At 42.2% G+C, this 144179-nt stretch overlaps 5 protein-coding genes and 1 long non-coding RNA gene across 6 annotated transcripts; 3 read left to right on the top strand and 3 right to left on the bottom strand.

The window, feature by feature from the left end:
- Positions 1-7625: 7625 nt before the first annotated feature.
- Positions 7626-8195, top strand: LOC146556053 (uncharacterized). Its single transcript, XM_085249593.1, has one exon. The coding sequence runs from the start codon at positions 7626-7628 to the stop codon at positions 8193-8195; it is 570 nt and encodes a 189-aa protein (XP_085105719.1).
- A 5017-nt stretch (positions 8196-13212) lies between these two features.
- On the bottom strand, positions 13213-14919 carry LOC146556052 (uncharacterized). Its single transcript, XM_085249283.1, has 3 exons — positions 14499-14919; positions 14143-14262; positions 13213-13703 (listed from the first exon to the last, which is right to left on the bottom strand). Exons 1-3 carry the CDS (start codon positions 14917-14919, stop codon positions 13213-13215), a joined length of 1032 nt encoding a protein of 343 aa, XP_085105409.1.
- A 3404-nt stretch (positions 14920-18323) lies between these two features.
- On the top strand, positions 18324-22586 carry LOC146556051 (uncharacterized). The gene is made up of 5 exons (XM_085249590.1): positions 18324-18632; positions 20112-20571; positions 21279-21347; positions 21515-21661; positions 22368-22586. Exons 1-5 carry the CDS (start codon positions 18553-18555, stop codon positions 22584-22586), a joined length of 975 nt encoding a protein of 324 aa, XP_085105716.1. The 5' UTR covers positions 18324-18552.
- Positions 22587-35362: 12776 nt separating this feature from the next.
- Positions 35363-44676, bottom strand: LOC146556050 (uncharacterized). The gene is made up of 3 exons (XR_014888969.1): positions 44579-44676; positions 37479-37505; positions 35363-35974 (listed from the first exon to the last, which is right to left on the bottom strand). It is a non-coding gene; the product is annotated as an uncharacterized LOC146556050 (long non-coding RNA).
- Positions 44677-87022: 42346 nt separating this feature from the next.
- On the bottom strand, positions 87023-89262 carry LOC146556049 (heat shock 70 kDa protein 12A-like). Its single transcript, XM_085249588.1, has 4 exons — positions 89251-89262; positions 88406-88630; positions 88168-88333; positions 87023-88050 (listed from the first exon to the last, which is right to left on the bottom strand). The coding sequence occupies exons 1-4, from the start codon at positions 89260-89262 to the stop codon at positions 87023-87025; spliced, it is 1431 nt and encodes a 476-aa protein (XP_085105714.1).
- An 8417-nt stretch (positions 89263-97679) lies between these two features.
- Positions 97680-125360, top strand: LOC146556048 (heat shock 70 kDa protein 12A-like). The gene is made up of 8 exons (XM_085250280.1): positions 97680-97741; positions 98917-99267; positions 99342-99443; positions 100807-101151; positions 116983-117281; positions 122650-122874; positions 122947-123112; positions 123233-125360. The coding sequence occupies exons 1-8, from the start codon at positions 97705-97707 to the stop codon at positions 124258-124260; spliced, it is 2553 nt and encodes an 850-aa protein (XP_085106406.1). The 5' UTR covers positions 97680-97704; the 3' UTR covers positions 124261-125360.
- The last annotated feature ends 18819 nt before the right edge of the window (positions 125361-144179 follow it).

Here is a 144179-nt window from a genome sequence, read left to right as displayed (position 1 = left end):
TAGCAGAAATACTATATTAAGCACAAATCCTATAAAAAGCAGAAATAGGATGATTAAGCATAAACACTACATTTAGTAGAAATATTATGTTTGAGCAAAAATCCTATAAAAAGCAGAAATACTATATTAGGCACAAATCCCATAAAAAGCAGAAATAGTATGATTAAGCATAAATACTACATTTAGTAGAAATACTATGTTTTAGCACAAATAGTATAAAAAGCAGAAATACTGTAATTTAGCAGAAATACTATATTAGGCACAAATCTTATAAAATAGCAGAAACAGTATGATTTAGCACAATAGTAATCAGTTAAACAGAAAAATTGGAAAAGCAAAATGGACAGCTGAAAAAATGCTGAACATGCTGAGGGTCCCTCAAATATACTTGTTAAATGAAAAAATCAGCAAAAAAATGCACAGGGAGAGAGAAGTAAGTTTCTAGGTCAGCCTGGGAGCTGCTGAATTTGAATCCACCAATCAGAGAGCCTGTGTACTTTTTCCCGCCAAAACATGTGCCTCTTTTTACACACGCAGCACAGAGAGGCACAGGATTATTGCAGCCTATTTCTCATAGTAAGGACTCCCCTCAAACAAATGACCATAATTCCCAAACCGTAGGGGCTAGAGCGGTCATTCTTACACCGTTTTGTTCAGAAGAGATGGGGGAATCTTCCAGTGTTTACAATTTATCATTAAAATATGAATTATTAAAGATATTTGACTTCTAATGCACCATAACTGAGTAGAGCGAAGCAAAAACTGCCTTGTCTTGCCCTCAAACAACGCTTTGTAACTCGAAATCTATTTGGAGTATTGATATCATTCTTTCACCGTAAGAGACAGCAGGCTTTGGTGAACAGTCATGGAAATTTTCAGGTCTCTGTGGAAATCCAAAAAAAAATTATGACGAGAGAAAAAAGTGGTTCATTTCCAGAGTTTTAAATCTGAAGAAATCTGAGCGAAGGACGAATTTCCTACCCTCAAACAAGTCCAACTCATTTCAGAACGGTAATAGGTGAGAAAGAAATTCTTGAATTGTGAGCGTCAGGGGTGTCTGAAGATATTCGGGGACAAGCCTCATGTCTTAAAGTCGCTTCGTTAAGGAGATATGACGATTCGAATATGCCTCTCATTACAGAAATCCAGCGATGATTTTGAACAAGCTCTCCATTCACTTTATATGGAGAGTTTTGAGACCTTGTGTTGGTCTGAGGAGATTTGCAAAAATTCTATAAATCCCACAACAATGATAGTGACATTTTCTGAAAGCCAGCAAAAATACCTACGTTTTGATGTATAATTTGTGGAAGTTGAGTGAAAATTGAGCAAGTAGCAAGAAGTTGTTCGGACATGAAGTGAAAATTGTAAAACCTTCAGTGGCACACTGGAAGCCAAGAGCATAGCAACCATAACAACGCATGTATTTTGTGAAAAATCACAATTTTGCAACTCAAAACTTTAAGAGGCATAAAAGTAAAACAGTAAAAGATTTCAAAAAGCTGAATCATACCTGAATAGACCAATAATTTAGGAACATTTTAAAGTTTGAATGGTTGTTCTAGGTGAAAATATGAGGAAGTAGTTAAGTTTCAAAAACAAGCAAATTTTAGCAGAATTGCAGAAGTTTCCCATTCATTTCAATGGGACAAATTAAAGGAAAAAAGTGGAATATTTTAAAAAGTATAATAGTTAAAAATAGCAAAAATCGTAGCAAGAAAGAGCAAAAATAGCAGAATAGTTTAAAATTTGAACGGTGAAAATCGGCTGAAAATTGTGGAAGTAGTTAAGTGCCAAAAAGTGTACGGAAGCAACTAGAATAATAATAATAATAATAATAATAATAATAAAGAATAAAGAGAAACAGGAACTCAATAGTGTGGATGCTTAAAGCATCCACACAATAATAAAGAATAAAGAGAAACAGGAACTCAATAGTGTGGATGCTTAAAGCATCCACACAATAATAAAGAATAAAGAGAAACAGGAACTCAATAGTGTGGATGCTTAAAGCATCCACACAACTAGAAAAATTTGCATTTCCTGCGAAAATGCAGTGTGGATGCTTTAAAGCTAAGCTGTATGCAAAAACTAGCTGAAAAAGCTGAAAAGTTGCAGAAATTGTAAAAACTTTGCAGAAGCAAAAGAAGTTTGCTAAAATGGAATAACTTAGCAGAACTGCAATATCTTAGAGGAAACATAATACTTGGCAGAAATACAATAGCATAGCAGAACTTAGCAGAAATATTGTAACTTACCAGAAACATGATAACTTCTCAAAAATACAAGAATTTAGGAGAAATAGTATAAGATAACAGAAAGAATATATTTAGCCAGAAATACTTAAACATTATGGAAACACTATGATTTAGAAAAATAGTACAACATAGCAGAAATACTGTGATTTACCAGAGACACTGTGATGAACTATGAATATTGTAATTTTAAATTAATACTATGTTTTAGCACAAATACTATAAAATGGCAGAAATACTATAATTTAGCAGAAATACTATATTAAGCAATATAAATATCCTATAAAAATCCTATAAAAAGCAAAAATACTGTGCTATTTGGTAGAAAAACTCTAATTAATCAGAAATACTATATTTGGCAGAAATACTATATTTAGCACAAATCTTATAAAATAGCAGAAATAGTATGATTTAGCACAATAGTAATAACTTAAACAGAAAAATTGGAAAAGCAAAATGGACAGCTGAAAAAATGCTGAACATGCTGAGGTTCCCTCAAATATACTTGTTAAATGAAAAAATCAGCAAAAAAAAATATAACAGCCACACAATCACAAATATGTACACATAAGGAAACACACATGCACAGAGAGACACACACACAAGATCCAATTCAGTCAACCATTCTAAATATATTGAATTTAAATCTTACAATGAGATCATCCCATTAAAAGGCTTTCTCTCTCTGTCTCTCTCTCTCTCTCTGTCTCACACACACACACACACACACACACACACACACACACACACACACACACACACACACACACACAGGGAGAGAGAAGTAAGTTTCTAGCTCAGTAGAGCAGACTGGGAGCTGCTGAATTTGAATCCACCAATCAGAGAGGCTGTGTATTTTTTCCCGCCAAAACAGGTGCACGCAGCACAGAGAGAGACAGGATTATTGCAGTCTATTTCTCATAGTGACAACTTCCCTCAAACAAATGACCATAATTTCCTAACCGTAGGGGCTAGAGCGGTCATTTTTACACCGTTTTGTTCAGAAGAGATGGGGGAATCTTCAAGTGTTGACAATTTATCATTAAAATATGAATTATTAAAGATATTTGACTTGTAATGCACCATAACTGAGTAGAGCGAAGCAAAAACTGCCTTGACTTGCCCTCAAACAACGCTTTCTAACTCTAAATCTATTTGGAGTATCGATATCATTCTTTCACCGTAAGAGACAGCAGGCTTTGGTGAACAGTCATGGAAATTTTCAGGTCTCTGTGGAAATCCAACAAAAAGTTATGACGAGAGAAAAAAGTGGTTCATTTCCAGAGTTTGAAATCTGAAGAAATCTGAGCGAAGGACAAATTTCCTACCCTCAAACAAGTCTAACTCATTTCAGAATGGTAATAGGTGAGAAAATAATTCTTGAATTGTGAGCGTCAGGAGTGTCTGAAGATATACTGGGACAAGCCTTATGTCTTAACTTTGCTTCGTTAAGGAGATATAACGATTTGAATATGCCTCTCGTTACAGAAATCAAGCGGTGATTTTGAACAAGCTCTCCATTGACTTTCTATGGAGAGTTTTGCGACTTTGTGTTGGTCTGAGGAGATTTGCCAAAATTCTATAAATCTCACAACAATGATAGTGACATTTTCGGAAAGCCAGCAAAAATACCTACGTTTTGATGTATAATTTGTGGAAGTTGAGTGAAAATTGAGCAAGTAGCAAGAAGTTGTTCGGACATGAAGAGAAGACTGCAAAACCTTCAGTGGCACACTGGAAGCCAAGTGCATAGCAACCATAACAACGCATGTATTTTGTGAAAAATCACAATTGTGCAACTGAAAACTTTAAGAGGCATAAAAGTAAAACGGTAAAAGATTTGAAAAAGCTGATTTATACCTGAATAGCCCAATAATTTGAGAACATTTTAAAGTTTGAATGGTTGTTCTACGTGAAAATATGAGGAAGTAGTTAAGTTTCAGAAACAAGCAAATTTTAGCAGAATTGCAGAAGTTTCCCATTCATTTCAATGGGACAAATTAAGCTTAATATTTTAAAAAGTATAATAGTGAAAAATACCAAAAGACATAGCACACATTAGCAGAAATAGCAGAATAGTTTAAAATTTGAACGGTGAAAATCGGCTGAAAATTGCGGAAGTAGTTAAGTGCCAAAAAGTGTACGGAAGTCCCAAGAGGAACTCAATAGTGTGGATGCTTAAAGCATCCACACAATAAAGAATAAAGAGAAACAGGAACTCAATAGTGTGGATGCTTAAAGCATCCACACAATAAAGAGAAACAGGAACTCAATAGTGTGGATGCTTAAAGCATCCACACAACTAGAAAAATTTGCATTTCCTGCGAAAATGCAGTGTGGATGCTTAAAGCTGAAGCTGTATGCAAAAAGTAGCTGAAAAAGCTGAAAAGTTGCAGAAATTGTAAAAACTTTGCAGAAGCAAAGGAACATTGCTAAAATGTAATAATTTAGCAGAACTGCAATATCTTAGAGGAAACATAATACTTGGCAGAAATACAATAGCATAGCAGAACTTAGCAGAAATATTGTAACTTACCAGAAACATAACTTCTCAAAAATACAAGAATTTAGGGGAAATAGTATAAGATAACAGAAAGAATAAAGGCACAAATCCTATAAAAAGCAGAAATACTATATTAGGCACAAATAGTATAAAAAGCAGAAATACTATAATTTAGCAGAAATACTATGTTAGGCACAAATCCTATAAAAAGAATAAATACTATAATTTAGCAGGAATACTATATTAGGCACAAATCTTATGAAAAGCAGAAATAGTATGATTTAGCAGAAATACTGTATTTAGCACAAGTACCGAAAAGTACCAGAAATACTATGATTTAGCAGAATAGTAATAACTTACAAAATTACAAATATGGAGGCATATTGAAACACAAATGCACAGAGGGACACACAAACACAGGCTCTAATCCAGTCAACCAGTCTAACTATATTCAATTTAAATCCTACAATGACATGCTGCCAAATAAGGGCAGGGTCCTCTCTCTCCCACTAAACACACACACACACACTCTGTGGGGTCCAGCCTGTACTCACAGTGTAGAGTAGCAGTGGCAGGTAAAGAAGAGGATCTTGGTAAATGTTTACAGATGTTGTGGCTAATTTGGGCTGCTGGTAACAAAGAACACTCACCAATGCTGTCTCAACACAGGTTTTCTCATCACTGATGCCCATGGTTGCTGTTAGAGGTCAATCTATTACATCAAAGTCTTTGCATGATTCTCCAGTGTTTAGCAAGGAGATGTGAAGTGGGTCACCAGCCAAGTCGTTGTACAGTTTATTTCTGTTAAATGCCTCACATAATAATATGAGGGTAAAATGAGGCACTGTGAAAGTCATCTGTGTAATAATGACAATAATAATAATAATATCAATAATAATAATAACAACAATAACAACAATATATACACTTAAAAACTACCCCGCACACAATAGTTTTGCACCTGAGCACTTTATTCATCACTTAAATCACTTTTAACTGGATTATCAATGTCTGACAGTTTTTGGTCTGTTTACAAGTTTTACTGTTTATGTTTATTTGTCTTTACTTTTGTGAATAGCTGCTGTAGGATGTATATATAATCATATTAATTATATTTAAACATTGCACTTTCTATTGTGCTTGGAGCATGTTACCTGACTGTTGTACACTAATATTGTATATAACAGCAGCTTACTATCTCACCTGATTCCTCCTTCCATGACTTGATTGAGCCTTGGTCTGCTGATGACCATTTAATAGCTGGCCCTGGTTCCAACCCCTGAAAAAAAGCAATAACAAATATTTTTTAAAAAAAATACTTATCAAACAAGCATATAACATATTATTTATTGCAGGTTAGAAAAGAACATTAAAGGGTGAGGCCTTAATATGAATCTCAGTGCTGTTTGGGTTTGTCTCACGGTTGCTCTGTCTTGGTGTAGGTGTGAAGAGACAACCTTCAGCTTCATTTCTGATTGAAAGAGCAAGGCTCACACTGTGCGATTTTGTCAGTCGCGTGATTCAGCTCCTGCTCAAACTGTACGATTGACTCGCAGGGGTTAGAGCAGGGGTGTCAAACTCAAATACACAGAGGGCCAAAATTCAAAACTGGAACAAAGTCGCGGGCTAACATTAATATTTATTGAAAAAAAAATCTTCCTCCAGATTTAAGAATGAATCTGTTCTTATGGACTCAAACAAGTTTTGCTGAAAAACTGAATATGGAACAAGCAAAGTTTAATACTAAACAATATATATATATAAGCTGGATAATACCAGTAGGCCAGCTCTAATAATAATTTGGTATGGCTTCGCGGGCCAAATGTAATTAGGCTGCGGGACAAATTTGGCCCGCGGGCCAGAGTTTGACACCTATGGGTTAGAAGTTCATAGGTCACGATGCAGGGTCTCACACTATACCGCCCGATGCTCTGATGCGACCTGAGTGCTCACACTGTGTGTCCATAAAATGAAGGTTATAACAGAAATTCTGTCGCTCTCCCTCTCTCCGTCTTACACTCACACAGACACACCACCGCCATCAACTTTGCTAAATTGCTAATGAAAAACGTCAGGCAGCTGTGATTGAGCAGCAATGTCTATCCAACTATTTTCACGGTTGTTGTGGTCGTGATAATTTTGTGAGGCCACATCGAAAAGGCTCGGATGAGCTTTCCAAAGTTCTACAAGTTGTGCCTCCATCGCTTGTGTCCAGATCACACGCTGCACTGCCGTGCTGTGCCGTCTTTTTCGCTGACATTTGTGTTTGCGCGTGTGCAGTGTGACAAACTGCGGTGACACCCTCAGGACAGTCCCGAGGCAGGACCAAGCGATTGATGATCGGGAGCTGGTCGTGAGGTGTTAATCGCTTCTCGTTACCCCACGTATACTACACGATGCACGAGGCAGGCCAAAATCGGGCCGAAAAAAGTCGCAGTGTCTGCCCAGCAGAGAGGCAGTCTTATGCTGGGCTTACACTGTGCGATTTACTCGCAGGGGTTAGAAGTTCATAGGTCACGGTGCAGGGTCTCACACTATGGCTACGTTCACACTGCAGGTCTTAATGCTCAATTCCGATTTTTTGATCAAATCCGATTTTTATGTGGGCTTGTTCACACTACAAATAAAATGCGACTTCAAACGTGCTGTAGTGTGAACGGTTCACGGCCCTCAAAGCGACCCGCATGCGCAAAAGAAGACATCACGCACAACACGCTCTGTTTACGGAAGTAAAAATGGCGGCTACAGAGCGAGTAGGTGTTGTTGCAGCAGTTTATCAATTTATGCACAGTCATAACCGACAAAATCTTGACAAATTAATCAGAGAAAGGAGGACACTGAGAAAAAAGAGAGTCCGTGCTTTAACAATGGCCTTGTTTGGAGCAGTGGCTGCTACCTCCGTGCAGAGGTATATATGGACACGGAGTCGGAACCAGGAGTGGTGGGATTGGGATGTGAGAGGCTTCACTGACACGGAGTTCATCCACAATTTCAGGATGTCAAGACAAACACTTGAATACCTCTGTCAGCGCCTTTCAGCTAGAATGCTTAGACAGGATACTCATCTCCGCCAATCCATACCTGTGAGCAAGCGCGTTGGAATCGGGCTGTATTGGCTGGCAACAGGCGCATGTTATCGGACCATGTCAAACCTGTTCGGAGTTGCCAAATCTACAGTTTGTTCCATCGTCCATGAATTCTGCTTTGCGGTCCGCTATGTCCTCATGCCTGAGTACATTAAATGGCCTCGAGGAGATGACCTGATACAAGTTATTGAAGGCTTCAGACAGCGATGGGGGTTCCCACAGTGTGCCGGAGCAATAGATGGGAGTCACATTCCCATCACTGCTCCTGAGGACAATCACTGTGATTATTTTAACCGCAAAGGCTGGCACTCTGTCCTCCTTCAGGGCGTCGTCGACCATCAATTCTGGTAAGCATACTATGATCTACTAATTATGAAAAAATTGAAAGGGAAAAAAAACATGCATTTGAATGGCGCAAACATATATACAGAGCTGGACAAAAAGTAGTCGCCTAAAGAATTATGCAAGTAACTGTTTGATCAGAAGTGTGATGAATATTTTGTGTTTTCCTTCAGTCTCTCTGTTTTCTCCTAATTACCCACATCTTTCCTGCTTCCAGTAATTGGTATCCCTATGCATTTTAACTCACTTTACTTGTATTGTTTTTTATGTAACATATTTTTAAATGATTACTATTAAATAAATGAGTGATCCTTTATAAATTGTCATAAGTAATCAACTGTGGCTCAATATAGTAGTGAACTGTTACTTTTACAAGTAAAACTACTCTTAAAAGGTAAAACTTATACTACCCACCTCACAGATTTCATATATTTTATTAAAATATATTGCATTTTCTGTCACCCATACCCAGACCAAAAAGTATTGTTTGACTGATGGCCCGTAATATAAAGACTTGTTTTGGACTTTACGTTTCGCAATTTTGCCTTAAGTTATGAATTTATTTTGCTGTTTACATATCTCCTGATAATTATCCTTATTGCTGTTTTAGAGAAGATCAGTGCTTCAATATGGAACGCCAGGACTGCCATAATGAATTAATTAAATACACCATTAAATAATTAATTAAATGTGGCAATAATTAATTAAAATTGGAATTAATTAATTAAATAAATAGTTATGACACATGTAATTAATTAATTATTGACACATTTAATTAATTATTTATGTATTTCACATTTTAATTAATTATTGACACATGTAATTAATTAATTATTGACACATTTAATTAATTATTTATGTATTTCACATTTTAATTAATTATTGACACATTTCATTAATTATTGACACATTTAATTAATTATTTAATGATATATTTATTTATTTCATTTTGGCAGTCCTGACGCCTGGCTCTCGTCATGAAATAATTTTATCTGTCAGCCTCACCCATCAAACTCAGGGGGCGGGGTTAACGCTGCCCATGCAGCTTCTCTAACATTTGATTGGTTGCCGTGCAAAGTAAGTCAAAACAGGTCGATCCTAGAAAATCGATTGCTTGTGTAGACTTGGGGCAGCCAGTTATCCCAGAATGCAGATCAAATCACAAGCAGCAATGGTGGTGGTGTAGTTTTAAAATACCCCGTTTTTCTGTCACCAGCTACACTTTTAACAGTGTTTTAGCCGCGAATGTCGCGACGTATGTCTGGTCAGGTTGTCAACATAGAACATGTTTGCAAAAGTGCTCAGATGTTTTCAGAGATTTCACTAGCTCTGCTAACAGTTAGCATGCAGAGCGCACCGAGGGGGTTACGTTAACCAGTTTGTTTACATATTCCACTCTCCGTGTTCCACATGTTGCATTCGCAGATTCTCATTTTCACCGAATGATCGTCTCTTTCCGCCTGGTCTTGTGTCTCTGTGCTTCTGTAACATAAAGAACGAGCTGACATTTTTCTCACGAAACCAGCGATCAGCTCAACAGACCCTCAGTTTACCTGCATGCATCCTCCTCCTCATCTGTCAGCTGTTTAACACCTGCTGCTAATTCAAGAAACACGCCTAGTTACCTGGTGATAGTCACAGTTTAACTGGGCAGCCGGTGCTCCATATAAAGCAATGTCAGCGCATTTTTCTGCACAAGATAAGTAAATATAGTGTTTTCCCCGAGCGCAGAGCTGCTGGAGCTTGTTTCCTTACAGAGCACTTTATAGGCAAACCAGCTTCATCAGCGGCTGATGTCCAATCACCGGCACACAGCTTTCAAACCTCAGCTGAGTTTTAGCTCTCAGTGGTTAAACGCTGGACTTCATTCACTCAGGTTCTGTCTGTCGGGTCACGTTTACTTCGCTGTTTTATTTACAACTGAGCAAATCGGTTTGGCTGAGGTTAAAGTTACGTTTCATAACTGCATAGTTTCACAGACGTTTAATGGTTCACTGGCACATGTGTTAGACTGAACTATCATCTAAATATCATCTGTTTTTTAATAGTTATTCAACTGTATTCTAAGCACCAGCTGTCTGTTAGAATGTGATTTTTTTCTCTCTCTGTTGGCAGAGGTATAAAAATGCGCAGGAAAATCTGACATGCATGGCGAACTTCACCGACGATATTTAGGGAGGAATAAACACACATCAAACATAAATGAACCATTTGTCTGTCTCCATAATTGAGAGAATTTTCTCTTCTTATGTCAACACTCTCTCTCTTTTTTTTTTCTTTTTTTTTTCTTTTTCGGTCATGTTATGTTTACCTGTCAAAGGCTTGTTACAAACTATGAAACACATTGTGCAGACTTCTGGATGTTAGAAGAAAACTAATACTGCTCATGAATGAGACTAAAGGCAGGAAGGTGTCCTTTAAAACTAAACATGTTAATAGGACCTCCCTATTTATATCATAGTTTATGATATAGCACGTGTATTTCAGTAATAGCCTGCTGAGGCCACTATACGTGCTGGCCTCATATCAAATGTGAAGGCAGACGGAGTCTATGTTTGACGTTTTTTATATCTAATCTTCCTTTTCAAACATTTAAACAGCAGCGAGTCTGCAGCTGAGGGAATACAAATTCAAATTGTCGGAACAGGTTTGCTCGTTTCTTGGATTCATTTGGTGATTTATTAAATGTATAACTGTTATTCTAATCTGCTGCTGAGTCTCTTACACTTTTCTTTATGCTGTATATTTTCACGTCTCTGGAATAGTTGGCAGTTAGATAGTCAGCTGGGAAACTTTGTGTTAACTCATGGAGCTGAGGATATCGTGGATATGCTGACCTCGCTGCGTGGTGTACAGAGCGAGGTCAGCATGATTAATATTCACAATAAAAATATTAGCCGAACATCATGAAGTCTGTATGTGTTTCATAGTGTCGAACAACCTTTGTACAGTTAAAGCCAGCAGTTACTACATGACGGAAACACCAACGTTATCTCTTTTATGTGTTTATACACAGGTCACGCTGATTACTGAACAAAAACCCAAAGATCAGATGTTAAACAGATTTATTTGCTCTCTCTCCTCCTTAAACATGTTTTTAATGTTAGTTATAATTCAGAATTGGCGACTGAAACACGTAGGACACATAAGAACATCAGGAAATAAAACACCGATAAATATAACCTCAGTAAAAGAAGTCAGCGGGGGTTACTACAGCTGTGTACCGGGGCCTGCGCTTTGTCGGTGGGATTGCTTGCGAGGCGAGCGGGTCTATCCCACGCTTTGCCGTGAGACTGGGACGACATCTCTGAAATCATCGAAACACTTTTGCAAAGAGGCTGTATCTTGACAAACCGACCAGACACATGAAGATTAAACCACTACATTCTCGGCTAAAAAAATATTAAAACGGTATTTGGTAACACACAAACAGGGTTTTTCAAAGCTCAGTTCTGTTAGCTTCCACATGCCGGTTGTTGTGTGCTAGAAACAATGGCCACCAGGCCAAAGCAATGGTTTTGACTCGATCAGCGTTAACCCCGCCCCCTGAGTTTGATGGGTGAGGCTGACAGATAAAATTATTTCATGACGAGAGCCAGGCGTCAGGACTGCCAAAATGAAATAAATAAATATATCATTAAATAATTAATTAAATGTGTCAATAATTAATGAAATGTGTCAATAATTAATTAAAATGTGAAATACATAAATAATTAATTAAATGTGTCAATAATTAATTAATTACATGTGTCATAACTATTTATTTAATTAATTAATTCCAATTTTAATTAATTATTGACACATTTAATTAATTATTTAATGGTGTATTTAATTAATTCATTATGGCAGTCCTGGCGTTCCATACTTCAAAGGATAGTTGCAGACATCTGTCAGAATCTGCAGATTTACAGTAGAAATAAAATGTTCACGTTTCCCAAACGTTGTCTTCCCAACAGTTTCACTAACATCTACACTGGATGGCCAGGAAGCGTCCACGATGCCAGGGTTCTCAAGAATTCTGAGATATACACAATGGCAGAGAGAGGGGAGCTATTTCCACCAGTCAGTATCTTTGAACACAGTGAATTGTAATTAAAATTGTTTTACCATTCTTCCTTGTTGATATATGTCACCTTGTATTCACATAATCTTTAGGTTACAGAAGAAATCATGGGTGTTGAAGTTCCAGTCATGCTGCTCGGTGACCCTGCATATCCCCTGCGAAGCTGGCTGCTGAAGGGATATGCAGATACAGGAACCCTAACTGAAGAACAACAATACTTCAACCAGAGACACAGCAGAGCCAGGATGACAGTGGAGTGTGCATTTGGCCGACTTAAGGGTCGGTGGAGGTGCCTTGGGAAACGTCTTGATGTGGACATCCACACTGTTCCCACAATAATAGCTGCATGCTGCACACTCCACAATGTGTGTGAAAAACATGGTGAAGCTTACAATGAAACTGATAAAACTGATCTGTGTGATTCTAGAGGTACCGAAGGAGGCATCTTACCAGATGTTCAGCCAATAAGAATCAGAGAGGTGCTGACCCAATTTTTTCATAGTCAACGTTAAGGCACAAAAGCCATGGGTTCATCTCATTGTCAATAAATTTGAGCTTGATGTTTAAGTGATGCATTCACAAAATTTAAAGTAAAGCATTCAAAGTTTTTTTTTTTATGGAAAATATTTATTTTGACGTGTGTAACATGTACACTTCTTCCTCTGAGTACTGAAATTGCAATGTTGTTTGTCTCAAAACATATAAGTTTGCATATGAAAAGCACAAATTAAATCTGAAAGAACCACTGTCCTTCAGCAGTACTGAAAATCTCTAACAACAAACAAAGCATTTTTGGATGCAACGATAAATAACCAACACTTTGCATTGAAAGTAAAGCCCCTCCAAAACAATATTAACATAACATTAACTGAAATATTTTTGGAGTATCCATTTAAAATACATTAAGTGAACCATGTGCAAAACTTGCTTTTCATAACATTTAAACTAATGCCTTAAAGTAGTTTAATCCTGTTCATCTGGAGGAGGGTAGGATGACATAAAGGCCTGGTTAAAGGATGCATGCTGAGCCTGGTCTCGAGGGTTTGGTTGTTCTGGTCTAAAGGGCTGACCCGGATTGTGAGATGGTGAAAGGGCATTACCAAAAGGAAGAGGTTGAGCTAAATCTTGTTGGAAAGACAGAGACTGATTGGACATCTCAAATAGTGGAGACTGAGATGAAGCCATGGGGTATGGAGGGGAATGGATGACTGAAGACTGTGTTGGGCAGTAAAGATGTGGAGCCTGTACTGCCTGCTGGTAGAAAGGTGGTTGTTGGCGTGTGATGAGCTGGGTCAACATGGACAGCACTTTAAGATCATGCTCATGCTGAGCTGCTTGCATCTTCAACAGAAGCTCCGACTCATCATTCTTCAAGGCGCTTGTAATCTTGTCCGCAAATATTTCCAAAGTTGACTCCATCTTTGACTTTCTCTTCCTGCTCTTGGCAGATGTATCTGTAAAGGGAATAGTTGTTTGTGTTATTTCAACAAAAGGATAATTTTTATGTTTGAAGGACAGAGGGAATTTCCATATGCAGTTCTGGTACACACCTTGGAGAAATTAGAACATCACCATATCAGTACAGGTCAGAAATTAAGACTGGGGTATTTGATCATTTGAGTCAACTCGTGGTTTTTATTTAAAAAACATTGTACAAGCTACAGCATGTCTTACATTACAATCTCACCCTTCCCTCTCATTGACAAAATGAGTAGTATTAATTAAAAGATATGTGTGCTTTATCCATGCTTAGACATCTAGAGTAAAATTTAACTCATTATTTTGCCTTGTGAGGTCTCGACATGACACCTTACTTAGAAAAAACGTTTTTATTCAATGTGATGATGAAAAGTTTGCAACAACAATGTTCTATTTGATATATGGGTTACTTACTTCTGGTTTGTGCATTCTTCTTTATGGAATTATCTGCACTCACTGCAGATGAAGAACTTTCCTCTGATGCAGAATCAAATGTCAGTGACACAGGAGTATCCTCACCCAGTGTACAGGCGCCTTTCGAAAATACAACCATACAACCTATTAAAAAGTTATATACATGGTTACAGCTGATGTAGTTCAGCCTTCATTTAGAATTACGCTATTGCTGTCATATAGAATGTTTTCAATTTTTGTTCAGTAATTTATTCAGTTCTGTTATGTGTTTAGACATGTGTTATACAGTACGTTTAATGTAACGTTACTTGTACTTAGTTTTATTCTCCACACATGACTACAACAAGTTAGCCTACCTTTTTCACTGTTGAGGCTGGGAGCTGGACTGGCGCTAGCCCCTGGACTTTCAGGCTCCTCTTCAGCTGTTTCAATGGAGCTATCGATCAGCTCTATTGGCTGACAGCTGGGTTTGTCCCCCAAAATACGGTCAAGCTCATCATAAAACGGGCAGGTGACTCGACCACGTCCGCTTCGTTTGTTTATATCTTTAGCTTCTTTAAACTTGGCTCTGAGGCTCTTGACTTTCCTCTGACACTGTAGCCACGTTCGCCTGTGCCCTCGTCCAATCATTTCTTTGGCAATGCACTCGAACACAGCCCGGTTGCGATACGACCCTTCAAGTTTAGCTTGGATAGAATTGTCTCCCCATATGCTAATCAATTCCGCAACCTCAGTTTCGGTCCACTGACCCGCTCCGTCTCCAGTTTCCGCCGCCATGCTTTTTTGGTTTGTCTTCTCCGGCGCTGATAATTGGCGTCTGTCTCGTGTCAGTGACGTAAAAGAGGGATTTAATGCGACCTGACCGTTCACACAGCAGTCGCTTTCTAAAACATCGGATATGTATCGGATTCAGTACCACATACGAAAGTGACCCAGATCGGATTTGAAAATATCCGATTTGTGCCGTTCACACTGTCAGACCATGATCGGATATGGGTCGCATAGGGTCAAAAAAATTGGATTTGATGCGCTTTCGCCTGCAGTGTGAACGTAGCCTTAATGACCCGATGCTCTGATGCGACCTGAGTGCTCACACTGTGCGTGCATAAAATGAAGGTTATAACAGAAATTCTGTCGCTCGCTCTCTCTGTCTTTCACTCACACAGACACACCACCACCATCAACTTTGCTAAATTGCTAATGAAAAACATTGATCAGGCAGCTGTGATTGAGCAGCAGTGTCGATCCAACTATTTTCACGGTTGTTGTGGTCGTGATAATTTTGTGAGGCCACACCGAAAAGGCTCGGATGAGCTTGCCAAAGTTCTACAAGTTGTGCCTCCACCGCTTGTGTCCAGATCACAGGCTGCACTGCCGTGCTGCGCCGTCTTTTTCGCTGACATTTGTGTTTGCGCGTGCGCAGTGTGACAAACTGCGGTGACACCCTCACGACGGTCGCGAGGATTTCAAACAGGTTTGAAATCCTCACGACCAAGCGATTGATGATCGGGAGCTCGTCGTGAGGTGTCAATCGCTTGTCGTTACCCCACGTATACTACACGATGCACGACGCACGATGAAGGCCAAAATCGGGCCGATCGCCAAAACGGTCGCACGACTCAAAAATCGGCTCAAAATGGGCCAAAAATCGCACAGTGTGAGCCCAGCATTACACACAATGGCTATAAAATAATTGAGAGGCAGAGGCCTGTGACATCCACCAGGTACAAAGAGGGCTAGATGATGGTACTCAAAATGAAGCTTGAGTTAGTCAGAGTCATTTATAATTCTGTGAATTTATCTTTTTACAAGTAGACAAACAGCAACACTGAACTGAATTGAACAACCATGCATGCATTGTTTACCAAGTCTCTCAGAGTATAATTTCTCTGACCTTTCTCAGTGTCCGACAGAGTACCCAAATAGCATACCTTTATTTAAAATGTAATTTTAATAAATAGCACTAGAATACAGGTAACTGATATTCAATTTTAAAAGTTATTTCTGGAAATAAATTTAATTCAAGTGTCAAAATGATAATAAAACCTTTTTTCAATGTGGCATTTTGTGTATGATTTATAAGACAACACATAAAGTTCAACTTAAGTGATGATCAAATCTGCAGGTCATTAATCAATATATAAAACTAAAATAAATGTATTTTAGTTACACAGCACACAAACACGGAAGCAAGACATGTAATTAGAATTACATATAATAAATATGGATTCATTAGTGCAATTTCTTTAACCATAGAGAATGACTAAGTCCTTCAGGACAATGGTCATATCAGTGCACTGAACTCACTATGTTATCCATCTAACAGCCTCAACATGTTCTCACTGTAATTTCCCCTCATGAATGAATTTATGCTGCACTAATCTGAATGTTCGGAGGGAAATCAAACGCATTTTACTCGCAGTACTCAAGCTGACTTACCTTTGTTTGAATGATGAGGTATTCACAACGTGGAGTCTAAAAATAGCCAAATCTTGTAACCAACCATTGGTTAATCGGATGTGCGCCTCCAGACATTTATAATTGCGAAATGGTTCGCTGTGTATGCGCTGACTCCACAGGTACGGAAATATATCAGGCTTCGGGGCTTCTGCTCCACTGCCGTTTTTTCATACAGGTCCACATTTCCAATGCACGCTATTTTTTGCAAGTACCGTCTCTTCGGATCCGACATAATCTGAATCTATAAAGTTTTTTTTTGTTTTGAGCTGCTTTTAAGTACGGTTTGTATCTTCCGTCCAAACGAGTGTGTTTGTTTTGATTCGTGGCCTGATAAAATGGTGACATGCTCCCACAATGCATTGCGGCGTGACGTCAACTCCAAAGCCCTATAACAGATTTTATAAATCTCAAATTTTACGTTTGAGACTTATAAAATAGTAATGATAATTCCATAATTAAAATTAGACGAGTTAACAAACAAAAATAACCCAAAACAGTGATAACATAAAATCATTACAAGGCAGTCCAATCACGAAACACAATCGTAGTTAGCCAATCAGAGCGGGTGACAACAGATTACGTCACAAGTTGTAACTTAAAGACCGGCGGGAACCTTGTTGGATCTTTCCGAATCTTTCTAAGATACTTCGAGGGACACAGACGGCTTTTACTGTTCTCAAAAACTTCATAAAACGTAAGTATCCGACTTCTAACTCCGTTAAATGTCATGAATTCCGTTTTCATGGATGCCTGGATGTTAAACTCAATTGTTACACCTGGTAGAGCAGAACGCTGATCGTTTTATTAAAGATGAAAGACTTTAGACAGTTTTTCAGCTCTCAGTAATGCCATAGTGATCGTTTGATATATGGAGTTTAGTTCCAGACACGGCTAGTAACGTCAGACTGAACAACCGGATTGAATTTTGAGGGTGTTTTTTTACTACCCTTATAATATGTATAATACAATATAGGGCAAGACACAAGATCTAGCCATTTAACTTGCTGTCAATATAAAGACTGTCAAAGTACCAAAACTTAATCTGACTTTTCTTTCTTTTTCCTATGTTACGTTTCTATTGCAGAGAAATTCATTATCAATAAATTCACATTTACTATTGACAGTAATATATTAGTGGGTGTCATAGTTGATGAACTTATTGTCTCATGGGTATTTAATTGAAAAAAAGATCTAAATGTATTAATGAAAAATAATTTCAGTCCTAATTTTTTATATGAAATATTAAGATCTTAACGAATTTGACAAATCTTCAAGATCTATAACAGTTTTATAAACTTTAAGATGTTAAGTTTGAGCTGTGAGTCTCTAACTTTGCTTAAGGCTGGCACTCTGCCCTGGCAACAACACTTTCTAGCACTTTCTCAATTAAGCTATACAAAAACTGAATAACCAATAGGAATTAAGCTAAAAGAGTTAAACAAAAACCTAATGGAAACCATATTCTGAATAACTTCATCTCCCACAATGCCTCTCGTCAAAAAAGCCATTTTCTTACAGAGGGTGAGACTGAAGTGAAAACAGGGTACATTACTGTCTTTCTATTGGCTCAAATGATTAACACAGGGGACCAATAGAGAGAGGCACAAATGATTAACACAGGGGACCAATAGAAAGAGCCACGTTTATGTGTGTGTGTGTGTGTGGGGGGGGGGAGAGAGAATGTATACTGAAACAACGAACAATAGCTAGGTTTCATTTGACGTAGACGTGACGTCGACGTAAAGCGCGAAATTTGACTGGCGGTCGGAAGTGAAAAAGATAAGCGCAAAATCACAGACAGACAGTACGCAAAATGCCTATGTCCTGTTGTGTTTACGGATGCTCCAGTAGGTCGACCAGAGAAACTGATAAACGGTATTTTAGGGTACCAAAAATAGCCCAACGAAGAGGAGAAAAATGGAAAATTCTAACCGAAAAACGTAGGAAAAAATGGATTTTAAATTTACGTTTACAGTCGGGAGGAGCAGAGTCTGCCAATGCCCGTGTCTGCAGCGACCACTTCGTCAGAGGTAATGTTATGTTTGCAAACGAACTTATTAGCATTAGGTTGTCGTTAAATTCTCGTTTACTTAGTGCTTTTAAGTTAGTAGTCTAATATTGACTTGATTGGGACTATAGGCTGCCCAAGTGCTTTGGATGACGAAGAGTCGGAGGACTGGGCTCCGACGGTCAATCTCGGCTACGAACGAAAACCCAGATCGGAATCAGTTCTCAAACGAGAGAAAAGAATGAAGCTTAAGGCAGAACAGCATCGATGTGCAGAGGCGATTTTGGATATGCAACAGACGGCTGAGAGCCCGGATTTGAGCCTAGTGACAGTGGAGAACAGGCTACTAACCCTGCCATACAATTGCAATGAGCTGCAATCACTTCTCCATCCTCCTTTGCAATTACCCAAGTCTTCAGAGGTGTCTCGTTAGACCGCTGAGAATGGTTTACCTTGAAACAAACAACTGTCACTCTAACGAAGTCCTAAGGATGTGGCATGTTTGTTGACGTTAAAGCCGCTACCGCTAACTGTTAGCGTGTTTAAAAAGCAATATAAGAACAAACACTCACCCTTGCAAACACCAAACTGTATCCATCACGGAGACGTTTTGTTCCAAGGTTGTGGACCCACCCGCTGACAAAAAAATTGTACGCCTCCAGACTCTTGAAAGCTTTCATTTGCTGCCTAGTGTAGTAAGAAGTCTGGAGGACCAAGTAGTTGGTGATATCCACAGCCTCGATAGTAGGCAAATCCTTTACTTCTGTGGTGTATTCGGACATTTTCAAAGAATACGGATCACGTCCGATATATTTTTTAACTATCTGTTTATATCTCTCCCGAGAAACGGGGTCTAAAGTTGCACAATAGCTGCTCTCCTGACTCTCCACAGTGTCCTCCATGTTTACTTCCGCCCTCCACTCAAAAATCGCGCTGCCTCCGCACGTCATCAGAACCACGTGACCGCAACCCAACTATTTAGGCATTTCAATAAAGTTAAATCATCTCTGCTCTTTAGAAATTCAAAGCCACAGACCAAATTGTGAATAGAACTGTAATTTCACTGTTTCACTTCAGCAGCATCAATCTTTGCACAGACAATCTTCATATGATGATTTCTTGTTTATTGTCAGTATTTTCAAAGGAGATTATATGCTAGAAAATACAAAAAATAAATGAATAACAATTTGGTGAGAAAAAACATTACTTTCACCAACTTGTCTTTGCTGTAATATTTAGATTAATTCATAGAAGTCTTAGAACTGTCAGCTTTATTTTAAAACCAACGTTGTATATCAAAAAAAAAAAACTTTTAGACAGGCCTGTGTTTTTGGCCTGTCATTTTTAAGCAGGAACCTCAGAAAGGTATTTATGAGTTTTGTTTGACATCAGAAAGTAAAAAGACTGCACAAAAGCTACACGTGTTACCATATTATATGACCCTTGCTATAATAGAAATGTATTAACCCCTTAATATTTTTTTGTGTTGCTTTTTTTTCAGAATGGCTTTGACAAAACTTCTCAACAACCGCCCTGACACGCCATACTTCCGGCCACCCCCACTGCACATAAAAATTTTAAAGTCCTGTGACCAGCTAAAAGTCATTAGCTGGGACTTCAAAGATGCAACACCAAAACCCCTGATGACAAAGACGAACACCATTGCGGCGATCACCGATGGCCAGACTGTGACAAAGGTCACAATATTTGAAGCACATGCCTCTAAAGTCCAGCAGGGGGGGTCATTTATTATGAGAGGCCATGAACTCAGTGGCACAGGCCCCCCTTACAACATTAGTGTCACACCCAGAACACAATTTTTTAGGGCACCGACCCTAAGTGTGAGGGAAGGTCTAGTAAAACAAGCAGAGGATCTTCTGCATCCTCTTGCTCCTCTCACCTCACTCAACATGAGCTCCACAAATGACGGACTCATGACAGCTCAAGGGGAGGTGGTGGAGGTAAGTATTTGTGGTTCCATCAGAATTTACATGGATTTAGGTTTCCAAATAAGCCATTATTGCCAGTATTTTTTACAGTGAAAATAATTTGGGTTTTTGCTGTCAAGCAGAGACTAAATTCTGTTAAGATTGTTAAGCACAATTTTTAAAAAATATTTTCCTCAGAGCATTTCTGGCATTTTTGCAGCCAATTTGCATTGTGCCTACGTACATTTGTGTTGTAAGGGCTAGATTTTAATGAACAGTCTCTACTTGATAAATAATTATTTATTTAAAACAGAATAATTATTTTATACACTTCTGTATATAAATTCGCACAAAAGTCTTAATCTAAATATATCCTTTATAATAAAAATAAAAGCAGATACAACAGAAATGGTCAGAAAGTACCCTGAATTGGACATAATGGAAAACAAGTAGATTTTATATACCTGAAACTGGCAAACTTTTCATTTATGTTGCTGTCACTTAAACTAAGTTGCAAAATGTATTGTTTATAGAAGGATTTCCTACAACCTGTTTCATAATCACAGTATATGAAAATCATCCTAATGACCGATACAGATAAAACTGCTTCTGATAAGATAAATGGCAGAATACTTAACAACAACCATAACATAATCTAAACAGATTACTGAAGAAATAAAAACCTATCACAGATAACTACACTGACTATTACTGACATTAAATTTCAATTTACTTTTCAGGTTTCTGCTGTAAAGAAGGTGCTGTCGGGAAAAGAATACGTTCCCCTTAAAAATCTGCAGCTGAAGGAGGTAATGATGGAATTTAAGTTTTATATTGAAAATGGTTAAACTAATGTGACAAATTTGACATTGCTGGTACAGAATGTATGAGGCTGTGAGCTTTTTTTCTAGTTACTGGACTTGTTATCATTTAATTAATTAATGAATCTTTAATTCTGTCATGTTTGTGATTTCAGGATGGTTTTGCCATGACAATCTGCCTCTGGAGGGAGGCAGCTGCCAATAACTTCAACGTGGGAGACCACATCAGCGTCTCTCACGTTAAGCATAGACAGTCGTCTTATGGCATACATCTTCAGAGTACAACATTTACAAAGATTGAGGTATGAAGAAGCTAAACCTTTGTTTGTCTTATCAACAAATGTTTAAAACTATGTTTTCAAATTTGACATAACATTATATATATTTTATTATCTTACACACACACGCACGCACGTACGCACACACACACACAAACACTAGATAGATAGATAGATAGATAGATAGATAGATAGATAGATAGATAGATAGATAGATAGATAGATAGATAGATAGATAGATAGAAAAATTCACCACTCGCCCCTGCGGGTGGTCAATCCTTCAAGCTCGGGTCCTCTACCAGAGGCCTGGGAGCTTGTGGGTCCTGCGCAGTATCTTAGCTGTTCCTAGAACTGCACTTTTCTGGACAGAGATCCCGCACCACTATGTCCGGTTGGCTAACCAACCGGACATAGTGGTGCGCAGTCCTGGGAAGAGCTAAGATATTGCGCAGAATCCTCAAGCTCCCAGGCCTCTAGTAGAGGACCCGAGCTTGAAGGATTGACCGCCCGCAGGGGCGTGCTGGGTATTTTTTCTCCAGGTGAACATAATTAAGCATTTTGGAATTTACTTACCTGGATGATTGAGCATGCATCAAGACATAATGTGTGTATGTATGTGTCTTGGTGACTTAGTGAAACCACGTGATGACCATAGGTTTTCTTTTTTTCTTGTTGGATAAAGAAACCCAACGTTTTCTGGGCTAAATGTGTGCCTATGCTGTGTCAACAGACAAAAGTCGAGGAGCGAGCTGAAATTCTCATCATTGGTGTGGCCACGGCAGAAATGCCAAACCACCTGGAGGTGTTACTGGAGGAGGGAAAGACCCTTTACATTCAAAATGAGCTGTGGAGTCCCTTTGACAAGGAACTGGAGGAGGCAGCAATCAAAGTCACAGTTAAAATAAAGGGAAACCATATTGTACATATTCAAAAATATCAATACGAATAGTTTAAACAAAACGTACTGTTCCTTTGTTCAGAAATGTGATTGTATTTTATAACTTAAAAAGTATGAATTTTTTTTCCTATCAGTATTTATAATTTTTAATGACATTTTGTTAAGTTCTCTACTATAGTTAACAGTTTTAGTATTTTCCAGTGTTAAGTATTTATATATTAAAAATTCTACATAATAATCTTATATTTGTGTTTGTTTGTAATTTTTGGAACACTGGAAGTCTATAAAATGTTTTTAAAAAAAGAAGAATAACAGAACTGATCAAGGCTTAATGTTGAATTTTGTAGATAATAAAGGGGGCAGGTCTATAAACAATATTTGATTTGTACCTTTTGAAAAAGCCAACAAATTCCTTCCATTATTGATTTTAACATTTCTGTTCTTTTAATTTTTAATTCAAATAATTGTGGTAGGGCAAAATGATGAACTCGAGATTTCTGGGTGAATATGATATCAATTAGAATAGAATAGATTAGAATAATCATTTAATTGTCCCACAAGGGGAAATGTGCTTGTATCAGCAGCACAAAAAAAACCCCACATATACAAACAGAACAGAAACACAATTGTTACATATTTACATCATGGACAATAGTTACCAAAGCAGAGTACAGTACAGTTGTTAAAATTTGAGTACAGATCGAGTGCAAACAGAGCAGGATACTGAAAAATGTTTAAATAGTTAGGAATATTTAGAATTAGAAAACTGCAGATTGTGTATCGTACTTGTGCATTAAAAAGTAGACATATAACTCCCAATAAGTGGGTGTATATATATATAAACTGAGAAAAGTAATGTACATAGGTGTAGATCAGCAGGTGGTTCTCCTGAAACCAGTGGACTCAGTACAGACCTGTGGTGATGACAACTATGGCAGAGTTGTCAGAGAACTTCTGTTGGTGGCAGCGTGGGGAGGTGATGGAGAAGTCTGCAGTCTAGGAGGTGAAGAGGAACAGATCCATCACAGTTCCCTGTGAGGCCACCGTACTGTAGACAGTGTATCAGAGACACAGCCCTGTGTCATCACATACTGTGGGCGTTCTGTGAGGTAGTCCAGTATCCACTGTCCAACAATTGAAGCATCCGTTGGAATTGTGAATATATCCTTGTTTGCCATGTTTATGTTCACAGGCTATTTTAAAAATTTATACATATACATATATATATATTTATACATGGGAAGTGAGAAACAAAATATGTTTTCTGATTTGTTGGAGTTTTTTGCACATACCGTGTGGCAAGGATAAACAACATATTCAAATGCCACATTAAAATTTTCAAAAGCTTCTTTTTTCAATTAGTTTACAGTTTCCTAATTTGATGATGAATATGGTACCAAACTAAGGAATACTGTTGAAATGAAGTTCACATTGTGATATATTTTAGGTATGGAGAGTCACACAGCTGAACAATTGATGTGCATATTTAAAGAAACAGGGATAAAATAAAGAACATTGTTGGGGAATAAATTATATTGAAAAATAATCAATGTTAGAGAGTGACTTATGATCAGATAATATTTGGGTTAACTTTACCTCTTACAGCTTTTCACATAGTACTGTGACCAGGATGAAAGTCATCATGAAGAAGCTGTAAACAGTAGAATCATTAACATGAATGTTATGGTTCTACTTTGACTCATGTCAGCTGTGTGACCTCATAAAATGATAAACAGAAACACATAGCACTGGATGAGACCTTCATGAACTTTTCAAACAGACTTAATGGGTCAAACTATATGTCTGACCCATTATCTATATATATTAGAGCAGCGGTCCCCAACCTTTTTTGCGCCACGGACCGGTTCATGCCCGACAATATTTTCACAGACCGGCCTATAAGGTGTCGCGAATAAATACAACAAAATAAAACTAGTACCGGTACCGAAAAAAAGAAGATTTATTCATAACACACGTGAAAAGACCCAGGAAAACCGAGTTAACGATAAAACGATGACAAAATAACGCTGAAAACCAATAAAAATCCTGAAAACTATACATTTCACACCTGAGCCTCAACTCTCGCAGCCCGGTACCAAACGACTCACGGACCGGTACCGGTCCGAGGCCCTGGGGTTGGGGACCGCTGTTTTAGAGCAGTCTAAGCACAGATGTGGAAAACCACTGTTACACCTATTCTATACTCATGTACTTACTGACACCCCATACTAAGACAATATTCATACAAACACACTTTAAGCTTTCTTTACTTATCCTCTTAAACACTTTCTTTTTTTGAGATTGTGTAATCTCTATAAAGAATATGTGTAATGGTTCAATAGATTCTGATTTAAATGTCCATAGTAATCAAATGATCATTATTGTGCAGCCTACAATTCAAGAGTTAGAGCTGTGTGTTTGTATGAATTCAGGTTGCTATACTTATAGACTAAAATTACAGTAATTCACTATTTACCCAAACAAGTTATGTTGTTTGGGTAAATAGATTGTGGTTTTTCTACAACATAATTATTCAACAATCAAAAATACAAAACAATATATGTGCACATTAATCCAAAGTTCAGTTTTATATATCCGATATTGTTTGTAAAATCTGGTGACACAAACAGAGGCAAAAATTCATTGTTGGTGTGACATGTGGCTCTATTTACCTTTGAACAATGATGTGCTGCTAAAAAAAATAATATGTTAATTAAAAATGTTTTTGTTTAGTAAAAGGACTGAAATCACAAGGAAACTGTCACCTTAAAGCCTCACTTTAAATACCATCACAAACAGATGTTTTCCACGCAGTTAACAAAGCTCCAGCACATCCGATCACTGCATCTAAATCTAAAAGAAGACAAAAACATATCAAATATAATTTACACAATGGAAGCCTTTTGATTTAATAAATAAGCTCAAAATAAGTGTTACCGTTGAATATTTGTGGGAAAAATCTGATGCTACCCCAAGAATGCAAAGTCACACTGGAAACGATGACAGGCTTGCAGCCCTCTGTCTTCCTGGAGTGAGGTGCCTGATCAGTAGCAGTGAGTTGACAGAAGTTGGTGTCTGTAAGAGTGGCCAAACATTGATACTCTGTCCACTTGAGTAGAGTCTAAGAAGCTGGAATGCAGGCACACTGGACGAGCTTGTTCTAAAAAATACAGAAAAAGGAACATTTTATTTGTGTTAAGGCCTAAAAACTACAAATAAGTTATACAATGAACAATGTTGAAATACCTTATAGGTGCTGCAGGCCACATAACCAGAATCCAGAGCAATCTCACACTCACATGATGGTGAGGAAAGACATGAGCTCTGCAATGAGGTTTGAATGTCCCAGTTGGGACACTGAAGAACTCAGAAGACAGCAATACCTGCACAGAGAGACAGAGTAGAAAAAGCATAGATTTGTAATCCATAATGTGAATTAAAACTCAAAAAGTGTCAACAAGTATAATCATTTGAGTGTGGAATTATTTATGCACTAAACAGGATTTTAATATATTAATTGAATTAAAAACACTGACATTTTTTTTTATCAAAGATAAAGAATCATACCTCTCTCTGCTCTGAGGATCACTGAGCATCTCTGACAGGAAATACAGTTTCCTCAGTAGGAGTCATCATTCATGGTCTCAGATGAGATGATGATGGTCTCCAGATCAGGCAGGAGGTCAGGTGATGGGTGTGTCATCTTCTCCATTGAAGACATACTGGTATGGCAGTTCATAACACAGCAGTCTCTGTGTGGCATGTAGTTATCTGTGCAGTCCAGCACTGATGGATCAGGTTTGGCTCAGCAGTTCATGAAGATGGTGTTAAGATGTTGTTGTTTCAGCTGAGGATGGTGAAGTTTGAAGGTTTTCCCACAAAGGAAACAGGACTGTGTGTGCCCTGTCTGAAAAAAATACATCTACAAAACATAAAGTGCTTTTAACACCACCCACCCCCCCATACCCACCCATCTCAGCCCCGCAAGTGTCTATGTAATGCTGGTATGGGGTGTCAGTTACTAAATCTAATTAGTGCGTTATCCACCGTTATCCATCCGTTATCCACCCAAACCCAAACCCACCCGGATAAAGGCCAAGTCAGAAAATGGATGCAGAAACTTTCCATGTACTTCTAAATCAGTTTTTATACAAATTCTGTAACCTGTAAAAATGTTTTTCTCTACATAATGTATAATTATAGACATCTCTGGTAGCCTAAAGATAGTTTAAAACTTTTAACATTTTTTACCTGTAAAACATGATAAGCAAAACCTCATTCATCCCAAAAACATTTGATTTTACAAAATTTACTATAATCAAGAAAATATAATTGTCTGTATTTATTCACGTGACCCATAATAAATACCTGCATTTATCTGGGATTTATTTATTTACTATTTCATATTTGAAAGCATCTTGGAGGGGAAGATCTCGTTTGTTGAGATACATACGTCAGAGTAAAAAAAGTATCAAAAAAGGAGATGACAATTAACATCCATGAAAAAATGTATAAGTAGATTTAGTCATTTAAAACATGAGAATAAAAAATAAATTATGTCCGTTTAATGCAGTATATTTCAGATCTGAGGTGCATGATAACAGAAAGCAGATCTCCCGGCTCTACATGAAGTACAGCCATGATTTGGTGAAATGATTAATAACATTGCAATAAGAAAGGGTCTTCTTACAGACAGAGTAGGGAAGACAATTTTTTCCAATGAAAAATATTTTTCATACTCTACAATCAGTAAAATCTGTAACAAACATGATCTGTAATTGTTTCAAAACTCACCAGACGACTTCATGATTGGCTCGAGGACAGGACACAAAAGACAGGATTGTGGTAACTGTAATATGTCCTCAGAACACCTGACTGCAGACATTTCTGTGGCTGAGAAATAAAAATGAGGTCAAGCAGGGTGTTCTTGTCTGTAGTGGCAGAAGAGATCAGCTGTGAATACCCTCTAGACTGAAACTGCTCCAGAATCTGTTTTCTTCCACTCTGCAACTGGTTCTCATTAAAATCTCCACACACAATGATTGGGTGACAGTCCATGATTTCAAGGGAATCTAAAAGACTTACCAGGTTTTGCATGAACGGTGTCAAACTGTAGTCAGGGGGTCTGTACACAACAGCAATGAGTGCAGGGAATGGAGCCTGAACCTTCAACACTAAAAACTCAAGATCAGTGACATTATGCAGATACTGTTTTACCTGAACCTGAAAATGATTCCTCAAATACACAACAACTCCACCACCACTTCTGCTGGCCATGTGAGGAAAGTTTGTGTAGGACACATGTCTGTTGCGTTTGAACATGGTGTAGCCGTCCAAATGAAGACTGTCTGCAACAAAGGAGCCTTGGAGGTGAGACTCTGTGAGACACAAAACATCTGCTAAACACATTTCATGATGACTCTTGATGTCACTGATGTGAGATGGCAAACCCTCCGTATTGTGATGGATCAGTGTAAGAGTGTCAAGTCTGCTGGCTGTTTCTCTGACCTGAAGAAGAGGCATCATTTCCTCAACACTGGCTTGTCTCATGGTTTGGAGCGCTGCAGTTACCTCGGGATTGGAGTAAATCTTTTTCTCATCCAAGTCCTGCAAATAGAGTCCACTGAGAGACGTCACCCTGCTGAGAGCAACATAAGCCATACCTGGTTCAAAAATGTTCTTCATTGAAACTACAGCTGTCTGTGTTGTAAGACCCTGAGTTTTGTGAATTGTGCAGGCGAATGCTAGCTTTACAGGAAACTGTCTGCGTACCGCTCCTTTAAACTTCAGACTCTCCTCTGCTCTCTCAATGTAAACCAGATCATCAGATGCTGCATTAGCACTGCGGTTGTGTCTCATAGGCTGCCGGTTGTCCATTCTGAGCCCCAGTTTGATTATGTGTCCATCATTTTCAGATCTCACCACCTTTACCAGTATGCCAAAAGCACCGTTGACCAAACCATTTAGTGTGTCCAAGTTTCTGGTCAGCATGACTCGAGCTCCTTCAGCGACGTTCAGGGTGTCGGGTAAATCATTTCTCCCACCTGTAAATGGTTTGTCTCTTCGTGCCATTCTGCCTGTACGTTTATCCTTCTGGAAATCGTCTGCAGTGATGATTATGATGTTTGAATGAAGCTTCTTCAGGGTATCTGTGTTATGGGATTCCACATTCTTGTTGGTGGCATAAATGTGTAAGACCTCAGTTGGACATTCTTCTGGTGCAGTCACAGCCTGTGACAACAAATCTCTGTCGCACTGAGAAAGCTCTTCTGTCTTTTCTTTGACTCTAATCCTGTTCAACATCTCTGCAAAGGCCACATCATCTTTCTGACGCATGATCTCGGTTAGAGTGATCATCTGAAAATGTTCCTGCCATAGGTCAATCTGTTCTGGATCGTAAACGCAGAGAGGTTTAGACTGTCGCACTGGTGGCAGCTGGTAAAAATCTCCAACAGCTAAAACTGACATTCCACCAAAAGGTCTCTGAGTGCCTTTGATTTGTTTCAGTCTTGCATCCACATAGGCAAAAAGGGGTTTTGAAACCATTGAAATCTCATCAATAACAATAATTTCTGCATTCATCAGCTCAGATCTGACTTCATCCAGTTGGTTACCAAGTCCTTGAATGGGTGGTTTCAGACTCCTGGGTAGTTTCAGTAGAGAATGTAATGTAGAGCCATTGATAGAAAAAGCTGCTGTCCCGGTAAATGAAGTAAGTAAAACAGTTGGATTTGATATGTCAGCTTCTTCTGCATTAGCAGGCAGTCTGCTCAGGATCTTTGATGCTTCAGAGTGAATACACTTAATCAGATGTGACTTTCCAGTTCCTGCACCACCGTTGATATAGAAGAAAAATGGATCTGGGTTCAAACCACAAACTCGCTGAATACACCAGTCTCTTATAGTATAGAACACGCAGGCCTGCTTCTGGTTCAGATTCTGATACATTACACGTACCACGGCTGGATCTACTGCAGGTTGTTCTCTGATGGCTCTGATCTCTGTTACAGCATCAGACTGACGACTGTAGTCAGGGACATTTTCCTGTTCGTTCTCATCATCAGAATGTCTCTCAGGAAGATTCTCATCACATTGCAGCCTCACAACTTCAGATTCAGGAGCAAGATTACACCATTCATCGATCACAACATCCCTATTTTGTTCAAACTCTTCCAGTGCACTCTCAATATCCTCAGAGTTCTTCTCATACTTGTCTTTATTTCTTTTCACAATCCGTTTCACAGACTCACTGTGGTCTGAACATGGAAGTCGCACAAAACCCGAGTTGTAGAAGGACTGATAGGTTTGGAAACATTGTGGTTTCAGTTCCTGCTCTGATCTGTGTGGAAGGTAAAGTCTCAACAGTCGACCATAATATTGCTCAGGATCTTTTTCCTGTGAACAGTGGTAATACCTGATTATAGCTGGTTTATCATTCTTACGCCTTTGTACAAATCCAAGCTGGTTTAGAAGAGGAAGCACATCTTTTCCTTCATTTGGACCACTCACCAACCTGCACAAGGCAGCAAAATCAGCCAGTGACATTTCCTCATATTCTGGGGTCTCAGGTCTGCATTTGTATTTATCACTCAAACTTGTCATCCAAATATTACAGCTGTCATGTGTTGTGCTTTCCAGGAAGCTCATGGGCCGACTCATTTTTACTGGGTTATCATCTGTTGGTACAAATACAACACTGCGGGAACATTTTTTCATTTTTAGGCCACAGACTCGAGTCACACACTCCTGTGCGCTGATCTCTCTCTTTTTTGAGTAAGCCTGCATCACAGCTCTCATTTCATCACATTCATTGACGGTGTTCTTATCAGAGTTATCGATAACTGTCTTCAGGTATTCAGAGAGGCCAGATTCTTTCTTCGTTATATATTTACAGAGGTATTCTACACATGAATAGGCATTCAAAATGAATGAGACATCTAAATTAGAGTTCCAGGCTTCAAGCAGGTCTGGGTTGTAATTGTTGATCCAACAGTCCTTTGGGTCACGTTTCAGAATCAGAGCTGTTTTCTTGTTTATGTTCTGGAGGCACTGTTCATACTCATTCATTGTCAAGTTGCATCGTGACAGAATCTGCTCTATGGTGAGCAAAGCAGCTTCAGGTTCCTTCAGCAGGTTCATCAAAGGTCTGAGTTTGGCTTTTGCAGCTTCAGTGTCTGAATCCTCATCCTGTCTCACAATCATTGTTCTTGTGGCTGGTGGTTTGGGAAACCCAAATCTACAACCAGAGTTCACACTCTTAAAGCATGTTTTTGTGTGGTTTTTGCTGTGCTTTTGTAGTTCAGTGACTTTTTTGTGCAGTTCAGGTTGCTTTTCTGGATCAGGGAGTTGAGCTGAGATGTATCTGTCCACAAAGTCACAGACAGTTTGGTCGTCATCCACATCTACTTCTACCTTTTCTTGAATCCACAGCAACATGTGTATATGCGGACTACCTCTGTGCTGGAACTCAACTCTGTAAAAGTAATCAATGATCTCACCAAGGGGCTGTGCAGGAGAAAAAAGCAAATCTCTGAACAAAGCCTCAACACGTTTATCAAACATTCGCATGGTAGTTACTGGATTTGATCTTAGAATTTCACACTTTTCTGACCAGTCCAGGGCTTCAAAATCAACCTCTTCACCTTGCTGTCTCTTTATTGCTTGAATCACTTCAGGCCATCTCATCTCAGCAGCAGAGAAAGTGACAAAGAACTGAGGTGTTCCTATTTGACGAATCATACTGAATAAATCTTTGGTAGTTTTCTGCCAGTAAGCTGGAGTTCCTCTGAGTGGCTGCATAAATCTGATTGCATCTTTATTTCTTACCAGCTTCTCTACTTCTGTCTTACTTTGTAACATTCCTGATGTGATTTTGCGTCCATCTTTGGTCATAGTTTTACCTTTCCTTAGCTGTATTGTCATGCTGGAATTAGCCAAATGTATTTCAGTGACAAACTGTGAGAAAAACAGGTAATTTGTGTCTTTAGCAAATCTTGCATCAGTGTTGAAAAGCCTTGACTTGAAGTAAGCACTTGGTGTGAGTTTAAGAAGTCTCTTTTCATCCAGTGTATTCTGACCAGTAGGAAACTGCACAGGAAATGCCATGGCTTCCAAATGAGGAGTTCTGAAGAAGCTGACAGGATTGTTTCTTTCTGCAGGAGCTACACAATATGTGTTATCACTGAAACAGAGAATCTCTTCTGAAATGTCTACAGGCTGCAGACAACTTTCTAGAGCAAAACCTCCATTGTTCAAATCACTTTCTGGTTCCTCTGGATTTTGTTCCTCTGGTTGTTCATCACAGGATGGCATATTAATATCTTGTTCTATTTCAGACTCGTTTTCGCACAAAAGGGCATCTTTTTCATAGTTGTCAATTTCCATTAAATCTTCTTCATTATAATCATCACTTGCCATGCTGGCTTCATCACTGCTGTCATCATCAGGTAACGTTGGATCACAAAGCAATGCATCATCTCTAATAACAATATCTGTGTACTGTGGATGAATTTGTTTCAGTTTACGCAGGGCTTCAATGAGTTTAGACCAGGTGACAGTCTGGAACAGCTGATGGCCTTTGTAGCACAGTCGTCTTTTCAGCTTTATCCTGATTATCTGTGAATGGTTTCTGAGCCTCGGTAGAGAGTCAACTGTTTGTTGGACTTCAGATGGTACACACACCACATTACCACGTATGAGTCTCTGTCTGCCCTTTGGAAGTGGAATAATCTTAGCAAAAGGTATGCATTTGGCAATCAGATGTCTCTCCAGAATGTTGAGATCACAAAGTTCAGCTGGAATATCCTGCAGTTCTAAACCATTGACAGCAGCAAGCCTTGGCATGCGTCCACTTTTGAGGGAACTGTGACACGTGTGACAGATATACTCCTTTTTTCTCTCAACGGGAAAGCTGCAGTGATCATTACATGCTTCATCACACACATGAACAAATTTACCAGTTAGACACTGCTGAGCTACAGTCTGGTGTTTTGAGTAATTTTCTCTTTTGCAGATTTTCACCTGATTAGGAAAAGAAGCTTTTAGACAAACAGTACAAACATAAGATGGTGCTGACTTAATGTTTGATCTGAAACGAGATATGGCCTCATTCATTAAACTGTTATCTGGATGACACTGTAAACTTTCAGCTGGTCGATGCATCTGACGATATTTTCGTTTTATGTTCATTGCACATCTGATATTATGCATCTGTCTGAAAGAAAAACTGTTCCAATATTTTACTCTCATTCGTTCTCTCATATTCTCTTTGTGTTGTTGCTGAAATTGTCTCTCTTCTCCATAACGTTTGGTGATGTAAGATATTTTTTTCTTTTTAAATTCTTCACTTTCTTTATATAGTTTATATACATATGACCTCATGCAGGCTTTATGTTTCTCTCTGAATTCAACAGAACTTCTATATGTTCTTCTTATACGTTCTTTCTGCTTTTCTCGGAATATAGAAGACTCTCTATATGTTCTTCTTATACGTTCTTTCTGCTTTTCTCGGAATATAGGATTGTCTTTGTATGTCCTTATGACACATTCCCTTTTTTTCTCTCTAATTTTAGCACTTTCTCTATACAGCCTTTTCATTTGCTCCTTCTGTTTTTCCTTAAAATCATCTCTTTCTTTATAGATCTTTCTCAAATGTTCTGTCTGTTTCTCTCTATATGTAGCATTTACTTTATACAGATTATTTTTGTATACTCTCTTTTTCTGTCTGTGATTTGGATCATTAGACTTTCTACTGGAATTTCTTTTCTTTGCCTTAAAGCTTTCATCAAAAGTGTACATCTCCCTTTCCTTCCTTTTCTGATTTTCCTTTCTTTGTGGTAATTTCTGTTGGGCCACTGACCTTCTCCTCATTTTTTGTGCTTCCTGTTTATTACGTTTCAAAATTTTATGTGGCACTTCCTGTGTTGCCTTAGTTGAACAGGAGGCAGTGTTTGAATCATTCTGAGGAACAGCATCTGATACTACCTGAGTTTCTCTCACAGAAGATGCAGATGTTTCTTTCTGTAAATAATCAGAAGCACGATTCTTGTTTTCAGTAGCAGCTGTCTCATCTGAAGAATCCACTCTGGATGATGTCACTTCAGTGATTACAGTCTCCGTAACAGTTTTCCGTGTCTGCTCAGTGGTTGTTTGGGAATTTAATTCATGGACAGGTTCATTTAAAGCTGCGGCTGGAACACTTGCAGCGGTTCGTCTGTATTCGGTGGTTTGATCAGCATCTCTTTGGTAAGGAGCGTTTTGACTGTGAAACTCGATTGGCTGTAGCTCATAGGTACAGGTTGGTGCGATGCTAAACTTTCGGTACAAGCATTTGATCCTGTCAATCATGTCGTTAAGACGTGTGAATTTTAACATCACTGCAGTTCCACCACTTACATCTAGCGACAATGGCATTCCTGTAGACTTACGTGGGTGAGGATCAAAATATGCGTATTCACCTGAAGTCAGCCTGGAAACTGCAATGGCTGTTCCTCCCATGACTAGCAAAGCATAGCAAATGTCTGAAGCCAAACACTGTAGTCCCTGTTCAAGGCTCGGAAGATGATCTGTACCGTCAAATGTGCCATAAAGAGCAAACTGAGACATGTCGACTTGATACTCGTGTCTGCGGCTGATGATCACAGTGGGAAGTTCATCACAGGCTAGAAACACGCTGTTCACAAACCTCTTTCTGGCATCTGAATACACGGCATGGCCTTTGTCCAACACACGGTTAAGATCTGCTCTGGTAATGAATTCATCCTCGTGTAAGAATGACAGGAAAACCAAACTGTTCGCCATGCATTGCTGATTCCGGTACTTTCCATACTTAGCATTGGCCTGGCTTCGGGATGCACAGATGCTACTCACTCGTGGACGACTTTCACTGTTTGTAACCTGTACATGAGACGGTCCTGGAGCTTCTCCATCATGCTGCGTTTGCACAGTTAGCTGGGGTTCAGTCTGGATTACCTGCTGTACTTTAGCATTTGGCACCGATGATGAGCAAACACCTCTCTTTACCACATCTGCATAAGACACTGCGGCTGTCTGAACGCTGAGCTGCACTTCTGGACTGGGAATACTTGTAACAGACACCTTTACCTGCTCACCGGTCTGAGAAAGATTTACCTGTTCCTTCTGCTTTTGCCATCTAAGCTTCTGGGACTGTGACCTTTGACCTTTCCTTGGCATTTTGTGCAAGTACAAACTGGACCTTATATGTATTTATACACAAATGTATACAAAAATCAACCTGTAAACACTGAAAAACTCCTCAAGTTTCTATTAAATGGATAAATGTAAAACTATACAAATGGTAAAGTGTTCTTATAACTGTTTAATTGATGTAAAAGGCTGACTTAAATACAAACTCAATATAAAAGTTATTGAAAGATCTTTAAAAAGTTTTATTGTAGCTTTTTCAAAAACTGTATATTATACTTTTTTTTTTTAACCAGACTGGTTAATGAATAGGTCTATACTTCTGTGAAGTAATATGCAGAATAAATCTCAACAATCAATCAACAGGCTATAATAAAACTCTTAGTTTTAAAGTAGACTTTGTGTAAATCTTTCAGATATCTAAAATCTAAAGCAAATATAAGGAGCTGTGGTGGTGTAGTGATCAGATGACAGGCGATGAGGATTCTTCAGCTGGATGTTCTGCAGCAGTCAGGAAACAGGAAGTCTGGGTTCTCAGGGCAGCCTCTAGATGACAATTGTAACTGAATACTTACACTGAGTGACAAAAAAAGGGTTTGTCCTTAAATAATAATAGTTTAAACTTGTAGTCAAATGTTATAGCCAGTGAAACAGACTTGAAAAATGTATTTGAATCTAATTTAATATTTATCTAAATAGAGCAGTCTGAATGTATATATTACAAAATAACCAGATTGTCTTATTACAAATAAACCTTTAAGAGGTGTATATTTTATATAATTTCTCAAAGTAATTGCACCTGTAAGCCAAACAGCCAATCAATGTTTATTCCAAAGTGTAATGCAAAATTAAAATGACAAATTTAGGGCTGTGTAAATAGTTTCTACAGTGACTTCTACTGTACTGTATATTCAACTTCTTACTTGTAATTTCCAGTAAAATGAGTGGATATGAGAGAGTTTAACGACAGGAAAGAAGGAGCAGTGAGAGCAGAGATCTCTCAGATTTCTGAAAACAGATCGTCGAAGTTGCGGTAACTTCAATTTCCAAAAACTTGGTTTGTTGTCAACCTTGGTTTGTTGTCAAACTTGGTTTCTTGTCAAACTAGGGCTTATGCTTGTCAAAATTAGATAGAGTACATGGCGGAGAAATGATAGAAGATAGAATCCCTTGTCAAAAAAGATGGAGCAGGGAGAGGGAGAGTGATAGGACAGACTGAAATTGCTTGTTAATGGCTTGTCAAAGATAGAGGGAGAGGGTTTTCTGCAGCAGGTCACCTGTAAGACAAAAAGGGACTGGAATTAGGCATATTTCCAATAAACATGGCTTTCCAGTATTTTTCAAACTATAAGTCACACTTGAAATCCTTTAGTTTTCTCAAAAATCAACAGTTTACCTTATGTATTAATTCTGGCTGTGCTTACTGACCTCAACCCAATTTTATGTGCTACACGGCGCTCAAACATCTGTCAAAATGTTTTAGGTATGACTTTGGAAAGCTACAAAGCTGCAGCGCTTGATGGATTGTTGGAGCATTACAGCTACAGTAGTCAGGAGCCTCGCCGAGTAATTCGTATTGTCCTTAAACATAATATTATGGTGTGTGTATGAGGACCTGGCATCTGTTTACAGACATGCGTACGAAGCAGATTTCAAAACCGATCAATCCATGAAGAATTTGATAGATTTGTGGAAGAGGACTGAAAAGAGAAAGTGAGTGTACTGTTCTGTGTTACCAGTGAAAAATGTTGAGAGTTATTGTGAATGAGTTGAATAGTTTGAGTTGTCTGAATATTTGGTTAGCTGCATACACCTTATAATCCGAAAAATACAGTACATACAGGGCTTTACATATTGAAGAGTTCCACAGTACATTATTGGACTGAACTGATTGAAAATGCTCAAAAATGGTGGTGGACGTGTTCTAAAGAAATTTTTACATTCTATTAACACAATAAAAACAAACAGTGTCTCTAAACCAAGATGTGCTGCTACAATAACCTACTGTAAATATCATATGGTCCAACAAAACCCACACATTGAGGTTAGAGCAGACAGTTTCAGACCACCTGCTTAAAATTTATGCCACATCACAGGTTATTTAATCCCCAAAGTACCTGTGACAACAGTACATGATAATATCTGGGCACACAGAAACAGGGATTTGAGATCCGTTAACATAAAAGTAAACAATACTTTACTCAGAATGACTTTTGACAAAATGAGAAATTTGGAGATGGATGGTTCCTACAAAGCAGTTTCTACATATTTCAGTCACATGTTTAATGCACAGCCATAAGCACTCCACTAAATCTAGGACACACTTATAATTGTCGATTTAAAGGCCTAATTAAAAATGTAGTATGACGATAATTTCTTTGTAGATCATTTAATCATAAAATACAGAAATGAGTGCTGTATCTGTGCTTTTGATTTTTTCCAGTCATCAACAAAATCTTTAATTAAAAGACTAATTCAAAGAGCAGTTTTCAGACAGTGACTTAATTTAATGAAGAGAAAGAAGCTTTGGAAATCCACAAGGCCCTACTTGAAGACTTAATTGTACCTAAACTGCTGTTCATGAGCTGCTCTAATGTGAAAAAATATGCGCTGCTACAATAACCTACCGACCTCTGTAGGTCTGGAAATGTTTCCACAGACTTTTCTAGGATTTGATGACTTTTGATGATCACCAATAGCTGTGCTCACTCACAGCACTACACTGAATCTCCTATAATGAGAAACATTTCTCACCATTGCACCTCAGACACCTTTACTTACCAGACTTGAGACGATCAGATCAGCAGTCTAGAGAAAGGAAACAATTCATCAGATCACTGTTTGATGATTCAGACTGTTGAGCCTCTTCCCACACAATCCAATTTACTGTGACAAAAATTAACTAGTAAAATTCTTAATTTATTTAAGGCTTTATGAGCTTACTGTAGTCTAAAGAGGAGATAAATGAACTGCAGCGTCTCACATGGCTATAGCAAGTGTAATAAAGGCATTCATTACTACAGAAGTAAAAAGAATAGGCACCAATATTTGTTGGCACAAGTGCAGGATATACCAAATATTTCCTAAACAGAAGCTTTGTGGCTCCAACATTTTCTACAACAGGTCAGTACTAGTAAAGTGTGAAAGCCAAAACTTTTCAAAATGTTAGATACAAAGTAATTATATAAATCAGAAGCAACAGAAAACCTCATCATGTCTGATATGAATATACCTTTAAATATTGACATGTTACAATAGCAGAGGTGCACCATGTTTTGTAATTAAAATTAAATGTCTTAAATTTTTACACTAAAAAGTCCTTTCATTATACCTGTTGCTAGGAATATTTATGTATTTTGCAGTCACCTTTTTGGCAACTTTTCTATTAAATTTTAAAACACATATTCACCAAATAAGTGATAAACTAATTAGACACACTGGCTGTAATTGTTACGGCCGAGACCGTTTCAGACGAGTGACAGGACTCAAACGCAAGACGCCGAACAGCTCGTAAGTATATTTTAAGAATAATGTTTAATGTTTACACAAAATATTCATAAACAAAAGGTGAGCGTAGACGTTAAACTAAATAACGATCTGGTCCGGGTCAGAGAGGACAGCTATTCCGGGGATTGGACTGGAAAGCAAGTCACAAAGGGTCCAGGAAAAGGTCGGGGTCACTGTAACAGAATGCAGATGTTCAAACATAGATAAGGAGGCATATGAATATGTTGTTTGGCTCAGAATCCTCCTTCGTACTGCGTACTTGCCAACGGAGGTCGGAAATGACATAGAGGGGTGAGTAGTCCGGGTGTGTAAATCCAAAAACTCCTGGCGTGGAGGCAGAGAGGCAGGTAGGTAATTTTGGTAATAGCCTAAGGGACTGCCAGAAGGTCCAGCATCCAAGTAGAAGCTCTTCGCCAGGGGTTGACAGTTAGGTGTAGCTGAAAAAGGAGGCGCACAAAAAACAAACATACAGTGAGGCAAGGTGATTCAAAAAAACACGTAGGGAATTTATGGTGGTGGCCTGCACTGACTGATGTTTAGCAGAGAATCTGGCGAAGAGAGATTGAGAACGCTGGCCTTATGAGTCCCCGGCTAATTACCCACAGATGTAAGAGATCAGCAAAAACACTGAGGCCCCTCCCAGGGGTGGAGACGCCGGCTCGGAGGGAGACACACTGGCACACACCCGGACCATGACAGTAACCCCCCTCAAGGGACGCCACCCGGCGGCCGACCAGCACCCGCCCCACGACGTGACCTAAGAAAATCAGAAACCATCACAGAGTCAAGCATCAAAGAACGAGGAACCCAAGAACGCTCCTCCGGCCCATAACCCTCCCAGTCCACCAAAAACTGCAGCCCCCTACCCCGCCGCCGCACATCCAGAATGCGCCGGACAGAAAACGCAGGGTGCCCGTCAATGAGCCGGGCGGGAGGCGGGGGCACCGGAGGCGGGCACAGACGACTAGACACCACCGGCTTCACCTGAGAAACGTGAAAGACCGGGTGAACCCTCAAGGCAGCAGGCAAACGGAGCTTGACAGCCGTAGGGCTGAGGACCCTGTCCACAGAATAGGGGCCGATGTAACGAGGAGACAACTTGCGGGAGGATGCCCTGAGAGGGATGTCTTTCGCGGCGAGCCACACCTTCTGTCCAGGTGAGTAAACAGGCGCAGGAGACCGGCGACGGTCGGCACAGCTACGTTGGCGAGCCACAGCTCGCAACAGCGCCTCCCGCGTACGAGACCAGACCCGACGGCAGCGCTGTAGATGATGCTGGACCGAGGGGACAGCAAGATCAGCCTCCTCCTCCGGAAACAGGGGCGGCTGATAACCCAAAGAGGCCTCGAACGGTGACAACCCAGTAGCAGACGAAACCAAGGAGTTGTGGGCATATTCCACCCACGGCAGATACGAGGCCCAAGTCGCAGGGTTATGACAGGTCACACAGCGGAGCGCAGCCTCAAGCTCCTGATTTAAACGTTCCGTCTGGCCGTTCGTCTGAGGATGGTAACCAGAGCTCAGACAAGGCCTGGCCCCCAAAGCAGCGCAAAAAGAACCCCAAACTTGGGACGAGAACTGCGGACCCCTGTCCGAAACTATTTCCACAGGAATGCCATGAAGCCGAAAAACATGGTCCAACAACAACGTAGACGTCTCAGCCGCAGTGGGCAACTTCTCCAAAGCGACGAAATGAGCAGCCTTAGAAAACCGATCCACGACCGAGAGAATAGTGGTCTTCCCAGCCGAAACCGGGAGTCCCGTAACAAAATCCAGGGCGATGTGGGACCAAGGGCGATGAGGCGTAGATAACGGCTGCAACAGCCCAGCAGGACGGTGAGTACGCGACTTACACCTGGCACACACAGGGCACGCAGCCACATATTCCCGAACATCTTTGTCCAGAGTGGCCCACCAAAAATGTCTCTTAACCATAGAAGTCGTCCTGCCCCTGCCCGGGTGACACGCAAACCTCGAAGCGTGCACCCATTCCAGTACCTTGGAGCGAGCAGCCGCGGGAACAAAACGCCGGTTAGTCGGTCCCGTGCCCGGATCCGGTTCCGTCCGGAGGCCCCGGTTGATGGCGTCCTCCACCTCCCAGGTAATAGCTCCCACCGTACAGCCGGCCGGAAGAATGGTGGAAAACTCCGCCGGACCCGTGTCAGAGTCAAACTGCCGAGAGAGGGCATCCGGTTTGGTGTTTCTGGAACCCGGGCGATAGGAAATGGAAAAGTTAAAACGTGCGAAAAACAGCGACCAACGAGCTTGACGTGCATTCAACCTCTTCGCACCGCGTAGGTACGTCAAGTTCTTATGATCCGTCCACACCAGGAACGGTAGCGCCGCGCCTTCCAGATGATGACGCCACTCCTCCAACGCCAACTTAACGGCAAGCAGTTCCCGGTCCCCCACATCATAGTTCCGTTCCGCTGGTGAAAGCCGCCGAGAGAAAAAGGCGCACGGCCGTAGCTTAGAGGAGGGGCCGGCACGTTGTGAAAGCACAGCCCCCACCCCCACATCAGAAGCATCCACCTCCACAATAAAAGCCTTAGACGGATCGGGTTGAGCGAGGATGGGCGCAGTAGAAAACAGATGTTTCAGCTTCGTGAACGCGCTGTCTGCTTCGGCGGACCAGCCGAACGGAAGCTTCGTAGAGGTAAGGCGTGTAAGCGGAGCCGCCACCAGACTGTAGTTCCTTATGAACCGACGATAGAAATTTGCAAATCCCAAAAACCCCTGGAGTTGCTTGCGAGTAGAAGGCACAGGCCAGTCTGTGACCGCCTTCACCTTAGCCGGATCCGTCTTCACCTGCCCCCCTGCCAAAATGTAACCCAGGAAAGAGACCGATGTCAAATGAAACTCACATTTCTCAACCTTGGCATACAGTCTGTTTTCCAAGAGGCGTTGAAGGACAGCTCGGACATGTGAATGATGCTCAGCCAAAGTTTTAGAAAAAATAAGAATGTCATCTAAATAGACGAACACAAAACGGTCGAGGAAATCCCGTAGGACATCATTTATTAGGGCCTGAAACACCGCTGGAGCGTTCGTTAAACCGAAAGGCATAACGAGATACTCGAAATGACCCAGGGGGGTGTTAAACGCGGTCTTCCACTCGTCTCCCTGACGGATTCGCACCAAATGATAAGCATTGCGAAGATCTAACTTAGTGAACACCGTGGCACCCTGTAGCGATTCAACAGCGGAGCTAATGAGTGGCAAGGGATACTTATTTTTAATAGTGACGTCATTCAAGCCCCTGAAATCAATACACGGCCGAAGAGACCCATCCTTCTTGTCTACAAAAAAAAACCCAGCCGCCACGGGGGATGAAGACGGACGGATTAACCCAGCCGCTAGTGAATCCCTAATATACTCCTCCATCGCAGCACGTTCAGGCCTAGAGATACTATATAACCGGCTCTTGGGCAGGGACGCTCCGGGGAGCAAATCAATCGCACAGTCATAAGGGCGATGGGGCGGTAGGGACTGCGCTTTGATCTTACTGAATACTTCCCGCAAATCATGATACTCAGGCGGCACCCCTGAGAGATCGGGGACATATTCGTCAGTCCCCGTAGCCTCCCCCGGGCCGGGAAAATGGGCGGAAGTCAGACAATTGGAGTGGCAAAAAGGGCTCCAGCTGACAACCCTTTGCCCCTCCCAATCCAAGTGCGGATTGTGTAAGCACAGCCAGGGATAACCCAAAGTGAGCGGAGTATCAGGTGAATCGAGGACAAAAAAGGTGAGTTTCTCCCTATGATTCCCCGAAGTGCACAGTGACACTGGACCAGTGTGAAAAGAAATTTTAGTGAAAACCTGGTTATTAATCGCTCTAACTGGAATGGGCGGCTCAAGGCGCACGAGCGGAACGCCTAATCGTTCAGCAAGATCGAGACTGATTAAATTCTGTTCAGAACCAGAATCTAATAAGGCTGTGCATGAATGAGTAATCTGTAGCATCTCCAAGGTGACAGGGAGTTGTAAACGGGGTTTCTGACCAGAATTCGAACCGCCCACCCGTATCCCCGATTCTACCGGCGGGCGACACCTTTTCCCTCCTTCGGGCATGCAGCAATCAAGTGTTCCAGCGAGCCACAGTAAAAACAGGCATGAGCCCGACGCCGCCGCTCCCTCTCCTCCGGTGTCAACCGTGACCGGCCAATCTGCATAGGCTCCGGCTCGGGATTAGTGACGTAAGCCGAGGCGACAAACTCATGCGAGTCCACAGTCGGAGGCGGCGACGGTGACGTACCCGGAAACGAGCGCGGTAAACGGCGCTGGGATTTGTAGTTCCTGTCCCTCTCCCTGTCACGCAACCTGTTGTCAATGCGAAGGGAGAGGGACGCCAGTTCCTCAAAAGATTTTGGCTCATCACGGGAGGCAAGCTGGTCTTTCATACCCTCGTTCAATGCCCGTAAAAACACCCCACGCAGAGCGTCGTCAGGCCAACCGGTTTCGGCGGCGGCAGTACGAAAATCAATCAAAAAATCAGCAACCCTCTGACGGCCCTGGCGAAGATCCAGCAGCCTCTGCGCAGAACTACCCTCAGAAATGGGGTGCGCAAACGTTTTCTGGAATTCCCCCAAAAACACCTCATAAGAACAGGTTAACAAAGGATTCTTCGATAGATACGCCTCCGCCCACTTAAGTGCACGATTACGCAGTTTACCCACCAAATAAGATATCTTATTAGAATCCGCAACAAATGTGCGTGGAGAACGACCGAAAACAAGGTCGACCTGAAGCAAAAACCCGCTACAACTCCCTGGATCCCCTGAAAATGGTTCGGGCTCCGGGGACGTAGCATCACGGAAAGCTGATGTAGGTGGAGATGCAACGGCAACAGGTTGAGGCAGAGGAGCTGGTGTACCGGAGTCTTGGCCCGCGGGGCCCGAGGCGGAACCAGCAGCAGTAGAAATATCCGCTTGTAGAGCCTGGAGGGACTCCAGTATTTTACTTTGACCATCTCTAAGAGTCTGCTGCTGGGCTAACAGGAACTGAATAGATTGTTCATGACTTCCTAATATCGCCCCCTGCCTCTGAATGGCTGACCGTTCCGCGTCTGCTGAGTCCATAACTACTGGCCAGATTCTACTGTTACGGCCGAGACCGTTTCAGACGAGTGACAGGACTCAAACGCAAGACGCCGAACAGCTCGTAAGTATATTTTAAGAATAATGTTTAATGTTTACACAAAATATTCATAAACAAAAGGTGAGCGTAGACGTTAAACTAAATAACGATCTGGTCCGGGTCAGAGAGGACAGCTATTCCGGGGATTGGACTGGAAAGCAAGTCACAAAGGGTCCAGGAAAAGGTCGGGGTCACTGTAACAGAATGCGGATGTTCAAACATAGATAAGGAGGCATATGAATATGTTGTTTGGCTCAGAATCCTCCTTCGTACTGCGTACTTGCCAACGGAGGTCGGAAATGACATAGAGGGGTGAGTAGTCCGGGTGTGTAAATCCAAAAACTCCTGGCGTGGAGGCAGAGAGGCAGGTAGGTAATTTTGGTAATAGCCTAAGGGACTGCTAGAAGGTCCAGCATCCAAGTAGAAGCTCTTCGCCAGGGGTTGACAGTTAGGTGTAGCTGAAAAAGGAGGCGCACAAAAAACAAACATACAGTGAGGCAAGGTGATTCAAAAAAACACGTAGGGAATTTATGGTGGTGGCCTGCACTGACTGATGTTTAGCAGAGAATCTGGCGAAGAGAGATTGAGAACGCTGGCCTTATGAGTCCCCGGCTAATTACCCACAGATGTAAGAGATCAGCAAAAACACTGAGGCCCCTCCCAGGGGTGGAGACGCCGGCTCGGAGGGAGACACACTGGCACACACCCGGACCATGACAGTAATGTACCTAACAATGTCCACTCACACCTCTGGTTCTCTTAGTTTTTCATTATTGCTTAACTGTACAAAATACTTCTACAGTGTTCTGACTTTAATGTAACACATCAGCAGAATTTGAGAGACAATATGAATCAATCACTGTGCAGCTCTTAAGTGTTTGAGCAACCACTTATACCGACTCCCCTAAAACACTTTCATTGTTTTGTCTGCTACTTAAATCCACAAACATAAGGAGAAAATGAACAACTGACATTTAGCTGTATGTTTGGATTTGATAAGCCATAAGAAATTGAAATCATACATAAATGGGCTATTAAACTTCAGGGACATTTTCAGGGACAGTCAGAGGTCCCGTGTGAGGACTTTGCTGCTACGTGTAATAAATCCTGACTTTGTGTTTTTGCCAATCAGTAAATGGAAACATATCACAAAAAGTCAAACTACTGTATGTAAGTTGCCACATGTGCTACGCAATGCCAGGTTCATACTGCTTCAGTTACAATCACTGTTTACTTACCAGCAAAGGCAAAACCAAAGATCTCTTTCACTCTGTGTAACAAAAGACAAAGCACAAAAATACAGAATGAGACAACTCAAATCAGCATCACAGTCAATACTGCATCACTCTGTGTAGTTCAAAAGATTCAGTACACTTCTTTGTTTACCACAGCAACAAACAACTCACCTTTTTCTACACCTTATTAAAGATTACTGTCTTCATTAAGGTAAAATGTGGTTTCATCCATTTGTAATAAGCCACACACGTCTCTTAGTTATGTGATAGCTCTATTAGTTTGGTGCTATTAGATAACACAATAGATTTAATGTGCAATGATTTGCTACACCTAGCTCTGCACACTTTATCAAATTCTGACATCACAATTTCAAAGTATGAACAATCATAAATGAAAGCTTGGATGATATATTTGTAGGCTTCAACATTTGAGTTGGTCTGCATTCAAATTCTGCTTCCTAAAAATATTATCACCTGCACACAGTATCATTTAATATGCTGTTGTTTTAAATATCTACATATCATATTTATAATATTAATGGTGCACTGCTGCATTTTATTTATTTGAAGGTGGACTTTTTTATATTTCGTTAATTTTTCACAAAGTGAGAAGTTAAACAGAACTGCAGGTGTAGGTTTTATTTAAAAAAAACAACCTGCACAAACAAGTGCTCGTTAAACAGTTCTTAAAATTTAACTAAAAAACTAAAATTAACTAATTAAAAAAAAAGTTCTTGTTAAGTGATGTTATTATTCTTATATTATGTGTTTCATCCTCACTCTCTCTCTCCCTTCTGTTAATTAACCCATAGCACAAAAACACACGGTACAGGCACGTGACTCTTTTTGCTTTCAGTCAGAGTGTGTCCCAAAATGTCGGCTGCATCCTCTTTTTTTTTTTTTTTTTTAAACTTTATTTATCACATTTTAGACATACAGTCAAGTCGGCTGCATCCTCCGGAGGCCGCATTTGAAGGCCGATTACGTCACAGCCAGTCGACGAAGGCTGTCCCAAATGCGTCCTTCATTTCCCCGAATAAAGTTTTAACATTTTTAGGCGAGAACGTAGCGGTGTAAATTACAAATATCTGATTGGTTTATCAAGACATCGCATATTTGCAAAAGTGTGCCGACGTTTTCAGAGACGTCTGTCACCCACCGGCTCGATAGCAAGCGGGGAGGAGGGTTCAGACCCCTGCTCTTTCGCTACTCAGGTTAAACATGATATACAAGTCACTCGGATAACTTAAAAATGTAATTGTTTGCCTTTTTCTGTGTTTTATTTGTTCTGGAGTAAATCGGTTTGGCTGAGATCAAAGTTATTAGATTATTAGATTAAATAAAGCTTTATTAATCAATCCGGTGGGTTCCTCCGGGATTTTCACACAGCTCAATAAACGTTAAACGGTCGAGAATTTACGCCAGTGTCCTGTTATATCTTAAATAGCAAGGAGCAGACGGCCGAGTTTATTAAACTCCAGCGAGACAGCAGTGATGCAAATCTTAAGGCTAGACCGTCCAGTTTCACAGCCTTCTCGGTCTTTGAAGGACCCGGCCCACGTAGACCGCGAAGGCCGGGTCCTCTGAAAGATGCAGCCAACGTTTTGGGACACAGCTAATGGCGGTAAAATGGCTACTTTGAAGTTGCCGACCCTGCTGCTTCAGCAGCTAATCGGCTCATTACCGCACAACCGAAAGAATGAGGCCGTTTTTAACTGACTGATTTGTGAAGAGAACAAACTTCAGCTTCCCTAACAGACTCAGAAACATTAACACACCGAATGAACCAAATACAACACAATAACTGTAATAAACAATCAAATGAACCATATTAATTTCACACTGGGCCTATAGCAGCTAGGCTAGGCGTTAGGGCTAGCATACCAAACACTCCTTTTAAATAGTAAAATTACAACGTTTCACTAAAAAGCAGCCATTGTGTTACTTTAACATGACTTATACTTCGACTGGCTTCATAAGTCACTAACAACAACTGGGTAAATCCCTCATACAGCTTATAGACATTTCATTTAATTTCAGAGAGACAGAGAAGGAGAACTTACCGGCACGGATAGAGCTGAGAGTGGGCGGAGATTCAGGAGTCAGGCAGAGACGTTAAAAAAGAGGCATTCACGGGTAGTGGGAAACTCCGCAATTACACAAAGTTGGCACGGAAAACATGAAAAATATATGTAAATTTAAATATTATTTAAATTGATTTTTTTGCAACAAAAAGCAACTAGCAGAAATTTAATTCTATAAGTTTAATAAATGTTTCAAACAGGATTCTTTGAATTTGAAATAATGGTTAAAAGACATAAATAAATATAAGGTCATTATGTTAAAATGTACTTTATTATGATAGATTTATTTAACTGACTGCAGTAATAAGAACAGTCTTCTTCTGAACACCAACACCAAGGAGCTGGTGTTGGTGATCGCCTAAGCATCCTCACAGTAGGAGCTGCAGAGGCTCCACTCACTCCACTGCAGGACTCAAGAGGTTCAGGAGGTCCCTTAACCCCACTGCCATGAGACTTTTTAACAGCGACTCCTGACATGTTCATTGCACATTTGTTTCTTTTATTCTAATACATATTGGTTGTAATCATGAATTCTGAATTGCTTTAAAGCAGAAGCTGTCTGCTAAAACTAGCTGAAAAAGCTGAAAAGTTGCAGAAATTGTAAAAACTTTGCAGAAGCAAAGGAACATTGCTAAAATGTAATAATTTAGCAGAACTGCAATATCTTAGAGGAAACATAATACTTGGCAGAAATACAATAGCATAGCAGAACTTAGCAGAAATATTGTAACTTACCAGAAACATAACTTCTCAAAAATACAAGAATTTAGGAGAAATACTATAAGATAACAGAAAGAATATATTTAGCCAAAAATACTTAAACATTACAGAAACACTATGATTTAGAAAAATAATACAACATAGAAATACTGTGATTCACCAGAGACACTGTGATGAACTATGAATATTGTAATTTTAAATTAATACTATGTTTTAGCACAAATACTATAATTTGACAAAAATACTATCATTTGGCAGAAATACTATGTTTCAGCACAAATACTCTGGTTTAGCACAAATATTATAACATAGCAGAAATATAATTATATAGCAGAAATGCTATATTTAGAAAGAAAAATATAATATAGTAGAAATAGTATGATTTAGCAGAAATACTGTATTTAGCACAAGTACCAAAAAGTAGCAGAAATACTATGATTTAGCAGAAATACTATGATTGAGCAGAAGTACTAAGATGTAGTAAAAGTACTTTGATTTAACAGAATTACAATTATGGAGGAGTAATACTTTAAAATGGGAGAAATAGCCTAAAGGGAAGAGTATTTGTGCCATGGAGTGTTAACAAGAATGTGAGGTCCATATTAGAAAAGCTGGTAAAATCATAAAAGTTTGCAGAATTGTAATAAATGATGAATATGAATTACTGGTCTGTGACAGTGTATTAATTTGTAGGGAAAAAAACATGTTGACCAAGGTGGAATCGAACCCACGATCTTTGGCTTGCAGACCCGTGTCATTACCAACTGCGCCACTGGGAAAGAGAGCAGCCGTTTTGAAAAACAGGGTGATGAGGAGTCAGAATTAGATCGCGGTGAGAGGCGAAAAACGCCGTTTTTTGGAGTTACAAAACGTTGTGTAACTCAAAAACTAGGTGGACTAGAAGCATAATTCTTGTACTGGGTGAATCAGCGGACTTTGGTGTACTTTAACTGCGATTTTCATTGCTCTATGTACATCCGTCGCTGAGATATGACGAGAGAGGAAACGGAAAACCTCAGATATGATTGGCTGGCTGGAAGGCCGTGCAGGCCCTGATATGTGATATGTGTCTGAGTCCTAACAGAGGATTGGCTGCCTGGCAGAAATATATAGAAATAGTATGATTAAGCATAAATACTACATTTAGCAGATATACTATATTAAGCAAAAATCCTATAAAAAGCAGAACTAGTATATTAAGCACAAATCCTATAAAAAGCAGAAATACTATATTAAGCACAAATCCTATTAAAAGCAGAAATAGTATGATTTAGCACAATAGTAATAAGTTAAACAGAAAAATCGGAAAAGCAAAATGGACAGCTGAAAAAATGCTGAACATGCTGAGGGTCCCTCAAATATACTTGTTAAATGAAAAAAAAATCAGCAAAAAAATCTATAACAGCCACACAATCACAAATATGTACACATAAGGAAACACACATGCACAGAGAGACACACACACAAGATCCAATTCAGTCACCCAGTCTAAATATATTGAATTTGAATCTTAGAATGAGATCATCCCATTAAAAGGCTTTCTCTCTCTCTCTCTCTCTCTCTCTCTCTGTCACACACACACACACACACACACACACACGCACGCACGCACACACACACACACACACACACACACACACACACACACACACACAGGGAGAGAGAAGTAAGTTTCTAGGCCAGCCTGGGAGCAGCTGAATTTGAATCCACCAATCAGAGAGCCTGTGCACTCTTTCCCGCCAAAACAGGTGCTTCTGTTTACACACGCAGCACAGAGACACACAGGATTATTGCAGTCTATTTCTCATAGTGACGACTCCCCTCAAACAAATGACCATAATTTCCTAACCATAGGGGCTAGAAGGGTCATTCTTACACCGTTTTGTTCAGAAGAGATGGGGGAATCTTCCAGTGTTAACCCCGCGGAGCCATCATTTTGCGTTTCTACCTTTAAAAGCCGGAGAGCAGTCAAATGCTGGAAGTGGAAGCTAAATCATAGTCATTCATATGTATATTAGGTTGTTAAATAGGAATTCTGGAGGGAGGGGAGTGGGGGTGTGGAGTGTTTCAGTTTGCCATCTTAGGGAGAAATCAACACACATGGGTGTAGGTCCTTTGTTGCTGACATTTATTGATAAAAACAGTACAAAAAACCAACCATTTGTACACATATTTACAAATAATAATAAAAAGCAAGTGAGTATATTACAACATTTTCAGCAATCACTCACAATCCTGGCACTGCCATGGTATCTGTAGTCTGCATTTACCACATGTGTATCTGTAGCAGTGAACACATCGCACAGTGGCATGATTGTTCTTGCATTTGTGTTTGACCTGACACATGGCTCTTTTTCCAGGGCTAGGTGTGGAGGGTTGTGTCCGAAGCAACTGTTCTTTTCTTGCCTTCTTCGCAGCTACATGAGAGTGAGCCAACTCCCTTGCAAGTTCCACCAGGAAGTCCACCCGTCTTTCCTTTGTCCCAGTGCATTCTTGATACAGCACATGTGCATTCAGTGCTGCCATGTCAATCATGTTATAAAACACGGCAACTGGCCAGCGCCGTGTTCCTTTGCGGACAGTGCACTCCCGAACCATCTGGTCCATCACATCCACGCCACACAAGGTCGGTGGTTCGATCCCAGGCTGCCTCTTGGCTGCATGCCAAATATCCTTGGGCAAGATACTAACCCCGTGTTTGCCTACAGGTGGTGGTCAGAGGGCCCGGTGGCGCCTGTGTCCGGCAGCCTCACCTCTGTCAGTGCGCCCCAGGGCAGCTGTGGCTACAATGTAGCTTGCCATCACCAGTGTGTGAATGTGTGTGTGAATGGGTGAATGACTGAATGTAGTGTGAAGTGCTTTGGGGTCCTTATGGACTAGAAAAGCGCTATACAAATGCAGGCCATTTACCATTTAGTCTTTTACTTGACGAGGGATTATTATGTTCTTCCTAGTCTGAACTGCTTCTTTGTTTCTTACAGTCACGTACAAAATGTCCCTCTTTTTCACACCTCCAGCATTCAGTGCTAAAGCCACTTTTTGGTGTGTGTGTAGGCCTGCCTCTACCTCTTGCTGTTCCACTATGCATTACTCTGTCTTTTTTTTTTTGGATTAGTCCTGCTCTGGTTTGTTGTTTTTCTAAACATTTCTCATCAGGTGTTAGTTTTGCTTGTTTATTCTCCATTTTCAAAGATTTTGCTGGGCCTCGTGACTTCAGGGTGGTGGCTGACACGCCCTTCTACTCCGCGCATGGAGCGGTGTCAGTTTTATGAGGCGGAACTCAACCTTTCCCTTTTGTCACCAGTACGTGAGCCTCAGCAAAGAAAACAATAAAAAACAATGGAAGTAGTTCAGCAGCGTACTGTGTTGTAACATCAACTTTGTCATGAACTGGCTGTGTGGAGGCAGATGAGGACCCAAACGCAAAACTCACGGAGGCAGGAACTGAACTCAAAATCACTGCTTTATTGCAGGCTTCACAAAGAAACAGAACTCCGCCAGCGGAAACGAGGAATGGCTGGAGAGGTTCTCCTGAACCCCCAGCGGAAACTGATGCAGGGCCAGCAGGTGCGGGGACCTCTGGCCCAGCGGATGCTAACTGTAGCGGCACAGGGCATGCAGTTGGCTTAGGATGCAACGGCTGGGGCTGTGCAGGGCAAACAATCTGTTTAAAGTGTGTCAGCACCACGCAGTCCCCAGCTGGCGGAGAAAGCTCACAAAAGCGTCCAGCTGAGGTGGGCAGTGTCTGAACGGGTTGCTGAGCAATGAACTGAGCTGATGACGGAGTTAATAACTGAGCTGATAACTGTGCTAGAGACTGAGCTGAAGACAAAATAGGAAACCGGGCCGATAAGTGGGCTAATGACTGTGCTATCGATTGAAGTGCAAGTTGTAGTGGTGGTTGTAGTGATGGTGGGACAGCAGGTAGTTGAACCGGTGACTGAACAGGTGACTGACTCTTGACTGCTCTCCTCCGAGGGACAGGAACGGGTGCTGGGCCCGGCCGAACACCAGTCATCCCCACCCGAGAAACAGATACGGGTGTAGGGACGAGCTGGGCTCTGGCTGCCTTTACCCTGGGGGCCGGTGTAGGTGCAGGAGCTAACTGGACCTCTGCACCTCCCACCCGAGGAACTGAGACGGGTGTAGGAGTCGGCAGGGTCACAGTAGACCTCACCCGGGGAACTGGAACTGGCGCAGGCATAAGCTGGGCGTCCATCAACCCCACCCGAGGAGCAGGTACGGGTGCCGGGACGAACGGCACCTCTGCCAGGCTGGGGACAGAAGCAGGGACCAGCTGGACCTCAGCCACCCTCTCCTGAAGAACTGGTACGGGAGCAAGGGAAAGCTGGGCCCGCGCTGCCCTGGTTACAGGAACTGGAGGCGGAGAGCGAAGCACAGGAACAGAAACAGTCACTGGGTGAACCAAGTTGGTGGGGCCAAACACAGTGTCAGCAAACCGCAACTCATGGTGCGCTGGTTCCAGCAACGCTGCTGTACTTAAGTTGTCCATGTCATGATTAGCAGTTTTAGAAAGAGTGAGTTTAGGAGCAGCCACAGGTACAGGAAAACTCACACAAGCAGCGTCCGGATAATCTGGATGTGGAACCACACTACTCACAGTCGTACAGGACGTAGCCCGAGACGTAGTGCACATAGAGTCCATGAAACCTGGCCGAAAAGCATGGCGCACAGAGTTAAACCGACCTGACCGGGGAACAGAAAAGTTAACCTGTGCAAACAGCTCTGCAGTGCTCAAACTAAAATCGTTTGCCAGTCTATGTATAGCGGATGAAATCCTGCGACTCTTAACCTTAGCAGGCCTTGAATACACAGTTTCAGTGGGTATGTGTTAGGGCTGCCACGATTAGTCGACTAGTCACGATTACGTCGACTATCAAAATCGTCGACGACTAATTTAATAGTCGACACGTCATTTGAAGCTTTGTAAGATTCCCAAAAGACGCAGGAATTAAGGGTTAAGTAGGATTTAAGGGTGTAATAACGGACTGAAACAGAAGATGGCAGCACTGCATGTACAAGGATGCCAGCTGCTGTTAAACCCCGAAGAAGAAGAAGCTGTGTCCCAGAATTCATAGCGCAGCCCAGCTCAGTTTCCAACAATGGCGGCAGCTAGTTAGTTTTAATATTACTCTTATTATTCTTTCTGGGTCACAAAATAAACGTTGAACATATTTTCAGGTGAGAATGTAGCTGTGCAAACCTCAAATATCTGCTCAGTTTATCAGGACACCACATATTTTCAAAAGCGCTCCAACGTTTTCGGAGACGTCTGTTACCCACTAGCTCGATAGCTAGCCGGGGGCCATGAGAGCACCGGACTCCCGGCAGATCGTTTTCAAACCCACCGCAGTCTTTCGCTACTCAGGTTAAACATGATATATAAGTCACTTAGATAACTTAAAAATGTTATAGTTTGGCTTTTTTTTTAGTATTTTATTTGTTCCTGAGTAAATCGGTTTGGCTGAGATTAAAGTTTTTACACAGCTGAATAAACGTCAAGCAGACAGCTGATTATCAGAAGTGTGAGATGAATTTACTCCGGTGTCCTGTTATATTTTAGATAGCAAGGAGTTTATTAAACTTCACCGAAACAATCTGCAAATTTCATTAAAATTTAATAAACTATCATCTTGTCTTTATTGTTAGTTAGCACCTGAAACACTTAAAGCTGTAAGCTAATGATAGTTATATAAGAGCAGATGCTGCTGGTGCAATAAGCTGTAGTTTTACGTCCAATGGATGATGATCTGATTAGTCGACTGTTGAGGGAAAACTCTGTAAAAGACCCAGGAGAAATAAAGACACAATGAGACAAGATCACTTTTTATGCTTTAACGTGCACACGGGTAAGCTGTTCAGAACAACTCACCCCGTGTACAGAGGCTGGGCACTTTTTATAGGAAAGACAGTGAGAACAGGATAAGAAAATACAAAACAGATAAAATAAACAACTCCATATGTGGCGCTAGTCTCGTCAGCAGAGAGCTGGGAGAAAGCTGTGAGAGATAAAACAATCTAAAACAATATGTCCCAAAACAGTATGTCTTTGCTGAGAAAGTCTAAAAGGATCATTCTAAACTAATCTAACCATAGACAAAGGGCATCCAAACAATGAACAAAGGGCATCTTTGTACATTTAAAAGAAGGTAAAGAAACATAGAATCATTTTTCCTGTAACATTCCCTCCTGTTTTAACTTATTTTAAATGTATACAACAATTGTCTGTGAAGGTTATTTATTAAGCATCATAAGCAATTTTTTAATTTTCAAAATGTCAGCATAGCAGAAATGGAAATCATTTGGTCTAAAGAATAAAACAAAATAAAATAATAAAAAGAACAAAGAAAATCATAGTAAATGAAAATCATAGTAAATGAAATAACAAGTGGAATAAACAAGAAAAAAATAATAATAAAACGAAACTACAAAAAATAAAGGATGAAAACCTTATATTTAAAATGAAAACTACAACAAATAAAAGGATGAAAACCTTATATTCAAAATGATGAAAACCTTATATTTAAAATGAAAACTACAACAAATAAAAGGATGAAAACCTTATATTTAAAATGAAAACTTCAAAAAATAAAAGGATGAAAACCTTATATTTAAAATGATGAAAACCTTATATTTAAAATGAAAACTACAACAAATAAAATGATGAAAACCTTATATTTAAAATGAAAACTTCAAAAAATAAAAGGATGAAAACCTTATATTTAAAATGATGAAAACCTTATATTTAAAATGAAAACTTCAAAAAATAAAAGGATGAAAACCTTATATTTAAAATGATGAAAACCTTATATTTAAAATGATGAAAACCTTATATTTAAAATGAAAACTTCAAAAAATAAAACAAATAAAAGGATGAAAACCTTATATGTAAAATGAAAACTTCAAAAAATACAACAAATAAAAGGATGAAAACCTTATATGTAAAATGAAAACTTCAAAAAATACAACAAATAAAAGGATGAAAACCTTATATTTAAAATGATGCAAACCTTAAAATGAAAACTTTATATGTAAAATGATGAAAACTTCATATTTACCTGCATAAACTACTAATGTGTTAATCAGTGCATGATCACTTGACAAGTCATTTTTAATCACCACGTCATTCATTAGCAGTTATTACAAGTTCTCCTCTAACAGAATTGCAACGGGATGCTGGTCTTCTTGAGGCACGGCAACATAAGCAGTCATTGTAGTTGTTATCATCTTTGAAATCATTACTCTTAGACATGGCGGTGTAGCTGCTCCAGATGTGTGGTCAGTGACATATTTCTGCAGAATGGTCAAATTCTGCAAAGCTTCATAAATGTCTCAGCTTGCAAACTCCTCCTTGTGATGCTGTTAGCAGGTCTAGAGTCAGTCTGTTCTGCAGCACCATCGTTCTGATGGCCTTCTGTTCTCCTGCTAAAGCCGTTCCCAGGGCCTTAGTTAAGTTGATGTGTCGTAGCAGAGCATATCGGTTGATTTCCACGTGATCCCGCACCTCGGCAACTCCAATGCCGGGGATCAAGCTCTGTAAGAATTTCACTCCTCCTCAGATGCGAAACTCTGGTTCCTTTACTGCTTGGTGCCGTCCGTGCACATCCTGTCTGGTACTGAGTCTTTGTTTGTAGTATCATTCGGTAGCTGTAGTTGGAGCGACAGTTGAGGCTCATCAGTGTCGCGTTACTGGCACAGGTTTCGTTGAGTGAACAGTCCATACACTTCCTCTCGTTCCTCGGTGGGCAGAAAGTGTATATGTATTTGCATAGCAGTCAGTTTTATTATTCCAGTAAGCTGTAGTGTTCATAAACTGCCACCAGAAATTAGTGGCGTAGCCATGGGGAAACTCGGTGTACTGTCCTTTGTCATACAGTGTCTGCCTTTTCTTCACATAGCGTGACTTGTTGTCCCTCACGGAAGCAAAGATGAGGAGCCCGGCCAGGGTCAGGGCCGCTGCAGTTATTAGGAGCCACCACCTCATGACGACGGGACACACCCTCCTGTCGCGAATAGACCCCCCGGCCAGGAAAGCTGACCCCTCCACCGGGCGAGATCACGGCAATTGGGCGAGCCTGTGTCGGCTGAGTTTAGATGGCTTCACTTACTGGCTCTGATGGATGCAAGATGGTCGTTCCGCTATTTTGCAAGCTCCAGTTTTTCCTTTGGAGCACTTTGATCAGAACCCAGTCACCGGGCTGTGATCTGCAAGACACTTGATAGACATCATTACGTTCTTCGTTATTTACAATCATCTCTTTATTTTCCTACAACTTAGACATACATTTTGCTACTGAAATTGTATCTGCCTTTTTCACTGGGTAGATTTCTGGCCACTTTGAGAATACATCTATAACCACTAGGGCGTATTTTTACCCTTGGCATTCCTTTGGCTCAATAAAGTCCATATGGATTGTGTGGTCTCAGGTTTCCCTGAGCATTATATTTTTGACACGTCATGCACGTTCTGACAAATTGTTTTGCTGAGGTTTCAAAATTTACAGTGTAGAATTTACAGTGTAGAAATGAGAGTTGACAATACAGGGCATTCCCCCCCGATGACAAATGCGTACAGCCATGAGTCACTAATGCCGCCATTTTGTGGAGGAATTTTGGCAACACTGGCTTGCCATAACACATCATTAAGTCGTTTGTCAGAACTGCACCGTGTTTTAGCCATTTTGCCTGCTCTGCTGTGCTTGCTGCTTTTTGTTCATTTTGTAACACATCCAGTGGAATCTGATGTGTGTTTACTGCCATCAATGTGATGTTTGTCTTTTGTGCCGCCTGTTTTGCTGCTCTGTCAGCAAAGTTATTGCCTGTAGCAATGAAAGAGGCGTTGTAAGAGGTTGGCATGCTGAACTGGTTTTCCGGTTGGTGTAATCATTCCTCTGGTTTTCCAGATTTTTTGCAAAATGATGCACAGCAGAGAAAACATACTGGCTGTCTATATAAATGGTTATTTGTTTATCTTTGTGTATTTCACATGCGCAAATCACAGCTAACAACTCAGCGCTCTGTGCAGAATATGAAGAAGAAAGTGGTTTTGCTTCTATTATTTTACTATCTGTGGTTACTGCGTAACCTACACAATTTCGGCCTGTGCTGTAAGGTCAAATGCTGTTCTCCTAGCTTCCACACTTGCTGATCATAAGGTGGATCTGGGCCTGGAGTTTGTTTAAATCTCAGAATGTTGTGATACTCGGTCGGTTTCTGGAAAGTGGATGTGGCGGGTGTCATTTAGCATGCACTCAGGTGTAATACCAGAAAAGAATGGCATGACTGCTATCTTAAGTTTTGTCAGAGCGTCTCTACCTAGCAAATTTACTGGACACGACGGGTCATATATGCATTTAATAAAGCACCTGCGGCCACTTGCTGTATGTACTAGTTCTAAAGGGGCAGTTAATTGTTGTACAGTTGTGTGGCCTGAAGCTGACTTTACAACTAATTTGTCCTTTGAAAACTGTAAGTTTAAGTGGCTGCCTCAAAACTGTTTTGCATTATTTCTCTGTGGCCTACTCCTACAATCTCGTGGGAAGTGACCTTCCTCTCCACGGTTCTAGCAGGCGTTGTCTCTATGTTATCTGCTGTTTCTGCGTGGCTGTCTGCGGCCTTGGTGTTTGTGACTTTGCTCGCCTCTCTGTTCCTGATAGCCACCTGCGGATTAGTGTTTTAGTCTGTTGTCAACAGTCAGCCTTATTTTTAAGTTACAGAATGCTTCTTCTCCTTTTTTTTTTTTTTTTGGTTTGGGAGAATAGATGCAACTCTACATTTTCACTTAAGGCATTTTTAGATAATTTCTAGTTCTTCAAACAATTCATGGATCTCACACATTTCAAACTTTCAAGTTAGGGTTGTTTCCCATTTATACATATATATATATATATATATTTAACTTTGCATTGCTCACAGCTCATAGCTCACAGCTCTAAACCTAGGCATTTTTCAATCATATGCCTAATCACTATGTGTCATTGTGACTCTCAAGTATTGTCACAAGTTCGTTTAAATTCGTTTCCAAAACCAACAAAATAATCAAACAAAAAACATAAACGTGTCAGGACACAAAAGAAAAAAGAAAAATGCTGCCACCCGAACAAGGCAGAAGTCTGCATATGTTGGCTTTTAATAGCATGCAGCTTGTAACATGGTAGACTAATGTGCCTGTGTTAATTCAGCTCCATATCATTGTGTGAAGTTGCACTGGGTTGGGAGTGGTTTTGTGTGTGTCACATTTTTGGTGAGCCAATGGCTGGAATGGGGTTGGACTAATTAGAGGCAGGTGTACTTGATTGCACTGATACACTGGTCTACTTATAGCCCACACTACAAACACTGCTGTGTCGTTTTGTCTCTCTGTGCGGTCCAGGGCCTATTATATGCCACAGCCTAAAGGCAGCTGGGTTGCAGAGGCTTGAGTGACCACTGACTATATGCTTGCAGGGTGGTGGGTCTCCAAGGACAACTTCTAACCCTGTTAAAGGCAACATGTGGAGTGCAACTTGGCTGTGTGGCATAGCTGGCTCTGGCCTTGGGACTGTGTGTTTTTATACAATTCATAAGTGGGAAACTGGACTGTTTTATCTTTTATCTCTTGATATATTTTTCGTCAATAAATTATCTTTTAGAATTTTATTGACTGTCATCTTTTTGCCCATGACTGAGACGGTTGGTCAGACCTAGAGTCTTTCTTTGGGTGTGTTACAGCAGCTTCTGCTCTAAAAGAAACAAATAAATAAAAAGAAAAGAAAATGTGGAACATGCTCATCAGCTTAACAGTGTCTACATATTTAATTCAGCTTCTCAATCCTGTAGTTTTAGCTGTTGTCTACAGGGTTTTGCTTATTGGTTGTTATTATAGGTGTGCTCTATATCTCAGCAATGTGTCATTCTAGGATGATAGGTTTCAAGCTGGTCAAGTGCCTCTATGCACTTCATTAGTTTAGTTATTCTCTGTATTGTCTTCATCTCACATGTCATTACACTGAGTTTCAGCAAACCTTAAGCTTGATGCAGACTACTGCTTAACAATTATCCACCTCACATCATAACCGATTTAGGTGCCTCTTCATATTAATATTATGTCATTGTTAATATTATCCTCTTTGTCTTATATAACAGCAATAGCATATTATAATATTTTATCAGTGTGTACCATTATACTACTACTGAGCCAATTTGATAGTTAGGATCATCTTATTCAGCAAACAGATAATTTTGAATCATCCAATCTGCGGTCACATTTGTTCTCTCTGTTGCATGGCGGACCAGGCAGGTCTATTATAATATATTATTTATATTTTATTTTGTATCCATCAAGGGCTTCAGGTGATCTGCAGTTATCACCATTTTCCCAAGGTGGAGACAGTTACCTTTTCACACACTGTCCTTGGCTGAACAGTGACACAGCCTTAATATACCTTATTTATGTTATCAAAATATTTTCGTGTGAATTATTTGCTTTATATTCATTTTATACATGCTGGGCATGGTCATCATGCCAACTGTGTTTCATTGTTAATATCACTTTACAGGTTGTTATCCTTGCTATTATTAATTTCAAATACTCTAAAGATCATTTCTACTGTAATTTTCCCTTTGTTTATCTTTATTTCGTACTTTTTATATTTATATCTACTCAGTGGGGTCTGTTTTCAACCCTTTTAAACTACCTCAAACTACTTTGATCTCTAGTTTTCACTTAATAAGGGATTATTATGTTATTCCTGATATGGGTGTTGCTGCAGATGCGGCTGCAGGAATGAGTGATGGTTTACTAAAAGGATTGTGGGAACTGCACAGTGTCTCGTCTTCTGGTTTTACTAAACTGGCAGTTGGATTTTGTTCTCCTGACTGTTTATATTTTGTTTTCTTAAATCTCTCAATTTACAGACACTGTTTTTGTCCGGCGTCTGGACTTTTCTTTTCTCACCACTGCTCGTCAGCAGGAGTGAGTTTTAATTTCACTTGCTTGATTACCCATCTTATTTATGTATTTGCTTATTTTTTTGTTTAAGTAATATATACACGATACAGCTGCTATCACCTTCGCTGGTATTAGAGACGAGAGTGGTTGCTCACACGCCCTTCTACTTTCGGACTATTTCCGAAAGCGGTGTGAACTTTACGAGACGGAACTCGACCGTTCTCTCAACTCACCAGCACGTCAGTGAACAGCAGTAAAAGAAAAACACAGTAGGAGCAGCTCAGTCTCTTATTGGACCGTGAAAATTCAGCTTGCTCCGTTAATTAAAACAATACACACACACATTCACATTCACACCTATTCGCGCGATCGGAACCCTTATCATAAGGGGAGCTGCCAGTCTTTCTGTAGACGAGCTACTTATTCCCTAGACCCAGCTGGGGGAGCTACCCAGAGCTCCAAACCTAACCCACAAAGGTGGGGAGCTTCCAGTCGACGAGCTCCAATGCTACCAGTCGACGAGCTACTTTCGCTATTTTAAATTCCCTGAATTTAAAATTCCCTGAATTTAAAATACGCTTTTACGCAAAATTGTGTCAGTGTGTCTGTATCTACCTGGTCAGTGTCGCCGGGTCTGGTCCACCTCGATCGGGTCCCACCACCGTGGGTCGCTTTCTAAGACATTGGCCAAGACCCGAATTTAAACGCTCTTGGACTTTTATCACACACCTGGTGTGTGAGCTGTCGACAGACGAACAACGTGGACTGGTCACGGAGATGGGACACGATGGAGGCGCTCCGGCTCCGAAGGACCAAGAAATGTTGGGGGAAAACTCTGTAAAAGACCCAGGAGAAATAAAGACACAATGAGACAAGATCACTTTTTATGCTTTAACGTGCACACGGGTAAGCTGTTCAGAACAACTCACCCCGTGTACAGAGGCTGGGCACTTTTTATAGGAAAGACAGTGAGAACAGGATAAGAAAATACAAAACAGATAAAATAAACAACTCCATATGTGGCGCTAGTCTCGTCAGCAGAGAGCTGGGAGAAAGCTGTGAGAGATAAAACAATCTAAAACAATATGTCCCAAAACAATATGTCTTTGCTGAGAAAGTCTAAAAAGATAATTCTAAACTAATCTAACCATAGACAAAGGGCATCCAAACAATGAACAAAGGGCATCTTTGTACATTTAAAAGAAGGTAAAGAAACATAGAATCATTTTTCCTGTAACATCGACTAATCGCAAAAATTATCGGTGACTAGTCGACTATCAAAATAATCGTTTGTGGCAGCCCTAGTATGTGTTTCTCAGCATGCACCGTTACATCTAGAGCTGATGATGCTAACGGTGTGTGACTGAGCTCAGACTGGAAAACCTTAGAGTCTAAGGGCTGAAATAAACAGTTCTGCGGGAATATGATGCTAGTAGCAGTACGTAGATGAGTTTGGTGTGAAGCAACAGTCCTAGGTTCAGTTAAATCAAAGAAAATACTGTGAGCATTACCAGAATCAGAGGGCTCAAAAACACAAAGGCTACTAGCGAGAGCAACCGGTGAATGATCTGACACTGAGGTGCCTCGCTGTACAGTGTCTCTGGAGTCCAAACAAAAGGTGACGGAATTATCCGAGTCAGGTAACACAAAAACAGAGCCACTCACAGTAGTGCATAAGTCATGAAGTCCGGGTCCAGAAAACTTGGGCTGAGTATGTGACACACGGTCACTCTCACCCAGGGATGAAAACTGCTCCGCTGCTCGGGAACGCCGACGACGTGAAAGCCGTTTTCTCCGGGAAGGGGAAGGAGACAAGCCAGGCCGCGAATCCGTCAGCGGACCGGGCTGAACATCCTCCGGCTCTTCATACTGGAGCAGCTGCTCCGGGCGGATGCCTACAGTGGAGATGAGAAAGTCCTGGATGTGGGGGCGTAGCGCGCTGAATAACCACGGCAGTCCAGACACCATCCGCTGTAGACGGACAGCTACGATCTCCCGGTATTCGCCTCCTGGCAGCGCCACCCACTCCTGACAGTGATACTCCACTGTATAAATCAAATCCTCCCGGAGCTCAGCGGAGGGGTTGTGAGTTGCTGGGTCCATTACTGGTTGCGTCGTACTGTCATGAACCGGCTGTGTGGAGGCAGATGAGGACCCAAACGCAAAACTCACGGAGGCAGGAACTGAACCCAAAATCACTGCTTTATTGCAGGTTTCACAAAGGAACAGAACTAAACTGGGAATACTAACAGAAGACCATGGGAACACAGAAAGACACAGGTTCGGGGAGAAGACATTGACGACGCAACACTGGACTGGGGGAGACATGCACATAAATACACAGAGGGTTCAGAATCAGAATCAGAATACTTTATTCATCCCGAGGGAAATTAGGGTTACAGCAGGCAGCACGCTAATGGCGCATGCGCACTCACAAAGGAACCTTCTGACCAACTTTACACAAACATCACATTGGGCAGACATGTCAGAAAGGTAGGCTGATAGGAAAAAACAATGAAAATACATAACATGAGGTAAGAGGAGGAGAAAAAAACTCCACTCAGACTGAGCTCCTAGTGGGAGAACAGTTTGATAACAGAAAAAACACCTCAGCACAAAAGCACATGACTATCAACACACCATAGAAACACGAGACAAGCAACAGGGGCGGGTAAAGGGTGAGAGAGAGCCTGTGTAGACAGCGCATCCGGTCCTGCAGCATCTGTGCTGGTCCAGTTGACTGCCATCTTCCCCGGGAGGTTTTGACCATATTACGTTCGTTGTGAGAGGTCGCGCCTCGTCCCATCGCTTCAATTCCAGCGGGCAGCCTTGGGGGGGTTTGAACAGCCGGTTCCACTCTCTTATTTCTCCGATAAACCAGGGCCAAGCCAACTCTGATCAGCACGAACCCTGTTATCACGGTTCCGAATAGATAGATATCTTCAGCGTCCTCGATCGACAGTCCCGCCAGACACATGACCCTCCAGTTCTGCCACCCGTCCATCATGTATCCGGCAGGGAAAGTCCCTCCAGGGCACTCAGGCTCTCCCGAGCCCAGACTTCTCGTTGAGAAAAGGGTGTCAATAGCATTCAGAGAATGAGAACGAGGGAAGTGGGAACACACGGGAACACAACTGACACAGATAACCATAACGAGACAGGGCGGGGTGAACATAACATGACGTATACAGGCGCGAGAGTCACAAAGTAAAACAGGAAGTACACGGGGGTTCAGACAGGAGGAGAGAGAGAGCACAGGGAGAACATAGACATAACGGGCAGGGGAAACATGGAATAAACACAAAGAGAGACGAGGGCTAATAAATACACAGAGGGGCACACAGGGGGTAAGAGTCACGAAGGGAAAACACTTAGGGAACAACACAACAGGGCAACTCAGGAAACATGGCCTAAATAAGGAACAAAATACAAAAATACAAGAAACTAAGAATACTGGGCCAACATGGCCCAGGATCATGACAAACTTACTCCCAAACACACATATACATACACACAGTTAGACATTTGCGTGCTGATTTGTCATGAAGTATTTCACGGCTACTTCTGAAACCAGTCTAAACTTAGTACCTTTCGGCGAACTCAACCTATTTCATGTGTTTATTTCTTCAAACCCCTGCGGCGGGTTAGACCCCTTTAGACCCTTGCGGCGGGTTAGACCTAAACAGTGTTTTCTCACCCTCAGTCGTCTTTTGCTGGTTGTTCAGGTTGTCAGCTAAATCACAGCATCGTGGACCAGAAATAGCTCACCGGCTGACAGGGGATTTCTAAAAATCACCCTGTAATTCTTCAGCTGAGACACCTGAGTTAGAAAACACAAAGACTGAAGTCGTTTTTTACACGCGTGGGCAGTCACTTCTGAGATCTGCGGCTGGCCACTGCCTGCATTCTTTATTTATAGGTCTTATGTCTGTGTGTGTGTAAAAATAACAACGTCACTCAAAATCAAAAGAATCAGCACATACGCATGTAAGATTATAGCTTCACTTCTGCACGCTTGACTTCAGGGTGGTGGCTGACACGCCCTTCTACTCCTCGCTATTCACGGAGCGGTGTCAGTTTTATGAGACGGAACTCAACCTTTCCCTTTTGTCACCAATACGTGAGCGTCAGCAAAGAAAACAATAAAAACAATTGAAGTAATTCAGCAGCGTACTGTGTTGTAAAATCAATTTACTTCCAAAACACATATACATACACAGAGATAGACATTTGCGCGCAAATTTGTCACGAAGTACTTTCGGCTACTCCTGAAACCAGTCTAAACATAATTTATCACGAAGTAATTGCAGCTACCTCTAAACCCAGCCTAAACTTAGTTCCTTTCGGCGAACTCAACCTGTTTCACGCGTTTCCAGAAGTAATTACAGCTACTTCCAACTCATTTTGCGCACCAAACAGTGTTTTCTCACCCTCAGTTGTGTTTTGCTGGTTGTTCAAATTGTCTTGGCTGGATCCCAACGCTGTGGACCAGACTTCACCGGCCTGAACCCAAATTTACATCCCAGGTCTTTCACCTCTACCTAGAGAGGGCTGTCGACAGACTTCAGTGCTGGCTTCCCACGACGTCAGGATACAGCAGTCAGACCATTGGAGTCACAGAAACGTGTCTGTTGTTTCCATCGCTAAGCTCGAAGGACCAATTTAAATGACAGGGGATTTCTTTAAATCACCCTGCAGTTCTTCAGCTAAGACACCTGAGTTAGAAAACACAAACACTGCAGTTGTCTTTCACTCGCGAGGGCAGTCATGGACGCACGACCTGCGTCTCATCATCATCATGTCTGTGTGTGTGTGTGTGTGTGTGTGTGTGTGTGTGTGTGTGTGTGTGTGTGTGTGTGCAAATAAAACAGAGTTATTCAAATTCAAATTTTATTTGTCACGTACACAGTCATACACAGTACGATATGCAGTGAAATGCTTAGACAACTGCTTGTGACCTAAAGGAAAAAAAAGGAAAAGGCTATGAATAAGATAGGAAATAAATATGAAAAATTAAAAAGGGTAAATTTAACTAGGAAGGAATAAAATATAAATTAAGGTTAAAAATGAAATAACTGTACAACACACTGGGAAAGAATAAGATAAAATATATTAATTAAAGTTGAAAATAAAATAACTGTACAACAAAATACACAATACACAGTATAGAACTATATAAGAATGTATGAAGAAATATAAATAAATAAATATATACACAATAACAGCAGCTGTACAAGTATTAACTGGAAATGAAGAATATAGTTCCCAGTGTTGTGCAATCCACATTATTTAGTTTCTTGTGCAGTGCAAATATGCTTAAAGTGATTTAAGTGATGAAGTGAAAACAATGTCCAGAATGTCCAGTGTGTGTGTAGGAACTTTATGTGTGGGTCCAACACGTTCTCACTCCCAACTCGTCAAACGTGTGACGCATGGTCAGGCTCCCTCTGCTTCACTTATGGACGCCCAGGGTACCCCTCTCGCGTCGGGAATTGACGTGAAGGGTCCTCCGATTGAAGAGATTGCTGCGGAAGTGCCTGTTGTCGGTATATTTAGACATTTTCCAAATCACATTGTAGTGACGTATACAGAACACAATAAATTATATAATGTAAACAACTACCTGAAAAACAGGTAGAACGATACTTTTGTATGGTTTATTGCATTTACGGAGGGAGTGATGTATGCTGGGTAATGGCACAGCTAGCTACTGGGTGACTTTATTCACCCGCTTCGGCTGTTATCTCACTCCATACAATGGGCGTTATTAGCACAAATCAGTCCCATAGATATGGGCCATCTCCTGCTAGATTGTTCAGAAGGTTGTTCTCATCCATCCAGATGGAGAATCACTAACAGGAGCGTGGAAGACTCCAGAATCCACTCTGGCTGGATATGCAGTGGATATTACCAACAGGTAAGACCATTTAAATGGACAGCATTTATAGAATGACTATTAAAAGTCAGCGAGTGTCAATAATGTTAATGTGGTTATCTTAGTAATACACCGAGTGCTAATATAACAGCTTTAAGATGAATTTGTAGATATTATTACGTGTTTTACCGTCTTTATAGTGCTAGCTTAAAGTTACGGTGTAAACGTTAGCTTATATTAGTAAAGCTGTTACTGGTTAAATGATGTTAGCACAGAAATATTAGCTTCTGTCATGACTGATGAAGTTACTAGTTAATAAAGTTTTCAGTAAAGTGTTTAATCGCAGCCACAGACTGACAGCAAATATCTCGATTAGCTTCAGTGCATCTATAATAAATATGTGCAAGTTTCAGTGCTTCGTTTAAACTGTATGAATGTCCAGTGTGTGTGTAAGAACTATATGTGTGGGTCAGTACTGTGTGGTGGTGTGATTGTGATTGAGAGACCGTATCGCCTGCGGGAAGAAGCTCCTCCTCAGTCTCTCTGTGTTGGTCTTCAGGGAGCGGAATCGCTTTCCTGACCTCAGCAGAGAGAACAGTCTGTTGTTGGGATGGCTGAGGTCCTTCACCATCTTCCTGGCCTTGGTCCAGCACCGCCTGCTGTAAATTGAGTGCAGGTCAGGGAGTTCAGAGCAGATGGTGCGCTCAGCTGACCGCACAACCCTCTGTGAGCTTGTCTGTCCTGCATGGTGCTGTTCCCGAACCAGGTTAAGATGTTTCCCGTCAGGATGCTCTCTATGGTGCACGAGTAAAAGTTCCTGAGCACCTTGGAGGGCAGTTGGAAGTCTCTCAAGCGTCTGAGGTGGTAGAGACGCTGACGGGCCTTTTTCACCACGGTGTTGATGTGACAGGACCATGACAGGTCCTGCGTGATGTGAACTCTGAGGTATTTGAAGCTGTCCACTCTCTCCACTGGGCACTCGTTGATGACTGGGGTCTGGTAGTTCCTCTCCTGCTTAGTGCTAAAGTCCACTATCAGCTCCTTTGTCTTACTGACGTTTAGAAGGAGGTTGTTCCTCTGGCACCAGTTCTCCAGATTCCTAATCTCCTTCAGGTAGGCCGTCTCATTGTTATCAGAGATCAGGCCCACCACGACGGTGTTGTCAGCAAACTTGATGATGGTGGTGGAGCTGGTAGTGGCCACTCTAAGAACTAAGAACTCTGAGCTGAAGTTCCCCTTTTTCTAAATCTGCATGTTCTTACAGAAAGAGGAAGCTGTAAGTTGTTTATCACAGAAGAGTTCATGTCAAAAGTCACGTAGACATTTGCTTAGTGATAATAAAAGCTCAAATTTCATGTAGCTGATCATATATACACAATTTTCCTTTGACATGACCTCTCATTCTTCCACGTTTTTTTAAGTACATTCTCCGAACACCTAGACTGCACAATTGTTCTTGGGGGAGACCTCAACCTTGGACTAAATGAAGAAATGGATAGGCTCAACACAACAGGAACTCAGCGTAATTAGCAGTCCACAAATATAATCAAACAGTATATGAGCGACTTTGGTCTTTGCGATTCATGGCTCTCCCTTCACCCCAACAGTAAGGAATATACTTTTTTCTCACATGTCCATCACTCCTACTCTCGTCTGGATTATTGTCTGGTCAGCAGCTCACTGCTGAGTAACATTTCAGACACTGAGCGTCATCCTATAGCTGTCAGCGATCATGCTCCTGTATCTTTAACACTAATACAGAAGAATAATACTACACCAAGTAAAAACTGGAGATTTAATACATCGCTGCTTAAAGATGAAGAGTTTAGCAATTACTTTAAAAAAGAATGGACTCTATATTTAGGCTTTAATGACATTCCTGGAACATCAGAATCTGTCCTCTGTGAAGCAGAGAAAGCCGTGATGAGAGGTAAAATAATCTCTTTCTCATCACATAAGAAGAAAGAAGAAAACAAAAATATTCAGGAACTAGAAAAAAACATCAAATCCTTAGAAAAAGCGTATGTGTCACAAGACTTCGCCTGCAAAATTATGAACACGGTAATAAATCCGGACAATTTCTTGCTAACCAGTTAAAAATCAATAAAGAAAAAACAACTATATGTGCTGTTAAAGATTTATCTAGGAATACAATATATGATCTTAAAAAAATAAAATTTTTTTTTAGGGATTTCTATGAAACTTTATATACACCACAAATAAACCCATCTAAAAACAAAATTGATCAATTTCTCGACAACATAACTCTTCCAAAATTATTAGACGTATGCCCAATAAAAAGGCTCCAGGTCCAGACGGCTTTCCAACAGATTTTTACAAAGAATTCTGGAGGATTCTGGCACCAGTTTTTCACAGGATGTTGCAGAAAATCAAAGAAAATGGCAGACTACCACCAAATATGAACTCTGCAAATATCAGTCTCTTACTAAAACCAGTATCATAGATACACAGAAAAGCCCAACAATCATATGACCCCCTATGAGCAAGCACTTTGGTGACAGTGGGAAGGAAAAACTCCCTTTTAACAGGAAGAAACCTCTGGCATTATTCAATTAACTGGTCAAAATCTACAGTTCTTCCAATTAATTGCTCCTTCCATTATTCTTCTCCTACCCCACTGCAATCTGGAAATATAAAATATTTAGGTATTAATGTCTCTCCTAAGCTTTCAGAATTAACTAAATTAAACTAGATCCCACTTTTAAAGACAGTAGAAGGTGTGAAGATACAGAAATTCTTTTAATATAATATATATATTATAATCTGCATCATTATAACTGCATTAATAACATTCTTTACAGCATTATTCCATTTAATAATATTTCTCACAGTATTGATAATGCATTACAGTTGTTTATTGAAGATGTCCATTTGAGGATCCTTCCATTATGTTAACTTTTATTAGTACGGTCAGAAGTATTTCATACACATTGCTTATTTGTACTTATTTTGAGTTGATGTTCGGTTCATCAAGGGTCTTAAGCTTCACTGGCGTGACTGTCCAGGTGATACATGCTGAGGGAAACTAGAACATAGAAGGATAACTGCAATGCATGTTTACAGTATATATAATACATATAATCTAGGAATGTGTCAGGCCTGAGGCCTTAAACTCATTTGGTGTCTTACTATATTTTACTCTACTTGGCAACAGATGACCAGAGTCAATAATTAGCCTCAGAGACCCTGAGGGCTTGAAGTTTTATTACCTTGTATGGAAGGTGTTATAGAAAAGAGAAGTTCTATGTCTGCTTATAGCTATTAAAGATGTACAAGATGTACGATTAACTGTGACTAATGTCTGGAACCTATTTCAATCTCTCATTGACGCCATGGGGGCGTGTACCCCACTGCTTTATAAGTGTCCACAACGTGTATTTTGGTCAGAAGACATATGTTGATGTTTTCTCCGGGCTGTTAATAAACTCAACGTTTGATTGCACTTTTCTGGGGCCTCCTTGGTTTGTGACACTGCTCTACATTGATCGATTTTGCGACAAAGGCGATCTGGCTAGATGGAAATCTTTGCTCATATCACTCATGGGAAGGGTCGCTGTTGGGTCTGTGTTTCCACAAACCCCACTAATTCTAGAGACTTATTCATCATGAAGAAAACAAGACAGTCGATCGATCCATTACTTGCGCAAGGGAGGCCTCTCATCTGTGTCCAGCACGACAAAGACCTCGGTGATGGCCTCCTCTCGCTGCCTTTTATTGACAAACTTCAAACAATAGTTTACAAAACACCTCCCCTTGCAACCCCCTTTGGTTACAAAGACAAGGCACTGTATGTAAGTGTGTGTGTGTGTGTGTGTGTGTGTGTGTGTGTGTGTGTGTGTGTGTGTGTGTGTTTGTGTGAGACCTCCTGCTGACCAAAGGGTCATAAACCCAGGAAGCTTACATCAAAAGAATAGGATGTATCTACAATAAAACATTACAGCCCCCACCAGAACCTCGAGAATCTGGGGGGAAGGACAGTGGAATTTCTTTCATCAGAGTTAAAACACTGTACAAATGGTAAACATAAAAATGACAAACATTTAACAATTTAACTCTAACAGTCGCCGCTATAAAAATGATGGTCTTGTCAAAAATAAACTATTTATTTTCAATGATCCCAAATAAGCCATCACAAGATTGGTTCAGATCTCTAGACTCGTATATTTCCAAATTCCTTTGGAAAGATAAACCCCCACTTATCAACTTAAAAACATTACAAAGGACCAAGGATAAAGGAGGATTAGATCTGCCTAACTTTAATCACTATTTTTTAGCCAACAGGCTTCAGTTCATCTCTAGATGGTTTAAACACACCTTCTTAGATGAACCTTGGATAGATGTAGAACAGGCACTTTGTAATAACCTAGAAATTTCAGACCTACCATTTATCAGCTCAAACATCAAAGGACATGAATGCTTTAAAAGTATCAGCATCAGCTCTTCTCTGACACCATGGTGGGAGTTTCTAAAAATGACAGAGTCTTCATTAATCCCATGCAAACGTACACCTTCCTGGAACAATCCGGACATATTACAAAACAATAATATGATAAACTTTCCAGATTGGAGTTGCAAAGGAATGAAATACTTTGAACATATATCGGAAGGAACAGAATTTATTTCGTTTGACAGACTAGTTACACAATACCCAGATAGCAAGGAAACATTGAAACAATGTTGAGTCAATATCAGGCTGTGTCATTGAATCAACGTTGAAGTGTGACGTTGACCTAACGTCACTCTTGCACCCTTTTTTAACGTTGAAACAACGTCAGGTTTTGATGTTGAATCAATGTTGAAACCTGACGTTGATTCAACGTTATATTTTCTAATACTGCTGACATTGAAACAATGTCAGATTCTGATATTGAAACACTGTTGAGCTATGGTGTTGATTTTCCACCTCTTTCGCATATTTGCTTTTTATTAAAACAACAGTTAAATCATGACTGGAAATCTACCTTTCTTTATAGGTATTTTAACCAATACTAAACTACTGCATGTTTCCATCAATACTTCAACCACCTAAACACATAATTGTACTTATTCCTTAAATTGGACACCCTTTATAAAAAAAAAACCCAATGTATCATGTCAATATTAATATCCTAAAATAAGAAAGCATTGCATGTGATGTAAGAGAGAAAAAAAATAAACAAAAAAAGGTCAATAGGCATGTTTCGTTTGCTAAATACTTTATTAAAAGACAGTTTCCTATTTACGTTTATATGATTCACAGAAGTTTGTAATTTTTTGCATGATGTGCGTCCTGCACCACCCAAATGATCTGGGGCGTATCGGAGCCATTTCTGCACTGCTTGTGCAAAGACTAACTCGGACATAGAGTTTGCCCCTAACTGCTGCGTCAGGCTCCAATCAAGGCAAAGCGTCTCACCTATAGACACATTTTAAGAGATGGAATTAGCGTGTCTCATGTCTTAAATGTGTATGCAAGTGCTTGTGTGTTTAATCAACAGGCCGTTGTTATGTATTTAAATCACATCTGACAGCTATTACACTTTATAGTTACAAAGTGTACATAACCTTTATATACTTACCATTGCCTTATTTGCCTCTTGTGATTGAAGAGCTGGCTCTGCATTGTTTAGCTCCTCAATGTTGTGCAAGGGCAAATCCAGAGGCAGTACCCCAGCATCTACCGATTCATTGCAGCCGGTATTGCGGATGGCTCTGACCTCCTCACGGAGTTCGTTAACAGCTCTCGTCAGGTCTGACAGAAAAAGATAAAAAAAATTTAAGTATTTAAGAATACAGACAACTTATCAAAAGTTTCCTTGTGTCACACACAGATATGTACAAAGACACTAGACAGTATTTTATTACCTGGTATTTTCACTCGAGGGGCCTGGGGAAACCATTTTTTTTGTGGGCTGCTCATCCTCTGAGTCACTATATGTGTACAGGGGATTTGGTCTAAAGAAAAAAAGTTGAAAACGGTCATAAGTAATTACAAATGTGCTTTTGGAATATTTTTTCCTAAAGTTACAGTTTGATTTATAACAACACACACAGGAAACGGAGATGTGCAAGAAGGTACAGTATACAAGGAATTTTTGAAGTGCACAAGTGTACACGGCTTTGCATTTATAAAAAGTTTACAAGCTTCCACTTTTTGGACTATATTATGTGGTGATATTGCAGTATGCAAGCACCACAGATATGTATAAAAGACAAGATCATAAATTCTTAGCAATCAAAGATATGTTTGTGAAATAAAAAAAGTTTTACTTGTGCTTTCTTTTATGACTGGTCTGAGTTTCAGCTTCGGACTGAAGGTCAGACGTATCACAATGTTCACTTAGATATTTCTGAAGACTGCGTTCTGCTTCGTGAAATGTGTCTGGAAGTACAAACACAATGTATGGCCAGACATAAATTTGGACACGAAAAACTTGTTATTGTTACATTTATACAACACCAATCCAGATGATACCCACCATGGCTTATTAGAAGTCGGACTGGTGCATAGGTGAGCCATGTTGCACCAGGATGAACTCTCCTCTTTACTGCGTCGTGGATCCTGAATGTGTCTCACGGAGGATATGGAGGCCATGACAATTTCTCCCCATTTATCCATGAACTAGGGACTATTTCTGTACCACCAGTGCTAAACTGCACAATGCACCAGTCTTTCATTTTTATCTTTTTTTTTAATTTGGAGTCCTTTTTTGCCCTGTCTAGGATAAACAGGAAACAGATAATTACAATATATTTCATAGTCACTACAAAACTTGATCTATTGATTGAACTAAATAATAAATAATAGCTTAAAATGTATATAGGCAACAATTACAAGCAAACCCGTATATGTAAGCATTTAAACACTGAAGATAATAAAATTAACAGTATTTTGTCTAAGTCTGCCATTGTAGGAATTCATGGCACCGAGACAAAAACTTGGCGCACAGTGTGGCGTCAAAATAGGCGCACACCTTTGACGCTGCGTTTTCTCCGTCTTCCTCGTCCACACGTAAATGCTAAACGCAGTTTACGTGTGGACAAAAGGTGCAAACGCAAGTTAGGTGAGCGTGCAGCGTAAAGTTAGGTGAGCGTGCAACGTAAAGTTTGAATTGAGTGCGAATCGAAGCAGGTGCTCTCCAATCATTAAAAGTAACAAAGTCATTGAACACATTTATACAGTTACCTTTACGTTTATCAATCATATATCACAGATTTACAATTTTTTGTAGTACTATGCTAAAAAGCAACTACAGAGCGAAAGTCTGGGTCAAGCGCCGAGGTGACGGCAAGAACAAAGGAACCCTTGAAGCGTTAAAGCTAGTTTTGTAAGGGAATATAACGGAAAAGTATGAAACGAAATGTTTTCTTTGTTGATAGACTTTGTTTGCAGTGCAATTTATTTGTTGCCGGATTGTAAGATGAAAGTAGACACAATTTCGGGCTCCCACATTTTATCCGAAACTTTACATTAACAAGTTTTTTTTTTTTTTTTTTTACTGTTATCCAAATGCAACCGTGGAAATAACGAATAGAACAAAAGTCATTCATTCTTACCTTATACTAATCGTGGTGCAGGCCAGTGCAGTGCATGAACTGATGCCTTCTCCGGTCAATTCCGCTGAGAGTAAATCTAATGTCCCGCTCTACTGTACAAGACAATGGTTACCTGGAGGGATGTACCAATGTGATAGGGGTGCTGCGGAATAGTCCAAGTGGTAGCAGCTTTAATTTCCCGCTCAACCATAAATCGATGGTTTTTCAACGTGATTGTTGTCACCTTGTCAACTATAAATAGATCAACAATCAACGATGACAGAACAACAGTGAATCAATGTTATTTCAATGTCAGTGTCAGGTTTCATCAGTATTTCAATGTTGTTTCAACATTGGTTTTGTGTTGACATTTCAATCCTGACGATTCTGATGGTTCAGATGGAAAATCAACATCTGTTCAATGTCTCCTTGCTATCTGGGTATGGAACCAACAAGAAACGTTTTTGGAATATCAACAAATTAACCCTAGAACACTATCGCTGGGTGATTTACACCCGAGCAAATACATTTACATGATTTCTCTCTCCTGCAGCTGTTTGCGTGTCGAGGAGCATGTGCCTTCACCAGGGAAGTCTCAAATGTCCCAGGAATGGGTGGACCAAAGACCAGCTTTCCAGAGTCATTATTTTGTTTTAGGAGTTTTTTTTTTTTTCCATTTTGTTAGACATAGCACAGTTGAAAGTAAAAGATGACCACTCTAATTTGTCATGTGTTGTCATATTTTGATATATTTGATTACTTTTTATTGGTTATATTATATCGGGTAAAAATCACCCGGCATTAGTGATTGTGTTTCTATTTATAGCGATAGTGTTCTAGGGTTAAATCCATAGTAAAAAAGAAATTTAATCCCAGTGAAGCTGAATTACAAACACCACCAAGTGTGGTACAATTTTTTAATCTAACCCCCCCCCAAATTCTTGTCTAAAATATACAGAACACTTTCTAAAATAGATGAATCCATATCCCTTCCTATTGCAAAATGGGAAGCAGATTTATCGATCAGCTTAGACCAAAACCTTTGGTCTCAGATATGCTTAAAAACCTTTCAATGGATCAGAAATACCAGTTTGCAATTAAAACAATACAAAATCCCTTTGGGCTCCTTTGATTGGCTTCATCACCTAGTGGGGGTGGGGGGTCATGGTTTGGTCCTGCCTTCGCTATTGTGGTTATTATGGGGGTAGGGACGGCCTTAGGGGATCTGGGGAGTGTTTTCCCTGTAGGGCCTAACCCCGGGGGATGTGGCCATGACCTGGTTAATGGCTCTGGTGGCTCTTACCACCTGCACTCATGTATATATCATGTATATATCTATCTACTTAGCACTTTTAATTCTTATTCTTATTTTTATTTTCATGTCTATTTAAGCGTAATTTATGGCAGTATGTTTTCACTGAAGCACAGCAACAATTTCCTAATGTTGTAAACCTGCTCAACATTTGGCAATAAAACCCTTTCTGATTCTGATTCTTAGATGGTTTTTTCCTTGTGGCTGCGGACAGCGGAGATGGGGGAGGGTCTGTGCTGGCGGACGTTGGTTACTGGCCTGGTAGCCTGGCTGCCCCTGGGCCACTGTCCCAGAAAGAGCTGAGGAGAGTCCCAGTTGAGGGCTCACTCAGCAGCCGCGGAGCAGAAGCCAGGGGGAGTTGCAGTGACGTGCCCGTGAGCTCCGCCGGCAGCCAGCTGTGCCTGAGTGACCGAGCCCCAGGCCGAGAGGCCGGGGGCACCCCACCTCCGAAGTGGCCCGAGTGAGCCCCAGGCTCCAGGCCCCGATAAGCGGCCGCCAGGGAGTGAGCCAGTGTATACCCGGACGCCCATCCCCAGACACAAAGAACCACCAACGCCTCCAAACCTTGGAGGGCCCGAGATGTCCCCAGAGAGGTGACGTCTGATACCCAACCTGACATATAGACACAGACATACAGGCACACACAGATACAAACATCCATTCCCACCCTCATGCTCTCATGTGCACTTACTCCACACTCAACCAACGTGGAGACAGACATAAAGAGACGCTGTACACACAATCACACTCCCCAAGCGTACTCTACCAACCGGGTCTAGGTACCCTTGCCCATGTAGGGGGGAACTGCACCCAGACCCAGGTGGTGTTACCCTTTTCCCTGCGGTGGGGAGAGGCAGACCGCCCCGACCCCGACGCAGCAGAGAGGCCCCACACTCCAGACCGCAGTCGGACGGCCAACTCCTCCTAGCCCCCCCCCCCCCCGCTCCAGCAGGCCACAGAGAACAGGGGTGAGAGAAGACTCCAAACCTCCCTCCACCTGCTCATTGTAGTGTTGATGCATGTGTGTTCTAAGGTGCAATTAAAACCCAGGAGGGCATGGAGCTACCTGCCAGAGAGCAGCAGGTAAGCGCATAGTCCCTCCTGCTAGCCCTCAATGTCTACGTGTATTTAAAATTGAGAGGTGGGCAACGAAGCCAGGGGTGAGGTGTACACCCTGATGGTAATTTGGATTCCGTGTATCATGCCCACCCCCAATGCCCTATATGTATGTGTAATGAGAGTGTGAGTAATATGAATGTCTAAGTTGTGGGATAAAATTGAGGCACAGGCAGCCAGAGGGGACAGGGGGGGGGGGGGGTAGCCTCCTCTGCACCCTGGTGACATACCCCTACTCCAAGGCCCTGCATGTGTGGGTGGTTGTGGTGGAGCGGGAAGAGGGAGGCAGCTGGAGATGGGGGGGGAAGGAAGGGAGGGGCAAGTGACCCCTCCCTGGGGCCAGCTCCCCCGCTGACCCCAGTAGGCACCCCCATACTCCGCGACCCGCCAGGTAAAGGGGGCCCAGGCCCATCCGGACCGGGGCCCAGTGCAGCAGCGCCCCCTGGCCCCACAGAGCCCGGGACAGTCCACCCAACCCCACCACAGAGAAAACTGCACCCACCCCACCATCCACTCATCTTCCAGACTAAATAAGACAATAGACGCCCAGGCTGAGATCTTCCTCCACCTCTCCTGTATCCCCCCCTCCTGCAGAGAGATTTCCTGAAGAGAGGAGAGCTCCTGCAAGATGTGACAATCTCCCCCACCAGTTGAAGAGCCCCCCAGGTGGCTCGACGCACCGGCGGGACCCTGCGCCAGGGCTGGGCCCCCATGCACCCACCCGCCCACAACTCCGGCAACACACCAACCAGGACCCAAGCCCCCGAGGCCCAGCCAGGGCCCCAGACCAGAGCCGGAGTGCCCCCAGAACCTCACGCCCATCCCGGAACCACCCAGGGGCAGCCAGGCTACCAGGTCAGTAACCCACGTCCGTCAGCACAGACCCTCCCCTAGCCGCGCTGCACGCAGCCACAAGGAAACAGTCACCTGAGAGCCAACAGAGCCCCTAACTGGACATGACCGCTACCCCGGATTGAGCCCCCCAAGGAAGATGCCTCCAGGGAACCCCCCGACGCCATAAGCCTGTCCCTACCCCCACACCAATCACAACAGTGAAGTCGGGACCAAACTATGACCCCCCACCCCCACTAGGTGATGGAGCTGATCAAAGGAGCCCAGAGCAATTGATCTGATGTGGTGGCAGAGGCTGTATCAAGACCAGTGTTGGGTAAGTTACTTTAAAATAGTAACTTAGTTACATTACTAGTTACTTCTCTCAAAAGTAACTCAGTTACTTCAAGTTACTTGTTACTTTCAAAGTAACTAGTTACTAGGGAAAGTAACTTTGGTTTTACTCAGAATTCTCTTGTTAATGTGTTGCTTCCATAACTTTGCCAGTCTTCTAGCTTGCTTACTTGCCACAGTGCACTGTGCCACCTACCAACAGAAAGGAAAAGATAATGTGCATATTTCCACGAGAGAAATCCCACGCCTGGACCGTCATTGACTGCTGCCATGATTCTAGCCTACGTCACAGCATCATGTGCGCCTTTTACATCCAACACAAAAACTGCAGTCGTGGTGCTTTGATTGTACTCAGAACTCGGAAATTCTGCCTTCTGAATAGGAAGATGTAGGTAACACCAGACTGCAGATGAGCTGCATACAGGGCTGGACTGGGACAGAAAATTGGCCTGGACATTTTGACTAGAGACCGGCCCACCATTATAGGAAAAATTATAAAGCCTTTGAATGAAAACAAACGCTGTTGTGACAGTGATGTTCACTGTTTTGATGGTATATATGTATCAATCTATCAATCGTTTGTTGTAAGATTTAGATAATTATTTTTTAAAAGCTAGACATTTTAAATGAGAATAAGATAGAAAAGTATATCTCTGTGCCCACCTCTCCCTGTTAATGCCCTACCTGCCCCCCTGGCAAAACTTTGCTAGACCCGCCCCTGCACAGTTACCAGCTGTCAGCTACAAAGGATCCTGGTGTTATTTGTCTCTCAGAAACAGTTCATAACTTCAACTCATTCATGTCACCTGAAAGTTAAACCTGTTTCTCCATCACCTGTTCAGATCTGATGATCCAGTAAGGACATCTCCTGGTTTCATCTTCATGTTTCCCTCTCACCACATATCCAAACCATCATGACCAGCAGCTTTTTTGCAGCTGTGGCTCCAGCAAACATCAGCTGATACTAGAAATTAATATTAAATTCTAACAACAGCTGATCAAGCTTAAACGTGCTGCTGTTGTTTAGCCCGACATCCGCTGCTTCCTCTTTCGGCGCAAAGTGGGCGATAAACAAACAAGAGAGACGATCAGCTGATCACTGATCAGTTTTCATGATTGAAGTAGAAACGGGAGAGGGAGGGGGGAGAATGAGAGGAGAAGAGGCAGCTGTGCAGCGAAACGACAGAATAATTCCAGCTTTGTGTCTTTTTCATTGTAGCTGAATTACGGAACAAACTGTTCCTTTTCACCTCAATAAGAAACGCGTAAAATTTTCTCTGAATACCAGACGGGACGGTTGGCAACTCTAATAACTTATGAACAAAATAAAGTTCAACATCAGTAACTTCATAGCACCACCCAGCTGTATAGAAACTCCGTCATGCTAGCTAGCACGCAGTACGGAAAAAGTCAGAATAACGAAAATAAACTCCACCTAAACTTGGTTTATATCTGACCCAGAGAGACTGCAGGTCATAACTTCTTACCTGAAGTTCAGTTCACACTTGGACCGGCGGCCGCCTCGGGTCTCTTTTCCTTCTGCGTCCCCTTTCTCCAGCCCGAGAACATGTTGCTTTCTCTCATCCACCTGCTGGCCTCCACCACTTGCTAATGTTACTGAATCTGTGGAACCACCACACGAAGTAGCGAGTAACGACCCTATCTAAATCCCAGTAACGACTAACGCGTTCCTGATTTTGGCATAATAACTAGTTACCGTGCTCGTTACCACAATAATAACGTAGTTACTGTAACGCGTTACTGTAACGCGTTACTTAATAACGCGTTAGTCCCAACACTGATCAAGACTAATGTAATCTAATAGATAATTTCTATATTGGTTAGAATTAAGATTATTTTTATTTTTCCAGTTCATGAGGACAGTTTTCTTGGCTATGCATAGGGCAGTGAAAACCATATGGGCTATATTCTTTTCTGAAGTGACCTTATCTAAGCTGCCCAACAAACACACTAAGGGAGAAGTTGGAATGTTACATTTCAGACACTTTGATAAGTCGTCACATATCTCGCGCCAAAACTTCTGAACTGGTGGACAGAACCAAAGAGCGTGGATGTAATTGTCCGGTGAATTGGTTTGACAGTGTGAGCAGTTGTTGGTAGACGTAAAGCCCATCTTGAACATCCGATGACCTTTATAGTGCACTCTATGTAATATTTTGTATTGAATTAATTGCAGACTGGGATTTCTAATTAAATTAAAGGTTTTTAAGCAAATCTGAGACCAGAAGTTTTGGTCTAAGTTAACTGATAAATCCGCTTCCCATTTTGCAATAGGAAGTGATATTGATTCATCTGTTTTAGAAAGCATTCTGTAAATTTTGGATAGTAATTTGGGGGTTTTAAGAGTAAGAAATTGAACCACACATGGTGGTGTTTGTAGTTCAACTTGACCCGGTTTAAATTTCTTTTTTACTATGGATTTAATTTGTTGATATTCTAAAAATCTTTTCCTGTTGATCCCATATTGTGTAACTCGTCTGTCAAATGGGATCAATTCTGTTCCTTCTAATATACGTTCTAAGTATTTGATTCCTTTACCACTCCAATCTGAAAAGTTTATCATATTATTGTTTTGTAATATGTCAGGGTTGTTCCAGATAGGTGTACGTTTGCATGGGATTAATGAAGACGCCGTCAATTTTAGAAACTCCCACCATGCTGTCAGAGAGGAGGTGATGTTGATGCTTTTAAAGCATTCATGTCGTTGGATGTTTGGGCTGATAAATGGTAGATCTGAGATCTCTAGATTATTGCAAAGTGCTTGTTCTACATCTAGCCAAGGTTCATCTAAGAGGGCATGTTTTAGCCATCCTGAGATAAACTGAAGCCTGTTGGCTAAGAAGTAGTGCTGAAAGTTAGGCAGTTCTAGTCCTCCTTTATCCTTGGTCTTTTGTAGTGTTTTAAGCTTATATGTGGGGGTTTATCTTTCCAAAGGAATTTGGACATACATGAATCTAGAGATCTGAACCAAACTTGTGGCGGTTTAGTTGGGATCATTGAGAATAAATAATTTATTTTTGGTAAGACCATCATTTTTATAGCGGCAACCCTTCCCATGAGTGATATGGGTAGACATTTCCACCTAGCCAGATCACCTACCTTCTTTAAAAGTGGGATATGGTTTAATTTAGTTAGATCTGCAAGCTTGGGAGAAACATTAATACCTAAATATTTTATATTTCCCGATTGCAGTGGTGTAGAAGAAGAATTATGGTAGGAGCAATTAATCGGAAGGACCAGTTAATTGAGTAATCTGATATTCTTGCAAAAGAGTTTATCAATTCAATCACCCCAGAGATATTGGTTTGTGAGTTTTGGAGAAAGAGTAACACATCATCCGCATAAAGGCTGATTTTATGTTCCACATTCTTGCATTTTATGCCCTTAATTACTGAATTCTGTCTAATTGCTGCTGCTAGTGGTTCAATAAAAATTGCAAACAGTGAAGGGGAGAGTGGGCATCCCTGCCTGGTGCCCCTCAGGAGACAGAAGCTGGAGGATGTTTGGTCATTTGTTCTGACACAAGCTGTTGGGGAGTTATATAATATTATATAATAATATATAATATAATATATACGTAAAAATCCTTACAAATGTGGACACACACAAAAACAGCTGCACTTGCTAAAGCAATTAATGTAATTTTTTACTAATTTAATTTTTTATGTATGTATATTTTAAATCATTACTGAATGTTAAAGAATAACATTAGTGATTTATGGCATACCACTAGAGGTAGCACACGCACAACTAGTGGTACGTGTACCGCAGTTTGAGAATGACTGCTTTAGACAACCAAACCAAAACAGAAAAAAAGAAAAAAAAAAGAGAAACAATGTGTAAACACACACACACACACACACTCAAAAATAGTATTTAGTGAACCGTGGCGAGTGTGTCATTCTGAATCTGCTGAATGACAATTCAACAAGGACAGTGTGGCAGGAATGACACAACCACAGTTCTCCATTTGCTGACATTTCCTTTTTATTTCATTCAGTTGCTGTTACAATACACCTGCCCTGCAGCATCCCAGCTGCCAGCCGAACACACTCACAACTAATAGCAACCACACAACATTGCTCCTAAGCTGGTGATGCGTTATTGCAATCCACCATGCCGCTTCCTGGGTTTAAACGTCCAAAACGTTAACATTGGCATCCTCAAAAGAGTGACCTTTTTCCTTAGGATGCAGATGGACAGCCGAGTCTTGTCCCGTTGTTGTGGCTCTTCTATGTTGTGCCGTCCGTTTATGAAGTGGCTGTTTGGTCTCTCTAATGTAGAGGTCTGGGCATTCCTCGCTACACTGTACAACATACAGTTTGTTAAGTTTGGTTTAGGGGTGTTAAGCACTCCTCCCCTTATATAGCCTCTGGTAAACTAAACTGAAAATGCAGTTTCCAATGAACTGATGTTTTTACTTTTTGCAGTCTTGCCTATAATGATGAAAAAATACAGAAAATATAAAATGTGCAAATATTTGAGTAATACAAAACATTTTTTAAGGTTTTTTAATAGTTCTTAACCACAAGAAATGTTTTAGATAAAACTTTGTTTTAAATTGTTTTTAGTATTTTATGAACTGATTTTAACTATTTTTTTGGTGTTTTTGATGGTTTTTTCTTTTTTTTCATATTGTGTTGTTTATAACTCATTCTTGGTATTAATGATATTTTTAAATATGAATTTTGCATGTTTTGAAGATAAACAATGTTTTAAACAATAATAACAGGGAAAAATATTTTTAACTATTCCTACCAGAGAGCAGCACAGCTCCTCCCGAAAACCCTTAGTGTCTATATGCGTTTAAAATTGAGGGTAGGGCACCAGCGCCAGAGGTGGGTTGGAGTACACCGACCATCCTCTGGATGCTGTAAAACGTGCCCACCCCCAGGCCCTATATGTATGTGTTATGTGAGAGTGTGAGTAATGTGGATGTCTAGGTTGCAGAATAAAATTGAGGCACAGGCGGCCAGAAGGGGACAGAGGGGGAGTGCCTCCCCTGCACCCTGGTGACATACCTGCACCCCAAGCCCTGGGTGTGTGGGTGGGTGTGGTAGAGCGGGAATAGGGAGGCAGCTGAAGATGGGGAGGGAAGAAAGGGAGGGGCAAGCGGCCCCTCCCTGGGGCCAGCTCCCCCGCTGACCCCAGTAGGCACCCCCACACTCTGGAACCCACCAGGGCAAGCGGGCCCAGGCCCATCCGGACCGGGGCCCGCAGCAGCAGCACCGCCCAGCCCCACAGAGTCTGGGGCAGCCCACCCAACTCCATCCCAGAGAAAACTGCACCCACCCCATCATCCAATCATCTCCCAAACTACACAAGACAATAGACACCCAGGTTGAGTTCATTCTCCACCTCTCCTATATCTCTCCCCCCACCTGCAGAGTGAGCTCCTGTAGAGAGGAGACCACCTGCAAAGATATAACAACCTCCCCACCAGTTAGAGAGCCCCCTAGTTGGGCCTATGCACCAGAGGTCCCCCGCACCCACGTAAAAAAAAGGATTTTTACGTAGAGGTGGAGCACTACTTGTCTGTGTCTCTTGTTAGGAAATCAGTTTCACCCCGCTTCTTTTTGTTCCTCAGGCATCCAGAGACAGCACCGGAACTGAGTAGTCATTTCACAAAACCGTTATTCATCTTTATTCATCTTCATTTAAGCATGCATCTTCTAGAGGGGAAGATGTGCAAGGCCGGTGTCCCTCTGCAGATCTTCCCTCCTTTGTCTGTGAAACACAGTTTTGTAGAAGGGACCCTATCATAAAACCCCCATGGTGTGCTGCAAACTTTGTGTGTCTATGTGTGTATGCACAAGCACGTGAATGCCTTTGTGTGCGCGTACCCGTGTGTCTATGTGAGTGCATGTGAGTTACTGTGCATGTAGGTGTGGGTGTGTCGTAACAGTCAAAGCACTGTGTGTGTGTCTCTGTGGCTTCCTGCCGGTCAAAAGTAATCTCCTCACCCAAGCTACACCAAATTCTCTTAGACAACTGTTGCGAGATCAATCAATGTAGAGCAGTGAAACAAACCACGAAGGCCCAGAAGAGTGCAATCAAACGATGAGTTTATTAACACACAGGAGAAGAAACATCAGCACATGTCTTCTGCCAAAAAACACTTTTAAAGCGTCAGGGTTTACGTCCCCTGTCATGGCTCGGCTGTGTGGCAGGCAGGAGGAGGACCCAAAATGCAAAACTCACACACACGGGGATGAACTCAAAAAGCAGCTTTATTGCTGACAAAAGATAATGGGAGATACAAAACTAAACTGGGAAAAACTAACGTAAAGCTCACCAGGAAACACGGGGGAATCACACACAGCATGAGGGAGAACACGACGCCGAACAGAGGGAGACTCAGACAGAAATACACAGAGGGTAAACGAGGAAAGTGGGCACACACGGGGAACACAGGTGACACTGATAATCATAACGAGACAGGGCGGGGTGAACTGAACATGACATGTAGAGGCACAGAGGTTCCGACAGGAGGAGAGAGAGCACGGGGAAAACACAGACATAACGGGCTGGGGAAACATGAAACAACCACAAAGGGAGACGAGGGCTCATCAATACATAGAGGGCACACAGGGGGGAGAGAGCCATGAAGGGAAAACACTTAGGGAACAACACAACAGGGCAACTCAGAAGACATGGCCTAAATAAGGAACGAAATACAAAAATACAAAAATACAAAGAACTAAGAATACTGGGCCCACATGGCCCAGGACCATGACATCCCCCTCATGGCGTCAAATACAGATCAAAGACGTTGATCGCAGTAAATGGTACATCTTAAATGGCTAAAAACAGACACAGAACTTCCTATTTCTATAACACCTTCAATAAACTTAAAGCTCTAAGGGTCTCTGAGGGCTGATCCTTGACTCTGGTCATCTGTTACCGAGTAAATTAAAATGTGGTTGGAAGCTAAATGAATTTGGCCTGGCAGGTTTATGGATTCTATGTGTTTGTAAGCGGGTATGCGGCCTTCTACGCTCTAAGTCTTTTACACAATTGATTGTGAAGTCATAGCACTTCACAAAGCTTGAGACCTTCTTTAAGAGACTGAACATCAACTCTGAATGAGCACAAACATGCAATGTGTCTATATTACTTCTGGCTGTACCTGTAATTAAAGGTTAACATGGTGGGATTAACTTTAATAAACATCTTTAATGCAATATCAGAATCAGAATCAGAAAGGGTTTTATTGCCAAATGTTGAGCAGGTTTACAACATTAGGAAACTGTCATAAATTACGTTTAAATAGACATGAAAATAAAAATAAGAATAAGAATTAAGAGTGCTACGTAGAAAGATATATACATGAGTGCAGGTGGTGATCAGTGCCAAACATGTAATGATGCAGTGACACAGCGTAGGGTCATGTGTTAGTGGTGGGAACAGTCATATGGTTATTGTTCATGTGTCCAACAGCAGAGGGGAAGAAACTGTTCTTATGGCGAGAGGTTCTGGTGCGAATGGACTGGAGCCTCCTGCCTGAGGGGAGCAGGTCAAACAGACTGTGTCCGGGGTGAGAAGGGTCAGCTGAGATCCGAGCTGCACGCCGCAGTGTCCTGGAGGTGTACAGGTCCTGCAGAGATGGGAGTCTGCAGCCAATCACCTTCTCAGCAGAGCGCACAACACGCTGCAGTCTCTGTTTGTCCCTGATAGTGGCTCCAGCGTACCACACGGTGATGGAGGAGGTGAGGATGGGCTCGATGATTGCAGTGTAGAACTGCATTATCAAATGCAGTAAGAGATAAATGATAAAACTGCAGATTATATGTTAGCAATGAAACAATTTCTGTATTTCCACAGAACATAGAAAACACAGTTAACAAATTACAAACACTGAGACTCCCACTCTGCATCCATTGGGCCATTGGCCTCTTGTTGTCTTACATTTACAGATAAGCATGTGGAGAGCTTCCTGCAAACCTGCTTCTAAGTTATAACAATTATGAGTTTTTATTAAAGGTACAAGCATCAGCAACCCCCAACTGTAGCTTCCTGTCTCCTTTCATGACAGCAGACCCCCAGTGTCCATAAACTCCTTTCTTTCTAAACAATTACACACGCTCTCAGGCCACAGCTAAGCACACTGAAACACAGACCAATCCTTCCTTATTCCTGTGATCTAAACAAATTTAATACATCACATTATAATAATTATTTTCTTGTACTCACACTGTTTATGTCCATATTGCTAAACTTTGGTAGTTACACAATGTTTTACGTTAGTTTTGCACAGCCTTAGTTAATCTGCTGACAATTCTTTTTTGGCTGTCTAAACTTTCTGCCCATTTCTCAGCAATAAGCAACAAGTACTTTTGAAGTAACTTCATCTTGTTCCACTTATTTTAAAGGACTGTTTTGCTTTTTCAGTATTTCTGCTAATTTATCACAATTCTGCAAAGTTATTATGATTTCAGCTTCTTCCTCTGTTTTTAGCAGATGGTTTCCGCTATGCAGCATTTACATGGCATTTTCTCAGGAAATTTAACTTTTTCTAGTTATTACAATAAATTAACTGTAGTTAAATACATTTCAAAACTGAGAGCTCACTGAAGGGGATGTTCTCGAAAGAAAAATGGCAGAAGAGACCTGGGATTTAAAGCAGATGTAATACAGGCTCTTGAGAATTCAAAACCCTTCACTGAATCGTAATTTAGGCTCCATACACAGAATTGTTAACCTTTGGTACTTGAGGAATGTAAAACAAGAGGATGTATAGGCATTCAGATCCACTAATTAAGGGACTGCATGCCAGCTTTGAAATAAAGCAAATCAATGCAATTTTCAGAAAGCAGAATCTTCCATTTGGGTCTACCTGTCACGATCTGCGGAGGCAGACCGTGCGGAGATGTGTGTGGTGGACCCAGGTGCGAACACAAGCGAGGATACGGGAGTGGATTTAAACAAAAGCGAGCCTTTTATTATGGCTGATGAAAGGAACGAACCAGAATGAGGGCAGCACAAGAGCAGAAGTTCAAAGGAAACCTAAACTGGACACAAACTATGGAAAGGCTATGGCTGGGGATACGAAACACGGGGGATGGGAACACAGACGACGCGACGCAGACTACATGAAACACAGAGACTAAATACACATGAGGGATGATCAGGGGAAGTGACCAAACATGGGAGCACAGCTGACACACATGAACCATAACGACAGGACTGGAGAGGTGAAACTGAATACGCTGACATTGAATACAGACTTTCAAAGTAAAACAGGAAACATGGAGACATGACATGAACTAAACATAACCACGCAGACGTGACACATGAACCAGGGAGACTTAGTCCAGGGGGAGATGACATAAACAACTAAGGAACAAGACTAAACAGCAATCTAGAAATTAACTAGGTGCACTAAGCTAAGGCACAACAGGAATACAAAAGATACATAAACTCAAACACTGGGTCGCTTGACCCAGGACCATGAGACTACCAGTATTGTGAAAAGTATTCCTGAAAGGCTTCAGTCAACAGCATTGTGTTATGAAAGTTGATGAAAGTTCAAACATGTCTAAAGTCAAATTAAAACCCAAAAGAGACACAGACAAAGAGACACCAAAGGGGAAACATGCCATGATTCTCTCATGGCAGGCTTCTGAATTATATCTGGTATCTTTATTTAATTTGAAATAAGCAATAGAGTTTCTGATTCCAGAGGATTAGTAAACAGCTACCACTGTTTCTAAATATGCAGGAAGTAAAAGACATCTTATCAGTGACGGTGGCTGGTCTAGTGACTTGCCTTTTTGTTTTTTTTCCAAGCCACATTGTTCTTTCACTGCCAAGTTTCTCTTTTATTTTGTACTTTTTTTCTCTGGAAACTGAATGATGTGTCCGATAACAATGAAGAAGTTATCTGAAGTCAACTGTTACTGTATATCCCCTAATTCTTTAGTGTAAATTGCATGTGAGAATCAGAGGTGTCTTTTTAAGCTTTTTTTTGTTATCATTAAATTCAGTTCAGTACTATTTTATTCATCACCAAATCACAAAAAATTGCCTCTCGGTGCAAAGAATTTCTGCAATATGTCAATGCAAATGAAAAAAAATAAGCTAAAATTGTAAGAATATAGGATCCACAAACCCATGTAAAGATAGCTTTTAGGTAGAACATTGTCTAAACCCAAGTGGTTCCTGAATTTATTACACGAGTCAAAGCCAAAAAAGTCATAAAGTAAATCCCAAAGAGTTGATTCTGTTCATCTTGACGTTTTGAGTGGGAAAAACATTTCATCACTCTTTCAGGTGACTTCTTCAATCTCAGCTGACTGCAGGTTTCACCAATCTTATGAACAGTATATTTGCATAATGACTGAACTAGCACCACTGAATGAATAATGGGCTGTGAGGTCAGTTCCTTGATCATTAATATGCAAATTGCCATGACCACTGATCAACACCTACTGATCAAAGCCCATTGATCAATAGCCGTGAGCACCATTCAGTGGGCTGGTTTCAGTTGTTTTGCAAATGTACTGTTTATAAGTTTGGGGAAACCTGTAGTCAGCTGAGACTGAAGAAGTCACTTGGATGATGATGAAACATTACTCCCACTCAAAATGTTAGGTCCAGAAGAACAAAATCACCTTTTTGGGATTTACTTGCCTGGATGATTGAGCATTCATCCAGTAATAAAGTCAAATGTTACTTTATCTTTAAACCCGGAAGCCATATCTGTGGCTGTTGCTGTTATCTCTGTAAAGCCAAACTTAACTTCCAATTTCACTGCACGATTTATGCCTCCTGAAGTGTCAGGCATTTCGACTAAACATGAAGCAACTTTTTTTACTCCCTCTTCGTCTATATACTCTGGATTTTTATTAGCTGTGCAACAAAACTCAAAGCCTACTGCTCTCTGATTTGCTTTTAATGGATAAACAATATGAGTTCTGGTTTCATTATATCGCACGTTTTCACCTTCCTCCACCACTTTACAGAATATATCAAAGCAGAAATCCTTTCCTTCAACTGTATGTTTCTTCTCTGTCTTGTGTTTAGACCCATCAAATATCTCATTTGTACCAAACCCATAAGTAAAAGCACTTTTTCGAGATGCCACCACTGCTGGGGTTCTTCCAAACTGCACAGCTCCCTTCAGGATCACTTCTTGAGGCCTAAATGGACACAGAACTTTACACTGATCACCAAATTGATGGATAACATGTTGACGTAGAATCTGGCTTTCAGCGTAGCCCCCCACTAACAGAATGTACTCGATGTGTAGATCTTTCTTCAGGATTTCTCTGAGACTGTCAGTGATGCCCTTCAGACTCTCAGTAAAGAAAGACCTCAGTGTGTTTTTAGAGATTATGATTGATCCACCATCCCAGGAAGCACCTCTTACTGTTTCAAATAATTTTTCTATTTCCTGTCTTTTCTCAGCCAATTTTCCCAGGTTATATGGGCACACCATCTGAACATCATCATCTACCTGTTTGAGAAACATAAAATCATTCATTATCCTCTGAACCTCACTGGGAAAGTTTCTCTCATATTCATCCCAGACACCATGACTGAAGATTTCTCTTAGAAACTCTTTGAATTTCCTGTCCACAGTTTGTCCCCCCAAATTATTTCCTGAGGGCTTGTGTAGCTCCTCCAGGGCTCCTCCATCCAGGACTTTATGAACAGTGATGTCAATGGTTCCACCTGAAACACACAGGAAGTGATGAAAGTGGACTTCCTGCAGCAGCAGACACAGTCAGATGTTTCCAATGTGTCTGTGGATGAATGTGTAACAGAATGTAACAGAGTCACATACAGTACCTCCACAGTCCACCACCATGAACTGTGTTCCTTGAGACAGTGATCTTCCATCATTGTTCTGAGTGATGAAGCTATCAGCTGGCAGCTTCTTGCACCAGACTGAGGCTGCCTCTGGTTCCAGTGCGATGATCAGTTTTTCCTGAGTTCCTTCTGTAATGATTCCTGCCTGGAAATGAAATACAACTGAATACTCTGAACATTTCAGCATCTCAGAGCTCTCTTAATAAAATTATGTTACCTGAGCTGCAGCTTCTCTCATGAACTGCTCTGCTGAAGAATCCCAGATCGCAGGTACAGTCAGCACCCAGGTGAAGTCAGAGGGTATGAACTTCCTCCCTTCTGTGTTCCTGGCAATTGTTTTCTGTGCATCATCCTTCAGGTATTTCAGTGATTCGGTAAACACCTTCAAAGCCTTCATCGTCTTCCCATTTGCAGCTTCAATAGTCATATCTCTGCTGAGTTTCTAGAGATGATTGATAAGATGTTAGCTTGTATGGACAGTTTTCAATTTATTAGTTTCCGTAATCTTCCGTAAGTGTTATTACGGAAGATTAAATAATTTAAATCACTCCAACCTTCTTCAGTTTGCATGAACTTACAAACAGGGTCTGTAAAGACTGATCACTGAGAGCTGTACGGTTTCACTGCGAGGGGATTTGTGCTGCATCAACATACATTTTTTATTTTCATCTACCAAGTTTCAAAAAGGGATCAACTTCTGCCCCTTTGGGTGCCAAACTGAATGCATATCCACTGTATGCAGTGCCAAAGTCTAAGGCTATGATGAATTGCTCACTGTTTCCATTCATTGTAGAAACATGTCCAGCAGGTTGAGTGAAGGAATTAAATAAAGTGCCAACGAGCAGCAGTTACAGAGTATGTATTCTTTTGCTTTCTTTAAACCACACCTCTTTTTTTTATCTACAAATATTTGGACATAAAGGCTTTTCAGAAAAGAGGCAGCACTAGCTGGATACAATAATACAAAGAACAAGAACGGCGGGGCAGCATTTGACACTGATTTTTTTGGCTTGTTTTCAATCCATATGAATGTTTATAATATATGAACTGTATAATCTTTACCCCTGTGTTCATTTTTGATGATTTACAGTTGGTTTTAAACATCTGTTGCATCAAATCTAACAATTGTTTAGCAACATAACTAAGGTGTTTTACCTTTAACCAGTATTTCTGTTTAATTGAACTTTAAATAATAGTAAAAATAATAGTAGTAATAATAATGATAGTATATGTTTTGTTAGAATTGTGTTATGATACAAGTTTTGTTGTGAAAGTCCAAAGCCATGGACCAGATTAGTGGCCTGTGAAATGGTTAAAGTCTACAGTTTACTTCACACCTCAAACCTTTAGTAAACTATTAAAAAGTAAAAGTAAAATGCAATAAATTACAGGTAGCAACAAAATGAACTACTAACTCTTTTACGCTATGTCCAAAGGTATGGGGATATTTTTGAAAACAGCTTTTCTGTGCGTTAGGACCTTTTGTCCACACGTAAATGCCGTTTTGAATCACTGAAAACTGAGATTTTTTAAAGCTCCTGTCAGGTTAGAGGTTTTCGAAAACTATTTTTGCATTAACGTGTGGATGAGGAATACATGAGTTCATCATGCAACGTCAAAGGTGTGTGCCTTTTTTCACATCACACTGTGTGCCACATTATTGTTTACATGCGATGAATTTCTACAATGGCAGATACAGACAAAATACTGTTACTGTTAATCTTACTATGTGCAGTTTTTTCAAGTTATATATACACACTGTTAAGGTTCAAAAATATTGGGGATGGAGACAAGAGAAAAACCACAATAACAACACTGGTCCGGTCGGGTTGAGTCAAACGATGATTTTAATGACCACACGCGTGGGAGATGGACACTGATGCAGACAGCCCCTGATCTCAAAATGGTGGAGCATTGCTCAAACTTTTATAGCCTCTGGTGTCTCCACCTTATCATAAAACCTAAACATTCACATGCTTTCTCTCACACAGCGCCTAAGCTACGACCTTGGCTCCCCGTTTATCTGCTCCTGCTGAGATGGGGCAGAAAACTCCAGCATGTTCTGTTCTCTTCTAATCAGACAAATAAGGCGATGACTTTCTGCAAACAGTATTTCTTATAACTCAGCAGTATAATGCATCATAAAACAATATCATTCATTCACAATAAATCAGCAGTCTACTTTAATGAAAATCAGTTTAACTGATGCAATAGTTATCAGCTTCTTCTAATTCAGGAGAATAATGCAAACTAAAACTACATAATAATTCACAATCTTTAATTAGGGGTATAGCATGGCATAAAATAATATTATAATCTAACAATTCCCCCTGATGAGGTCATTAGAATAATAACCTCACCAACACCCTCCAATTCCGTGTGGCCGGGTTCATCTCTTCTCACTCCTGAGGTCCTCTGTCCCCCTGAGGGGCAAACCATATGTGGGATGACCTCTATGTTTGCGCAGTTCAGATGCAAGAAAAACTATTATTCCAACAATAGCGGGTACAGATAACACTCCCCAGGTCTCCCACAGCTTTTAGCCTTTATTTTATTGCTGCAGCTACCAGTGTCGTCCAGTTGGGTGATCCTCTGCTCTTCATTCTTCAACCTTAGGGGTTAGACAACCCTTCAGTCGTGGCACAGATCAGGGGATTATTCTGCCCCGATTTCAAACAACGATCTGTGTATCCTCCAGAAAAAGGAACAGGAAGGTGTTCCCCTTTTTGCCCAAAAGCCTCTCGAACTTCGTTGGTCTGGTGTTCCCGGATTTCCGCCAACCCCTTCATGGTTATTGCTGTGTTTATGGGATCCATCCTTTTGTGGTGACTAGCTGGAGCCCAAACGCCATGACCCTTGAACCCAGTTGATGTCTCAGCAGTCACTGTGTCTGTCTCTGCTGCGGAGGATCCTCGCATATCTGTGACCTCGTCTGGTGTCTGTTCCTTTCTCTGTAAGAGACAGAAAACCAAAACACCTCTCTTCCTACCCCTAATAATCTAATGTTGTTATCTACTGACCTTCTAGTGATTCAGAATTGGTTCAAAAACATTCAGAATGTCCCAGGGACTTATTCTAATCATATCCTATGTGTGTGTAAGCGTGTTTGCATTTAGCCCTCTGCACTCAAAGTCAATACCTACAATATATCAGTCCGGACAATCACGCCGAACGAAGCTTCTGACCTTCAAAAGACCGAGTGCCAACTCGTTATAAGCACATTTGCAAGGTGTGTCTGAAAATTATTGAAACCCCTCTTTTTAACAAAAGACAAAGATATTAACAAATCTTCTAAACGCTATTCAGTTCATTTCAATGATTAATGATTAAACATGAAAGTGATGGTTTATGCTTTTTCACTGATTCTCTAAAAGGTCCGTCTTCTCGGACCGCTATTAGCTTAAGCTTTACCATACCTAAGGTATTAAAGACACAAATGAAGTTATAAAATGTTCAAATAATCCTTGTTTGATGTTAAAGCTCAACTTCCCCCCCTTTTTTGACACATTCCAATGTGTCAAATCAACAGAGCTAGAACATTCAAAAAAAAATTAGGCAGCTACAAAGTTTCCCAGACTCTTAAGGTGATCTGCGTGTAATGTTCTGACTCAGGTATTTAATATTTTAATAAATGTCGTTTAATTAACTGCCACTACTTAAACTAAACTTAAAGACATAATTGAAGAAAAGATCACAAAGAATAACATGATATCAGTGTTTTGTAAGCGCGTGCGGCCTTCTATGCTCGAAGCCTTTTCCCTCAATAGATCAGTCAGACATTCGCGCTGACTGTAGCTTTTAACCCTTATTAACTTGAGCACAACTCTACAATGAGCAACAAGTTGCAATATGTATAAAATGATCATGGGTACACCTGCAATGAAAAATTATATCATTATCCTAACACCTGTAAATAGAAGATTCTTCAGAGGTTATAACAATCACAGGAACACAGATGTTAGTATAAGGTCAAAAGCTTCAATAAATGATCATCGATGCAATGTTTGTTGCATGATTCTCATACAATAATAATGCTGATATTAAAATAACAGTAAAACACCCCCTTTTATCCCGTTTCACTTGACCCATAAACGTTTATAAATGACTCTTTTACTCTTAATTTTATTTCCCCCTGTTCTCCCCTTACTGACCACAGCAGGGGGATCTTAGTTTTGAATCAGCCATGAATCCAGCTCACCTGATTCATCAGTGAGCTCCACCATCACTGGCGTCTGACAGGGTGGCGCTGCATACTCTTCCTTTAATGTCACTATTTTCAACCTGTTAATTAGAGTGTTTAAACCTGAAGTCGACTACGTCCACAACAAGTCAATACAGCTGTAAATGTGGCCAATTATCAATCTATTACCAATCAATAACAACAGATAACTTCTATTTTATGCATGCTTTTAATCGACCACTCACCCAGAGGATCTCCAATCCCAGGAAATTCCTTCTCCTCCTTTAATGAGTCTGTCCTCCTTCCATGCCCTGGTAACTGGTCCATCCAGAGCCATATGATCTCAAAATATACATACAACAAGCCAAACCACACCTTGGTCACACCAACCCTCTCCCGCCCCGAAGATGTCCAATGCCATCCTAGTATGGACTGAAAGTGGCTTTAACGCTGACTGTCCTGACAATCCATCATATACATTTCCTGGTCAGATTTGCCAACACCACAGGACGAGCCCCCAAAATGTTAAGGTTCAAAAATATTGGGGATGGAGACAAGAGAAAAACCACAATAACAACACTGGTCCGGTCGGGTTGAGTCAAACGATGATTTTAATGATCACACACGTGGGAGATGGACACTGATGCAGACAGCCCCTGATCTCAAAATGGTGATAGCCTCTGGTGTCTCCACCTTATCATAAAACCTAAACATTCACATGCTTTCTCTCACACAGCGCCTAAGCTACGACCTTGGCTCCCTGTTTATCTGCTCCTGCTGAGATGGGGCAGAAAACTCCAGCATGTTCTCTTCTAATCAGACAAATAAGACGATGACTTTTCTGCAAACAGTATTTCTTATAACTCAGCAGTATAATGCATCATAAAACAATATCATTCATTCACAATAAATCAGCAGTCTACTTTAATGAAAATCAGTTTAACTGATGCAATAGTTATCAGCTTCTTCTAATTCAGGAGAATAATGCAAACTAAAACTACATAATAATTCACAATCTTTAATTAGGGGTATAGCATGGCATAAAATAATATTAGAATCTAACAACACGCAGTTACTGTCCCTCCATTTAGAAAGGCAGAGGGGTAATGGTGTAATTGTTTTACGTGTAGTGTTTTTCCCTGTGTAATAATATTCAGCATTGCTATCAATACATTTTTCAAAAAATGCCTCTCTGTGCAAAATGTGTTCAAAAACATAAACCACTGTGGGATACTGCTCGTCTGTGATTTGGACAGGGGGAACAAATTGTTGCTGCAACTTTACTGTATAAAAAGGTAAAATTTCCAAAATTTCAGGAGTAGTTCGTTGTTATAAGAATGGTAAATGGTAAATGGCCTGTATTTATATAGCGCTTTACTAGTCCCTAAGTACCCCAAAGCGCTTTACACATTCAGTCATTCTCCCATTCACACACACATTCACACACTGGTGATGGCAGCTACGTTGTGGCCACAGCCACCCTGGGGCGCACTGACAGAGGCGAGGCTGCCGGACACTGGCGCCACCGGGCCCGGTGACCACCACCAGTGGGCAGCAGGTGAAGTGTTTGTCATGATTTGGACAGCCCAGCGCATGCTCCCAACGCAGGAAACCTGCAGGGAGTGGCCCCTCACTTTGGGAACCACTGGTTAAGAGGGTCCACGCTGTCTTCACTGTATATAGTGAAGTCTGTAATTCCTTGAACAGGGAAATGTTTTTTTGTGCCCAACTTATTCTGCAGATCATCAGGATGAAAAGTTATTCACCATGTTTACATAACCCTTTTTAAAAATATGCTTTCATGACATTGTTATGTGTCGGATGGTGGTCAGGGCTATTGTTAGGAAAATACATTTTCTACCGCTTATTTGCTGTGTACCTTTGTTTTATGCATTTAATAGCAGGCCAGTATATTAAAGGCCACTTTTGAGTTACAAAGGTTAGGGCGTGTCATAGGTTAGGGCGACCGTGGCTCAGGGGATTGGGAAGGTCACCTGTAACTGGAAAGTTGCCGGTTCGATCCCCCTGCTCTCTCTGTCCTGGTCGTTGTGTCCTTGTGCACTTTACCCTACTGCCTACTGGTGTTGGCCAGAGGGACCGATGGTAAATGGCCTGCATTTGTATAGCGCTTTTCTAGTCCATAGGACCCCAAAGCGCTTCACACTACATCCAGTCATTCACCCATTCACACACACATTCACACACTGGTGATGGCAGCTACATTGTAGCCACAGCTGCCCTGGGGCGCACTGACAGAGGCGAGGCTGCCGGACACTGGCGCCACCGGGCCCTCTGACCACCACGATGGTGCGATATGGCCGCCTCGCTTCTGTCAGTCTGCCCCAGGGCAGCTGTGGCTACAACTGTGGCTTACCTCCACCAGTGGGTCAGAGTGAATGAATAGTGGCATTGTAAAGCAGTTTGGGTGTCTAGAAAAGCGCTATATAAATGCAAGTTCAAGTTCAAAATTTATTCGCCACATGCAGTGGAAATATGCTTGTGTTCTCCATGGAAACAAGCATGTGAGCAGACTTTGTTAATACTGTGCTGTGGCTCACACCTAGACAATAATTAAAACTAAACATTTTGAAACAAAAGGTCAAGTCAAGATAAAGATCACAAATAACTAAAGAAACTGGAAGATCTGCATATCAGTCACAGTGATTTGTGTGATTACTCACCTTTGCTTCTTCCCTTTGCCAAGTTTCTGTTTCTCTCCACAGTCTGTTCCTTGGAAACTGAAGGGTGTGCCAAATAAATATGAAGGTGTTTGTGATGCCAGCTGTTTCTGTACATTCTGATTCTTAGGTGCAATTGTTCAGCTGAATGGTATTAACATTACAGTATATATGTTAATATACTAAATCATACAGTCAAACTCTTTTTAATAATTAACAATGAAATTAATGCTGACAAATGGACACTCATTTCTTCATGTGAATCTAACAAGAGCTGAACCGGCAAGCTTAACAAGATAAATGAATAACTTTTTAACCTGAATTCTGCATTAACTCTTTTACAGTATCTGATTATTTAAACTGTTTCGTTAGCCCCCAAAAATCTGCACTATCAGCATGACTTGAATTGTATTTTCATTCTAATCATTTCAATAAGTTGCTAGGCATCTACACACTGTATATCTGCTAAATTTATGCTCTAATAAAGATTTTTTTCATTAGATTTGTTTATTACTCCTCTGCCTCTTTTAGCAATAACGATTCTTCTTGTAAATTTAGGCTTGTTTGCAGCTCTGGAGGCTAGAATCACCAAATAAGAGATCATGCTTCAAACCCTTGAAAACCCAGTCCCTAGATAGATCCCTGTAGTCGTTGCAACCAAAGGTAATGTAGCCCCCATTAGCTCTCCCCTTCCTCGTCCTGTTAAACCCCATCCCCTAAGAAACTGTGGCTGCTCCCAAACAGACAAGAAAAATAAAAATAAAAATTCTAAGGCTGCAAAAAAACAAAATTGTGTTTATGATTTTATATATGTGATGTAGAGTTTCATGGACTCTACACTGGGACTGATGAGAGGCCTAGTGATGGGTGTCCATTGATTTTGCTGCTGCATTTTGTCTTTTCGAAAACAAAACCATTGTTGTGTCAACAAGCATGGACTGGTTGAAACAAAGTCATACAAGCAGAACTTGTAAAAATTTTTTTTTTAACCTTTACAGAAAAATATGACTGTCACGGCGGTGTGTTTTTGAAACAGGACCCAAAAGCAGATGTGGACGAGGTGTTGCAAGTTTCAACAGAAAGCGATCCTTTATTTGGATGATTACAGGGGTTAACCAAGGAACCCTAAGCAAACTAAAAAACACTAAGAAACAAATACTGCGAAGTTCTATGACTATGGTGGGGATAACAGACGACCCGACGATGACATTCAGAAAACAGAGGACTTAAATACACACATGAGGTGATCAGGGGAAGTGGAGACACATGAGGAAACGGCTGACTAGGATAAACATAATGATGCACAGGCAAGAGTAAAACTAACCGCATGAGCACAGAACACAAGACCCTTTTCAAAATAAAACAGGAAATATGCAGACTTAGACACGACAACACAACTTAACAGGCCTAACACGCATGACAGACTAGACAAGGAACCAAACATAACCACACAGACATGACACATGAACCAGGGAAACTTAGTACAGGGGAGATGACATAACTAAGAAACAAGACTACACAGTAATCTAGAAATTAACTAGGTGAACTAAGCTAAGGCACAACAGGAATACAAAAGATACATAAACTCAAACACTGGGTCGCTTGACCCAGGACCATGAGACTACCAGTATTAGTTATATTATTATAGTAATTATAGTAGTACCATATCACCCTATTAGAGCGCTCCGCTCTCGCTCTGCAGGCCTACTTGTTGTTCCTAGAGTATTTAAAAGTAGAATGGGAGGCAGAGCCTTCAGTTTTCAGGCCCCTCTTCTGTGAAACCAGCTTCCAGTTTGGATTCAGGAGACAGACACTATCTCTACTTTTAAGATTAGGCTTCAAACTTTCCTTTTTGCTAAAGCATATAGTTAGGGCTGGACCAGGTGACCCTGAATCCTCCCTTAGTTATGCTGCAATAGATGTAGGCTGCCGGGGGATTCCCATGATGCATTGAGTTTTTCCTTTCCAGTCACCTTTCTCACTCACTATGTATTAACAGACCTCTCTGCATTGAATCATATCTGTTATTAACCTCTGTCTCTCTTCCACAGCATGTCTTTATCCTGTCTTCCTTCTCTCTCCCCAACCAATCACAGCAGATGGCCCCGCCCCTCCCTGAGCCTGGTTCTGCCAGAGGTTTCTTCCTGTTAAAAGGGAGTTTTTCCTTCCCACTGTTGCCAAAGTGCTTGCTCATAGGGGGTCATATGATTGTTGGGTTTTTCTCTGTATCTATGAAGCGCCTTGAGGCGACTTTTGTTGTGATTTGGCGCTATATAAATAAAATTGAATTGAATTGAATTGAGTTATTACACAGAAAAGCTTTGGATTTACTGACATTGAATTTAAATCCTGAAGGAGTTTCTCTTCTCAATGAGATACTGTAATGAAGAAAAAAAGAATAAATGCGAGAGGAGAGAGATCAAAATAAAGAGGAAATTTGATCTGTCTGTTTGAGTTAGAGCTGCTAAGCTGGTTTCTTTACATTCCAGCTGCTGCTTAATTGAAAATAGCCTGAAGTGAAATTGCGTGTTTCTGACTGCCAGTTGATTATCAGTAAAACAAAGACTGGACTGACTTTGAGCTCATAACCTCAAAGTGTTTTACAAGTTTTAGTTTAGTAAGAAACTGATTTAAAAATAGTGTAGTTTCTGTAGGAAGATGAAAAAGGTTGCTGTGTTAGTGATCCTTCTCTACGGTAAGACATCCTCCCTCCTTCTGACCTGATTGTTTTTCTAATCTGATGGCATTAGTTTTAAAGATTCATGAATCCTCAATCATGGGCTATTTTTTTTTTAAAAAAATACTATGCATTTTTCAAGATAAGTCAATGTATTATAAGGTTCAAGGTTCAAGGTTCTTTATTTGTCACATGCATGTGTGTGTGTGTGTGTGGGGGGGGGGGGTAGAGGAAGAACATTATATATATAGTATATACATTACGTGAATGTGCAGTAGCAGCAGCAAGCAGGTGAATTCTGTACACCAAGTGAATTAAATAAGAATAGACAATCTGACTATTTTACAGAATAGACAATATAAAGATATTTAAAATTAAAGGAATTTGAAATGTATAATGACATATGTTTAGATTTTCAACAACAACTCAGGCAAATAGTTCTTTTTGCGGGTTCAAATATTGAGGGTGAGCACAAAAACAACAATTGGTCCAGAAGAGCTTTGGTCAAACAATGATTTTTAATGAACACATGCGTGGGGAGATGAACACTACACACAGACTGCATCGATCTTCGCCCAATGATACACAAGCCGTTGTTTTTATAACATCAGGGTGTTATTTATGACGCCCCCTCGTGCATCAAAGCAGATACAATACAAATGTATAAATGTTGACGACTTTTGACACATTTAAAAGGACATCTTCTCCGTCTCGAGGCCAGGCACTTCCTGTTAATCTTCTGAATCTCACTTATCTCCTGGAGCAAACTGTCCCTTAGGCAGACACAATTTTGCCGTCACAAGCTTTTGCAACTATTGTTTGAACTCTTACCTAAACATGAGTCTAACTACTGTTTGTGTGTCTCGACCTCCAACGCACTCAGCCTCACCCCGCCCATTGACGCTTCTGGCCTTTTACCAGACAGAAGCTCTCTGTGATAGGTGTAATAATCTTAACTAAGAACATGTGTAATCTATTGAATAAATGCTTTGATGAAATCATAATTAATGTAATGGTAACGATGATGGTTATGAATAGTATCAGTAAAATATTTCCCTGATCTCCACTGAAATGTTGCAGTCATTTACAAATTAAATTTGTTATCCATTAACATAATACAGTCAAATAATTTAATCTGCCATTCAAGATGTGGCTTATAAATCAGTATGCTGTTAATTAGTGTTTGTATGCAGTTTCCAGGCTTGCAGTAGCTGAGGTGGTGGAGGTTTATGAGGAAGTGGAGTCTGTCCTGCTGCCCTGTCGATACTTTGGTTTGATACCTGAGAGAAATCCCACAGTAATCTGGAGCCGCTACGATCTCAATCCAACAATTGTCCACCGAAGAAGAGAAGAAGAAGATGATCCTCAAGGCCAAAACCAGCATTATAGCATGCAAACATCAATGAGGTCTGATGCTCTGGATACTGGAGACTTCAGCCTCACTCTGAGAAAACCCCAACTCACTGACAGTGGGAACTACACCTGTACCCTCAGTGATGGAAGAAGAGAACAAAGATTGAGAGACATCCAGCTGCAGGTCAAAGGTTGGCAAGGCACCCTAAGCTGCTGTAGATAAAGGTCAGAACTCAGAGGTCATGTTCTTTGTGTTTCTCCACAGAAAGATTTCCGACCTGGGCCAAAACTCTTCTAGCGCTTCTGATTGTTGTTCTTCTTGTTTCTGGGAGTGTTTTATTTAAATTTCGGCAATATTTCATGCCAGGTAAGTCTCTACTACACTACTTATAATTGTGATGGTTAATGTGTCCTGTTTTGGCTTCTTGAGTGGTGTGCACACAAATTTATTTCAGATTCTGACAGTTTAAAGTTTAAAACAGTTGTTAAAGGGAGCTGAAGACAAACTTCTTTGTATTTAAATGGATGATCCAGTGTAAAAGCTGAAGCCTTTTAAGTGACTTCTGTGGAGCAGGGAAATTATTTTACTGCTATTGTTAAATAATTGTCATCATTACCATTGCATTAATAATATAATCTGGAGTTTATATTGCATTCAGGGGTTAAACAGTGTGTCTTTCAGAAAGACTAAGTGGCAGGCTGACAGGAAGTTGTATGCAGAAGTGGAAGTTATTTTGAGCCGTAGGCTAAGACGAGGCTTTAACAATGTAACAGATAGCTTTAAGAAGGCCTTAAGCAGTTATGACTATTTTATACACAATGCATATCTGTGCTTATTAAAGAGTTGGAGCTCGGTCAATTAATTGGGGGTCGGAAGCTTTGTTCGGCGCGATGTTCGGACAATCTATTGTGCAAGTGACTTGGAGCCATAGAAGGAATTGCAATACATGCTTACAAAACACTTATATATCAGATCATTTTATATTAAGCTTTTAAGTAGAGGTTCTTGGTTAAAACATTTATTTAGTAGAAGACAGACACATAGTCTCAGTGAGCCTCTGGTCTGGTAAAAGGTCAGAAGTGCAACAGGTGAATTGAGAAAGAGCATTTGAGGACGAGACACAGACAGTAGGTGAAGAGGTGACACAAAGAGCATGTGAGGTCGTGACACACACACACATAGAGTTAAATTTATTTAGAGGAGAGAGTACTCATGTCTGGTTGTAACTGCAAAAGTGTCTCGGTAAAAGAGGAACCGTTCCTTGTTGTCTCGGCAAGAAAGAGGAACAAGACAAGAACTGAAAGGTAGGCAGGAAGGGCTAGCCATGAAAATAGAAGATGATCTTCTGGGTTAAAAGTCTGATCTATGTATAAAATGTATCGGTGACGCATGAAGGGGCGTCAGTAAACAAACCCTGATGCTATAAAATATCTGTTCATGCTTTGATTAAGTCGAGGACTACTGGCTGTCTGCGTACAGAGTGTCTTCCCACACGTGTGTTCATTAAAATCATTGTTTGACCAAGATCCTCTGAACCATGGGTGGTGTGTACTCTCCTTCCTCAACTTTGAATCTTAACACTTCATAGAGAAGAGCTTCCTGAGCTCATTCTTAGACCCACTTTACTGCACAAACCCAACTTTGACACTGAAAAATTACTTGACAATGAGGTCATGTTCATTAATGCTGCCACCTATATACCTAATCTTTTACATTTTTGTCCCCTTAGTGTACCAGGTGAAGGTGAATTCAGGGGTTAAATCTGTCAAGCTGCCCTGCAAGACCATTGTTCGCTTACCTAAAGATGTTACGGTTAAGTGGGAGAACAGTAAAAAAAGGATTTTGCATGCGTGTGAGACTGGTTCTGACTGTCCTGAAGAACAGCACTGGCTTTACAAAGACCAAACTGAGATGAAGAAAAACCCGCTGAAAACTGGAAACCTTACTCTGACCTTGAAGACTCCCACAGACTCAGACACCTACACCTGCACCGCCTACAGCAGTGAGGGAAACATTCTGATGACGAAACAAGTACAACTCCATGTCAGAGGCGGACACAGCTCAAAGGTCAAAGGTCAGTAGAATAGCTTTGTTAAATGGCTGTGTGTTAATAGCTGTGAAGAACTATAGCTTCTAGTTAAGGATAAGCTTCTCGTAAAGTAAGTTCACCTTAGCAGTCTTTCCATTTTTGGGGAGCCTATTCCCCCCCCTCCAAACTCCCTGCCGGAGGCTGATGCCCTCAGCCGTCCTTGCACTGTTTTCGGTGTCTGGGGCTAGGCGCCCAGGTACGCACTGGCCTACTCCCAGTGGCTGCTCGGCAGGGCCTGGTGCCCGTGACTCAGTCGCGCCCCTTTCAGGGGTTGGGGGACACAAACTATCTTGGTTGGCTGCTACCTCAAAGCATACCGTGCGCCTGTGCCGGTTCTAGACAGGGGATATATGAGGGGGAAGACAGAAATTTAAAGGGGGCACATGGCAGCAATGGAGGCGGGAAAGGGGTGGGGTGCTCTGGATAACTGTTTTATGTAATGTAAATGGAGTGCACTTTGTCAGCCCTCTATCCTTAAGACCTGGGGCCCGTTCTTCGTACGTCGCTCACTACATCCAAGACCAAACCATCGCGCTAACCGTGAGCCCGCTAATCTGGTTCCCGGAACACACCTGCCGTTGACGATTAGTACAGCTGGACGCAGTAATGTGACATCACTGGGTGTCGTAAAAGGGGCTACGCATCGATAGTAGAAACATTTTTTTTTTTTTTTTTTTTTTAATAGGACAGGGGGAAAGAATGAAAGAAAGAGGGGGAGAGAAAGAAAGAAAACCAAAGGGGAGAAGAGACGGTGAGAAGGGGGGGAAGAGAGAAAAAAAAACAAACAACAAAAAATACAAACTCCTGGGTCACCTGTATGGAGAGAAAAAAAAAACAAACAAACAGAGGAGACAGCAAACAACAAAGAGCAACATAATAATAGAAAAAAAAAAAGCACCATCACAATAAACAACCTAGTCATAAATATCAATAGTTACTAAATAATAGATGATATTGTTCAGCACGCAAGATAGACAGCGCACAGTGTGCTTTGAGGCAGCAGCCAAGAAAGCTTTAGTCCGCGTCTGTGAATACCCATGTGTACACCTGTGTGCATACCTTTGTGGATCAGCATGCTTGCATTCCAAAGGTTTCTCCATGTAATGATCTGTTAGGGAGTGTGGGGAGCCACAGCCCTGTCCTTTATGGTATCAAGCGGGTATGGAGGAGATCAAAACTCCAGACATCCAGAGGCCCCCAGAACACAAGAGACCAAGGAAGACCCACAGAGGGGCAGCTGCGCCACTGTCCCAGTTAGAGCTAAGGAGAGTCCCAGTTGAGGGCTCATTCAGCAGCCGCGGAGCAGAAGCCAGGGGGAGTTGCAGTGACGCGCCCGTGGGCTCCGCCGGCAGCCAGCTGTGCCTGAGTGACCGAGCCCCAGGCCGAGAGGCCGGGGGCACCCCACCTCCGAAATGGCCCGAGCGAGCCCCAATAAGCGGCCGCCAAGGAGTGAGCCGGTGTGTACCCGGACGCCCACCCCCAGATACAAAGAACCACCAATGCACCGACACCTGAGGGAGTCCGCCACCGGCAGGGGAAGTGGTGGTGGGTGGAGATAGTAGAAACATTGATCGGCAACCCGCTGATTGGTCGGCGAAAATGTCGAAGGAGCGCGCTCGGTATTTTCCGGCAGCAGAGCAAGAACCATTGAGTGAGGGATTTCAGGAGTTTCAGAGTTTAATTAAAACGCAAGGGAACACTGCAAAGGCTGCAAAAGCAAGGAGAGAGGGCTGGCAGAAAGTTGCTGACAACTCGTAAGTAATTTAATAATAATAATAATAATGGATTGGGTTTTTATAGCGCTTTCCAAGGCACCCAAAGCGCTTTACGATACCACTATTCATTCACTCCCACATTCACACACTGGTGGAAGCAGCTACGGTTGTAGCCACAGCTGCCCTGGGGCAGACTGACAGAAGCCAGGCTGCCATATCGCGCCATCAGCCCCTCTGGCCAACACCAGTAGGCGGTAGGGTAGATCTATCATATGACACTATATTATCCAATATTATATGGCATTATATTATATTATAATATGTTATATTATATCCCCTTTCACATTAGAGCCACAACAGGACCCGCAAGAACATGGGAACAAGTAAAAGTGAAATATAAGAATATTCTACAGAATGGTAATATTTATCACTTATATTGCTTTTAGTCTCTTGGAAAGAGACCCTGGAATAATCTGTTAGTTTGTTCATAACAGCAACCACGAAAAGGGCAGAGCAAAAAAAGACAGGTGGTGGTCCTGCACCCCCTCGTCAACAAGTTGGTTAAGTGAATAATACCCTCACAGGAATATCGATATCTCTCAATGAGTACACTGTCGTGCTGAGCTAAAGGATCCTGTCTATCCCGCAATATACGCTGGATTCTGAGGACTCTCCTTATCAATCTTGCACCTTCCGCAATGGGTGGCTTGCGTATACGGACAGGACATGGCTGCGACAGGCTTCCCAAATCCACCTTCGCTTTTATAGCCGTGGTCTCTCATCTTGATTACACAAAGTAATTTACAATTACTACTCTGAAATATGAATTACATCTGTAATAATCACATACATGTAATAGAATGTTAATAGTACATTTCCCTTTTTTAGGAAATGACCTGTATGTATCTGTGTGACATCAATAAAAGGATCAGGTGCTGCATTATCTTTAGTTACATTGATGTTATTTATTTATGGTGAAACAGTGGTGGAATATCGCTGTTGCTTTCGTATAAATGAAGCGGACATACCTGCGTGGCTGCGATATAATCCTGTTTACATAAAGTAAACCTGCTCGGGAGCAGGTTTACGCTTACGGCTCTGTTGCTATGACAGCAAGTCCCGGATGAGCTTCGGGGAACCGAACGATCCAAGATCACGCAAAATCGTCAACCATCTAATCCAGCTAACTTACTTAGCGAGGTACGAAGAACGGGCCCCTGATCAACTTAGGTGTCCCACCTGAAGGCTAAGCTTCTGTTGATCTAGCTTTTAGGGGCACTGAGGCATGCAAACGCCAACCATGTTAAGGTGGCAATCCGTCAAGGGGAAAACAGAAAAACAAAACAACAAAAAATTAATTAAAATATTGCTCATCAGATTCTAACAACTAAAGACATGACATTTACCTTAATTGGATGGCCTGTACTAAATATATTTGAACCCAACAATAGTACTTTGCACTATTGCCTATATTAACAAAACTGAAAAGGGTAGGCCAAAGTATAAAAAACGAAAATTCACCAAGTCTTGAAAAATAAAACTGAAAAATAGAAATAAAGAATAAAATAAAATCTCCATCTGGATCTTTACAATCAACAATGGCCTAATTCTTAAATAAATTTGCAAAATAAAGTAGGACTACAATAAGAAATCTCAATATACAGTGGGGCAAAAAAGTATTTAGTCAGCCACCGATTGTGCAAGTTCCCCCACCTAAAATGATGACAGAGGTCAGTAATTTGCACCAGAGGTACACTTCAACTGTGAGAGACAGAATGTGAAAAAAAAATCCATGAATTCACATGGTAGGATTTGTAAAGAATTTATTCGTAAATTAGGGTGGAAAATAAGTATTTGGTCAATAACAAAAATACAACTCAATACTTTGTAACATAACCTTTGTTGGCAATAACAGAGGTCAAACGTTTACTATAGGTCTTTACCAGGTTTGCACACACAGTAGCTGGTATTTTGGCCCATTCCTCCATGCAGATCTTCTCGAGAGCAGTGATGTTTTGGGGCTGTCGCCGAGCAACACGGACTTTCAACTCCCGCCACAGATTTTCTATGGGGTTGAGGTCTGGAGACTGGCTAGGCCACTCCAGGACTTTCAAATGCTTCTTACGGAGCCACTCCTTTGTTGCCCGGGCGGTGTGTTTTGGATCATTGTCATGTTGGAAGACCCAGCCTCGTTTCATCTTCAAAGTTCTCACTGATGGAAGGAGGTTTTGGTTCAAAATCTCACGATACATGGCCCCATTCATTCTGTCCTTAACACGGATCAGTCGTCCTGTCCCCTTGGCAGAAAAACAGCCCCATAGCATGATGTCTCCACCCCTATGCTTCACAGTAGGTATGGTGTTCTTGGGATGCAACTCAGTATTCTTCGTCCTCCAAACACGACGAGTTGAGTTTATACCAAAAAGTTCTACTTTGGTTTCATCTGACCACATGACATTCTCCCAATCCTCTGCTGTATCATCCATGTGCTCTCTGGAAAACTTCAGACGGGCCTGGACATGCACTGGCTTCAGCAGCGGAACACGTCTGGCACTGCGGGATTTGATTCCCTGCCGTTGTAGTGTGTTACTGATGGTGACCTTTGTTACTTTGGTCCCAGCTCTCTGCAGGTCATTCACCAGGTCCCCCCGTGTGGTTCTGGGATCTTTGCTCACCGTTCTCATGATCATTTTGACCCCACGGGATGAGATCGTGGGAGATTATCAATGGTCTTGTATGTCTTCCATTTTCTGATGATTGCTCCCACAGTTGATTTTTTCACACCAAGCTGCTTGCCTATTGTAGATTCACACTTCCCAGTCTGGTGCAGGTCTATAATACTTTTCCTGGTGTCCTTCGAAAGCTCTTTGGTCTTGGCCATGGCGGAGTTTGGAGTCTGACTGTTTGAGGCTGTGGACAGGTGTCTTTTATACAGATGATGAGTTCAAACAGGTGCCATTCATACAGGTAACGAGTGGGGGACAGAAAAGCGTCTTACAGAAGACGTTACAGGTCTGTGAGAGCCAGAGATTTTCCATGTTTGAGGTGACCAAATACTTATTTTCCACCCTAATTTAAATAAATTCTTTACAAATCCTACCATGTGAATTCATGATTTTTTTTTTCACATTCTGTCTCTCACAGTTGAAGTGTACCTCTGGTGCAAATTACTGACCTCTGTCATCATTTTAAGTGGGGGAACTTGCACAATCGGTGGCTGACTAAATACTTTTTTGCCCCACTGTAGCCTATATTTGCAAAACTAAAAAAGGGGATGGTAATAATAAAAAAGAACAAAGTATCTGCGCTGCTCTAGTCTGGCATCTCCTGGTGTAGGTGTCCTGAAGCGGGGGGAGGGCAATCCTGCAGGAGCGTTCTGCTGTACGGATCACTCTCTGAAGATCTTTTTGGTCCTTAACACAGCTGTTCCCAAACCAGGATGTGATGTTCTATGTGAGGATGCGCTCCACAGCGCCTGTATAGAAATTCCCAAGGATCTTTGGAGAGATCCTGAACTTCCTCAGTTGTCGTAGGTGATACAGGCGCTGCCTAGCCTTTTTGGTCTGGACCTGATTGTGGGCAGACCATGTCAGGTCTGAGGAGATGTGGATACCAAGATACTTGAAGGACTGCACCCTCTCCACTGGAGCTCCATTGATGATAATGGGCTTGTAGTCTCTGTGCTGACTCCTTCTGAAGTCCACCACCAGCTCCTTGGTCTTGCCAACATTCAGCTGGAGATGGTTGTCCTGGCACCATGACGCCAGATTCTTCACTTCATCCATGTAGGCCGCCTCATCGTTGTTGGAGATGGCACCCAACACCACTGTGTCGTCAGCAAACTTCACAGTGGTGTTGGAGCCGTGGGTGGCCACACAGTCTGAAGTGTAGAGGGAGTAGAGCAGTGGCGAGAGGACACATCCCTGAGGTGCTCCTGTGTTGATGGTGATGCTGTTAGAGACGCATCTACCCACCCTCACCACCTGAGTTCTGCCAGTGAGGAAGTCCAACACCCATGCACACAGACGGCTGTTAAGTCCCAGATCCCTTAGCTTTGTGAACAGTCTACGGGGCACTATTGTGTTGAACACTGAACTGTAATCAACAAACAAACAGCAATCTCAGTCACTCTGTTTCTTGTCCACGTGGCTGAGGGTGGTGTGCAGGACATGAGCGATGGCATCCTCTGTGGATCTGTTGAATCTGTAGGCGAACTGGAGTGGATCTGTGGTGTTTTGGATGGAGGAGGAGATGATGTTCTTCAGAAGCCTCTCGAACACCTTCATTACTACTGAGGTCAGTGCAACTGGCTGGTAATCGTTCAGGGATGAGGGTTTGCTGTTCTTGGGCACAGGGATGATGGTGGATCTTTTGAAGCATGTGGGGACCACAGACTTCGCCAGGGACTCGTTGAAGATGTAAGTGAACACACCTGCTAGCTGGTCAGCACAGCAGCGCAGCAGACGGCCGGTGATGCCGTCTGGCCCCGCCGCTTTCCTTGTGTTCACTCTTCTCAATGCCAGTCGGACGTCATGCTCCGCGATGCTGGTCGCCGGTCTCTCACTGATGATGTCACTGTCTTCGGTAGTCAGGCGGTAGATGGTATATGGCCAGCATTTCTAGTCATTAAGGACCCCAAAGCGCTTTACACTACATTCAGTCATTCACCCATTCACACACACATTCACACACTGGCGATAGCAAGCTTCATTGTAGCCACAGCTGCCCTGGGGCGCACTGACAGAGGCGAGGCTGCCGGACACAGGCGCTACCGGGCCCTCTGATCACCACCAGTAGGCAAACATGGGGTTAGTATCTTGCATGCAGCCAGGAGGCAGCCTGGGATCGAACCACCGACCTTCTGATTAGTGGCTGACCTGCTCTGCCACCTGAGCTACAGCATTAGCCGCCTGGCTAACCTCGAAACTGGCGTAGAACTGGTTCAGCTCGTTGGTGAATGCAGAGAGTTGATCGGCGCAGTGTCCCTGGCTTTGTAGTCCATAATGGTGCGTAGTCTGTGCCACATACTCCGTGTGTTGCCCTGGTGGAAGCGAGACTCCACGCGCTCCCGGTACTGGCGTTTGGCATCTCTCACCGCGCGCCACACGCCGTATGAGGCTGGTTTGTATGCGCTCAGATCGCCACTGGCGAGACCCGCCACTGGCGATATGACTTCCATAGTCTGTCCTCCTTTAGCTCCACTTACCACTTCTTTCTAGATTTCCTGTCTACATCAGTGTTTCTCATTATACTCAGCTGTGATAAACTAGGTACTTCCATTGCATGCTTCGACGTATTTACACATTACTGACCTGCTAAGTGTAGCTCTGCCACTTTAAGAGAATTTGTCTGGTGTTTCCTTTGATGTAGTAGTGTCATTTCTGTGTTTGCGCAGCCTAGGAAGTAATAGTGCCAAATAAGTCGACATCGACTTCCATAAACTTGTCGATGTCGACTGCACATGTCCCAGTCTACGTGATTGCTTCCTGTAGCGTAGCTTCTGATTGGGCAGACCAACGTTTCACCTCCCTCGTGGTTACTTCTTCCCTCCGTATGCTTTGTTTATACTGGGGAATGAGGAAGATGGCGTTGTGGTCAGACTTCCCAAAAGCCGGGTGTGAGACAGCTTTGTAGCCCTGCTTGTATGGCGTGTAGCAGTGATCCAAAATCCGATCCCCTCTCGTTGGACACGAGACATGCTGGTAAAAGTTTGGCATGACTTGTCCAGGGTTCGCTTTATTAAAGTCTCCTGCCACAATGAGGGCTGCGCCCGGGTCCTTGTTTTGAAGCGAACTCAGGACATCATGTAGTTCGGATAAAGCCATACCTGTGTCCGCTTGGAGTGGGATGTAGACAACCGTGGCGATGACTGAGGTGAACTCACGAGGCAGATAGACAGGGCGGCACATAATGCTCTGGAATTCCAGATGTGGCGAGCAGCCGCTGGAAAGAGTAGAAATGCTCCTGGCATCACACCACTTTCTGTTTACCATGAAACACATTCCTCCACCTTTGGTTTTGTTTGACTCTGCCGTTCTGTCCGTGCGGAGCACAAAGAATGAATCTGATGGAGTTATGGCCTGGTCTGGTACGGTGTGGGTCAGCCATGTCTCCGTGAAGCACAGAATGTTGCAGTCCCTCATGTCACTTTGGAAGGTGACTCTTGCTCTTAGGTCACTGAGCTTGTTCTCCAGCGATTGTACGTTGGCCAGTCGGATGCCGGGCAGTGGTGCGCAATGCGTAACGTGTTTCTAAGCAACGAGTTACCGGCATCACTGCCACTGGGACATGGCGTCTTTGGTACTGGGACGTGGCATGATGTCTTCCACAGCACTGGGACCCTCTGCAAACTCAGACTCAGCATGAATAGTTTATGGAAGTTTCCACACAGCTGGGGGGTGCTGGCCTTGAGGACTGGGACTCACTCCGTCTGATCCAGCAGACTTGCCTGAGTGGAGTCTCCTCATTTGCATCTGAACCTGGTCTTGACCAAAAATGATGGGTGGGGGAGGGGTGTCAGGATTCTCACCCGAGGCAACAGTACTATGTGGAGAGAGAGGCAGGCACCGTGGTGTGGCTCTGGATTCCAGGCTGACTACAAAATCAGAATACTTTATTAATCCCGAAGGAAATTATAGGTTACAGCGGGCAGCACGCTAATGGCGCATGCGCACTTCTGACCAAACTTCACACAAATATCACATTGGGAGACATGTCACAGAGGTAAGCTGATAGGGAAAAAAACAATGAAAATACATAACATGAGGTGAGAGGAGGAGAAAAAAACTCCCCCCACACTTAGCTCCTAATGGGAGAACAGTTTGAGAACAGAAAAAACACCCCGGCACAAAAAGCACATGACTTTCAATACACCATAGAAACACATGAAAGCAACAGGGGCGGGTAAAAAGTGAGAGACAGCGAGTGTAGACAGCGCATCCAGGCCCGTCTGCGTCGGGAGGGAAAAAGCGTCAAAGGAATTTGGAAGAAGAGGGGCAATGAGTGTATATATCCGCATGTGTAGAAATATATGTGTGTGTGTGTGTGTGTGTGTGTGTGTGTGTGTGTGTCCAGAGTTCAGCTGAGACAGTGTCCTTCCCCCTGCTAGGCTAAATAAACAGTCTTCCAGCCAACCCAGGTGGCCTTGCGTAGGATGGGAGGAAACAGTCTGAGCACAGTCTGTTATCAGGGTGTTTTTGTTCGGCTCCAGCCTTGAGGCCACAGCTGGCGCCGAAGTGGTATCCGCATGAAATGATGGTGGTTTTTACTTTAGTGCTAACAACTCATGTGAATTTCAAAGCTGTTCTAGCAGTTCGACACTGGTCTCTCAATCTCCCGTTGGAGAGCTGTGAGCTTCTCCGTGATGTTATCAATCTTGTGCTCCATGATGTTATCAGTCTTGCGCTCAAAGAGCATATTCTGAGAACTCACAACTGCCGTGAGCTTCTCCAAGATGTTATCCAATTTCCGCTCAGCGGCCTTGAGTGTTCACTGCAGCCTTAAGCTTTTCCAAGATCGTCATTCATTCAATGAGCCCATTTTGAGAACTCACGACTCGTCCCATCATTTCAATCACAGCGGGTAGCCTTGTGGGGTTTGAACAGCTGATTTCGCTTTCTTTAATCTTTGATAAGCCAGGGCCAAGCCAGCTCTGATCAGCAAGAACACTGTTATCATGGTTCTGAACAGGTAGATGTCTTTGATGTCCTCGATCGACAGTCCCGCCAAGCACACGACCCTCCACTTATGCCACCCGTTCATTGTGTATCTGGCAGGGAACGGACCTCCAGGACACTCAAGCTCACCTGAGCTCAGGCTTCTCATTGAGAAAAGGGTGTCAGTTGCATTAAGGGACCAGTTGATCAAATCCATAATTCCTCTTTTAGGTTTTAGAGAACAGACTGTGAGAGAGTGTTCCAGGGAAGGACTAAGAAAATAGAGGAGACTAGGCAAGGACACAAGACGCTAAGCAGGGAAGATAAGGGAAGGGAGAGGAGAAAAGTGTGACCGCCTTCGCCAAGAGCCAGAAAGAAAGGAGGTTACAGTGAGGTTGTGGGGGTGTGAGCAGACACTGTGGTGTCCTTAGCCTCTCTTATTGTGTCCTTTAGCAACACCTGGACCCTTCTCACCTCCTCTTTATTGCCCCCTGTGAAAGCCCTCTTCTTGTCATCAAGTAAGGCTTTGATGTCCTTAGTCACCCACGGCTTGTTATTTGGGAAACAATGGACAGTCTGAGCTGGAACAATTTGATTTGATATACCTTTATTAGTCCCACAAGGGGAAATTTCATGTTAAGGCTGCCGAACTATTGCACGCAATGGCGGCGCCTTCTTACCCTCCGACCATACATACATTACACAGAAACATCACATGGGGAAGACAGGTCAGAGAGGTATAACAATGGAAAATGCACCACATGAGGAAAGATAAGGAGAAAAAAATAACTCCCCCCAGACTGAGCTCCAACAGGGAGATCAGTCTGAGAACAGAAAAAACACCTCTACACATGAAAAAACTCTCAATACACCAAAGAAACACATGACAAGCAACAGGGGTGGGTAAAGGGTGAGGGACAGTCAGTGTAGACAGTGCATCCGGGCCTGCAGCCTATGCGCTGGTCTCCTTGATCCACCGTCAGCATTGGAAGGGAATAAGCGTTGAAGGCATTTGGAGGGGGAGGAGGGATGAGAGTACATCTGCATTTGTATAGATGTCTGTGTGTGTGTATATGTCCAGAGTTCAGCTGAGACAGTGTCCTTTGCTCCTTCGATCGTCCTTCGGGCGATTGTGGCTCAAGAGTTGGGAGTTCGCCTTGTAATTGGAAGGTTGCCGGTTCGAGCCCTGGCTTGGACAGTCTCGGTCGTTGTGTCCTTGGGCAAGACACTTCACCCGTTGCCTACTGGTGGTGGTCAGAGGGCCTGGTGGCGCCAGTGTCCGGCAGCCTCGCCTCTGTCAGTGCGCCCCAGGGTGGCTGTGGCTACAATGTAGCTGCCATCACCAGTGTGTGAATGTGTGGATGACTGGATATGTAAAGTGCTTTTGGGGTCCTTAGGGACGAGTAAAAGCGCTATATAAATACAGGCCATTTACCATTTACCATTCGCCCTGCTAGGCTAAGTAAACAGTCTTCCAGCCAACCCAGGTGGCCTTGCATAGAATGGGAAGAACAGTCTAAACACAATCATTATCAGGGTGTTGTCGTTCAGCTCCAGCCTTGAGACCACAGCTGGCGCCAAAGGGGTGTCCGCATGAAATGATGGTGGTTTTTACTTTAGTGCGAACAACTCATATAAATTTCATAGCTGTTCTAACAGTCCGACACTGGTCTCGCAATCTCCCTTTGGAGAGCCGTGAGCTTCTCCATGATGTTATCAAACTTACTCTCCGTGATGTTGTCATTCTTGTGTTCAAAGAGCCAATTCTGAGAACTCACAACCGCAGTGCGCAATGGAATCGGTGCAGAAAGTTATGTAGCCTGTGATACACTCAGTAAGCCCATTGATGTCCTCGGCGTGAGGCTCACAGAGTGTTTCCCAGTCGGTCACCTCGAAACAGCCCTGTAGTTCCGCTAAGGCCTCCTCTGACCACCTCCCAATGCTACTCGTGGTCACAGGTTCCCTCCTTGCAATTGGCACATAGCGGGGAGGGGGGGGGGGGGTGGTGGAGGAATCAGGTTATTGTCTGACCTTCCAAGTATTGCCGTATTGGTCCATTTGATTGACCTTTGTTGTTATTATTTATTTTAATATATTTTCAGTTGTTACAGACGGGACAGACATGACTGAGGGATAGGAAAGGGAGAAAGAAAGATGAAGGAAAAGAAAAACAGAAAGGAAGAGGGACAGTGAAAGAGGGCACTTAAAAAGAGAAAGAAGAGAAAAAAAAGAAGAAAAAATCTCCTGGATCACCTGTTGAGAGAATAGAAGAGAAAACAAGCAAAAAAAGAACAGAACAGAGCAACATACTAAACACAACACCATCACATTAATCTAGCTAAGTGTAAACAGCAGTAAATACTAAATATTGAATGTTGTTGTGTAGCAAGCAGGACCGACAGCGCACATTGTGCTTGGAAATAGCAGCCAATAGAGGTATAGTTTATGTGTATGAACAGTGGACACCCGTGTGCACACCTGTGTGGATCAGCGCGCTTCTATTCAAAAGGTTTCCCCATGTAATGGTCTGCTAGAGGATGTAGAGAGCCATAGCCCCGTCCCCCAGAGCATGAAGCAGGCATGGAGGAGATCCAGGCCCCAGACATCCAGAGTCCCCAGAGTGCGAGAGCCTAAGGAGGACCACCGGAGTGCGTGCCACACTCCTGGGAAGAGCTGAGGAGAGCCCCAGATGAGGGGTCACCCAGTAGCCAGGGAGCAGAAGCCAGAGGGGGCTGCACTGGCGTGGCGTGCCAGTCGACTCAGCCGGGAGCCAGCTGTGCCAGAGTGAACCAAACCGCAGGCCCAGAGGCCGCAGGCCCAGAGGCCGCAGGCCCAAGAGCCCCCTTTGCCCCGGAAGGGGCCTGACCGAGCAACAGGTACCAGGCCCCGCCAAGTAGTCACCGAGAGTGAGCTGGTACATACCTGAGCGCCCAGCCCCGAACACCAAGAACCACCAACGCACCGACCCCAGAGGGCATCAGTTACCGGCAGTGAGTGTGGTGAGGGGAGATAGGCCTGGGAGGGCCTGGGAGTTCCCAGAGAGGTGGAGTCTAAGACCCGACCTGACATATAAACACAGACAAATAGGCACACACAAACATGCATTCCCACCCTCATGCACACATACAAATACTCAGCACTCACCCAACGTAGGGATAGACATACATGGACACTGTACACACAATCACACTCCCCAAACAAACTCTATACCCCAGGTCCAGGTTCCCTCGCCCCTGGAGGGGGAAGCGGCACCTAGACCCAGGAGATGTTACCCTTTCCCCCGGGGTGGAGGCAAGCGGACCACCCCAGGCTCCGCAGCAGCAGGGAGGCCCCGCATCCCAGATCCCAATCAGACGGCCAACACCTCCTCCCAGCCCCCCCGCCCCGATGGCCAACAGGGGTGTGTGAAGACCCCAAACCTCCCTCCTCTCGCTCATGTGTAGTGTTGCTGCGTGCTGTTCTAAGGTGCATGGAATGGGGTCTAAAAGACATGTTGAAGGTTTGGAGGAAGTAATTACTGAAGTTAACCCAGAAAGATCAATTGGAGAAAAGGAGTCTAAATGAATATCAATGGTACTAAAAGTATCTCTATTACATATATACATATCACATAATATTACATCGGTGAGATTTCCTCTCCAGTTTACGCATTATGTGCTTTAGGCTACATATTTGAAAATGATACCACAGAGTCAAGTACTTCTGATTAGAGACCTTAGTTTTCACTGGAGCTACAGTATCCAGACTTGTACGTAGTGAGGAAGTAAAATTATTAACAAGATGATCGACCTCTGTTGGGGTAGCGTTCAGATAGCTGCTCTGCTCTATGTTGGTACAGGGCATTGACAACAATAGCAGTGGGTGGATTAAATTCTTAAACTTAGTTACAGCGCGTGTGATTAAAGTGGTGGGTAGGTCCTTTTACATTTGGAGAGAAGCCAATTGAGTCTAATAACAGATTAAATGCTGTGTTGAGGCTGTCATGTTAAATTCATTCACAATAATTATTTTATCTGAGCTGAGCACTAAGTCAGATAAAAAGTCTGAGAAATCAGACAGAAACTGTCACGGTTCTGGGTCATTTTGACCCAGCTTTTTCTGTTTTTTAGGTTTTAGTGTTTTTCTGAATTATGATTTATTTTCTGATTATTTAGTGATACTGTTTTGAATATTGTTACTATTTCAGGTTTAGTTCAGTGTCAAGTCTGTCTCTCTCTGTCTAGTCCGTGTCTTAGTAAAGTCTTGTTTCCTGTTTTACTTTGAAGGTTCTTGTTTGTGTCTGATTTCAGTGTTTTTAGCTTTGCTCCCCCTTTCTTGTTAGGTCTCATTCCTCCCACTTGTGTTCCCCTTCTGCCTCTAATTCCTTGATGACTTCCTCAGTGTATTTAAGCCCAGTGTTTCTTTGTGTCACTGTGTAAACAACCGATATATGGAGCGACTGCCTCTCTGTCCTTCCCTCTCCTGTTGCTACTTCAGTCATGAAACTGCTTGATGATCAGCTGATCGGCTTTTCTGTCGCGAGTCCATCTCTCGTCTTTGTTTTTGGCCCACTTTGCACCAGAAAGAGCAAACCAGCGGCTGAACAACAGCAGCACGTTTAAGCTTGATAAGCTGTTGTTAGAATTTATTTAATATTACTTTCTACACCAGGATCTTTTTCTAAGTAGCTGACGCTGGTAACTGTGCAGGGGTGGATCTAGCAAAGTTTAGCCAGGGGGGCCGATAGGGCATTAACTGGGAAAAGTGGGCACAAAGACATACTTTTCTTTCTTATTCTCATTTAAAATTTCTAGCTTTTAATAAATAATTATCTGAATCTTACACCCAGATTTTTAATCTGATGTAAAATGTATAGAAGTCCATGACTGTATATAGTAACTGTTAAGTCTAATATACCCTAATAAGCTGTAGTACTTTCTCCTTTGGGAAGATACCATCTGTGCAGTCTGCAGTTCTGTTGAAGAAAGATGTTGAATCTATTTAATTATTCCTGAAAATAATTTAATTCTGTGCATTTTTTTCCCACACTGTATCAAATTAAAGTTGATTACGTCGATTAAGCATCATGAGGTGGAGGGTGGGGGGTAGTTCCCTATTTTTTTTTTGCTGGGAGTTTGCAACCCTATTAGGTAGGTTGCTTAATATTTCTGCTAAACACTCTTTAAAATACCAGAATAGGGAGGATGGTGTAGGTTTAAGTTTATTAGATTGATCAGTATTGCTGAACTATGAAATATTTTGGGTGCAGTGTATTTTTTACATACAGGTGTAACAAAATAGCTTTAGTGTTGTTGTTTATTTAAACTCGAGTATGAACTTATACAAAATGCAGCAAGATATTAAAAAACAGTTTTATTGATTAAAAAACACACTATTCATATCGGTATCGGCAGAGATCTAAAATTCATGATATCGTATCGGACATAAAAAAGTGGTATCGTGCCATCTCTAGTAAAAATTGCTGCCACACCGCCCCCTCGGCCTGTGCTTCGAGGTTTCTGGTAGTTAGAATGACTCAGCGGTGTTGATTCATTTAAACTAACATAATCATCCAGCTGCAACCAGGTTTCTGTAAGGCAGAGTAAATCGATTTGTTGATCAATTATTAAGTCATGTACTAACAGAGGCTTCGCGGGGAGAGAGACCTAATATTTAATAATCAACATTTCACTGTTTTACTCTTTGGTTCAGATGTGGATAATGTATTGTTCTTTCTTTGTGATTGTTTTGTGTTTACGTTGTTTTTTGTCTGTTTTTTTGTTTGTTTTTTGTCTTTTTGGAAGCTGACACAGTCTCTATGGAGATGGGCTTTTGGGGGGGGTAATAGGAGGAGAGAAGCTGCAGAGACGCGTGTAAGACTGCAACTCTGCTTCCTGGGTCAACTCTGGATAGTCATATTTTGGGGGGTTTAATAAATTTGTTCATATTTCTAGAAATGAGAAATATGGACCACAGAAAGTGGGGTGGTTGCCGTCTCTCCTAACAAGACCAGGTTTCCTCCAGAAAGTTTCCCAATTATCTATGAAGCCCACATCGTTTCTGGGACACCACTCAGACAGCCAGCAATTTAAGGAGAACATGCGGCTAAACATGTCACTCCTGGTCTGATTGGGGAGGGGACCAGAGAAAACTACAGAGTCCGACATTGTTTTGAGTATGAAATATTGAAATTTAAGTCAATGACTATCCTTTCACTTAATGCGAAATACTAAAGCGATGTGTTTCTCAAGGTCTGAAGTTTCTCTTATTTTAAGCTCCATATACATTTATATATATATTTTATAATATTTTTTCAAGCACAGGGTGCCATACAGAACCACCTTTTGAGAAATTATTTTTAAAAACAACAACAACAACAACAAAGCAGAAGATAGGTCTTATATAAAAGTTGAACAATAAATGAACTCTTACTCCTTCTTATTGCCACTTTGTTCCTTCTTGGCTAGCTGGACCAGTTTCTACAATGACTGAGTTGGTTATCGTAGCCAAAGACTTTGGCACTGCATACAGTGGATATGCCTTCAGTTTGACACCCAGCGGGGCAGAAATTGATCCCTTTTTGAAGAGATGGGGTAAAGAGCTCAGACTGGACACTCCAAAGACTCCAACCTGCATTCTGTTCAATGAAGACAAAGAATTTCTCAAGTTTGGTTATGAAGCCAAAACAATTTATATAAAAATGCGAAGTGAAGAAGCAAAGAAAAACTACTTCTTTGAAAACTTCAAGATGACGTTATATGGAAAAGTAAGTCAAAATTTCTACAAATAATAATCTATCTATCTACCTATATATTAGGGGTGCAACGATACTCGTATCGATATTGAATCGTTCGATACAGTGCTTTCGGTTCGGTACGCATATGTATCGAACAATAAAATTTTTTAAATTAATTTTATCAACTTTTCTTCTGACGATGCTGTCTGTGTTGAGAGCTCAGTGGATTTGCGTTCGACTACTCTGCCTAGGCTGCACTGTTGAGCGCAGATCCGTTGAGCGCAGCGCAAGCTAGCATGACAGAAGTTAAGCTCTCCTTGCAACATGGCAAATTGAACCTCCCCCACCCTCATTCAGATCTGGCCTTTGGAACTATTTTGGTCTTCATGTGAAGCATGACCCTGAAGGTAAGCATGTCGTGGGCAAAAGTAAAACAGTATGTCGGAGGTGCCCGCAATGCTCAATTTCATGGGTGGGAGCTACTGCGTTAGCGCAGTTTGCTCATTAACGTGTTGACGCCATCCAGCCCCACGCACGGGGGGATCCGCAGTAGCTCGTTAACGGAGATTTTCCGTGTTGTTGCGTTAATGTCATTTCAGATTAACGCTGACAGCACTAGTGGGAACACAATGCATATGACTGCACATTTACGCCAAAATCATCCTAGTGCAAAGACAAGTGGAAGCAGACAAAAACAACAAGCACCATGCTACAAACTTTACCCGAGTCATTTAGACAGCTGTTAGCACAGGATTCTCCTTATGGGGACCTGATATGTTTAATATGCTGCTGAGAATATAGCCCAGAGGAAGCGTATAGTAGAGCTTTTATTTTGGAAAGAGACATTTCTCTGTAATATACTCTCTTTTCCAAAGATGAGTGATTTCTCGATCAGATAGATTTATTTTTTTATTACTTTGTTTTTTCAGCAACATTAAATTTAAAAACTGTACTTTTGAGTTAAAATATATATTTATAATTTTAATAAATGACAAATGAAAAAAGCATGAACATTTTTTGTTTTAGATTAATAGGTCACTTTAAATACTCTGAGCCCCTTCAAGATGGCTGAACTTCTCACTCTATCTCCAAGGGAGATGCCAGCCACCCTTCGGAGAAAGCTCATTTCCGCCGCTTGTATCTGCGATCTCGTTCTTTCAGTCACTACCCACAGCTTGTGGCTATAGGTGAGGGTAGGGAAGTAGATCGACCGGTAAATTGAGAGCTTCGCTTTTATGCTCAGCTCCCTCTTCACCACGACGGACCGGTGCACTGCAGCTGCAGCACTAATCTGTCTGTCGATCTCCGGTTCCCTTCTCCCATCACTCATGAACAAGACCCCGAGATAGTTAAAATCCTCCACTTGGAGCAGGAACTCGTCTCCAAACTGGAGTGGGCACTCCACCAATTTCCAGCTGAGAATCATGGCCTCAGATTTGGAGGTGCTGATCCTCATTCCCACTGCTTCACACTCAGCTGTGAACCGATCCAGTGCGAGCTGGAAGCCATCACCCGATGAAGCCAACAGAACCCATCTGCGAAAAGCACAGATAAGATTCTGAGGCCACCTAAGTCAAAGCCCTCCGCCATTTGGCTGCACGTAGAAATTCTGTCCATAAAGGTTATGAACATAATCGGTGACAAAGGGCCTATCACCCACCAGGAACATGTCCGACTTATTGCCAGCTATGCGAACCTAGCTCTTGCAACGCTTGTATAGGGATTGAATGGCCCGTAGCAATGGGCCAGACACCCCATACTCCTGCAGCACCTCCCACAGGACACTTCGAAGGACACTGTTGAATGCCTTCACCAAGTCAACAAAACACATGTAGACTGGTTGGGCAAACTCCCTTGTGCCCTGAAGTATCCTTGAGACGATAAATAGCTGGTCCAGTGTTCCGTGACCAGGACAAAAAACGCATTGTTCCTCCTATATCCAAGATTTGACTCTGTCAGTTTAGGGGTACCGCACCCGAGCTCCACGCAACATTGCAGAGGCGTGTCATCCAGGTCGGCCCTACAACATCTAGAGCCTTCAGGAACTCAATGTGGACCTCATCCGCACCAGGGGCTCTGCCACCAAGGAGTTGTTTAACAACCTGAGTGACCTCACCCACAGAAATTGGCGAGTCTTTCCCCTCATCCCCAGACTCTGCTTCCTCCTCGGAAGACGTGTCAGTGGGATTAAGGAGGTCCTCGAAGGCATCCTTCCACTGCCTGACAATTTTCTCACTCAAAGTCAGCAGCGCTCCACAGGTCAGATAGAGCGATTCAGAAGACCCTTATAAAGAAAAACATCGAGGAAACAGTTTATCCTGCCCGTGATAGGGTTACCGGGGCCCCGTCCTGGAGCCAGGCCCGGGGAGGGTGCCCGAGGGCGAGCGTCTGGTCGCCGGGCCTTAGGCCGAAGAGGAGACATGGGCCCATCCTCCCGCAGGCCCACCACCCGCCGGAGGCGCCGTAGGGGTCGGGTGCATTCTTTGCTGGGCGGCGGCTAGGAGCGGAGGTCCTGGCGGACTGATCCCCGGCTGCCAAGACTGGCAATAGGGACATGGAATGTCACCTCTCTGGTGGGGAAGGAGCCTGAGTTAGTGCGTGAGGTACCGGCTAGATATAGTCGGGGTCACCTCTACACATGGCTTGGGCTCTGGAACCAGTCTCCTGGAGAGGGGCTGGACTCTGTCTCAGTCTGGAGTTGCCCTTGTTGAGAGGTGGGGGGCTGGGGTGGGTATTCTAATATCCCCTCGGCTTGCTACCGGTACGTTGGGGTTTTTCCCGGTGGACGAGAGGGTTTGTTCCCTGCGCCTTAGGGTCGGGGAACAGGTCTTGACTGTCATCTGCACTTATGCGCCGAGTGGCAGTTCAGAGTACCCAACCTTCTTAGAGTCCCTGGGGGGGGGTGCTGGAAGGTGCTCCACCTGGAAACAGTGTTGTCCTGCTGGGAGACTTCAATGCTCACGTGGGTAATGACAGCGAGACCTGGAGGGGCGTGATTGGGAGGAACGGCCTCCCTGATCTGAACCCGAGCGGTGTTTTGTTATTGGGTTTCTGTGCAAATCACAGTTTGGCCATAATGAATACCTTGTTCGAACAAAAGAGTGTCCATAAGTGCCGTCGCACCAGGACGCTCTAGGCCGCAGGTCGATGATTGATTTTGTATTGTATCACCAGTCCTTCGACCATATGTTCTGGACACTCGGGTAAAGAGAGGGGCTGAGCTGTCAATTGATCACCACCTGGTGGTGAGTTGGATCAGGTAGCGGGGGAGGACGCTGGAAAGACCCGGTACACCTAAACGCGTAGTGAGGGTGTGCTGGGAACGTCTAGCAGAGGCCCCAGTCCGCGAGATCTTCAACGCACACCTCCTGCAGAGCTTCAACAGTATTGCAAGGGAGACTGGGGACATTGAGTCCGAATGGACCATGTTCAATGTCTCCATTGCCGAAGCTGCTGCCTTGAGCTGCACCCGCAAGGTGGTTGGTGCCTGCAGTGGTGGTAATCACCGAACCAAATGGTGGATACCAGAGGTGAAGGGAGTCACCAGGCTGAAGAAGGAGTCCTGAGGCAGTTAATCAACTCCTTGGTGGCAGAGCCGCTGGTGTTGATGAGGACCGCCCCGAGTTCCTGAAGGCTATGGACGTTGTAGGGCTGTCCTGGTTGACACGCCTCTACAATGTTGCGTGGAGATCAGGGGCAATACCCCTAAACTGGCAGACCGGGGTGGTGGTCCCCATCTTTAAGAAGGGAGACCGGAGGGTGTGTTCCAACTACAGGGGGATCACAACCATCAGCCTCCCTGGGAAAGTCTATGCCAGGGTGCTGGAAAGGAGAGTTCGTCAGCTAGTCTGACCTCGGATACAGGAGGAACAATGCGGTTTTCGTCCTGGTCGCGGAACACTGGACCAGCTCTTTATCCTCTCGAGGATACTTGAGGGTGGACAGGAGTTTGCCCAACCAGTCTACATGTGTTTTATGGACTTGGAGAAGGCATTCGACTGTGTCCCTCGAGGTGTCCTGTGGGAGGTGCTGCGGGAGTATGGGGTGTCTGGCCCATTGCTATGGGCCATTTGATCTCTATACAACCGTTGCAAGAGCTTGGTTCGCATAGCTGGCAATAAGTCGGACTCGTTCCGGGTGGATGATGGGATCCGCCAGGGCTGCCCTTTGTCACGGTTCTGTTCATAATTTTTATGGACAGGATTTCTAGGCGCAGCCAAGTGGTGGAGGGCTTTCAGAATTTCATCTCTGCTTTTCGCGGATGATGTGGTTCTTTTGGCTTCATCGGGTGAAGGCCTCCAGCTCGCACTGGATCGGTTTGCAGCCGAGTGTGAAGCACTGGGAATGAGGATCAGCACCTCCAAATCTAAGGCCATGGATATAAGCCGGAAAAGGGTGGAGTGCCCACTGCTGGTCGGGGATGTCTGACAAGGATGCCTCCTGGGTGCCTCCTGGGTGAGGTGTTCCGGGCATGTCCCACCGGGAGGACCTGGGGCAGACCCAGGACACGTTGGAGAGATTATATCTCTCGGCTGGCCTGGGAACGCCTTGGTGTTCCCCCGGATAAGCTGGAGGAGGTGGCTGGGGAGAGGGAGGTCTGGGCTTCTCTGCTTAGGCTGATGCCCCTGCGACCCGGCCCCGGATAAAGGGGATGAAAATGGATGGATGGAGGTAGAGCACCGCTTTCCCATCCTGAGTTGCCTGACGTTTTGCCAGAATCTCTTCGAGGCCATGGCCTCTCCGACCTACTCCCATACCTGACTTTTTGGTTCAGCCACTGCTCGAGCTGCATTCGCTTGGCCTGTTGGTACCTGTCAGCTGCCTCCGGAGTCCCAAAGGCTAACCAAGCTCGACAGGATTCTTTCCTCAGCCCGGTGGCTCCCTTCACCTCTCCAGGGGGTGGCACCTGTAGCCTGTAGCCTGGCTACAGTTTACCAGGGCAGGGTAAACTGTTCCCTCTGTGATATTCTCATAAGGGTCTTCTGAATCGGTCTTTGTCTAGTCCCTCACCCAGGACCAATTTGCTATGGGAGACCCTACCCGGGGGCACAAGCCCCCGGACAACATAGCCCCTGGGATCCCTGGGACACACAAACCCCTCCATCACGATCAGATAGCTATTCACGGAGAGTTCATATTGATACAGCAGTGAAAATTGTACAGCTCACAGTGATTGCTTATTACAGATCCTGTTAATAATGACCCAAGAGGAGACTCTAATTTCTATCTGTCACAGCGTGTGAGCTGATTAATCAAAACTGATTCATGAAAAATAAAAATAAAGAGTCTGTATCCTCTTGAGACATCAAAATGCTCCAAATAGAAATTCCGGCTTTTAGACTGTAGATAAACTGATGACTGTGTTCATACAACCCAACATGCTTTCAATTGTCTCCAGAAGCTCAGAAAAGATGTGCTGCTTAAAGCTGCAAATGGGAAGTCAATGAAGGCCTTGAAGGTGTTCACAGAAGCTCTGAGATACATGAGGAAAGACGCAATTAAAACCATAAATACCAACACAGAAGGGAGGAAGTTCATACCCTCTGACCTCACCTGGGTGCTGACTGTACCTGCGATCTGGGATTCTTCAGCAGAGCAGTTCATGAGAGAAGCTGCAGCTCAGGTAACATAATTTTATTAAGAGAGCTCTGAGATGCTGAAATGTTCAGAGTATTCAGTTGTATTTCATTTCCAGGCAGGAATCATTACAGAAGGAACTCAGGAAAAACTGATCATCGCACTGGAACCAGAGGCAGCCTCAGTCTGGTGCAAGAAGCTGCCAGCTGATGGCTTCATTACTCAGAACAATGATGGAAGATCACTGTCTCAAGGAACACAGTTCATGGTGGTGGACTGTGGAGGTACTGTATGTGACTCTGTTACATTCTGTTACACATTCATCCACAGACACATTGGAAACATCTGACTGTGTCTGCTGCTGCTGCAGGAAGTCCACTTTCATCACTTCCTGTGTGTTTCAGGTGGAACCATTGACATCACTGTTCATAAAGTCCTGGATGGAGGAGCCCTGGAGGAGCTACACAAGCCCTCAGGAAATAATTTGGGGGGACAAACTGTGGACAGGAAATTCAAAGAGTTTCTAAGAGAAATCTTCAGTCATGGTGTCTGGGATGAATATGAGAGAAACTTTCCCAGTGAGGTTCAGAGGATAATGAATGATTTTATGTTTCTCAAACAGGTAGATGATGATGTTCAGGTGGTGTGCCCATATAACCTGGGAAAATTGGCTGAGAAAAGACAGGAAATAGAAAAATTCTTTGAAACAGTAAGAGGTGCTTCCTGGGATGGTGGATTAATCAAAATCTCTAAAGAGAGACTGAGGTCTTTCTTTACTGAGAGTCTGAAGGGCATCACTGACAGTCTCAGAGAAATCCTGAAGAAAGATCTACACATCGAGTACATTCTGTTAGTGGGGGGCTACGCTGAAAGCCAGATTCTACGTCAACATGTTATCCATCAATTTGGTGATCAGTGTAAAGTTCTGTGTCCATTTAGGCCTCAAGAAGTGATCCTGAAGGGAGCTGGGCAGTTTGGAAGAACCCCAGCAGTGGTGGCATCTCGAAAATCTGCCTTTACTTACGGGGTTTCTGTTTGTGAGAAGTTTGATGAGTTAAAGCACAGAGAAGACAAGAAGTTCACAGCAGATGGGGAGGAGTTTTGCAGCGATATTTTCATGACACTTCTGGAAGAAGGTGAAAATGTGGGTTGGAATGAAGTCAGAAGGCTAAACTTTAACTCAGTTAGTGCAGGTCAGACCGGCATGGAAATCAAATTTTATCACACACACAATAAAAATCCAATGTATACAGATGAGGATGGAGTAAAGGAAGTTGGTTCCCTCGATTTCAGAATGCCCTCTACTTGTAGCAAAAATCATGAAGTTAAATTGGAAATCAAGTTTGGCTCCTCAAAAATAGGAGTGTCTGGAACAGGCTTGCTGTGTGATGTAAAAAAATCAGTAAAAATGGAATTCATGACCAAAGCATGAATATGTTTAAGAAACATCCAGAATGCAGCCACTTTGTCTGCTGTTTCCAACAGAGAACCAATGAAGGATAGGAGTGAGGAAACTAGAAGAGTCATGATGATCACATCTCTTCTCCAACAGTTGATTATGTTCATGTGGATGTAGCGTTTTGTGGGAGAAACGTTTCATCACTCATCCAAGTGACTTCTTCAGTCATCTAAAAGCTGATGTGTACCGTAAACCTACGCATACGGATCAGTATTTAAGGTTTGACTCTCATCATCTGCTGGAGCACAAACTGGGTGTCATTAGGATGCTACAACACAGAGCGAACACCATCCCCACAGACACAGCGGTCAGGGAGGCAAAAGAATAGCACATCAAGAAGGCCCTGAGTAAATGTGGTTATCACAACTGGACTTTTGTCAAAGCTGCAAGGCACCTAAAGGAAGCTCCAGCCGATCCAGGAGAGAAGGACAACCGCTGCCCAAGGAAAAACCTGTAGTGATCCCATATGTGTCAGGAGTATAAGAGCATTTGAGACACATTTTTTCTAAACACTGTGTCTCTGTGGCTTTTAAACTGCAAAACACGCTGCGCCAAAAATTGAACCACCCGAAGGATCGGGTCCCCCGACACAAACAGAGTAACATAGTGTACGCTGTTTAGTGCCAGCAGGATTGCCAGGATATATACAACCAAACAACCTATGGTGAAGCGGATGGCACAACACAGAAGAGCCACCTCGTTAGGCCAGGACTCTGCTGTCTATTTACACCTACAGGCCAGTGGACACTCTTTCAAAGATGAGGATGTAACATCTTGGACAGGGAGGAACGCTGGTTTGAGTGCGGAGTCAAGGAGGCCATTTTTGTGAAAAGGGAAAGACCATCTCTGAATCGAGGAGGGGGCCTAAGGGTACATCTGTCATCTTACAATGCTGTGATTGCAGCCATTCCCCAACTCTCTGTGAATGGGACTCATGACCATTGGTCAGTGGTTGTTGATCAATGGTCATGAGAATTTGCATAATTAAGATTAAGGAACTGACCTCCCAGCCCATTGTTCCTTCAGTGGGCTGTTTTCAGTCATTATGCAAATGTACTGTTCATAAGATTGGGGAAACCTGCAATCAGCTGAGACTGAAGAAGTCACATGGATGAGTGAAGAAATGTTTCTTCCACAAAACGCTATGTCCAGATGAATAGAATCAACTTTTGAAAATTTACTTACCTGGATGATTGAGCATGCATCAAGAATCAGAATCAGAATCAGAACACTTTATTGATCCCTGGGGGAAATTATTTTTCGTTACAGTGCTCCATTTTAAACAAACATTAACAAAGACAGACAATGCACTAACTAAGAATAGCACAATATATATACAGGCATATATATACATAAAAGTCACTATTAATAAATAGCTGAAAAAGAACATGTGCAAGAAGGGGGTAGCTGTAGCAGCAAACAGTGTGTTAAGTGGATGCGTTGTACAGGGAGATGGCCACAGGCAGGAAAGATTTCCTGTGTCGTTCAGTGGTGCTTTTCGGTAATCTCAGTCTCTCACTGAACGAGTTCCTGTGACTGACCAGCATGTCATGGAGTGGGTGGGAGGTGTTATCCAACATTGTCTTCATCTTGGACAGCATCCGCCTCTCCGACACCACCTTGAGGGAGTCCAGCTCCATCCCCACAACATTGCTGGCCTTACGGATTAGTTTATTAAGTCTGTTGGCATCTGCGACCCTCAGCCTGCTCCCCCAGCATGCAACAGCATAGAGGATCGCACTGGCCACAACAGACTCGTAGAAAATCCTCAGCATTTTCTGGCAGATGTTGAAGGACCTCAGTCGCCTCAAAAAATAGAGACGACTCTGGCCCTTCCTGTAAAGTGCTGTGGTGTTTTTAGCCCAGTCCAGTTTATTGTCAATGTGTACTCCAAGGTATTTATAGTCCTCCACAATGTCAACACTGACCCCCTGGATTGAAACAGGGGTCAAGTGTTTCCTGGTCTTCCTGAAGTCCACGATCAGTTCCTTGGTCTTTGCCACGTTGAGCTGCAGATGATTCTGCTCACACCACGTGACAAAGGAGTCGACCACAGCCCGGTACTCTGTCTCATCATCCCTGCTGATGCATCCAACCACCGCAGAGTCATCAGAAAACTTCTGAAGATGGCAGGTCTCTGTGCAGTGGCTGAAGTCTGTGGTGTCCAGGGTGAAGAGGAAGGGGGAGAGGACAGTCCCCTGTGGTGCCCCTGTGTTGCTGATCACCTTGTCAGACACAAACTTTGGGAGATGTACATATTGTGGTCTTCCTGAAGATCACATCTCTACTGGTATAATCACATAAACAGGCTCTTTGAATTAGTTTTGATTAGAATGGGGGGAGGGAGCAGGTTTTGCATGTAATAGATTATTTACACCACCATATGTTTTTACTCAGATGAGATGTTTGAAAGTTGTTGAGGTGGAGATTTTCACAGAAGTTATTTGCTTTACAGAGGTGATGTTAAAATGTGTCTTTGAAACATTGTTAATATGTTACTACATTAGGATTTAACTAAAGCACAAAGCATGATAATTTAAGCTTTTTAAAACTTTTTCAGCACAATTTACGATTTTTCATAAAACCAAAAGATCTTTTATCCAGACCCTGATTAGATTATAATATTATTTTATGCCATGCTATACCCCTAATTAAAGATTGTGAATTATTATGTAGTTTTAGTTTGCATTATTCTCCTGAATTAGAAGAAGCTGATAACTATTGCATTAGTTAAATTGATGTGCATTATATTAAACTGTTGACTTATTGTGAATGAATGATATTGTTTTATGATGCATTATACTGCTGAGTTATAAGAAATACTGTTTGCAGAAAGTCATCGCCTTATTTGTCTGATTAAAAGAGAACAGAACATGCTGGAGTTTTCTGCCCCATCTCAGCAGGAGCAGATAAACAGGGAGCCAAGGTCGTAGCTTAGGCGCTGTGTGAGAGAAGGCATGTGAATGTTTAGGCTTTGTATGATAAGGTGGAGGCACCAGAGGCTATAAAAGTTTGAGCAATGCTCCACCATTTTGAGATTTTGAGGCTGTCTGCATCAGTGTCCATCTCCCACGCGTGTGATCATTAAAATCATCGTTTGACTCAACCCGACCGGACCAGTGTTGTTATTGTGGTTTTTCTCTTGTCTCCACCCCCAATATTTTGAACCATAACATTTTGGGGGCTCGTCCTGTGGTATTGGGGTGGAATTTAAAAGTTTGGACGGTCCGAGGTTGTCGAACGGACAGGCACGAGCCAGTGGTCTGATGTGAGTGGGCATAAGCCGGCTTATCTAAAGGTAAGGCACTACCTGTTGAATTATTTCCAAAGTGTGCCAAATTGGATATGACTAAATTAAAGTCTACTCACTGAAATTACTGGTAGAGGGTCTTTTTTTAATTGTGATGAGGATCCGCGTGTGTTATGCAGTTAAAGTCGGCTAAGAGTCTTTAATGAAGTTGAAAAAGTATGAAATGCTGGGTTAGAGTCCCAAGGAAATGAGATAAAGGCTCAAGTAGTTTGGTAGGGAATTGGTTATGTGTTGTTTAGAAAATTAGGCCAGAGACTGTTCCAGAAGTAACAGAGGCTGGGATTGGCCGTAAAAAAGTTATCTTTCTTCGGTGAGACCCGTTATAGTAAAATTTTTCAAATTGTGTAGGCGAAAATTATTATAGAACGGCGGTTAGAGTCCGCTAAGAAGCACATAGCCCGGAGGTTACGCTCCCTCCTGGCCGTGGACGCGCAGCTTTGACCTGTCGTCGAACAGGGATAGTTCAGTTTGGCTTAGCTGTGGGGTACAGGGCATCCTGAAATAAGCTAGGAGTTAGAGTCTCCTCACCGTTTGGAACGGTGTGATGTGCTTTTTTGGATACTGTTCAATTGAGTTAGGGACCTTAGGAATTAGGCCAGATACAGTTAGAGTCTGATACTGGTTGATTGATTACAAAAAAGTGAGACTTTCTTCGGTAAGACCCGTTATTTTAAATTTGTCGAAATTGTGTAGGCACTCTTTAGAAATTAGGTCAGAAACTGTTCCAGAAGTAACAGATACTGTTTGATTGATTACAAAAAAGTGAGACTTTCTTCGGTAAGACCCGTTATATTAAATTTGTCGAAATTTGTTAGGTGCTGAATCTGTCAGGCCTGTCAGTGATTGTAAATATAAGACGTCTTTGTAATATAAAATAAAAGAGTTTTGTCTGAGCTTTGTGTGACCCTGTGTGTGACGACAGCGCATTGCAGCGCTGCGAGCTATTTTTAGACTGTGTGTGAACATGCCAATGAGCGGTGACGCGCACAGAGGACTTTGCTTCCTGTTTAGCGTGTTATTGAGTTTTATAATTATGATTTGCAAACAATGATACATGCCTGTAATTAAAACGCTGATTTTGCTGATTATAATATTACAAATAAGGTTTTGAATGACTAGGGTGTGAATGATGTTGGGTTTTAAAACTGAAACTCAGAGAGGAGTGTGTTGGGAGACTGTCATGTAGTCTGCAGTGCAAAGGTGGGCGTCTTGCCTGCTGGTCTATTTAACAGTGATGAAAATGATATTAAATAAATCTCTCAGTGTGTTGATACAGGTGGCTACGGGCCTGGACCAACTGCCCCCACAAGCGCAGCGGCCGAAGCAAATTATAGTAATGGAAACCAAACTCAGCAAGAATCAGCAGCTGTGGAAAAGACAGCAGCAGCAGAGAATTAAAGGAGAAATTAAGAGAAGTTTTAATTCATAAAATTGGGGCCAACAGACTTGTGGAGGTTGGGAAGGCGTCCGGAGCATCACAACAAAAAGGTGAAACAAAAACACACACAAGCAGAGAACTGTGAGAGAGGCACATGTTAGAGAAATGCCTCGTTCGAGAAAAAAAAACGTTAAATTAGCCCATTTACAAACGCACATACACGCAATGAAGAAACAGCTTACACCCATGAACACGTGAAGATTTTCCAGCAAGTAAAGCAGTGAAACTTAACATATACCCGCCGTTAAATAATAAAGTTTATCCACTACTAACAAATAAACTCCTTGGGTTGCAGTACAACAACTTAACTTCAAAAAAAAAAAAAAAAAGAAGACACGACAAATTTAGTGGTTAATAAAAGTCAAATTGTGACATGTTTTCTGCTGATTGATTAATACAAGTGATTACTAAATGAAAGAAAATTCCAATTTTTGTGCTTTTAAACATGATCTTAAGAATTTTAACATGTACCTGTGTTGTCCTGTCAGCTTAGTGGGTCATGAGTGGATTATATGGAGAGAAAAAACAAAAAAAGGGGGAGAGAAGGCTGACACAGGGCCTGGTCCCGTTGTTTCTCCCCTCTCTGAATAATGCAGCCAAAATAACATCATTTTCCTGTTCGTTTGTTTTTGTTTTGTGTTTGTTTTGTTTTTTCTCTTTATGCTTGATTACAGGCTGCTTTGTCGGCCCGGGAAGCCGAGGCGGACCCTGGACTCCTGCTCCCCCCCACTACCATCTTTGCTCTCTCCTCTACCATCTTTGATGTGACCCTGACCAAATGCTAAAGCAGCTGGACCCACAACAACAACTTGAAAACGTCAACAGAGCTGCAAGAAAACGATCTCATGCAGCAGAGACGGAGAGAGTTAAATCCAAGGCCCGTTTCACTACACGGGGAGATTTCCGTCAGCGTCTTTTCTTTCTGATAAGACTGAGAAAGGCCCGGCTCCCACCACCGATTCTGACCACCTTATATAGAGGAACTATCAAGAGCATCCTGAGCAGCTGTATCACTGTCTGGTTTGGGAACAGCACCATGCCGGACAGACGAGCTCTACAGAGGGTTGTAAAATCAGCTGAGCGCACCATCCGCTCCGAGCACCCTGACCTGCACTCAATCTACAGCAGGCGGTGCTGGACCAAGACCAGGAAGATCGTGAAGGACCTCAGCCATCCCAACAACAGACTGTTCTCTCTGTTGCTGTGTACGTGACAAATAAACATCTGGATTTGGAAAACGAGGCACTCGCAAAGCCACCAGCATTGTGCCTGATCAGACACACCCCTCTCACACACTCTTTACATTCTTGCCATATGGAAAAAGACAGCTTCAGCTGACAGAGCTGTGATGAGACGCCCATTAAGCCCATGATGAAAAGTGAGGCCGAGCAAAACCATGCTGACCTTAACCACTCTGCATTAAAACTGTGCAGGACAGTGACGGACCAACAATGACCATCGGGCAGCAAAAAGGGCGTGCCAGAGACAGGAGGAGTAACTGAGGTCAGGAGGCACCTCAGAATGGACAAAACACCAGGAGAAAATGAGCTGAAGGCACAGGTGTCGGGGCTCGGCCAGGAGCTGACCTCTGAGAAGAGCCGAACAGCAAAGCCGCAAAAGGCCGTGGAGCAAAGCAAGGAAAACATCGATGGACTTCAATATGAAGTGGACGGAAAAGATTGTGAGGTTTCTGCCCCTCAGTAAGAGCTCAAGGCATCAGAGCAGATAACTGAGCATGGCTCAGGAGGAGCTGGCTGATTATCGAACCCATCAGACTTGGAGTCCCAGACACACGACTTGAAATCAGGCTCAGGACCTCAGCAAGGAGATGAGAACAAAGCAGAACGAGCAGCAGTGACAGCAGCTGAACTTTGACCTGAACAAAATCTTGAATTGGCTGGGAGAAACAGAGGAAGAGCTGGAGCAGCAGCGTAGACTGGAGCTTGACACTGACATCCAGATGATTGAGCTGCGTATCAAAACCCTGAAGGAGCTACAGAAGCAAAAGGGTCAAGCTAAGGAGGAGTGGAATAAGGAGAAGATGCAGGATACTGGAGGAAAGCACTGCCTCAATTGGGGCCAGAACCAGTATGGACAGAACTTTGAGCAGCAGCACGAACGGATGCAAACGGACTGAAAAGGAGGAGGGCAGGACCCCAGGGCACGCTTCAGGCCGTGGTTTACCCAGAACACCAGAACAGGAAAGTGATGAACATAAACACCCACACAAACACACACATCTACATGCACTGACTCAGAATGAAGAAAAACACACATATGCACATATGCACTCGTTGATGGAGTGAGAAATGACACACACACCTGCAAAAAACAAAATGCTGATTCAATTCACTGAGAAGTGATCCACACACACACACATCTACAAGCTTGTGCAATAAAGAGTGATACACACACGCTGATGCAATGAAGAATGCTTTACTAACAAATGCTGCACACAAACATCCGAATATGGAGTCGGTTACAACAATAAGAACTCATTGATTGTTTATTGGTTAAATGCATTTCATGCCACACAGAGGGCATCTGTGTAGATTTAGGGGACAAGGTCTAAAGTAGTTTGGTTGTGAAAACAATGTCTGTGCGTGATGTCTGTTTATGGCTTAAGGCCTCCACTGAATTGTGTACTGTGCTTCACACAGCCTGATAAGGAGCAGTGGCACAGAGTGAAAATGATGAGTGAACGATGTGAGTTTTATTTTGGAGAGAATATGAAAAGGTTGTGTTGATTTGACTCAGTTGTTTAAGTTTCTGCCAAAGCAAAACATTTGTGTGTAACCAGTGTCCACTATTGAATTAAGTTGATCCAACATGTTTTTGTCAGTGAAAAAAGGAGTTATGGTGCCTGTATGCCTACACAATATAGTGTGTGAGGTTTTGGTTGATTTTTGGGTTTTGTTTGACACTAGGTTGATTCTATCAGTGAGGTTTGGATTGTTCTCTTTCTCTAAGAGAGAGAAAGATGGTTTGAACTTTGGACATGTTTGCAATGGGCCCCAGTATCTGTTATTATATGAGTGTTTTATTGTTTACGTTTGTTTTTCTTTTGTTACAGTGCACTGAGATAAGAACATCAGAGAGGTGTGATCCACCGGTGGTGATATTTTGGTATTTTGTGAGTTCCTGATTTAACAAATCAGCTCTTTAATCCAGGCCTGAGAGATTGAACTTTAAAGCGCTATAAAATATTCTTATTGAAAACAGTCGCAAAGTATTTTTTCTCCATGATTATAATGGGCTTGGGAGAAAATTCACTTATATGGGACACTGATCCTGAAGCCTAAAAGGATTGCAGCGAGTCAATCCAGTCTAAAGAAGGAAAAACAAACAAGGAACTGTTTCCTTTAAAATGATGACGTCATCTTGCTGGTGATGGAGCCTCGAATAGGTTGCGCGTGAGACTCCATTATCAGCAATATCTGGTATGAATGTGTGTGGATGTATGCATGACTGGACTGTGATGGACTGACGACTAAAAGTTTAACTGACTTGATACTGAGACAAAAACGGTGCCGACTTTAGGATTATTGAATGTCCACAGACAATTCACCTAGCCTGTAAAAGAAGGGTGGATGTTTTGTCTTGCTTTGTTTTGTTTGCAAGAACAGAAGGAGGTCAGAGATTAAAGAGCTGTAGCTTCACAGGAGTGTGAACTGCAGACTTAACCCTTTGGTTGCTAATTTTGAGTTACTGATGTTTGCATTAAGAAAATTGTGTTTTAGTAGCTGTGTTTTAATTAATGTATCATATTATATGGTTGGGAATGTTAAATGCTAAAGTGAAGAAAAGGTTTGATTCCACTCATGACTGAACATGTTATTATTAACCATAGTGGGTCACTGTAAAAAGTCAATTAATTTTATAGAGGTAGAAAGAAAAAAAAACCCTCCACTGAGGTCTATGAATAACAGGGGAATGATAGACAGCCACACTCAAAATGGAGATATGTAATGATAAACACTGGTCCCCGTCTTTTGGGCGCTTTCTTGAAGTAGTCAACAATTTAAAAGTAAGATAAAATAACAGGGGCATGTGCTGAGGGGTGGTGCTGCACAAGAACAAGAGTAAAATAAAGAAAATATTGTTTTTAGTTTTGAGAAGTGCAAATTAAAATGTACCATTACACTCAGAGGATCAATATGAAGGTTGATATATGTTAATTTTGAATGAAGTACATGACTGATGGCTGTTCTGTCCTGAGCTTTTGTTTTTACAGCACTCGCTTGATCACACCAACAGTTTCTCGCCATCGAAGAGGGGTACTTGCAAAAAATAGAGAATGGGGAGGAATATCATCAAAACTGGAAAAAGGTAATCCCGAAAGGGGGTGATAACGCCATAACTTTCACTTATGGTCAAATTTTCAAAATTTGACCCCGAACTTGAAAAATTCTTCAAACATTTAGAGACAAAGTGGAGGTTTAGATCAACACATGTCACAAACCACGTAAGGCTGGAGCATTTGAATCAAAAAGGTGAATTGATACATAGCAAAAATGTTGATCATATTGATTATGTTTATTCCAGTGTGCAGAGCAAGGTTATTATTATTAAAGACAACAAATGAAATAACGAAAACTAGAAGTGGAAAAAATTGCGTTAACGGAAATAAAATCAAAACAAAAAGGAAAACTAACTAATACTGTAATGAATGTTCACAAAATTAATTAGATTTATAGCAGAAGGTGTTTAGTTGCATTGATAAGTATTTTCATTTTTTCTTTTTCTTTTTTCTTTTTTCTTTTTAAGATAAATCAAGTGTTGGGACGGTAAAATAAACACATTACAAAAACAAAATTGTTTTTAACTAATTTTATTTAAATTTTACAACATGTGCACCACAGTGCACAAGGGGAGTTCATTGATCACGAATGTGAAATTAACAACATTCAAGAGCTGTTTAAGAAGATTACACATTCCACTGAAATTGTTGTAAGCAGGATATTAAAACTGATTTATATAACAATATCATAAAGATGTAGATCAGGGATCAACTTAGAAGTCACTGACACTTCACTAGCTGTAAGCCATTGGTTCAGGAACAAGTGATTGCACTGGGCTTTCTATTTCACAAAAGTCAATTCATTTATGATATCTGAGGAAGTACTATGATTTTTTTTTTTTTTTTTATTCGGACACACAAAGGAACATTTGGCACTTCCCACATCTCACATGTGTTTTACTGTTGCAACCATTCTACAACTGAAATGCCTTGGACTCTTAACCATTTCAGGCAAGTGGAGTGAACCATATTTTGCTACACTCTCATCGGACGGGGGCTTCCTTTTATTGATCTTTGGAGAGAAGTCTTCATTACTGTTACTATTCAGGTCTTGTTCACATGTTTGTCCCAGGGTTCTCAGCCAAGAGGAGCTTAAACTCCAGATACTGTGAGTTCTTTTCACACATTGAGATCACTGATAACTTTTAGCAATGACGTGATCTTGTAGAAACAATTAGGTGTTATGGATTCAGCTATAATTGCGACTCTTATTTTTTACTTTACTGGAAAAGATTTCTGCATTTTACCCATATTTTCTTTTAACTCAAAATCAAAAAATTCCAGATTCTCCTACATGTTGGTTTTGCACCAAATAGGATGACAGATTTTAGGTGGCCCTGTGTTTTTCTCTATTACATTTGCCACTGCATCTCGATAATCTTTGTGTGGCTTCTAGTGGGTCCTGACCCTCTCATATTTTGAAAAAATCTATGTTTGAATCTCCCTCAATAATTCTGTTAAGAATTCTCTCCACCTTTGTCAAAAGTTGTCTATTAGGAAAAAGTGAAATAAATATAAGTACAAAGTCCCAATGTGTAGAGCACACATTAATAAATTAGTCATGTTCTCTGTGAAACTAAATAAGCCTAATTCTCAAAGAACCCTCAACTTATTTACTAGATGTTTATTTTTTGAATAAAATAAAAATCTGAGTTTAACAAAACATTTTAAATGTAAATATCAAGCTTACCTTCCTTTCTTCCATAAAATGTGCTTGTGGGCACACCAGCCATTTTGAAAAGGTGGGAAAACCAATTGGCAAGGCCACACCCCCACACATGTGATATAATTTTAAAGGTACTGTCATCCTCTCTAAGAAACATCAGGACTTAGAGGAGTGGCAAGTAGAGTATGAGAGCTACAAGCAAAAACTAAATGTGTACTACATTGCGCAAAAAATGAATTACTGGGCCATCAGGGGGTTATGAGGGACATTTATGACACGAAAAATCCCACAAACCTTAAAGTGCACTTGAAAAGCTCACACAAGAAGGTTAACCTAGCTTACCTAGAAGACCTCATCAGGGGGAGCACACTCCCCGTCTTTGAAGAGCTCCCCCACTCAACCCGCATCCCCCGAAAACAGCTAACCCCAGATAAGGTAGCGTGATGTATCCCGAGATAACAGGACTGGGACATCTAAATAAATGTGTGAAACAATCACCTTCAAAAAGGTTATTAATCCACTTCAACCTAAATTAGGAACATTTGGTGCGGCAAGAGTTAACAGGTATTAGTCTCAACACCCAAGGATAACCTGGAGAGCATGATTGATATGATGGAACTGAGATTTTGTTACACTTAATTTTTGCAAAACACAACTAAAACTGAACTGAAACTAAGGATTTTCAGAAAATGAAAACTAGACTAAACTAGCAAACTAGCATTGGTAAAAACTAATTACAACTGGTAAAAATTGAAAATCTGGAGTCGAAACTAAATAAAAATAAAACTAATGAAAATGGCGAAACGTTTAAAACCCTGGTGCAGAGATTGGCAAATCTGACCAGGAAATGTATATGATGGATTGTAAGGACAGTCAGCGTTAAAGCCACTTTTGACAGTCCATACTAGGATGGCATTGGACATCTTCGGGGCGGAAGAGGGTTGGTGTGACCAAGGTGTGGTTTGGCTTGTTGTATGTATATTTTGAGATCATATGGCTCTGGATGGACCAGTTACCAGGGCATGGAAGGAGGACAGACTCATTAAAGGAGGAGAAGGAATTTCCTGGGATTGGAGATCCTCTGGGTGAGTGGTCGATTAAAAGCATGCGTAAAATAGAAGTTATCTGTTGTTATTGATTGGTAATAGATTGATAATTGGCCACATTTACAGCTGTATTGACTTGTTGTGGACGTAGTCGACTTCAGGTTTAAACACTCTAATTAACAGGTTGAAAATAGTGACATTAAAGGAAGAGTATGCAGCGCCACCCTGTCAGACGCCAGTGATGGTGGAGCTCACTGATGAATCAGGTGAGCTGGATTCATGGCTGATTCAAAACTAAGATCCCCCTGCTGTGGTCAGTAAGGGGAGAACAGGGGGAAATAAAATTAAGAGTAAAAGAGGCATTTATAAACGTTTATGGGTCAAGTGAAACGGGATAAAAGGGGGTTTTACTGTTATTTTAATATCAGCATTATTATTGTATGAGAATCATGCAACAAGCATCGCATCGATGATCATTTATTGAAGCTTTTGACCTTGTACTAACATCTGTGTTCCTGTGATTGTTATAACCTCTGATGAATCTTTATTTACAGGTGTTAGGATAATGATATAATTTTTCATTGCAGGTGTAACCATGATCATTTCATACATATTGCAACTTGTTGCTCATTGTAGAGTTGTGCTCAAGTTAATAAGGGTTAAAAGCTACAGTCAGCGCGAATGTCTGACTGATCTATTGAGGGAAAAGGCTTCGAGCATAGAAGGCCGCACGCGCTTACAAAACACTGATATCATGTTATTCTTTGTGATCTTTTCTTCAATTATGTCTTTAAGGTTAGTTTAAATAGTGGCAGTTAATTAAACGACATTTATTAAAATATTAAATACCTGAGTCAGAACATTACACGCAGATCACCTTAAGAGTCTGGGAAACTTTGTAGCTGCCTAATTTTTTTTTGAATGTTCTAGCTCTGTTGATTTGACACATTGGAATGTGTCAAAAAAGGGGGGGGGGGGGGGGAGTGGAGCTTTAACATCAAACAAGGATTATTTGAACATTTTATAACTTCATTTGTGTCTTTAATACCTTAGGTATGGTAAAGCTTAAGCTAATAGCGGTCCGAGAAGACGGACCTTTTAGAGAATCAGTGAGAAGCATAGATCATCACGTCCATGTTTAAGCATTAATCATTGAAATGAACTGAATAGCGTTTAGAAGATTTGTTAATTTCTTTGTCTTTTGTTAAAAAGAGGGGTTTCAATAATTCTCAGACATATCTTGCAAATGTGCTTATAACGAGTTGGCACTTGGTCTTTTGAAGGTCAGAAGCTTCGTTCGGCGTGATTGTCCGGACTGATATATTGCAGGTACTGACTTTGAGTGCAGAGGGCTAAATGCAAACACGCTTACACACACATAGGATATGATTAGAATAAGTCCCTGGGACATTCTGAATGTTTAGACCAATTCTGAATCACTAGAAGGTCAATAGATAACAACATTAGATTATTAGGGGTAGGAAGAGAGGTGTTTTGGTTTTCTGTCTCTTACAGAGAAAGGAACAGACACCAGACGAGGTCACAGATATGCGAGGATCCTCCGCAGCAGAGACAGACACAGTGACTGCCGAGACATCAACTGGGTCCAAGGGTCATGGCGTTTGGGCTCCAGCTAGTCACCACAAAAGGATGGATCCCATAAACACAGCAATAACCATGAAGAGGTTGGCGGAAATCCGGGAACACCAGACCAACGAAGTTCGAGAGGCGTTTGAAAAAAAGGGGGCACCTTCCTGTTCCTTTTTCTGGAGGATACACAGATCGTTGTTTGAAATCGGGGCAGAATAATCCCCTGATCTGTGCCATGACTGAAGGGTTGTCTAACCCCTAAGGTTGAAGAATGAAGAGCAGAGGATCACCCAACTGGACGACACTGGTAGCTGCAGCAATAAAATAAAGGCTAAAAGCTGTGGGAGACCTGGGGAGTGTCATCTGTACCCGCTATTGTTGGAATAATAGTTTTTCTTGCATCTGAACTGCGCAAACACAGAGGTCATCCCACATATGGTTCGCCCCTCAGGGGGACAAAAGGACCTCAGGAGTGAGAAGAAATGAACCCGGCCACACTGAATTGAAGGGTGTTGGTGAGGTCATTAGAATAATGACCTCACCAACACTAAAGATTGTGAATTATTATGTAGTTTTAGTTTGCATTATTCTCCTGAATTAGAAGAAGCTGATAACTATTGCATTAGTTAAACTGATGTGCATTATATTAAACTGTTGATTTATTGTGAATGAATGATATTGTTTTATGATGCATTATACTGCTGAGTTATAAGAAATACTGTTTGCAGAAAGTCATCGCCTTATTTGTCTGATTAGAAGAGAACAGAACATGCTGGAGTTTTCTGCCCCATCTCAGCAGGAGCAGATAAACAGGGAGCCAAGGTCGTAGCTTAGGCGCTGTGTGAGAGAAAGCATGTGAATGTTTAGGTTTTATGATAAGGTGGAGGCACCAGAGGGTATAAAAGTTTGAGCAATGCTCCACCATTTTGAGATTTTGAGGCTGTCTGCATCAGTGTCCATCTCCCACGTGTGTGATCATTAAATCATCGTTTGACTCAACCCGACCGGACCAGTGTTGTTATTGTGGTTTTTCTCTTGTCTCCATCCCCAATATTTTGAACCTTAACAATGTGTAATGAGGGTGTGAGTAATGTGAATGTCTAAGTTGTGGGATAAAATTGAGGCAGAGGCAGCCAGAAGGGGGGGGGGGGGGGGGGTAGCCTCCTCTGCACCCTGGTGACATACCCCTACTCCAAGGCACTGCATGTGTGGGTGGTTGTGGTGGAGCGGGAAGAGGGAGGCAGCTGAAGATGGGGAGGGAAGGAAGGGAGGGGCAGGTGACCCACTTGGAGTGTGGACCTCTCCCACACTCCACAACCCGCCAGGGAAAGGGGGCCCAGGCCCATCCAGACCGGGGCCCAGTGCAGCAGCGCCTCCCGGCCCCACAGAGCCCGGGACAGTCCACCCAACCCCACCACAGAGAAAACTGCACCCACCCCACCATCCACTCATCTTCCAGACTACATAAGACAATAGACGCCCAGGCTGAGATCTTCCTCCACCTCTCCTGTATCTCCCCCTCCTGCAGAGAGAGTTCCTGAAGAGAGGAAAGCTCCTGCAAGATGTGACAGCCTACCCCACCAGTTGAAGAGCCCCCCAGGTGGCTCGACACACCGGCGGAACCCTGCTCCAGGGCTGGGCCCCCATGCACCCACCCGCCCAGAACCCCGGCAACACACCAACCAGGACCCAAGCCCCCGAGGCCCGGCCAGGGCCCCAGCCCAGAGACGGAGCGCCCCCAGAACCTCACGCCCATCCTGGACCCACCCAGGGGCAGACAGGCTACCAGGTCAGTAACCCACGTATATATTCACACTGGTTGACTGGCATAGATCGAGTGTGCATGTGTCTATGTGTGCATGCATATGTGTCCATATTTGTGTATCTGCTGGCAGCTCCTTCTTTCTTTTGTAAGGTTCGTAAGTTATTATGTTTCTTTTAAGTCACAATATTTTTGCTAAGATTTTTTGTTAATGCTCCATGTGACAAAAACAAGCCTGCGTCTGTGTCTATGTGTGTAGGGGATGCAGCTGTATTGACAGGTAAAAGTGCAAAGCCTGAGGAAATGGACAGAAGCAGCACCTCTGATTGGTGGATTGAAATGGAGAAGATTCAGACTGATTGACCAGCATAAAAACACACAGGACACTCCATGCTCTGTGTGTCTGTGTTTGTGACTGTGTATATTTGTGTGTGCGTGTGCGTGACTGTGTGTGTGTGTGTGTCTCTGCATGTCCATGAGTCTGTATGTTCGTGTGTCTGTGTTTATGTTTACGTCCATGTTTGTACAAATTGTCTCCTGGACGTGGGTTATGTGTCACTTTTTTTTCTGTGTGTGTGTATGTGTGTGTCCATATTTGTGAGCATTTCTGCAAATTTCTCACAGTTGAACAACAAGTAGTTTTGAGAAAAGTTCAGCTTTTTTCAGCTGGCCATTTTGCTTTTCCAATATTTCTGCTTAAGTTATTACTTTTCTGCTAAATTACAGTATTTCTGCTACTATGTTGCATCTCTACCAAGTTATACTATTATACCATTTTATACTAAGATATACTGTTACAAACTTTCTGTCAAGTTTTTATGTTTGTGCTAGTTATTCTCATTATTTCTGAATTACAATACTTATCCTATGTTGTAGTATTTCTTCCAAGTTACCATGTTGCTACTAGGTTACAATACTTCTGCTAAGTTCTGATATGTTATAGTATGTTTCTGACAAGTTATTACATATTTGCTAAGTTGTTATGCTTTTTTTTTTTGTTTTTTTTGTTTTTTTTGCCTGTCCTGTTTGGCTTTTTTGCCATCAGAATTATTGTCTAAAGGCAAAGAAAGATGCCCAACGGATTTACTTTACCAAATTGACCATCCCAGCCTTGCCTTAATGGTCCATTTGATTCACCTTTTATTGTTTATTTTATTTTCACTTGCTGAATACGGGACAGACTTGACTGGGAGAAAGAAAGAGGGAAAGAGAAAAAGCTGAGAAGAGGGATGGGGGAGAAGGGCAAAAAACAAAAACCAACAGAATGGGCAGAAAAAAGAAAGAAAAGAAATCTATCGATCACCTGGATCGCCTGTTGAGAAAAAAAAAGAAAACAAGCAGAAGAGAACAAGAGTAATAGAATAAACAACATCACAATGACAATGACAATGACAATACTTATTATCCACCCTGATTTACGAATAAATTCTTTACAAATCCTACCATGTGGATTCATGGATTTTTTTTCACATTCTGTCTCTCACAGTTGAAGTGTACCTCTGGTGCAAATTACTGACCTCTGTCATCATTTTAAGTGGGGGAACTTGCACAATCGGTGGCTGACTAAATACTTTTTTGCCCCACTGTACACTTGCAATACATAGCTTTTTATCAAGTATAGATAGTTTAATGATTAAGAATCTGCCCTCTGGATCTATAACTGTATCGAGTACTGTGAAATTAATTTTTTTATGTATTAAAATTGCTACTCCCCTTTGTCTAAAATTATAACAAGCTGAGAACACTTTAGGAAACTCAGGTGTTTTAAGTTCATTCGAACCTCTAAGAGGTCTGTGGGTCTCTTGTAAAAGGACAACATCTGCCTGTAGTTTTTTGAGTTGGTTAAATATTTTTACCTCTTTTCTCTGGAGCCAGCTCCATTTATATTCCATGTAATGAACCTCAGTGTACCCATAGATGTTTGTGTATAACTAGGGATGTATGCTGTGTGCGTCGCTTAGACAGGTGGAGAGAATACGTCACTTGTTCATAAATAAAGAGAAGGAGAGAGAGAAAAAATGTGTGGCGAGATGCTCCCTGAGTCTGACTATGTGTTTGCATATTTACTAATATCAGTAGGCTTGGCTTAAGTGTGTGTATCCTAAACGACTGTGTGCGCTGTCTGACTGAAGTAAATGTGCTGCCGTTGAGCGCATGGTGCGTATGTGTCGAAATAAAGGATGTTTGTGGATGAAGCAGGTGATCGAGGCAGTGAAAGGAATAAAGAAAGAAACCAAGGTCAGGGTCAGTAGCATAAAACCAAGAGGGCGAAAAAAAAGAAAAAAAAACAAGAAGAAAAAACAAAAAAACAAAACGTAAACATTCCAATTAAACCATTGACGGAGAGTGACGGTGTTAGTTCTGCTATGAAATCACACTTTAAGATGCGATTTGATACCGGTAAGTTAAACAGATGTTAATGCAAGTTAGTGTGAGTGGATAGGGAAAGGGTGTTGCTGATTCTTATCTGGTGTGAGGTTAATACAGCCACGGAGTGATGTTGGGGTCGTGGTGGAGCTGTCCGTCCACGTACAGCCGGTCCACAGCGATGACAGCGTGGGAGCCCTTCTGGATGAAGCCGCGTCGGATTGGGAAGAGAACCCTGCATCGTTCCAAGATCTCTTTGTGGAACTGCTCGTTCACGCTGAAGTCCGTTCCTTTTAATTTCCTGCCGCGGCTTTTCACATGTTCCTTTTGATTGAAGTGGCCGAATTTGGCCACAATAGGACGTGGTCTCCCGGCCGTAGCCCGAATGGGGCCGAGGCGATTCACCCTATCGAAGACGATGTTCTTCACCGTGTCCTCCGGCAGCTTCAGGTGGGTTTTGATGAAGCTTTTTACCGTGGTCTCCGCGTCCTCTCCAGCGGCTTCTGGAATACCAGAAAATACCAGATTATCACGTGTGCTATGAGCTTGTAGATCAATAACTGTTTCTTTTATTTTTTTATTTTCTCTATTGAGCTGGGTAACATTATCTGTGAGACATTTCACCGACTCCCTTAGCGTGGCATTTTCAGCAGCAAGCGTTTCCACCTGCTGCTGGCTGAACTCCAGGGATTCTCGCAAGCATTTAAATTCTCGGTGAAGAATCTCCACCAAGATCCGCCTTGCGTCGAAACTGGACAATCGCTTGTCGATTGACTCCAGTATGTCGCCAATATCTTTGCCGGCTGGCGATGTTGAGCCAGGGGAATCTGCCGGGCGTTGTTTTTTTGACGACGCCGTCTCAGGTTTGGCCGGGGAAGCTGCACACTGGGCCTTCTTCATCACGAGATCCTGAAAGCACTGATCAATATAATCTTGGAGAGTCTTGTTAGATTCTAATATTATTTTATGCCATGTTATACCCCTAATTAAAGATTGTGAATTATTATGTAGTTTTAGTTTGCATTATTCTCCTGAATTAGAAGAAGCTGATAACTATTGCATTAGTTAAACTGATGTGCATTATATTAAACTGTTGATTTATTGTGAATGAATGATATTGTTTTATGATGCATTATACTGCTGAGTTATAAGAAATACTGTTTGCAGAAAGTCATCGCCTTATTTGTCTGATTAGAAGAGAACAGAACATGCTGGAGTTTTCTGCCCCATCTCAGCAGGAGCAGATAAACAGGGAGCCAAGGTCGTAGCTTAGGCGCTGTGTGAGAGAAAGCATGTGAATGTTTAGGTTTTATGATAAGGTGGAGGCACCAGAGGGTATAAAAGTTTGAGCAATGCTCCACCATTTTGAGATTTTGAGGCTGTCTGCATCAGTGTCCATCTCCCACGTGTGTGATCATTAAATCATCGTTTGACTCAACCCGACCGGACCAGTGTTGTTATTGTGGTTTTTCTCTTGTCTCCATCCCCAATATTTTGAACCTTAACAATGTGTAATGAGGGTGTGAGTAATGTGAATGTCTAAGTTGTGGGATAAAATTGAGGCAGAGGCAGCCAGAAGGGGACGGGGGGGGGGGGGGGGGGGGGGTAGCCTCCTCTGCACCCTGGTGACATACCCCTACTCCAAGGCACTGCATGTGTGGGTGGTTGTGGTGGAGCGGGAAGAGGGAGGCAGCTGAAGATGGGGAGGGAAGGAAGGGAGGGGCAGGTGACCCACTTGGAGTGTGGACCTCTCCCACACTCCACAACCCGCCAGGGAAAGGGGGCCCAGGCCCATCCAGACCGGGGCCCAGTGCAGCAGCGCCTCCCGGCCCCACAGAGCCCGGGACAGTCCACCCAACCCCACCACAGAGAAAACTGCACCCACCCCACCATCCACTCATCTTCCAGACTACATAAGACAATAGACGCCCAGGCTGAGATCTTCCTCCACCTCTCCTGTATCTCCCCCTCCTGCAGAGAGAGTTCCTGAAGAGAGGAAAGCTCCTGCAAGATGTGACAGCCTACCCCACCAGTTGAAGAGCCCCCCAGGTGGCTCGACACACCGGCGGAACCCTGCTCCAGGGCTGGGCCCCCATGCACCCACCCGCCCAGAACCCCGGCAACACACCAACCAGGACCCAAGCCCCCGAGGCCCGGCCAGGGCCCCAGCCCAGAGACGGAGCGCCCCCAGAACCTCACGCCCATCCTGGACCCACCCAGGGGCAGACAGGCTACCAGGTCAGTAACCCACGTCCGTCAGCACAGACCCTCCCCTAGCCCCGCTGCACGCAGCCGCGAGGAAACAGTCACCTGAGAGCCAACAGAGCCCCTAACCAGACATGTCCGCTACCCCGGGTTGAGCCCCCCAAGGAAGATGCCTCCGGGGAACCCCCCGACGCCCTAAGCCTGTCCC

The sequence above is a fragment of the Mchenga conophoros genome, linkage group LG16, assembly GCF_057382185.1.
Source record: "Mchenga conophoros isolate Kocher_MC1m ecotype Shallow Benthic linkage group LG16, M_conophoros_male_GT1.1, whole genome shotgun sequence".
NCBI classification, from domain to species: Eukaryota; Metazoa; Chordata; class Actinopteri; order Cichliformes; family Cichlidae; genus Mchenga; species Mchenga conophoros.
Note: the sequence above shows the minus strand (reverse complement) of the source record. Positions and strands in the feature narration are given on the sequence as shown.

Excerpts from the sequence above, each read along its gene's own strand:
- LOC146556049 (XM_085249588.1), bottom strand. Across the intron at positions 88,334-88,405 it reads TGAGAGAAGCTGCAGCTCAG|GCAGGAATCATTACAGAAGG; the intron begins GTAACATAATTT and ends TTTCATTTCCAG. Across the intron at positions 88,051-88,167 it reads CATGGTGGTGGACTGTGGAG|GTGGAACCATTGACATCACT; the intron begins GTACTGTATGTG and ends TGTGTGTTTCAG.
- LOC146556051 (XM_085249590.1), top strand. The coding sequence starts at position 18,553 with ATGGATTTTAAATTTACGTTTACAGTCGGGAGGAGCAGAGTCTGCCAA. Across the intron at positions 18,633-20,111 it reads CAGCGACCACTTCGTCAGAG|AATGGCTTTGACAAAACTTC; the intron begins GTAATGTTATGT and ends CTTTTTTTTCAG. Across the intron at positions 21,662-22,367 it reads CAACATTTACAAAGATTGAG|ACAAAAGTCGAGGAGCGAGC; the intron begins GTATGAAGAAGC and ends CTGTGTCAACAG.
- LOC146556053 (XM_085249593.1), top strand. The coding sequence starts at position 7,626 with ATGGCCTTGTTTGGAGCAGTGGCTGCTACCTCCGTGCAGAGGTATATA.
- LOC146556048 (XM_085250280.1), top strand. The coding sequence starts at position 97,705 with ATGAAAAAGGTTGCTGTGTTAGTGATCCTTCTCTACG. Across the intron at positions 117,282-122,649 it reads AGATGACGTTATATGGAAAA|AAGCTCAGAAAAGATGTGCT; the intron begins GTAAGTCAAAAT and ends AATTGTCTCCAG. Across the intron at positions 122,875-122,946 it reads TGAGAGAAGCTGCAGCTCAG|GCAGGAATCATTACAGAAGG; the intron begins GTAACATAATTT and ends TTTCATTTCCAG.
- LOC146556052 (XM_085249283.1), bottom strand. The coding sequence starts at position 14,919 with ATGGCGGCGGAAACTGGAGACGGAGCGGGTCAGTGGACCGAAACTGAG. Across the intron at positions 14,263-14,498 it reads CAGCCTCAACAGTGAAAAAG|GCGCCTGTACACTGGGTGAG; the intron begins GTAGGCTAACTT and ends TATTTTCGAAAG. Across the intron at positions 13,704-14,142 it reads GAAGAATGCACAAACCAGAA|ATACATCTGCCAAGAGCAGG; the intron begins GTAAGTAACCCA and ends TTCCCTTTACAG.